The 118,686-nt window shown below is 32.3% G+C and overlaps 4 protein-coding genes and 1 long non-coding RNA gene across 11 annotated transcripts; 3 read left to right on the top strand and 2 right to left on the bottom strand.

The window, feature by feature from the left end:
* The first annotated feature begins 8,932 nt into the window (after positions 1-8,932).
* LOC139511668 (heavy metal-binding protein HIP-like) lies at positions 8,933-12,100 on the top strand. Its single transcript, XM_071298668.1, has 2 exons — positions 8,933-9,245; positions 11,560-12,100. The coding sequence occupies exons 1-2, from the start codon at positions 8,933-8,935 to the stop codon at positions 12,006-12,008; spliced, it is 762 nt and encodes a 253-aa protein (XP_071154769.1). The 3' UTR covers positions 12,009-12,100.
* Positions 9,369-22,251, bottom strand: LOC139511669 (uncharacterized). The gene is made up of 2 exons (XR_011662073.1): positions 21,918-22,251; positions 9,369-10,133 (listed from the first exon to the last, which is right to left on the bottom strand). It is a non-coding gene; the product is annotated as an uncharacterized lncRNA (long non-coding RNA).
* On the top strand, positions 15,494-51,858 carry LOC139511666 (sodium- and chloride-dependent glycine transporter 1-like). Of its 3 annotated transcripts, none has more exons than XM_071298660.1 (14): positions 15,494-15,659; positions 31,732-31,904; positions 32,817-32,948; positions 33,307-33,652; positions 38,198-38,330; positions 39,163-39,297; positions 39,965-40,068; positions 40,365-40,489; positions 42,581-42,693; positions 44,568-44,696; positions 47,285-47,384; positions 48,954-49,054; positions 50,622-50,792; positions 51,541-51,858. In XM_071298660.1, the coding sequence occupies exons 2-14, from the start codon at positions 31,748-31,750 to the stop codon at positions 51,694-51,696; spliced, it is 1,902 nt and encodes a 633-aa protein (XP_071154761.1). In that variant the 5' UTR covers positions 15,494-15,659; positions 31,732-31,747; the 3' UTR covers positions 51,697-51,858. The 3 variants fall into 3 exon arrangements, with proteins under 3 accessions (XP_071154761.1, XP_071154762.1, XP_071154763.1); XM_071298661.1 differs by lacking the exon at positions 15,494-15,659 and adding an exon at positions 15,667-15,793; XM_071298662.1 differs by lacking the exon at positions 15,494-15,659 and adding an exon at positions 15,804-15,934.
* Positions 51,859-54,185: 2,327 nt separating this feature from the next.
* Positions 54,186-79,114, top strand: LOC139511667 (sodium- and chloride-dependent glycine transporter 1-like). 4 transcript variants are annotated; one of them, XM_071298667.1, is made up of 14 exons: positions 54,186-54,683; positions 64,736-64,908; positions 65,567-65,698; positions 66,049-66,364; positions 67,799-67,931; positions 68,895-69,029; positions 69,576-69,679; positions 69,936-70,060; positions 72,763-72,875; positions 74,395-74,523; positions 76,066-76,165; positions 77,107-77,207; positions 77,753-77,923; positions 78,699-79,114. In XM_071298667.1, the coding sequence occupies exons 2-14, from the start codon at positions 64,752-64,754 to the stop codon at positions 78,840-78,842; spliced, it is 1,860 nt and encodes a 619-aa protein (XP_071154768.1). In that variant the 5' UTR covers positions 54,186-54,683; positions 64,736-64,751; the 3' UTR covers positions 78,843-79,114. The 4 variants fall into 4 exon arrangements, with proteins under 4 accessions (XP_071154768.1, XP_071154764.1, XP_071154767.1 ...); XM_071298663.1 differs by lacking the exon at positions 54,186-54,683 and adding an exon at positions 59,264-59,696; XM_071298666.1 differs by lacking the exon at positions 54,186-54,683 and adding an exon at positions 59,717-59,828.
* Positions 79,115-98,374: 19,260 nt separating this feature from the next.
* On the bottom strand, positions 98,375-102,960 carry LOC139511670 (uncharacterized). Of its 2 annotated transcripts, none has more exons than XM_071298670.1 (3): positions 102,733-102,960; positions 102,122-102,190; positions 98,375-100,224 (listed from the first exon to the last, which is right to left on the bottom strand). In XM_071298670.1, exon 3 carries the CDS (start codon positions 100,104-100,106, stop codon positions 98,481-98,483), a length of 1,626 nt encoding a protein of 541 aa, XP_071154771.1. In that variant the 5' UTR covers positions 100,107-100,224; positions 102,122-102,190; positions 102,733-102,960; the 3' UTR covers positions 98,375-98,480. The 2 variants fall into 2 exon arrangements, with proteins under 2 accessions (XP_071154771.1, XP_071154770.1); XM_071298669.1 differs by having other exon boundaries at positions 98,375-100,108; positions 102,733-102,959.
* Between the last annotated feature and the right edge of the window lie 15,726 nt (positions 102,961-118,686).

A 118,686-nucleotide genomic window follows, 5' to 3' on the forward strand; every position in this document is an offset into this window, starting at 1 on the left:
TTAAAAAAACACTTTCTGTGTGTCTGTGATTTATGTTTACACAGTTTTAGCTACTGGATTCACATAATTGACCCATTAACTCATGATAAGATTAACAATGAAAATTTGGAATGTGTTAAGAGACAACAACTCGACCAAAGAGCAAATAACAGCCGAAGGCCACAAATACAATGAGGGAATTCAGCACCCGAAAGCGTGCTTCAGCTGGCCTCGAAACAAAAATGTGTACTAGTTCAGTGATATTAAGCGTCATACGGAACTCCGAAATATACAAATGAACTAAAATTAAAAATCATACAAGACTAACAAGGGACAGAGGCTCCTGGCAGACTCAAAAATGCGGCTGGGTTTAACATGTTTTATTTGTAAAGATCTCAACCCTCCCCCTATACCTCTAGCCAATGTAGAAAAAAACAAACGCCCAGCAATACGCACAGTACAACTCAGTTTGAAAGAAGTGTCTGATTAGGTTGCTTATTCAATTTTGTTAATTTTACGAAACTATGAACAACTATGATGCAATTTGGAGGAATAGTTCGCTATAAAACCAGGTTTTCTGCTAGACATCATATATGTATGTTTCGGCGATAAAGTGCATCGACAAGTAGTCAGTATTCTCTAGGTCACTTTAATAGCAGATTTATTTCTGTATTGCTATAAATTTCAGTTTATGACCAAACGCAGTAATGACCCTTCATTGTTACATTTGGTTGATAAAATCAAGGATTTGTATAGACTTACTTACTATACAAATCCTTGATACAATCAACAATACCTACCGTTATCTTGATGATATGTTTGCGTTAAATAATCCAGATTTCTCCTTATATACCACCGAAAATTACTTACTTTAAACAAATCTAACATAAACAGCAGTAGTTTTCCTTTTCTAGATTTGGAATATGGTAGTTGTGTTTCAATTGTTCCGATCATTGACAGCCTTAGAAATTGGTATTTTTGTTGTACTTTTTATTTAAATATTTGAATCAATCTAATCGAAATGATAATCGTTGCAACGCATAGGTCTTTATTTAAAACAGTTTTGAAACAGTACTGATTTTTTTTCTTCATATTTAGATAAAAACTAAAGTGATTGTAGTCTATCGATGTTCAAATCACGTAAATTCATTAGAACCACATAAATCAAGGTAATAAACAGGGGGGATAATAAACACAAAAAAATCAAGACATGAATGGTGTGTCGACAGGATAAGCGTAATTAACCTGCTATGCATGCATCACCCGCGATGCAAAATTCACACTCAGTCAAAATGACACGATAGGAATACGACAAAACCGGTAAATTTACTGATCAGTCGAATATATTGATCCATTTGTACCTATAGATATAAGATCGCGAAAAAATGTCGCTTAAAAAATGATAACTCGTATGGTAAACATCCATGATAATACAAAACTAAAATAATTACAGAATGTTGTTTTGTAAAATAGTTCATTTCGATAAATAGCCGAAATTAGTCAAATTCTACCAAAATCACAATTTTAAGTCATCTTTCATTATAATGGTATGTTAGAAATTGTTTAAAAGACCTTTGTAAGATATGAAGTATCACATGTACTATTTAAACATCACATTCATAATCAATAAAACTCAAATTTGAAAATGTTTATTTAACAAGCAGGCACATAATTAAATGTAAGAACAAAGCCACAAACCAAATTCACAAAAACAAAACACAATGAGCGAAAAAATCTCAAAAGGACTACCAAGCATTAGCATTGTTCGAGTCAATAATATTTACATAGCAAAGGCTTCGTTGGAGTGTACATTTTTGATAACTTGTTTAGCTTACTATAAAACCAGGTTCAATCCACCATTTCCAACATCAGAAAATGTCTGTACTAATCCGGCATATGACAGGTGATATCCAATCTTGATGTTTTTGAGCTTTTTATTTCGATATTTGAATTTCCGTTTTGAATTTTACTTGGGAGTTCGGTATTCCTGTTATTTTACTTTTTGTGACATATTATGATTATTATATTTCTTAATATATCATAGGTATAATTTAAGTAAATGATATGACAGAAATATGATAATTTATAAATGAATTTGAGCATGAATACATATTTCCACGCTAATATGACATTTACGTAATGGCTAAGTGTTACAAGATTTTGGAAATTATGTAAAATTAAGGAATGTGTTTTCCTCATGCAAAGCTCTGTTTCCTTGCCTACTTTTGGCTATACATGTTTGTCCTTTCTTGGTGTATAGCTCTTTATATTTTATAAGGCTGTGGATTTTCAAATATTATTGGAGTTTTCAAGTTCAAACTCCTCTTGATGTAATGGGATCCTCGTATTTTGGTAAAATGTCACATGATTTCCATAAATATACTCAAAATGTAAAGCTTTAATGATAATAATAATTAAATCATATTAAATAAGTTTTCATATTTCATTAAAAATTCATTGCAAAATTTCACTTTTATGAAGAATTTAACCAAAAACAAATAGATTTGTGTATGAAATACCATTTAGTATATTTACTTGTTTTCAATAAGAATGTCTTTCTAGACAATTGCTATTTTTTTCAAAATCAAGCAGAATTGTCGTGTATAGTAATCATTAGCAATTATGCCTGAGTTTTGAAAATACACTAAACTATTTTTAAAACAAACGAATCCGATATAGTATGTTTTAGTTCGAAGGGATTTGGGGAAATTTTTTATGTGAAAAAATGGAATTAGTAAAAAAATAAAAATAGATTGGATTTGACAAAACGTTTGGGAATTTTGGTCCTCAATGCTCTTCAACTTTGTACTTTATTTGGCCTTTTTAACTTTTTTGGATTCGAGCGTCACTGATGAGTTTTTTGTAGACGAAACGCGCGTCTGGCGTATATACAAAATTTAGTCCTGGTATCTATGATGAGTTTATTGACATAAATAAATATCAACTGCTGTACTGTTAAAACACGTAGTTTGTCCAGAGAGAAAAAAACAGTCAAAACACAAAACTTTTGGAATGCTTCCGAAATCTATGAATATTCTTCATTATGTTATTATGAAGGAAACATTTTTGAATTATTTGGAATTTGATAAAGAGTTCTGGTTTTGTAATCATCTTATTTAAATATATAAAGTTTTGAATCAAATGTCCCTTTGGTATCTTTCGTATCTACAGGAGATCATTTGGCCACCCTTTTCGGTTAATGCCTATTGAAAACATTCATATGAGGACTATATTCTTTTCTATAGAGTTTAACTACTTTTGATCAAATTGATTTAAAGTTACTTTGGATTTATTCTTTTTCTCCTTTTCCCAAAAATAATATTGCATAATGTATCTTAGTAAACAAAGTACTTTAACACTAGTAGAGAACTAACTCAATTAACTTTGAGGTATAAACTGTCAAAATACACACATTGGTACGCCAATAATATAATAGACAGTGCATTTTTTAAACCTGCTTGCTGTTTACAATCAGTATTAACAAGCACATGTCTTTTTTTTGAAGTATGTTAGATACGTGATATGCGAGGTTTGTCGATTGAAAGGCCATATGATATCAATAATTTATGGCTTACTTGCCAGTTACTGTCTTCTAAAAAATGTAAATCATTTGATAGAGCAATGTCTAAAGACGGACCATCTAAAAATCTGATGTATAATGTCGAGTAGGCAGAGTGTTGGAAAATACTTTAAGATCCCCCCTAAAAAAAATAAACAAAAAAAAATAAAACAAAAACGATTAAAAGAAATGTATAAAAACTGTCACAAATTCAGTATCAATTTTAACGGTTGAATTTATCAATTTGTGTTTTAAAACACTTATTCCAGATCACTGATTTTGCAATATTTAATTTTGAGAATTCCATTCGTAAATGCCATTTTCTTTTTCTTCTTCTTCTTCATAATTCCCTCCTATTTAGCAGCACTCGGATGAGACCGATAAATATCTCTATGAAAAGAAACATGAGATTCGATGTGACATGATTCACTATGCTTATTTTTCGCTTTATTCATTTGGATTTCTGTTGGATTCAACATTTTGATGTCGCATTCTCTGAATCTCTTTATTCCTACAAAAGATGTTTAATTAATGAAGAGCAATACCCCAATAAAATACTTTAAATGTTTCAAAAGAGTTAATCTTAGTACAATGTAAAATTTAAAAAAAACCGAGCTCGGAGGAAAATTAAAAAGTTGAACGTAAAGTCCTCTATCAAATAACATAATCAATCGCTCAAACACATCAAACGAATCTTTGACCTATAGGAGTACGTTGATTTTTGACAAAACAGAAACCAACACAGCATCTGTGTATAGCGAGACAACGGGTGTCTTCACAGCACCATCTATCGGAATGTATGCCTTTACCTGGACAATATGTGTAGATTCTAGAATAAAAGATGTAGATATTGGGGAGTTCGGAACACAGTTGATTGTTGATGGACAGCTTTGTGGAGCAGTACATGCAGATACAGAAAAATCCAATGATGACGAATGTTCTACGGGATTTATAATCAAAAATGTGAAAAAACATGCTTATTTGAGAAATATTTATGGGCACCAAGGTGCCATTCTCAGCAAAGCAGGTCAAACACGAACAACATTCTCAGGTTGGAAACTAAACTAACCAATAAATATCAAGGTAAAAAAGGATTTTATAGCTTATCAGACTATAAGCAAATTGTAATTTGTTGAGCACTTAGTACTGCGATTGGATATCTTAACTTAAGTGGTTTTATGTATATCAGAACAGTAATGGGTAACAATGCATCCAGAGCAACTAAATGCATTCAAGAATAATCTCATTTTAAGATGAAAAAATGTCGCAAAATGATATATTTTATTTTATGTTTTTAATATAATACTAAAAAGTAATATACACACCCGTTTCGAGTTCATAGTTCATACAGTTGAGGAAACAAAATACATTGTTCTTTTGCAAAACGTTATTCCAGAGCACACGAGATTATCCCCTTATTTGTGTGGTTCGTGTTGTTCTGTCTGTTGTTTTCTGGGTTAATTTCTATGTACTATCATTTGTTTGTATTTTTATTTAAAGCCATGGCGTTGAAAGTTTATTTTCGACAAATCAAATTGCAAAATCAAAAGCTCAGACACATTAAACGAATTTATAACAATTTGTATATTCTAAACATGATACAAGCCTTTTTTATATGGTAAATGGTGGATAAAACCTGGCTTTATATCTAGTTAAACCTCCCACTTGTATGAAAGCCGCATCGAAATTGTAACAAAATGTTTTTGTAAGCATCTCCTGATTTGTATGCATAAGTGTTAACCCGCCATGCGAATTCGTACTCAGTCAAAATCTCACAAGCGGTTAAATTCAAGCTCAGACCAATAAACTAGTATCTAAGGATCAAAGACCACAATAACATGTCAGTAATGAGTTGAGATATGTCGGATTGGTCATATGACGCGTGAGGGTGATAAACAAACTGGGTCCATTTCAGTCGTTCATTTTTTTACAACCCCAGTGTCGATGCCGCTACTAGTACATGATTCATCCCCGAGGATGTAATCACCTCAGTAGTTAATACGGAACATATAGCAGACATATAGGTAGAGCAATATCATATTGGTCTAAACTGTTCGATATTTTAATAATTTTATCTGTTTCTAAAACACTCCTTGAGGAATTTTCATAACGTTGATTTATATTCCTATAAATAAGCTCGTCTTAGATACCAAGGTTAAAGTTTTGAACGCCAGACTGGCGATTTGTCTACCAAAGGTGATTCTTTTTCGATATGAATACAGTCCATGATAGGTTTGTATTTCAAATGTAGTTTACTGCATGTTCTTGCAAAACTCAAGTCACACTTTAAAGAAGTAGAAGGATTTTGTTTTACTTTCTCTGACAGAAAAGAGCTTCGGACACATGAAATTTATAACGTGTTGTGTTCATTTTCATTTTTTTTATATACATTTCTTGAACCAATATAACTGCAAAAAAGAAAACTAAGTAAATAATTTAATATATATCTAATAGATATCAATCGAATTCATTTGTATATCATATACAACAGAAGACGTGGTATGATTTCTAATGAGACAACTTTCCACAAAAAATTTAGAAATTTACAACTAAATGTCACCATACGGCCTTTAACAATGAGTAAAGCCCATACCGCAAAGTCAGCTATAAAAGGCCACGAAATGATAAATATAAAACAATTCAAACGAGAAAACTTACGGCCTAATTTATCACCGATATACAAGAAAGTGAACGAAACACAATTATATATGTAACTCATCAACAACAAAAAAACCCTGAATTACAGACTCCTGACTTAGGACAGGCACATACATACATACAGAATGTGTCGGGTTTAGACATGTTAGCGGGATCCAAACCCTTCCCCTAACCTTGAACAGTGGTGAAACAGTACAACATTAGAACGAACTATAAAAGGCTCATCAGACGGATACAAGTAGAAATAAATCTAACAAACAGAGTTGACGTGGCCGGGTACTTTTATATCCCAACAACAAAAAGACACTAAGCACACATCTGAGAGTACTTGCAGATACTGCAGCTAGTTCAAAGCCACTAACAACTAATAAAAAAAAATCGTGCATCTAATAATAATAATTTAATTTTGGATGTAACGTGTCTTCTGATTGGCTGACGTCGTTTTGTTTATCAGCCCATAGATATTATTTTGTCATGTGAACGTGACGTTATCAACGTTTTTTCATGATTTTCTCCGGTTTGAAATGGAATTAAGAATTAAATTATAAGAAATGACTTATGCGCTACGCGCGTTATTCAGTGGACACCACATTTTTAATGTTATTCCTTCATAGACAGAAAAAAATATTACAGTCATTCCTTAACCCTCTGAGTCCCAAATTACTTTTGATTTCACACCTCAAAAACCTATTTTAAATTATAAATCAGTACACATTCAAAATCTTATGGATTTAGTGTAAAGACGTCAGAAGCAGTCATGTTTGTGAATATTAATTCAAGTTACCAATAAAAGCCCTAGACATAGATTAAGTACGCGATACAAAGTATATGTAGAACGCTATGAAGCAAATCTAGGTCCAATTATCAGCTGTTCACTGCGTGACCGGGAAGAATTAGTCTCAAAATTAACAGTTTCATCGTTCACCGTTCATATACATGTATGTGTATCAAACGTTAAATGATTTTCCACTTCATTGAAAACATGTACCAAGTATTCTTCCAAAATTTGTCGTTTCAAATTATTTAAATTTTATAGTAATTCTATGCTAAAGATTACACATACCGATGGGTAAATGTGAATAAAATTAACATTTTAGTCTTTTTATTTATTTTATTTCTTTTTCTTTTTTCTTTTCTCAAACATTAAAGCAATTTTAGATGATGGGTATAAATGTGATTTATATAGACATCCCTTGAACGCTTCGATTAGTTCTATAGATAAACATGTATTTCTAAAGGATTTTAACGACATGTTACTATCAGATATAAACTAAAAAGTCGTTTTATACTTTCTGTAAGTGCAACAGTGTACCTACAAATGTACCTACGAGCCAAAATTTAAAAAAAAAATAGTTATAGGATAAATTGATAAAACAAACTGCGCAATCGTAGACACTTTTCAAGTGTTACAAGATTTTGGAAATATGTAAAATTAAGGAATGTGTTTCCCTCACGCAAAGCTCTGTTTCCTTGCCTAGTTTTGGCTATACATGTTTGTCCTGTCTTGGTTTATAGCTCTTTATATTTTATTAAGCTTTGGATTTTCAAATATTATTGGAGTTTTCAAGTTCAAACTCCTCTTGATGTAATGGGATCCTCGTATTTTGGTAAAATGTCACATGATTTCCATAAATATACTCAAAATGTAAAGCTTTAATGATAATAATAATTAAATCATATTGAATAAGTTTTTATATTTCATTAAAAATTCATTGCAAAATTTCACTTTTATGCAGAATTTAACCAAAAACAAATAGATTTGTGTATGAAATACCATTTAGTATATTTACTAGTTTTCAATAAGAATGTCTTTCTAGACAATTGCTATTTTTTTCAAAATCAAGCAGAATTGTCGTGTATAGTCATCAGTTTTGAAAATACACTAAACTATTTTTAAAACAAACGAATCCGATATAGTTTGAAGGGATTTTGGGAATTTTTTTATGTGAAAAAATGGAATTAGTAAAAAAATAAAAATAAATTGGATTTGACAAAACGTTTAGGAATTTTGGTCCTCAATGCTCTTCAACTTCGTACTTGATTCAGCCTTTTTAACAATTTTTGATTCGGGCGTCACTGATGAGTCTTTTGTAGACGAAACGCGCGTCTGGCGTATATACAAAATTTAGTCCTGGTATCTATGATGAGTTTATTGACATAAATAAATATCAACTGCTGTACTGTTAAAACACGTAGTTTGTCCAGAGAGAAAAAACAATAATATAATAAACAGTGCATTTTTTTTAACCTGCTTGCTGTTTACAATCAGTATAAACAAGCATACATAATATTGCATAATGTATCTTAGTAAACAAAGTACTTTAACACTAGTAGAGAACTAACTCAATTAACTTTGAGGTATAAACTGTCAAAATACACACATTGGTACGCCAATAATATAATAAACAGTGCATTTTTTTTTAACCTGCTTGCTGTTTACAATCAGTATAAACAAGCAAATGTCTGCATCTTTTTCTTTGTGTCTGGCAAGTGCAAACTCATTAGTATTGTTGCTGTGTTATTTACATCCTAATCCGGTCGATTGAAGATGTCAAACAGAAAACAACCAGCGAGCGGAAAAAATACGATGTGTTACGTAAACGAGCATAACATTTATTTTACATTTTGGAAAAACATTTATTCTATGTTAATCTAAGAACAAACAACGAACGTCTGAGACGGAAAGAAAACACTTTCCTTTTTTTGCTTTTAAACTTCAATCGAGTTTATATTAAGATGATTTCTTTAATAGCTGTGCAGTTATGTTGTTTTCTATTGACCACAAATGCCCATGTGGAGGATTGTATTGGACAGCAATGTTCGGAAGTTATATCCATTCCTCTATTAGATAACATGAAGGCCACACTGAAAGCTGACCTGGACGTTTCCGAACTTAATAAAGTTTTGCATAATTATATTCAACAAGAAGTGATTAAAGCTGTCAAAGGAACGTTTGACACTCAAATGGAGAGAGCTGTTGAACAAATTACAGACAACGTGACAAGATTAACACAGTCTAATGTGAATGCTGTAGTTGAGAAATTTCAAGGTATAGTAATTTGCGTTGCATTAGTTATAAAAAAAAGTCACCCAGTAAACGCAATTTGTATCTTTCTATTTTAGTCCTACTTGCTTTTCTTGACACTCGAAGACTGATTTGATATCACACAAATTACTTTACAAAACATTTTTATAACAAAACCTATCAACATGTTTAGATAATATGCTTGACAAAAGAAGCGTCAAAAGTTAGTATTTCAGAACTTGGTATCGCTGTCTAGACATTTTTCTACACTTTTCTATTTAGAATATTGTGAAATTTTAAAATCTAATTTATCACAAACTGTTGAAACTCAATCCCACAAAAAAAATGGAAATAACTTATATACGTGATATGCGAGGTTTGTCAATTGAAAGACCATTTGATATCATTAATGTATGGCTAACTTGTCTTCTAAAAAATGTAAATCATATGATAGAGCAATGTCTAAAGACGGACCATCTAAAAATCTGATGTATAATGTCGAGTAGGCAGAGTGTTGGAAAATACTTTAAGATCTCCCCCTAAAAAAAATAAAAAAAGAAAATAAACAAAAACAAAAACGATTAAAAGAAATGTATAAAAACTGTCACAAATTCAGTATCAATTTGAACGGTTGAATTTATCTATTTGTGTTTTAGAACACTTTTTCCAGATCACTGATTATGCAATATTTAATTTTGAGAATTCCATTCGTAAATGCCATCTTCTTCTTCTTCTTCATCTTCATAATTCCCTCCTGTTTAGCAGCACTCGGATGAGACCGATAAATATCTCTATTAAAAGAAACATGAGATTCGATGCGACACGATTCACTATGCTTATTTTCCGCTTTATTCATTAAGATTTCTGTTGGATTCAACATTTTGATGTCGCATTCTCTGAATCTCTTTATTCCTACAAAAGATGTTTACATTTCACATCCAATTTTTTATGGAAATATTCTTTATAAAGCACAAAAATGTCAGTATTCACCTCAGAAACTAACAAAACCTTTAAATAGTCTTATCAAGAAGGGATATAGTTACGATACTGTTGTCAAGTCACTAAAGATTGCTTATTTTGGCGTTAATATTGATTCACTTATAGGGTCTTTGCATCGGAACTAAACACATTTATTATAAAAAAAAAACAGTTGTTGGCATGACACGGGTTATGTTCTTCTCATATATGTTATGATGGTATGATACTAAACCCTAACGGGAAGGATTGTGCCTGATGTTCATATGATGAAATCATAATCTTTTCAATCAGTTTAATTGAAGTCTGGACTGCTAGTAGTCTGTTGTTATTTATGTAGTATTTTTTCATTTTGTTTATTTTCTTTGGTTACATCTTCTGACATCCGACTCGGACTTCTCTTGAATTGAATTTTAAATGTGCGTATTGTTATGCATTTACTTTTCTACATTGGCTAGAGGTATAGGGGGAGGGTTGAGATCTCATAAACATGTTTAACCCCGCCGCATTTTTGCGCCTGTCCCAAGTCAGGAGCCTCTGGCCTTTGTTAGTCTTGTATTTTTTAAATTTTAGTTTCTTGTGTACAATTCGGAAATTAGTATGGCGTTCATTATCACTGAACTAGTATATATTTGTTTAGGGGGCAGCTGAAGGACGCCTCCGGGTGCGGGAATGTCTCGCTACATTGAAGATCTGTTAGTGACCTTCTGCTGTTGTTTTTTCTATGGTCGGGTTGTTGTCAATAAAATACTTTAATATTTCAAAAGTGTTAATCTTACTATACAATGTACAATAAAAAAAACACACCGAACTCGGAAGAAAATTAAAAACGTAAAGTCCTCAATCAAAAAACATAATCAATAGCTCAAACACATCAAACGAATGGATATTCCGTACTTGGTACCGGCATTTATATGTAAAAAAAATGTGAATTATTATACCAAGTTTTATAAATATGTTTTTCGGACAAACTTTTGACATTGTACGGTAATACTGCTGTTTACGTAGGCCTAATTAATTGTTTGTTTAATATCTGTTTTGTTTTGTTTCTTACCGTTATTTGATTGTCTTTCACTCAAAAACGTGCAATGCAATTAACCAAAATTCTAAATGTTTCCTTGAACAATTAAAAAGCTATTATTTGGGAAATAATGAAATTAAAGAAAACTGGTCCCAAGACATATTTCTACATACTAACGTGCATGTTTGATTGAAACACGATCTTAATGTCTAATCTTATAGGTCAAGTGAGAACATGTTAAGTGCACATATATATGAATTATCCACGTACCTTATCTCTATGTTAAACGCTTAATGTTCTAAAACATAATTACAATATAATTATTTGTTTGATTTCTTTCAGATTGTGAGTGTCAGAAAAGGTTTATTGGATTTTCAGCCTATATGTCTGACGGTTATGTGGTAGCTCATAGTCAATCTTTGACCCAGAGGAGTACGTTGATTTTTGACAAAACTGAAACCAACACAGCTTCTGTCTATAGCGAGAAAACAGGTGTCTTCACAGCACCATCTAGCGGAATGTATGCCTTTACCTGGACAATATGTGTAGATTCTAGAATTAAAGATGAAGATATTGGGGAGTTCGGAACACAGTTGATTGTTGATGGACAGATTTGTGGAGCGCTACATGCAGATACAGAAAAATCCGCTGATGACGAATGTTCTACGGGATTTATAATCAAAAATGTTAAAAACAATGCTTATTTGAGAAATATTTATGCGCACACAGGTGCCATTCTAAGCAGAGCAGATCGTACACGAACAACATTCTCAGGGTGGAAACTCAACTAATCAATTTATATCAAGGTGAAAAACAGATCGTATAACATATAAGACTATTAGCAAATTGTAAATTGTTGAAAATAAACTCATCATAGATATCAGGATTAAAATTTTAAATTTACGCCAAACGCGCGTTTCGTCTACAAAAGACTCATCAGTGACGCCCGAATCAAAAATTGTTAAAAAGGCTGAATCAAGTACGAAGTTGAAGAGCCTTGAGGACCAAAACATTCTAAAAGTTTTGTTGAACACTTAGTACTACGACTGGATACCTTAACTTAAGTGGGTTTATGTATATCAGAACTGTATAATCGGTAACAATGCATCCAGAACAACTAAATGCATTTAAGAAACAATCTCATTTTAAGATGATAAAATGTCGCAAAATTATAAAATTTGTTTTATGTTTGTCAAATAATACAAAAAAGTAATAGACACACCCGTTTTGAGTTCATAGTTATAACAGTTGAGGAAACATAATGCATTGTTCTTTTACAAAAATCCTCCAGAGCACACGAGATTATCCCCAGTTTTTTTGTGAGGTTCGTGTAGCCCTGTCTGTAGTTTTCTGTGTTGTTTTTTGTGTATTATCATTTGTTTGTCTTGATCTTTTATAGCTCTGGCGTTGAAAGTTTATTTTCGACTAATCAAATGGCAAAATCAAAAGCTCAAACACATCAAACGAATGTATAACAACTTTCATATTCCTGACATGATCAGGCTTTTTTTCAAATGGTACATGGTGGATCAAACCTGGCTTTATAGCTAGTTAAACCTCTCACTTGTATGAAAGCCGCGTCAAATTGTAAAGAAAAAAACAAAAACAAAAAACCACGAATGATACCACATGTGGGGCAGAATAAATTTACCCGAGCAGCTGAGATAACCCCTGTCTCTGGTGGTACCCCAAAAAATGTATGTGTGCTCAATGTGGTTTCTGATGTGGTGTTTAAAATACTGTTGTTCGTGTTTTGCCCTTTTCCATTTTTTTACCATGACATTCGCAGTTTATTTTTAACTCATGAGTTTAAATATACCTTTGGTTTCTTTTGCCTCTCTTTTATGTTTTGGTTCAAAACTATTCATAAACTTTTAATCGCTTAAAACAAAATAACCGCAAAAACTGAATGCGAAATATAGCATTGTAATTTAAGACCTAAGAAATAAGTATCTACCATCAGTCGAAAATACATTTAGTCGAGGTGTAAAACTATGGAATAGATCGGTTTATTTACAGATCAGACGAGAAATATATATATATATATATGTTTTTGTGAGCATCTCCTGCTTTGTATGTATAACCCGCCATGCGAATTCATACTCCATCAAAATATCACAATCAGTTAGATAAATTCAAGCTCAGACGAATAAACTAGTATCTAAGGATCAAAGACCACAATAACATGTCATTAGTGAAATAAGATACGTCGAACTGGTTATATAATTCGTGAGGGTGATCAATTAACTCAAAATTATTTTAGTCGTTCTTTGTTCTACAACCCCAGTGTCGATACCGCTGCTGGTACATGTTTCATCCCCGAAAATTTCATCAGTTAAGTATTATAATCAATACGGAACACATAGCAGACATATAGGTAGAGCAATATCATATTGGTCTAAACTGTTCGATATTTTAATAATTTTATCTGTTTCTAAAACACTCCTTGAGGAATTAACGTTGATTTATATTCCTATAAATAAGCTCGACTTAGATACCAAGGTTAAAATTTTGAACGCCAGACGCGCGTTTCGTCTACCAAAGGTGATTCTTTTTCGATATGAGTGCAGTCCATGATAGGTTTGTATTTCAAATGTAGTTTACTGCATGTTCTTGCAAAACTCAAGTCACACTTTAAAGAAGTAGAAGGATTTTTTTACATTCTCTCACAGAAAAGAGCTTCGGACACATGAAATTTATAACGTGTTGTGTTCATTTTCATTTTTTTATATACATTTCTTGAACCAAAATAACTGCAAAAAAGTAAACTAAGTAAATAATTTAATATATATCTAATAGATATCAATCGAATTCATTTGTATATCATATACAACAGAAGACGTGGTATGATTTCTAATGAGACAACTTTCCACAAAAAAATTAGAAATTTACAACTAAATGTCACCATACGGCCTTTAACCATGAGTAAAGCCCATACCGCAAAGTCAGCTATAAAAGGCCACGAAATGATAAATGTAAAACAATTCAAACGAGAAAACTTACGGCCTAATTTATCACCGATATACAAGAAAATGAGCGAAACACAATTATGTAACTCATCAACAAACAACAACCCCTGAATTACAGACTCCTGACTTAGGACAGGCACATACATACATACAGAATGTGTCGAGTTTAGACATGTTAGCGGGATCCAAACCCTTCCCCTAACCTTGAACAGTGGTGAAACAGTACAACATTAGAACGAACTATAAAAGCCATTTGAAAAAGGCTCATCAGACGGATACAAATAAATCTAACAAACAGAGTTGACGTGGCCGGGTACTTTTATATCCCAACAACAAAAAGACACTAAGCACACATCTGAAAGTACTTGCAGATACTGCAGCTAGTTCAATGCCACTGACAACTAATAAAAAAAAATCATGCATCTAATAATAATTTAATTTTGGATGAAACGTGTCTTCTGATTGGCTGACGTCGTTTTGTTTATCAGCACATAGATATTATTTTGTCATGTGAACGTGATGTTATCAACATTTTTTCATGATTTTCTCCGGTTTGAAATGGAATTAAGAATTAAATTATAAGAAATGACTTATGCGCTACGCGCGTTATTCAGTGGACACCACATTTTTAATGTTATTTCTTCATAGACAGAAAAAATATTACAGTCATTCCTTAACCCTCTGAGTCCCAAATTACTTTTGATTTCACACCTCAAAAACCTATTTTAAATTATAAATCAGTACACATTCAAAATCTTATGGATTTAGTGTAAAGACGTCAGAAGCAGTCAGGTTTGTGAATATTAATTCAAGTTACCATTAAAAGCCCTAGACATAGATTAAGTACGCGATACAAAGTATATGTAGAACATTATGAAGCAAATCTAGGTCCAATCATCAGCTGTTCATGGTGTGACCGGGAACAATTAGTCTCAAAATTAACAGTTTCATCGTTCACCGTTCATATACATGTATTTGTATCAAAAGTTAAATGATTTTCCACTTCATTGAAAACATGTACCAAGAAGTCTTCCAAAATTTGTCGTTTCAAATTATTTAGATTTCATAGTAATTCTATGCTAAAGATTACACATACCGATGGGTAAATGTGAATAAAATTAACATTTTAGTCTTTTTATTTATTTTATTTGTTTTTCTTTTTTCTTTTCTCAAACATTAAAGCAATTTTAGATGTTGGATATAAATGTGATTTATATAGATGTCCCTGAAACGCTTCGATTAGTTCTATAGATAAACATGTATTTCTAAAGAATTTAAATGACGTGTTACTATAAGATATAAACTAAAAAGTCGTTTTATACTTTCTGTAAGTGCAACAGTGTACCTACAATGTACCTACGAGCCAAAATTTAAAAAAAAATAGTTATAGGATTAATTGATAAAACAAACCGCGCAATCGTAGACACTTTTCAAGTAAATACCCGAAAGCACGACACTTGGACACCATTACACGTAATGTATTTTGTAGTTTTTATTTCGCATTTTGATATTTAGTGTACGTGTTCCAATACGTGTTTGGTTGGATAATCATAATGTTTCCATATATAGGACTAGAAAAAGTTTGAAACAAAGACTATCATTTCTTGGTATGTTGGCAAAAAATGCTTCAAAAATCGTTAGTGAAAGGACATAAAATAGCCTCGGGAAATTTGTAGACCTTAACTGGGGTAAAGATAATGACCGTAACTGCATTCACATTCATCCCAAGATGTCGGATGAAAAAATAGGTCAGTATCTGTAGTGTCTGTTAAAGTTTTTCTATATCTTTTTCTTTACAAAGCATACGTTGGTACAAAGTAAATTAATAAAAGATTCACACGGAAATAACAAATTACTACCGAGAAATGTGTATGAAACAGGAAATTGGATTTGAAAAAATCGCTTAGATGGCCGTAAATCGGAATTAAAATATTTTCACGATGACCGTAACATATAACAAGGATGACCGTGATTGGTAAAAAGATGACCGTAATTTGTAATGGATGACAGTAATATATAAAATAAAAGGATGACCGTAACTTTTAAAGGATGACCATCAATTCTAAGAAATATCTGTATTTGTATTACCTTAAGTTTTTTGTAATATGAGGAAGGCTTAAATGCCAGCTTTATACCAAGACAATGTACTATATATTGGTTGGTTGTTGGTTGCTTAACGTCCAGTGGCAAATATTTCATGTATGTTCAGGACGATTGTCATAGGCTCCATTATCATATAGTTTTTGTCTAAAATAGAATAACAAGTTCAGATGGAAATGTTTAGGGAACGATCATTGAACTTCAAAAGGCAGGAGGAGGTATGGTCTTTTTCATTTTTATAAAAAAAAATTATTCAATTCCAAATTGATGGAAAAAACATCTGTTCAAGCAGAGGACAAAAAAAATATTTTGAATCCAGATCTTCACCAAAAACGATTTTTTCTTTCAGATATATATGCAAAATAAATTTTACTTTTATATATATAAAAACATTTAAATTCTCCCTCGCCCTGCTCGTCCGAATTTAAAGCATTTAATTTCTAATTCAATAGGCTATAAACAAGACAAACACAGATATAGGATTAGTTGCTCGCAGTAACATCTTATTTTCTCTTGCGATACAATATTTTATTTTACTGAATTGTACATATTTCTTCAATCGAAACATTATATAAACACATGACATATAACATTGTTCCTCTTTCGCATCGTTTCTTTTCCCCCGGCTAATGCCTCCAACGCCTGTACGTACAATAAACATAGCAGCAACTGCACATATACCTATGTGACCAACTTCAATCCGACGTAACTGCGAGCACCTTCGATACTAATACATTTAAATCCCAAACTTTATATAGTACCTTTAAACCCCACCCATAAAAACCGCCAAAACTTTCCTCGTGCCTCCTGCACCTAACATCAAACTTATAAATAGTACATACTGTTACAAAACCAGTATCCAAACTAGTTATACTAGTTCCCATCTGTAAATATTAACTACAAATAGCAAACGGGAAAAACCCTATTTCAAACGAAATAAAATACATTTAAATTCTCCCTCGCCCTGCTCGTCCGAATTTAAAGCATTTAATTTCTAATTCAATAGGCTATAAACAAGACAAACACAGATATAGGATTAGTTGCTCGCAGTAACATCGAAACAAAGGAAATGAAACAGTTCAGAATAAGATGCTGATATAAAAAGTCTTTTGAGATATTGCTAATTGAAGATAAATCTTCAACCACTAAACTGGACCAATATCAGTTTCAAGTCGACAATCGGAACGTCAAATACGACATATTGAACCGGAAGCTTCCGCAATAGATGCTTATGCAGACAAATGTTTTGCAAATCTTGAATCGATGGATAATTTCTCAAACTGTTTTCCTTGATTCGTTTTAAAATCTCTCCAAGTTGAACTCTTGGTACTGTCCGATTTATCTCACATAAAAACGGGCTACTTTTTATACCTACACCTGCATATTTGTGGCATCCGGGAAATAATTAGCACATACACAAGGTCTCCAATATGGTACTAAAACTCTGATCGTTTTATAGTAAATGCGACCTGCTGATAAAATAAAATCAAAATTGTGGTATTTAATGAAAAAAACATATAAAATTGATGATTATTACAAGTCTCATCTTCAAATCAATTGTATACATATATTTAATTATGTACAAAAGTTAATGCCTTCATATTTAATCTTTTGTTTTCTGTATATTAATTAAACTATACAACATCCCATGGTGCATTGTGCAACCAATCACATCGCTCCCAGCGACAACATTCCATGGTGCACTACACTGTGCAACCAATCACATCGCTCCCAGCGACAACATTCCATGGTGCACTACACTGTGCAACCAATCACATCGCTCCCAGCGACAACATTCCATGGTGCACTACACTGTGCAACCAATCATATCGCTCCCAGCGATCTAATAAAATAAATTTCATACATACCATTTCAAACTCATCTGTAACTCGTATCACTCTTCGTGACAAAATCATCTCACTGCGAGAAGATTTAAACATATGTTGTTTCCATGTCTCAAATCTAGTACAAGTCTTACAAATTCTTTACCTGAACTTTGTACTGAAACAGCAATCAGATTTTATACAAAAGGTGGACACTGTAATATTTAGTGAGCATTTCATCTATCAACTTTTAAATAAAAGTTGCATGCTTAAAAGCATATTAATGAACTCAACATGGTTCACATGATGATTATTACAAGTCTCATCTTCAAATCAATGTATACATATATTTAATAATGTACAAAAAGTTAATGCCTTCATATTTAATCTTTTGTTTTCTGTATATTAATTAAACTATACAACATCCCATGGTGCATTGTGCAACCAATCACATCGCTCCCAGCGACAACATTCCATGGTGCACTACACTGCAACCAATCACATCGCTCCCAGCGACAACATTCCATGGTGCACTACACTGTGCAACCAATCACATCGCTCCCAGCGACAACATTCCATGGTGCACTACACTGTGCAACCAATCACATCGCTCCCAGCGATCTAATAAAATAAATTTCATACATACCATTTCAAACTCATCTGTAACTCGTATCACTCTCCGTGACAAAATCATCTCACTGCGAGAAGATTTAAACATATGTTGTTTCCATGTCTCAAATCTAGTACAAGTCTTACAAATTCTTTTCCTGAACTTTGTACTGAAACAGTAATCAGATTTATACAAAAGGTGGACACTGTAATATTTAGTGAGCATTTCATCTATCAACTTTTAAATAAAAGTTGCATGCTTAAAAGCTGATTTGTTTTTCATATTAATGAACTCAACATGGTTCACATGGTTCAGTATTGAATGGAAATATATAACCAAATTCTGTAGTATTTTAAAATAAAATCATAAACCTGTAAAACGGTTTTTAAAAGAACACAGATATATTGATTTTCGCTTCTAACTTAATAATACGTTCCAGTCATGATTTCAGAATGTAAATAAAGTCAACATTATACTCAACTCCGTCATGTGAAAACATGTTCCTCTTTCGCATCGTTTCTTTTCCCCCGGCTAATGCCTCCAACGCCTGTACGTACAATAAACATAGCAGCAACTGCACATATACCTATGTGACCAACTTCAATCCGACGTAACTGCGAGCACCTTCGATACTAATACATTTAAATCCCAAACTTTATATAGTACCTTTAAACCCCACCCATAAAAACCGCCAAAACTTTCCTCGTGCCTCCTGCACCTAACATCAAACTTATAAATAGTACATACTGTTACAAAACCAGTATCCAAACTAGTTATACTAGTTCCCATCTGTAAATATTAACTACAAATAGCAAACGGGAAAAACCCTATTTCAAACGAAATAAAATACATTTAAAACTTCCTCAACCGCACAGGTAAGTCTGTACACAGTAGTTTTTTAGGTGAAAATACGGCCCTACATGTATTTGCCAATATGCTGTGATGAACCTAAATACTAGTGTTAAATTTTGACTAAATAATTTTTTAATTGATAGCGCTGAAGGGCTTCGGTGAAAAAACTCGAACAAAAAAACATTCGTATTCCTGATCATCTCCAGTTTGTGAGTTCTACATCAATTTCATGTACTAATTCAGAGTCAGTTTTATGTCATTTCTTGCATATATTTTTTTTGTAAGCTTACTTTTCAAGTTTTTACATGACAGCAAAATTAAATTGAGAATGGAAATGGGAAATACAAGCATGTCAAAAACTTGCTTTCGAATAATGCTTAATCATGTCGTAGCTGTTTTCAAGAACACACATTTGGTTTCCAGACAATATCTTTAGTATCAGTGCATGGATCTCTATGGAATTGTACTAGAAGGTTCAATACACAAAAAGGAGATTAGAATTGATTTTGGGGTTATGGTACAACATTTTTTGGGGGGCTTTACTTTTTTTTTTACAAAATATTTGGTTTTTCTTTAAAATTTTACCATATTTACATTGATTATTACTCATCTAGTATGTATAGATGCAACAAATACTTATTTGGCAGGAGATGCACACAAAATAGGGTGGTTTAATTATTTTATCTGTAATTTTTGCATTTTTTCCTACGAGGTGTACTCCTTGATAATGTCGACTTCAGTATCATGATAAAGAAAATATATTTGGTAAGTATATTCACAATTGACATGCGCCAGTGCGCTGCAAATGGATCTTCTTTCCCTTTAATTCCCAAAATTGCACATGATTTTTTTTCTCTCAAAGAAGCGCATGACACATGAATTATTTGGTAAATAAAACACTTGTCATTGTTTGAAACTTTCAGTAATAAAAATTTAGTTAACCATTTATTGAATGTTTCATTGATAGTGTGAAAAATTTTAACAGAAAATGTACAAAACGCTTGATATAATTGCATTATCTTCAGAATTATTGATAACTTTCCTCACTATATATTCACAAGAACATATAACCAACATAACGTCAATGCTTCTCTAAATCTGAGTTTTATACATATACTGGCATGGCTGGTGCTGTTCCAAATTGTCTTCTTTTTTTGTTTCTTGAGAAGTATTTGTTTAACCTGTTCAGTCACTATAAAGTGTTACAATTCTTATTTAGACGCAACACATAAATAGTGACCAAAAAGGTACCGCTTTCACATGAGAGAAGCTAGAAAAAAAATGTACACATTTTCAATATTTTTGTAGGACTATCGTATAAAATTAAGGAGATATGTAGTTAGAGACTGCTGCTGAACAGAAATGTTTGGGTTCACCTGAAACCTGTTTTCAAATAATCCATATTGAAGTTTGAAGGGTCCAATATTAAAATGTTTGATTTCAACTGACTTAAAAAATTTTGTGTTTTTATATGCTAAATATACATAAATTTGTGGTTGTATCAGGCTGTGCGTGGCAAATTATTTTAATGCCTTTAGGTTTGTACTTTTATTTTTCGTCATGAAAATAAATTTGTAGTTGTGAAGTTGCTAACATGAGAGTTCCCAACTTGCACCTAAAAAATGTATATTGTCAGTTTTTTCACCAACTTTTTTTATAAACCAGACAAAAGTCCATTCTGTGCCTATTAAATAATTTTATAGACTATCCTTGAATTGTTTCAATAGTTACACCAATTTAATTTTTAGTCCAGGTAGAGTCATAGAAAAATGGGTTTTAACTGTAATTGATTATGTAATGAGGTCAGTACCCAAATTCCATACATCATTACATGTTTAATTTCAAATCCTTAAAACTGGAATATAAAGCAGATGTTTTGTTTTATTTCTTCAAATACTTTGAACAATATGACAATTAAATTTGCTCATTTTAAATAGATAATAATTAGACAACTTCACATGGTGAAAGGAAACTTGTAAGATTTCAACAGCTTTTTATGTTGAATAGGTGCAATTTGGTTACTGAGAGCAATTTTGGTACCGTGATGTTATATAACCATAAGTGTGTATTGCTAAATAGGTTGAAATGTAAACCTGGCATAGTGATAAAGCACTTGATAGAGTGAAAATGTTTTGATCAGGTTTAAACTGACGCATAAAATATGCAGGCGACTACTGCAGCTGGAATTTTAAAGGATGTAGCCCACATACTTCCAAGTAACATGCCCTGTATATACCTATCAAAGTCATGGTATTATCATGGGTTATCATATTAACTCCATCTTCACATAAAATCCAATTTTGGACAATAGTTGTTGCACACAAATTTTATATAGTCTGTACTTACATGTACTACTCAGACTCAAGTCTCCTCATGATTAAACTTAAGAGAGAGAAAACAAAACAGTTTCCATCTCCTGGGACTGTATAAGGTAGATATCTGATATGTGACATAATCAGTAAAAAGATTTGTTGAGAGTTTGCCAAAGAAAGTATATGTATCTGTATATGATCTTCACCTCCTTTATAGATCAGTGATTTATCACTAAAGTATAAATAGTTCATGTATCTATCCACCACAATGTTAAAAATAATCCATCACCAGTTATATAACATCGTGTACATTTGGCTAAAACACATTTTCTATATACAGTCAATAAAAGTGTCTCTCTATATACTTGTTATTTCATCGTTATTTAAAACTCATATTTGTGATATTTATAAAAACTGTAATAAAAGCTAAAATTCTGAGTTTATTTATATATAAATAGCCTATTTAAAATTAATAAGATCTAGTTCAATCGGATAACATTAAAATAATATTCAATATTAAAATTTAAAATAGGGTATAGTTAAAAACTTAGCTTTGATAAGTATTTAAATAGATGAGTTCTAAATTAGTATATTTAAGGGGTAATGCTAACTTGAGAGGTTTTAATTCTTTCTTTTCTCAAAGGACCCTATCATATCCTGTATCATATCAGACAGCATCCTATATCTTGCTCTATGAATGTTAAATACATATCTGCGACACTGAAATTCCAATGCAGATAACATTTTGATGTTTATTTTTCTGTTGCTATGTCCAACTTTTCCGTAAGAAGATAAGAGCAGTCCAGTATAATTTTGATTTTATCATTTTCAGTAAGGTATTCCATTTCTCTATTTGTCAGATTATGATATTCCTTCTGAAGATCTTCTAAAGACGCTTTTCTGGTTGTTTCTAACAATGTACATTTCAGTAAAAAGTGAGGTAAATCTTCAGTTGTAATTTGTAGTGTCCATTACAACTGTATTCATAAGCCATGTCTAGATTAGTGCCTATTTCATTAATTAAATGTATTTGAAATTGAAACGACCAATGTACAGAACAATTAAGAAGATTGTAAATTATTTGAATATTTTTTTTGTTTTAAACTTTTGTTAAGTTTTGAATTAGTATAGTCTAGATCTGTGTGTTACATAAATAACCGTGATCAAATTCAACAGTATAACCATAAACCAACGTCATTATCACTGTTCCTTGATATGGGGAATTATGTGGCAGATGAGCATAAGTAGTCATGGTCAACCAGTGCACCGGAGTTTACCCCGCATGCTGCATGGCCAGGCATTATAAAAAAATCCTGAACTGTATTGCTTGCAGAGGTTTTTTCTGTGTTTCCATGACTGGACGGAACTTTTACTCTTAATATGTTATCATTAATTATAATAGTGTGACTTTTAAATGAAGTACCTGTGATTATTTAGGAAATTTGTTTTAACCTCACTGCTAATGGAAAGATCAGCAGACGAAACATGGCGTCAGATGTTGTTGTCCAAACTTCGGTTACTTCCATGGTACAATAAAATTATAATAAACTACACAAGTTACCAAAATATGAATTCTTGTTTTGTAAATAATTAAAATTCATGTCGTATTTAACATTGAAATTATTCAGATCTGTCCCTTTTTTCAAGTTCGCGTTGAAACGTTAAATTCGGCAGCCATTAAAAAAATTAATCGTACGAGATTTAACGAGAGTGACGAAACTTTTTAGATGGGTCGTGTAGAGAGAGTTGTCGTTCTTTATTTCAAAACGGTGCTTCTACCATAAGTGCCAGCTTTACCAGCTAAAGCTGGCATATCAAATAATTAATCGTATTAGTATAACGTATTTATAAGAAAGACAGCATTGTCTATAGGTAGAAGAAATAAGAGGTGCTTCAAATACAAGATAGTTCACCATGTGTAGCCTCCAACTACAGGCCAAAAGATTTTTTTTATTTCTGGGATTCCTTATCATGACATATAATAAATACACCTTTTTAAAAATGTCAATGCATGTACACCCATTGATATTATATCGTTTCAACTACCATTGCAAATGTTCTTTATTTCAGATAAGTACATGTCTTATCATTATACCACCTGCAAATTCACCTCATCGAATGTAGACATCATTTTGATACACACTATAGACAATCATGTTGGTCCACAAACATTCAGTTTTAGAAAGAAAGTTTTGGATGAAAACACTGGTCATGCTGCATATCGGTCCGTACATTTTGGAGTTGAAGTAACAAAACTTAAAATGATGTTAGGGAAAGGTTATAAGCCAAATATAAATTTAGAAGAACAAAATATATCATTAAAGGAGTTAACTTTTTTAAAGAGGTTATAAAGCTGAAGGAATATCAGCTGAAAACGCACCAATCAAACCAACTGAATGCAGAATAAATTTTGCAGTTCCATCGGATCCGGTGTTGTCAGGGGAATGTGTTAGTTTTCTGGCAGATGTTAAGATTTTAATCTGCTTCCTCTGGAACCATACACATGGGCTCGATTACCGGATATTCATATGTTTATTTATGGCTTTTTTTCTACAACTTTTTTTCGAATCTGTCAATTTGTATTAATATGTTAACATCGTTATCATCAATATTTAATCATTTACGAGAAATATGCAATTTACTATCATTGTCATAAACTCAAAATACGGAAGTTAATTAAACATATTTATATTCGCTAATCGAGCCCCTTTTGAGACAAACTCAACAAAAAGCTATGAATACAATATTTCTTAAAATTGACGGTCATCCTTTAAAAGTTACGGTTATCTTTTACAAATTACGGTCATCTTTTAACCAATTACGGTCACCCTTGTTATGAATCGCTGATCCTATTACGATCATCTCGATAATGATTAGCGATTTTTTTCAAATCCAATGTCCTGTTTCATACACATTTCTCGGTAGTAATTTGTGATTTCCGTGTGAATCTTTTATAAATTTACATTGTACCAATGTATGCTTTGTAAAGAAAATGATATAGAAACACTTTAACAGACAATACAGATACTTGAGTGATGTCTTTTCAAGAGATGGTACTTTCCAAACGGCATTCGAGGGAACATAAACGGTGGAATGAACACACTCACCATCTGCATCTTAGTTACATGCACGCCAATATATTTTACAGTAATGGAATTTTTGCTTGTGAGACAGCTGTATTGTCTGTTGTTGATTGCCTTTGGTTGCACGTTTATGTCGGAGGTGGTCGGAAAAGTCGAGTGTTGATGGTTGAAGTGGTCTGCTGTATTGAAAATATTTAAGTTATACCTGTTCACCCTTTATAACCCCGATACAGATGAAACCGGACGTTGACGCGTTCGAATCAAACACACCGTGTAACACTGAGTTCAGACAGTAAGGAATTAATACTTTTAAAAAGAATCCAATATCTTTTCTTCGATTATTTTGCTCCAATATATTCTTTGCCATAATACTCATTAGTTACTAAAAGGTTTTTCAAATATGTGACATTTTTATATACAAACATAAAAAAACGCACGACGATATCGATGATAAAACGTGCTTGGTATTTTTAAATATTCAAAACTTAATGTTTCTAGTACCTCATAGTTTTTGAAACATACATTTTTTTTTTAATTTCATAGTTTAAAATTAACAAACTTATAAAGTCGTATGTTTATGTTGTATCATAATCTAGAAACAAAAAAATACACGTTTTAAAGTGTCTGCATTTTCATGTTGTATACGCTTCGTTGTCATTACACCTTTTTATACTGTACGCTTCGTTGACACAAAATTGCGTTTGTCAATGAATTTTGCATGTTTTAAATCATGCTTTGATATGATTATAACCAATATGAATGTTTGAAGAAAAAAAATCACCACTATAACATGCAGACAGCAACCCATAATATCCGTTGAATTGTCGAAACACTCTTGGAGGTATTTTATACATGCAAAAAAAAATCCTTATGTATACGAAAGTGTTAATAAATAGGTAGGGAAATGCAATTACTCGACAGATGCAACTATGGCTAAGCATACAGATACACGTACACGTCCAATTTCTAATTTGATAGTATTTTTGAACGTGTTTACCATACGACAGTCAATGTACGGTTAGGGGTTGGGTTGGTTGCCCACTAACATGTTTAATCCCGCCATATTCTGTGTGTGCCTGTCCAAAGCCAGTAGCGTGTAATTAAGTGGTTATATATATATATATATATTTTTGTTCACTATTTTGTGCTTAAATTAGGCCGTTAGTTTTCTCGTATAAATTGTTTTACATTTGTCATTTCGGTGACTATGTGGTATGGGCTTTGTTCATTGTTGAAGGCCGTACGGTGACCTATAGTTGTTAATTTTTTGTGTCGTTTGGTCTCTTGCGAAGAGTTGTTTCAAAACCACATCTTCTTTTTTACAGTAATCAAAAACAATCAATAGATTATAGGCTTTTGGTCTGAATCTCAGAGGCGGGTCATATGGTCCCCCCGGGGGGTGGGGGGGTGTACTACCTATATTTTTAGTGGTATGAGTGTGCCGCAAGACAGGGTCCTTTTTCATGCCCTGTTGGTTAGAGCAGGGTCCCTTTTTCATGTCATGCTGGTTAGAACAGGTTCGCCTTTTCATGCCCTGCTGGTGAGAATAGGTTTTTTTTAATAAAGTACATTGTATTTGTCTAGTACATAGTCGCTTATTTGACTGTTAGAGATACAGTCTAGAACCCGTGTCTATAAAAGCATCTATTTATCCCGGGTAGGGGTCATAGATTATTTAGAGTTACATTAAGTCTAGAGAATATGTGTATACAATGAACAAGTAAATTATAGCCATCAATAGTAATACAGTTTCTTAAATGCGAAGATGTAAAGATGAAGAGATAGTTCTTAATATTAACTGGTTTGCTTTCTTCAATTATGTTTTCTTGTTTTTTTAATTGTTAAGGTATAAAGATTATGCTTAATTTCCTCGAACATTACAGTCTTTCTACTGTGGTGCCAAAATCTAAATGATTGGTAATTCTGGTTACTATAAGCACCTTAAAGTGTATACCCATTCATATGCATTTCATTCAAATTTTGACTTATTTCAGAGAAGATCAAAGGGACCATATGTATATTCCCCCAGTTACCATTGGCGTCATCGGTAAATTATTGGGTTGAGCAAAGCACCAATCATCAACCTAACCTTAGACATTTACTTGGTTTTCTTCTTTCATGTCTTAATAGTTATTAAAAAAAAAGCGTTTCACAGTTGGTACTGAACCATTTTTGGACCCCTTTATTTGTTAATGACACGCATACGTATTGGCTGATTGTTGGTTGCTTATAAACTTTCACTTGCAAATACCGTATAGCGGGTTATTTACGCGGGTGTAAAATTTCGCGATTTTCATTAAATGTAGAAAGTTTTGCTATACCTGTACATGTTAAATCAAAACATTACAATATATGCACACTTATGAGAACTCATAAGATCGTAAATCTTCTCGATACTGTTTACTTATATTTGGCATTGCACAAGTTCATGCGTTTTATTACGTCTTAACCTAAAACCGTTGGAATTATACTGACTAATACTTTGATACATGATTTACCTCTTAGTTGCAATTTGCTTTGAAATAATATCAGTTACAACAATTGCCCCTTTGACGATATTTATGTATACGTTTTTTGTGCCTTGTACTGACATTTTAAGTTGAGCCAATTGCAACTGTATATGTTTCTTTTCATCATGTTGTGCTGTTACACTAGTGCCCCAGGTTAAGGAGAGGGTTGGGGGCTCGAGCCTGTAGTACATTGGTTACATAGATCTGTCAATTTTTTTTTTCTTCTTTAAGACATAGTTCATAAGTTATAAATATATAACAGTTAGTTTTCTAGTTTTATTTGTTTCACATTTTTCTTTTATATCGGGGCCGTTTTTAGCCGACTAGTATATGGTGTAGGTTTTTCCTCATTGTTAAATGTTGTACATTGGACTATGATAATTGCTTAATACACCCACTTCATATTTAAACTTTTGTGGAACGTTGTCTCACTGGCCATCACACCACATTGACAAAGCTTTATATGTAAAAAAATAAATTAAAAAAATATAAAGCAGTTGGAATGCCATCTAAGGCATTCGACAAACTAACTAAAGTTCAACGAGCTCCTATGTCCGCTTTCGTTTAGGCGGATTCGGACCAACATCAGCATTTGGAAGAGTCTCAAATTGTGAAAAGTAAGTCATTAAAGTTTTATTGACTGTACTATACTTTTTGAAAATTTATTTCCTCTGGAATATATTTATTATCTGTTTATTTCATGTGGAATAACGTTGAAAGTCCAATTTTGAATAGAAACATCCTATCTGATGTACGCTGGTTAAACATTGCAATTTTGGCTTTGGATGACTGATCTTTTAAGTTCAACTACTTTGACTAAGTTAACAGATGAACATTTCCAATAAAAAACAGAAAAAGGGTCGCCGACACCATCTCAAATACCTTAACAAGAAAGTGATTTGTGATGGTTTTTGTCAACGAAGTGTACAGTAATTATTTCAAAACGCACAACGAATTAAGTATGATATTGCGTTTATTCTAAGTTCTAGGGAACATTTGAAGGCACGTAGTAATTCAACGTATATTTATCTATTATTGCTAAAGGTATTAATACTCAAAGGTGTATGCACGAAAAGATATTCAGCATTGTTCATCTCATAAAACGTATGAAATTGCACCATGTCTATGCGTTTTGCATATATCAGTTTTATCAAACGTTGTATGCAATGTCTAAAACTTACAACAACTGTATAATTGAATAAATAAACTAACATGCACATTGACATATTTACATATACTCAAATAAGTTGTACAGAGGCATTCGAAATTGTTGTCATCCCAAATGTTGTCCTGATTATCGATTCGAACGCGTCAACGTCCGGATTCATTTGTATCGGGGTTATACGGGGTGCTGTTATCATATTGTATGCATAAACCAAATAGATATTATTCAATATTTTTTTCATATATATAATCTAAAATGAAGGAGTTTATTAAAAGTTTGTATTTTGATTCTTTTGTTAAATGTATATCATAATCAACAGTTGCAGGTGTATGAAATCTTTCAACCGTAGTGGTATTTTATAATTTTTTTAGGCGTACATTTATTTAGGCAGCAACCATTTGATTTTCTGGGGGGGGCTATGGTTTTTTTTGGAAAAAAAAGTTTGTTTCCAGTTTTTGGAGAAAAAAATAATTTGTTTTTGATTCTGAGAAAAAAAAATTGTTTGTTTCACCCTCAGCTGCCACTATATGTAATGCTAAAATTGAAAGAAAAAAAATTGTTTTCGACTTGTCGTGAAAAAAATAGATTGTTTTTCGCCGCAGGCGAAAAAAAAAGTTTGCACAGAAAAAAAAACCATAGCCCCCCCCAGAAAATCAAATGGTTGCTGCCTTAGAAACTATCAAACTACATAAAGTATAAGTTTAAGGAAAGGAAATTAAATATCAATGTACATTTAAAGTAGTTTTTTAGTGTAAATAAGTTGCCTGTTGTAATAAGCGAGCAAATTGAATGTTGAATGTGTACTGATTGATATGTTTGTCTTAGATACATGATTCTATTTATCAGTTGCTATTGGCTTTGAACTAGCTGTCAGTACTATCAGATCTGTAAATAGTCTTTTTGTGTTGTTGTTGGGATGTGTAAGTATTCGTTCACGTCTAATCTGTAATTTTGTAAGATGTATTTACATTGGTATTCATCTGATGATAAGTTGTTCTAATGTTGAACTGTTACACTACTGTCCGAGGTATCGAGATTGCGCCTTCAAACGAGTTTAACCCCGCCACATTGTATGTTTGCCTGTCCCAAGTCTATATTTTTCTTTTAGCCATTCGATCTATTTATTTCTCATGCCGCCCAGTTGCCTATAATTGCTTACATCCACTTCATTTGAACTTTGGTGGATAGATGTCTCATTGGCAATCGTACCACATCTCCTTTTTTGTATCAAAGCCTTAAGTTTTTCAGTAAAAAAGAAGTATATTTATTTAAAATACTTGTGTTGACATATTATGCGTATCGTGTATATGCATACACATCAAAATATGTTCACCCATAGGTCATCCAGATTACTTTAATATGAAATCATAGACAGATTTTAACAATTTAAAGACAGATAATTTAACAGAACATCTGAATATTATTACTGAGATTGACCTTGGAAGTATATTGGACTTATGTTTATGCAGCCTTGCAAATGATTTTCGTTTATTTTCGTGCTATTGTTTGAATGTTTCACTATATCATGTTCGCTATTTAGAGGATTACTTATAGAGATGGTTTGATTTGTTTTATATATATATATATCCAATTGGACAAACGACGCAAACTAATATATTTGTTTATGTCTACAACTTTCAATAGTGTTGATAATTATTGGATAACTAAAGATAAATCCTGCTTTTATAGGTGAACTATAATTTAGTTAATTCATTTGACCACTGTCAATAAAAAAAGAAAGATGAACCTCGATTCGACCAAAGAAGTGACGGGCCTTTTGATTTAAGACTATGTTTGTGTCCTGCTGGAAATTTTAACGTTTAAGGGAGCTATCATTTGATTTTTATGGGGGGGGGGGGGGGGGGGGGGGGCTAGGATGAAAAATTTTGTCCTGCATTTTTTTAGTTGTAATCTCTGTCCTGCCTTTTTACCTTTCACTCTATTCGGTCCTGCCTTTTTTTTATGAGTTTATCCTAACTTTTTTTACCTAAATTGTCATCCTGCCTTTTTTTTTTGCAAAGTGTCTCATCCTGCCTTTTTTTTTTTTAACTCAAAACTCCTGTCCTGCCTATTTTTTTCAAATTTCATCCTAGCCCCACCCCCCCCCCCCCCTAAAAATCAAATGGTAGCTCCCTTAGGTATAAAAAAGTAAGATACTGGACACTATTTGAATTCTAATACAACCAACCTACCTATTTCTGTAGGTTGCATTTCTGTAAATATTGACAATGCAATTTTCCAAAGGAACTCCTTTTACGGCTAAAACTGTACCACTTTTACTATGAAGTTTTGAAAAAAATCTTATCCTAGAATTGAAAGTTCATATGCACTACAATTTTTTTCAAAGGTCAAAATATAGGGCTGTGCGGCATATTTTCAACGTTTATATGCCCTGAACTTTTCAGAGTTTAAACTAACACTAATTTTCTTAACTACCCCTACTTCGAATGAAGGGTTACCACAGATTTCAATGTATACATATGCACCTGTATATTTACTGGTAACATTCCCAAGTTATGTCTCTATGAGATGGAACACAGAGAGCATAACTGGGAACCAGTATGTAAACTAAATTAATTTTCTATGAATATTCTAAATCTCCCCAAAAGAGGCGTCGTTTGAGAAACAGCTGTATTTACAAAGTGCAACCTGTATGCTGCCTTTTATTGTTATGTTACTCATGTTAATTCTAAAATTCTCGACTTCATATTGGATTTTTTAAAAAGTTTTTTCGAATCTCTTGACAAATCGTGTGTCTGTCGTACACATTATAAGCCTGTTATATCGATGAGTTTTTTCAAGTCCCAGTCTTACTTACTTGATAGATATATAGTGTTTTCAGATGTTCATAATAATTGGTTGTACGTGGAAACGTTAGCTTTATTGAGCGAGTTGTCAGATTCTGTTTCGTTCATATGAAAATGCATGAAATATTTGATATAATGAGTCAATGTTCAGTTGAATGTTTTTTTAAGAGATTTAGATATGAAAAACACATTTAAAGTAATCAGCATGTCGTTGAAATACCGTACCTGACGAAGTTAGTTTCGTTATATTGTTGAATATTATGGATGTCATATTTGAACTCAGGGCATAATTGAAAAAGATGAGCAGTTCAAACATATCTCCAGTCACAGAAGATGAAATACCAGCAAGAGGACAATGGGGGAGAAAAATTGAGTACTTTTTATCAATGGTTGGTTTTACAGTTGGTTTGGGAAACTTGTGGCGCTTTCCATATATCTGTTTAAGGAACGGTGGAGGTGTGTATACTTAGTTAACTGCACTATTCTATTTAATATTCAATGTTACTTTCAATATTTTGAATCCGCTAATTTTAAGTGAAAAGGGAAAGGGGTCACACTGAACTCATTTTCTTAAATTGATGATTATATATATAAAATAAAATGAATTGTTTGAAGGGGGTTTACGTCATATTTTGCATACACGGATATGAGTTTGTAGCAGTGAACATAATATTTAAACTAGAAATAACACGTGCATTTATGCATGACAAAATATCGCAGTAAATGCGATCTATTTCTCTTGAGTTCCATTATATATCTCTTGAGAGAAAAAAAAAACAGTTAATGGCCAGAAGTAAAAAAAAAACAAAAAAACAAAAAAACAGGTCCAAACCAGTATACTTGGGAAAGAAATTACACTCTCCAAGAATCAGGAATATGACAGTTGTTGTTCATTCGTTTGATGTGTTTTATCTTTTGATTTTGCCATGACTTAGTTAGGTAGATCTGGATTCCTTCGTTTTTTCTTCAAAAAAACAGAAAGTTTTAGTTTCGAACACCTACTGTATTGGTTGTAAAACAGAAGCGATTTAAATAGATATTTATCGAGAGAGAGAAAAAAAACCCAGGTCCATTCGGTTAGGAAAACCCCTCCTCAATGGTATTTTCATCACAAACATTTTATTATTATTAAAAGTTTATCAGACCGAGAAATATTCAAAAAAGCGGACGATACAAAAAGGAAAATCAAAACTCACAGCGCATAGATCATAGTTCAAAGAAAGACAGACAAAATCACGACACATTTTTTATTCAAAACAAACCAGTACATGTTTTGATAATATTAAAACATCAGTATTGCTGGGACATTGAAATACGGATGTGTTAAGCTGGATAGTAATAATAAATATTCTTTAAAATTTATTTTAGGTGCATTTTTGATACCGTATTTCATATGTTTGCTTTTATTTGGCATTCCTCTGTTTTTCTTGGAAACTGCTGCCGGACAGTTTTCAGGCCAAGGACTTATGCATGTCTGGGAGGTTTGTCCGATATTTAAAGGTATGACAAATATTATCATTTTTTTTTTTTTTTTTTAAACATGAGATTAATATGTGATGTAAAAGCTCATCAAAGATACCAGTCTGACAGTTTGACACGCCAGACGAGCGTGTTTGTTATTACAGACTAGTCAACAGTTCTCTTGTCAAAACAGTTTTAAAAAAATAGATATATAAAGATAAGCAACATTAAAAACCAAACAAAAATTATCTAGATAAACATCCTTGAGTTTTATTTGAATACAAAAACATTAATTTGACGATTTATTACCACATTGCAAAGAGTAAAATTTTTAGAAACCAACTCAAAGTCGTTTGTTAATCCTTTTTAATATCGTATATGCAAATATTATTTGCAGGTGTTGGCATTTGTATGGTAATAGTAAATGTCCTCTGCGCTATTTACTATAACATCATACTTGCATGGACTATTTACTACATTGGCAATGCTTTCATTGTTCCTCTGCCTTGGACGACATGCGATAATACTTGGAATAGTCAACAATGCGTAGCTGATCGTGGTGTTCTCAATCAAGGAAAAAACTTTACCACTCAAAATCACAATTTAACGATTAAAATGTTCAACATAGATGTCGATAACACAACCACTTCAAATGAATATACGTGGACAAATGATACTTCAAAGGAATATACGTGGACAAATGATACTTCAAAGTTGATGACTGCTCAAGAGGAATTTTGGCAGTAAGTTCAATACAAAAGTCCTTCATATTACATATCACAACCCAAATTAAAAATTCGTAACTTTATCTGCTAGATACAAATTTAGGTTGCGGTTTTAAGCAATGTTTCTCTGACTAAATTCGTTAGCTTTATTGCTTCGGACAATGGTTTCTCTGACTAAATTCGTTAGCTTTATTGCTTCGGACAATGGTTTCTCTGACTAAATTCGTTAGCTTTATTGCTTCGGACAATGGTTTCTCTGAATAAATTCATTATCTTTATTGCTTCGGACAATGATAAATTATAGGATTAAACACATTTTTTCTAGAGGTTATTGATGTGTAAACCGGGGCGATTAACTCACAAACTGAATAAAAGTCCGAAGGACTTTTATGTCAAGTTTGTGAGTAAGAGACCCGGTTTACACATCAATAACCTCTAGAAAAAATGTGTTTAATTCTTATAATTCTGCATCCAAACATACGCAATTATTAATTCACATTATTTGATTGATGGCTGCTATATTTACCATCAAAAGCACAATGGCATGTCTTAACTAAGCAGTGGCCGCCATTTTGACTTTCTAAAAACCATAAATGTTCGATAAATGCAACAAAATCTAAAATGAAATAGCACCTACCTCAAAAACTTCATTTTAAAAATAACAGTAATATCCGAATTTGAAGCGTACACGTAACGAAATAATCTCTCCCTTGAATATTTTCATTCGTATGACGTCGTGTTTTTCCATGACGTAATTCGCCAAATCCTTCATGAAATTTCGCGGAATTTTATTCAAATTTTATTTTTATACATTTTCGAAGCTTTTGTGCATTTATTTTGTTTCTTTTTTTGTTAAATATGCATTTGAATAGAAACAACTGTTATGCAATTGTTTTATAGTCTCAATTTGATGAAAATGACAGTATCCCTGCAAGAATGGGTATCGCGCAAGATTACGAAAGTAGTTTCGGAAACATGGTTTATCGAAGTGTAAACCAAGAGAAAAATTCCCAATTGACCAATCCAATTAAAGTATTTATAGATATGCAAATGATATAAGAATTATTCATTTTTGAACTTGACGTCTTTTGCTTTAAATTCGTAACGTTTCGAGGGACGAAAGATACCAAAGGGACAGTCAAACTCATAAATCTAAAACAAACTGACAACGCCATGGCTAAAAATGAAAAAGACAAACAACAGCACACACGACATCCTTAAAACTCAATTTGAAGAGATCGAGTCTAGATTTTTGCCCTGAAGTGTCTTCAATCTACAATGTAATATCCCACTCTACGCTCATAACATACAGGCTGAATAAAGAAAATATCATACTAAGCTACGCATTTAGTACACTTCTAAATTTTAATCTAGTTGGTCTAATTTTTTTTCTGCATTTTACTAAATACGTTTTTTTCCCTTAGTGGTAAGCCTTCTTTGCACATATCGTGCTGCTTGTTGGTAGATAATTGTTTAAGGAGTAGAAAGAGGGGGAAATGAGATGAATTTGTATTTTATTCTATGGAAATCTTATGGTCGATTTATTTGTACTGTTCTGTTTCTTTCCGGGTTGCATGAGGTTTACCGTTGCCTTAATTACGACCATATGACAATGTAATGAAAATTTACCTATTTTATTCCGCATTCGTCATTGACAATTGACTTTGTCTTCAGGCCGAAAATAGTTTTACAAATGGATCTTAATGTGTTCTTTGGGTTTATAATAGTGGTAGATTGATCTGATGCTGTATGTTTTTTTTGCTAATTCATCGTTTTTTAAAGAATCATCCTGTAAGAGCAGTAAAAATTGCAATTGGTAAAAGAAAGTCCTGTCAATTCATTCTAAATCAGGTTCCAAAGGGAGTTCTTAAAAATGTTACGCTTTGTGACTAGCATGACTTTGCATAAGCAACACGACGAATGCCATATGTGAAGCAGGATCAGCTTAAACCCTTCCGGAGCACAAAATATTACCACTGTGTTGCTCAGTCATTAGTTTTCTATGCTGTGCTTTGTGTACTGTTGTTTGTCTTTATGTCCTTTTTCGTTTGCTCTGGTATTGTCAGTTAGTTTTCGATTTATGAGTTGAATGTACCGTTGGTATCTTTCGCCTCTCTTACAAAGTAATACAACATATGTCAAAAATCAGAACATTTTACATACCAAACGTTCATATAAGTTGTTACTCCTTAGTTAAAAATGATATAAGTTCATTTGTTAAACGATTTTAAAAATTTTAGTTCGATAGGTCATATGACAAATAGGTTAATGATAAAATAAACATTTTTTTGCAGTTCGTTGCTTTTGGCTTTGTGTCTATCGATCTTCATCAAATTAGTTCTGTATTTTGTTATACTTATGATATTCATCAGAATTGAAGAAAAAAATGAAAACCTATCATATTCCCCATACAGGATTGAAAATAACATTTTATAAATTGAATGCGTCCAAACGCTTTCTTGATTAACTTTCAAGCTAAAAGCTAAAAGTTTGAAAGCCAAGGATGTATGCCAAAGATGTATTAGTACCGAAACACGTGTACAGTTTCATAAATAAAATAATCACCAACTATATCAAAGGTCCACTTTGCATTAGGGAATTGGAACCTTAGTTCCTAAACATTCTAAATTTATTGACAGACAATTTTAAAAAGGTGTGTTACAAATCATGTCATTACCAAATCATTGAATACTTAGCTAATGGTAATATCTGGAACTAACAGAAATATAACAAGCAAGATGGAATGTTATGTATATGTTACAGTAAATAGATGAAATTAGGAATTACATGTAATTACTAAAATTTAGGAATTACAGGTAATTCCCGATGCACTTAGCTAATACAAGTAATTCCTTAAACGGCCCAGTTATTACCAGTAATTACTAATTTTAAAATGAATTATTACACCTATTTACTGACTGCTAAAACAATGTTGTATTATGGTCAGATGATCAAAAGTTACATGGTAATACTAACTAGAAGATCAGTTAGTACGTTTAAAATATTGAATAGTTGATTTGTATTAAAAATATCTTGAATAAATATGGACTTTCAAATATTTGGTTAAATCAGAGTAACTTTAGTTGTAATCCAAAATGGTTAAAGATGAGCATTTAACAGAGAATTTTTGACCAATTTCAGCAGACATGGAAATCAGAAATGGAAAATTCTCCCAAAGCATTATGTTTTAACTTTTTTTTTTTAAACTTTGAGTTTGAAGAATATTTAGACTTATTAACTTATAAAGATAAGATAACGTTATGTAGGTTAAGAACTGTAATGAACTGTTATGTGCATTAGCTTCCAGATATAAAAAAAAAAATTATATTTTTTTATTGTTAAATCATTAATAAAAATGATATAGTGAAATTATAATTCACTGTTAGCAGCCAATCTGGTTCTATTTTGTTAAATTAGCTGCGAAACAAGGTTGATGAGTTGTGCACTTGCTAGTGAATATTTGGACCTCATTGAATACGTATTCATGTGACCTTCAATTCAACCCCTAGCTGGAGATTGGTTATCGATGTATTAAGCTATTACAATTGTAAGAGTTTTGCAGAACAAATAGTCTCGCCTACTTTTGCTGTTAATCGCAGGCTCAACAAAAATGAGGAAAAATATTAAAATTTTCCTCTAGATACTATCTTTTGACTTAAGTACTATAAGAAGCTTCTGTCAAAATTGGGAAAAAATCCAGGATGGTTTATAAAAACTTATGTTTTAAAATCTTTAACTGAAGAGTGTATGTAATGTTAACTGGGAAAAAAAACTAGGCCATTTATGATGTTTATAAGTAATATAGGAAAAAAAAGGATTTTTTTTACAAACTTTACTTTCGGATATTATCTTATGATCATAAACATTTAGCTTCTGTCCAAGTTTGGTAGAAATCCAGGATATTTGGAGAAAGTTATTTTAAAGTTTTAAACCACAGTGCATGATTGAGATTTTAGTTTAACAAAATTTTGAAAATCAATTTTGGATTGATGTCATTGTCTTGCATATATAAATGCATATAGTGACGGAGTTACAAGACCTAAAAAACAACCATTTTTCAGATTCAATTCACAAACACTAAAGAGTATGCACTTTTGATGTGCCTTATATTCCTACATCCTTAAGTAAGCTCCCTTAAAATCCCTACCCTTTACTTTCTTATTTGGTATCTTGAATTATGTTTTTAATTTTAAACCAAAAACATCAAGTTAGTAAATAGCTGTAAAAATGACAAAAAAAATCAGTAATTACCAGTAATCACTGAAACAACTAGTAAATACATGTATTTACTAAATTGGCTAGTAATTACAGGTATTTACTGAAATGTTTAGTAATTACGTGTAATTCCTAATTTCATCTATTTACTGTAACATATATATACATATAGCCGAGGGAAGAACCAAAAATTTGCGAAAGCAAATTTACAGATCTAACATTGTTGGGTTGATGTTTAGACGAGTTGTATATATATATACAAGTAAAAAAAACGATATTACTTTCATAAATTTTGGTTAAGAATGGTAATATATAAAATATTTCTGATAATGTTTGAATATGTTTCAGGTATAACGTTCTTCGGATGTCTTCTGGAATACATGATATTGGAGACCTAAACTGGCGATTGGCATTGTGCTTGTTTGGGGCATGGTTACTCATCTGTGTGTGTTTAAGTAAAGGCGTCAAATCTGTTGGAAAGGCAAGACAATTTGAACTATTTTTTTTACTACAAAATTACCGGTTCCCTGTGATTTGAGGGAGGCTATATACATACAAATTTACAGTCACCAAATCAGCATATCACAATGTAATAACTATGGGTGACTCGCAGCTGATTAATTGTATTCAAAATACCTCGTTTCGTGGATGCATTATTATATATTTTTGTTCTTGAATGGTATAATTTTTTAAATAAAATATAGGTCGGGAATTAGGAAACTGTGTCAAAAATCAATTGACCTTAAACTTTAGGGAGTGCGTTTGAAAGCACGTGTTATGCTCAGTGAAATCAAGAGATTAAGTTTATATATAAATATCGTTACCATATTGGTGACATTGGTACTTGATAATTGTCATTGTCATCGCAGGGGCGAGCTCGAGCCAAGACAAAACTTTCTTTTTAAATCATTCCGGAACTAATTATGGTCTTTTATTCGGTAAACGAGAAAATTCTGATTCAAGTTTTAACGCAGCATTTGATTTATAAAGTTTGTCTTATTGTAGTCGTTAATGTTTGTTTTCATCAGAATATTACTTAATGTATAAATAAAGACAAGCACCAATCTATTCCATTCCAGAATGTTGAGTTGTCAAAAAATACCAAAGGGAATTCAAACGCACGAGTCGAACATAACATTGATAATGCAATGTTGAAACACGAAACACGAAAAACGACGAAAAATACAAACAACAGTTAACCAAACACAACATTAAAACTCAAAGACTAAGCCACACAAATTCCAACGTATATCTGGTGTTCGAGAATAAGGGTTAGCTTACCCAGCTTCAATTACATTTCGATCTGTTTTTAGGTTGTTTACGTTACCGCCACTTTACCCTATATTCTTCTAACTATCGTTCTCGTCAAAGGATTAACCCTAGATGGAGCTATCGATGGAGTGATAGTATATTTGAAACCAGATTTTAGCAAATTGCTTAAATTGCAGGTATTTACGCTTTTATTTGTACTATGATACGTTATGACAACATACAAATATAAATTACCCACTGTTTAACATTAAATAAATAACCACAATTTAACTGGGTCGCATTCAATATAGTAGCAGCTACTATCAATATATATGTAGAAAACTATAGGCTAGCTACAAGTTCAATAGACAAATCTAAGTAGCACTACGTAGAAGCTACGATATTGAACGCAGCCCTGAAGTAATGAAAATCTTGTCATTTTGAAGTTGAACGGTAAACATCCATAAAAAAATGCGATAGGATTAAATATATACGAAGTTGACATTTCTTCTTATATGAACAAATCCATCTTATGTCGCATCCATGAACTCAGATAAATTAGACACTCATTGTTTTGATTTCAAAATTCAATTCGATACGATTTATGTGATGAATAAAGGCAACCGTAATATAACGCTGTTCAAAATTCATAAATTGATTGAGAAAAAACAAATCCGGGTTACAAACTCAAACTGAGGGAAACACATCAAATATAAGAGGAGAATAACGACACAACAGAAACAATAAAATGCAACACACACATAAACGAAGTATTAGATAACAATAGCCATTTTCCTGACTTGGTACAGGATAGTTTAAGAAAACATGAAACATTAAAACAACATTATGATTGTCCTATTTCAGGTATGGATGGAAGCTTCTATACAAGTATTTTATTCTCTTGGTGCGACTTGGGGTCCGTTGTTTACAATGGCTAGTTTTAATAAATTTAAAAACAACTGTTTGCGGTATGTGTTTATTTATATTTTATTTGAATATCGAAAGGTTTATCATTTGCAATATAGTTAATTGACTTTATATAAGCTCAAAACTACAATATGTAATTAATTGATTAAATTACGGTTATTTCCACTTCGGATAAAATTCTTGCTTAAAAAATAAAGATTCTATATTTGTTTTGTTTGAATAACATGGAAATTAATTATTAATTCTTGCTTAAAAAAATAAAGATTCTATATTTGTTTTGTTTGAATAACATGGAAATTAATTATTAATCAATTTCGTCCTATATTTATCATTGCAGCGATTCCATTATTCTGTCGTTTATTGGAGAAGGAACCAGCGTTTATGCAGGGTTAATAATTTTCACAGTTTTAGGATTTATGTCTGCACGTTTTTCGCTTCCACTTGACAAAATTGTAAAATCAGGTATCATTACATTTTTTATCATAAAGTTAGGGTTGATATTTGCCTGTATGAAATGGCACCACAGAGGGTAAACAGTAACATCCTACTGAGAATTCAAGTTGCATTACTCATACTTTACTTACTTTACTTAAAGTTAAATCATAAAAAAATTACTGAACTCCGAGGAAAATTCAAAAAGGAAAGTCCCTATCCAAATGGCAAAATCAAAAGCTCAAACACAGTAAACAAATGGATAACAACTGTTATATTCCTGACTTGGTACATGCTTTGTCTTATGTAGAAATGGTGGATTAAATCTGGTTTTAAAGCGAGCTATATAGCATTGGTAGATGACAACTGTTGACTCAAGATTTTCTCTCCACTAGTCGCATGACTGGCCGTGTTGAATATGAGTATAGTCCTATAATATTAACTCGAAGAGGGCGGGGATTTTCTATTTCTGTTTATTTCTGATATATTTTTAACTTGTTTTGCTATTTTTCCTTTTTATTTCCTTTTTTTTTTAAATTACTATTAATTTGCCATACGAGTTCGCAAAAAAGACATCAGCATGAAAATGTGAAATAATGAATAGCCATCATCCGAGCAACAAGAAAATGTTTTTATTAGGACAAATTGACTTTGTGACGCAAGTGGTGCCTGGATATACCTCCATAGAAATGAAAATGCTGCCGTAAAAGTTTAGTTCTATCAACAGACACCCACTTTCAAACCCCAACTGGTGATCAATGCCTGAATCAGATTAAGCTATATATGTCGCATTCATTATTTCTACTTAAACTGAAAACATGAAATCAACATATTCAACAAATGAATCATCTGTTGCAATGGTATCATATAGATAACTTGGAACTTGAGTCCATAGCTGAAGATAAATGTTAGCTATTTTTACCTAATCAGAAAAGAATTAAGTACTGACCATTCATTTGTGTGTATGTGTATGGGAAGGGATGAAAAAAGGGGGATTCAATACCAGACAAGAACAATATTACTTTTTTTAATTATAAGATACAAAATGTATTTATTTAACTTCCTCCTGAAACAATTATGTTCAAGAGATTTAGAATCAAACAACTTAATCTTCCACTCCATTTAAAAAACCCGGTTAGATTACAGGCAAATGCAATACGGATAAGACTAAAACCAAAAGTTAAGTCCAAACAACACATCGCAAATCCCCTATTGGGGTATCATTAGTTACCTTTTTTTTCAGTGCTTCGGTAATAATATGATTTATAACAAACCTTAGATTAAGAAATTGTCATGAAACCCTCTTTTTTGGTGGGGTTCGTGTTGCTCAGTCTTTAGTTATCTATGTTATGTTTTGTGTACTGTTGTTTGTCTTTAGGTCATTATCTTGATGCCATAACACTGTCAGTTTATTTTCGACATGGAGTTTGAACGTCCATTTTGTATCGTTCACCTCTCTTTTGATCTTAAGCATATTTGACAATTATTCTTAGATCGTTATTTGTCATATGTGATATAGCTCTCAACGTTTTGCGGGTCTCATTCATTAATGGCTTTCATGTCTTTGCTTTTCAGCGTTCCTGATGAAAATAATTCAGAAATTAGATTGGGACGCATACATTTTATAGCGTTATTTTCTTTTTGAAACATGATTGTCCACACACCAATCAACAGTTTGGAAACAATTCACCAAACAGTTCTTAATTGAAATTGGAATTTGTCGCAGAGAAGCTAAATGAGTCATTGACAAACAAAATGAAGCTTTAAATTTTATTAAAATTGTTCACTATTACTTTTTTCATTGTATGTAGTAATAACTTAGTACACCTTATTAGTTCTCAATGCAATTTTTATATAAATGTTCATAAGCCTTCAAAACCAAATTGTTTTGGGTGTCTCCTAGTTTGTTTTTCTTTTTTCTCTTTTAAAGTAATACTCAAATTCATCATGTTTAACTTCTTAGCATCCATCAAGATATTTTATGAAAGTAATGGAGAAAAGGAACTCTTTCAAACAATTCACATTGTTCTTACATTTTGCTTTTCTATGCTTAACAATGCTTCACAATGTGATTAAGATACAAGTCAGCACATATTCTTAATTCTTTTTATTTACATGTAGGACCAGGACTGGGATTTATAATATATCCTGAAGCTTTGGGACAACTGCCAGGACAAAATATATGGTCGGCTTTATTTTTTGTGATGCTACTTATTGTCGGTTTAGACTCCCAGGTATGGAGGGATTCACTTCTAACACAATATTATATTAAGACAACAAGTGTCTAATGTTATGAAAAAAAAAGGAAATTAACGGAAGGGGTTTGGATGAATAACAATGCTTTTTATATATATTTTGTGTTTAGTGAAAGGTAAAGTCACTATGAGTCAGCCAGATATGAAGGATCATAACATAATATTATGTGTCTAATGATATGAAAAATTTTCACAGTCAGCATGATGGTAAATAATGATTTGTTTAATTCTGACTGCAACAATACCACTTTTAAAGTTCATAAAGTTTTATTTAAATTGTTGTTCAGTTGTTAAGGCAGCACAATACAAATACTCCCAAGTTTTAAAATGCTGTAACTTTCTTAATAATACTTGAACATTTATAAAAGTGGTAGTTATGGATAGCTAACGGATTATTCTTTCAAATAAATGCAATGTTAGTATGATGCAACAATTATGTAACCAATTATAATGTTAACTGTGTCTCAAATATTTTTCCTCAAATTTCCATGTTCAATTGAAATTTGCTTTCTCATAGGTATTCCTAGGGATTGATTTTATTATATGTTGTTTCAATGGTCATTATCTATCTACAAAAGGGTGTCTCAGATTTCAGATAGAATGTATAGACCAATTATACACCTAATTAAACATTATCTTCTTTTATGTGGTTAGGATGTTCACACTAATTAGAGATTTATGGGAGAATGAAATACCATAGGGACAATTTGAGACACTTTTTTGAACCCCATGATGTGTTGATTAAGATTTCGTTAAAATTTTCTGTATAGATAAAGAGATGAAAGAGCTAAATTCATTCAAGTGAACTGACCGAGATTTTGCGACTTATTACATAATAATTGATTACATAATAATTGCATAATAAAAATATTGCATTCATTTAAAAGTTTAATCTTTTATCTATCTTTATATACCTCTTTTATTATTTTGTATGCATTCATAACAAAGTTAAAGCATTTTAAAGGTTAGTGATTGGAAGTAAAACAATCTTTGTATTGTGCTACCTTAAGTAATATTTTTACAAACGAATACTACGTCTATTTCAATATGGCTGTTTTTCCCAAAGTTTTATATTTTTGTATTATGTTAATGAATGACTATTATGTTTTCTATTAACATACCCATGTAGGTGTCTTTGCATAAATAAATAAACACCTTGAAAAATTATACAAAAAAGTATAAAGTATAACAAATGTAAACATTTATCATTAATTCCTTTCGGCATTATATTTAAGGGATGACTGGAATATTGTTTCTGTCTATGAAGAAATACCATAAAAAAATGTGGTGCACAATAAATAATCCGGTACGCGGGTTATATTAAAATGTGCACCACATTGTTATGTCAATTCGAATAGCCAGAAAAAATATTACAGTAATTTCTTATAATGCAATTCTTAATTCCATTTTAAACCGGAGGAAATCATGAAAAAAACGTTGATATGGTCACGATCACATGACAAAATTATGTCTATGAGCTGATAAACAAAACAACGTCAACCAATCAGAAGACTCGTTACATCCAAAATTAAATATTTTTAAATGAAAAAGGGTAAATGAACAGAAGATGTTTTGATCGTCAATTAATAACCTACCAAACAACAATGCAATGTTAATATAATTTGTGTTAAGTGAAGGTGAAATCATACATTCACAAAATAGAACGCTTTTACGTTATGGGATATTTTGAAGCAACTTTGAAGTTCGAAAATCTACATAGTAAAAATAAATGAATTTTGCGTAATTACACTATCAATTTCGTGTGTATTCATCCTATAATATTCTCCGTTATTTTTCTGCAGCGGTTATGCAATTGAAGAGACTTAAACACAATATTATGATTTTAATTTTAGTTTGGATTTGTTGAAGTTGTAATAGTTGCCTGTACAGATAATTTTCATTGGTTACGCAGTCGCAGAGTAAAGTTTGTCATTGTCGTCTGCTTTGCCAATTTTCTCTGCGGAATGATAATGACAACAGAGGTAAATATTATAACAATTTATTTTCTTTAAAGACCCTTGATGATTGATTGATGATTAATTGGTATTTAACGCTACGTTTAGCACTATTTTGCTGTCTCGTGGCGATCACTTTTTATTGGTGGAGGATGCAGATTTTTAATCTGATAATCCTGGTCAATAACTTTTAAATAGAACGCACCTGTCACGTGCAAGATTCAAACTCACAACATCAGAGTTGCCAGGCTAGTGATATAGTTTTTGATCAACTAACACAACTGGACACGTCTTGCGCATATTCAAATATCAATCCTGGTACCTTTGATAACGATTAACACCACTGAGTCGATGCAACTGCTGGTGGACGTTTCGTCTCCGAGGGTATCACCAGCCTCGTAGTCAGCACTTCGGTGTTGACATAAATATCAATTATATGGTCATTTTTATAAATTTCCTGTTACAAAACTTTGAATTTTCTAAAGACAAAGGATTTTCTTATCCCAGGAACAGATTAACTTAGCCGTATTTGGCCCAACTTTTTGGAATTTTTGGTACTCAATGCTCTGCAACTTTGTACTTATTTGGTTTTTTAACTATTTTGATCTGAGCATCACTAATGAGTCTTGTGTAGACGAAACGTGCGTCTGGCGTATTGAACTATTATTGACCACCTAGGCCCCTGACCGGTGATGCCAACAGAGCTATATTTCAAATAATTTTATTTTTTGTGAAGATTATTGTTGGAGATAGAGCTATACTTTTTTATAATAACATTTCTGAAAATTTGTTTTTAAAATTATTGATGTATCTGAAAATTTAATCTAAACTCGGCCCACACCAACCATAAATAATTGAAATAGTGGTCAGTTTATGCAAAATAAGTATAATTAGTTCATTACCCACCATATTTTGGTTGTTGACCTAGAGAAAAATATTGTTTGAGTAGGATCTGTTACCCATTAGCAACACCTGAGACCCAAATATTTTTAATGGGTTTATGGTACCAAGTCGTTACCCATGCAATTACCCATAACATAAAAATTTAATAAAAGATATAGAGATAACGAAATGTGGTATGAATTCCAATGAGAACCTATCCACCTGTATACCAGTACGTACAGGACGAGGGTGTAACAACTATAGGTCACCGTATGACCTTCAATGACAATCAAGAGGAATAGGTAAACAAAATGTAAAACAGTCCAAATAAGAAAACAGCAATATTTGTGCTAAAACAGTCAAAGAGATTAATATTACAGACAGCAACCAACTGCAACCACTGAATTTCATTCATGTTGGTGACTTATGACTGGAACTTGCACAATTTAGTGGGACTATACATGTTTGTGGTCGCTCGTAATCAACCCTCTGCTATACTTGTACAGTTGTCTGACCGAAAACAGATGCCTTATACCAATTTGTCGAATACACAAATATTAATCTGGTTTAGTTATCTCTTTGTTGGCTAGAATTCTATTGGCAAAATAAAGTTGAGATCAAATATGCAAATTTCGACTGGTGTATGATATCATTGACATTTGTGACAGTGACTTCTAACTGGTATTTTATTCTTGGTTTTTATTTGCGGATAAAAAAAATAAAGATATAAAATCAAATATACATAATATTAAAGTATATTTTAAATAATAAAAAATCGCTTTAAAATGTTATATTTAAAAGTGTGTTTCAGAGGAATATGAAAAAACTAAAAAAGAGGGGTCCTAATGACGATTTTCATTTCTTTTTGTATTGTGACATTAACATATCATTGCGTTATATTTTTTGGCTTTTCTTAAGGTGGTACCCAACACCTTCACTAAAATTAATTTGGCTCGTTTAATTTTCATAAAATTTTGACAAAGTATTTACTTTGACCCTTTGACAAAAATAAAAAAAATCCAAAAAATTTGAACCAACCAATTTATCAGAAAAAATACACTGGTTATATAGAAGTTTGACAAACACTAGTTTTGATCATTGAGAAGCTTAATATTCCCTTATCAACACAACTTGATTAAAACGTTTAGCTGATTTTACAGAGGTATCTCCCTGTAGTGTTAGGTACCGCCTTAAGTACTCAGTACCATTACTTCAACATCTTGATTCTTTTAATAAACTAAAACACATTTTAAACCCAACCCCTGTACGTGTTCGTCATATTTGAGTCTTTATTAAGCAGTCTTTAGAACTGAGGGGGTCAGACCCATGTCAGACAAGCTTATGATGGTTTTTTTTACATAAATTTTATAATTCAACTATTAAAATATGTTCTATTATATTGTATTGTGTTGTATTGCATTGTATTTAATTTATAATTGTTTGTTTGTATGGCTTGACCCTTATGGGTGTAATTTTGCAATTCAGGTTATAAAGGGCGAAAAACTTGATGAGTTTCAAATATTTTCGTTAATGGGTGTCAAATTATCGTCTTTATGTGTTTAATTCTATTATTAGGGAGGCGCATATATATATAACAAGTAATAGACTAATATGTTGCTGCATTTTATTTTATTCTATTATTAAGGAGGCATATATATATATATATATATATATATATATATATCAAGTAATTGACTGATATATTGCTGCATTTTGTTTAATTCTATTATTAGGGAGGCATATATATATTTCAAGTAATAGACTGGTATATTGCTGCTTTTATCCCTGCAGTGTTTGGTATTATAGAGTGTATCGTGTTCGGCTGGATTTATGGTATGCTTATATTCGAAATCATTATGTACATTGTATTTAGTTAATTTAAATGTGGTGCCAATTCTTTTGAAAATATGTATATGATATGCATTTTGTTACAACATATTACTTCTATTAACAAATATAAATAAAAAAATATTTGCAGAAAACAATATAATTGTACAAGCAGAAAGTACGATAATTATACTCGAAATGACTTTTTATATATATATATATAGCAAATTTACAGATCTAACATTGTTGGGTTGATGTTTAGACGAGTTATATATATATATATATATATATATATATAAGTACGTCTGAGTCAGTGACAACTCTACAACAGATGTATCCATCGGATCGCCATCAATGATGGTGATACATGGCTGTGTACATAATGTATATACAACTCGTCTAAACATCAACCCAACAATGTTAGATCTGTAAATTTGCTTTCGCAAATTTTTGGTTCTTCCCTCGCCGGGATTCGAACCCATGCTACTGTGATATCGTGACACCAAATCGCCTGCACTGCAGCCGTCCCGCTAGACCACACGACCACCTGGGCTCTCAAAAAAAGAGCTTTCGCTGGCCGTGTGTTACCTTTCCTCGTCAGTTTTAATCTAGCGGCGTACTACAGTACATGATATATAAGGCATGAAGATGTTATTGTTACAGATCAGCTAAATTATCTATAGTAAAGGATCCTACAAATTAATGTAATATACAGTCACAGAAAATAATTATATTTATAAGTACGTCTGAGTCAGTGACAACTCTACAACAGATGTATCCATCGGATCGCCATCAATGATGGTGATACATGGCTGTGTACATAATGTATATACAACTCGTCTAAACATCAACCCAACAATGTTAGATCTGTAAATTTGCTTTCGCGAATTTTTGGTTCTTCCCTCGCCGGGATTCGAACCCATGCTACTATATATACACGAATACATGCATCTTATTTAATGTAGAAACTAATACAATGACGAAAACAATATTATAACCTGCACATTTTAGGACAATATTGCATCTAATTACTCATATTTGTAAAAATTGAATAATTATAAAAATGAAAACGAATAATCCATTCATGGAACCAATTTCTTTCAGTCTTTGCATGTGCTCTCCACGTGGCGATGAAATATGGTTAAAAAATGACGATCAATAAAATGAATTCTTTCTAAGATTACTTCTGGTCAGTGACCCCAGCGATAACTGAATTTAAGTCTATTTATTTAAATTCCATTATTGACATTTTTACATTTTATGTCTGTTTGTTTTGTTCACACATCGTTGTCAATATAATGGAATTCGATGCGCCTGTCATACAAGTGAGAGGTTTAGCTAGCTATAAAACCTGGTCTAATCTACCATTTTCTACATGAGAAAATGCCTGTACTATGTCAGGAATATGGCAATTGTTATCCATTCGTTTGATATGTTTTAGCTTTGGGTTTTGCCATTTGATAAGGGACTTTCTGTTTTGAATATTCCTCAGAGTTCAGTATTTTGGTGATTTTATTTTTACAAGGAATTTCACACAGTAGAAGAATAATATTATACGTTTTTCAAATTTTTTAGGAATAGACAGATTTTCACGTGATGTTAAACTCATGTTAGGAAGAGGAATACCAATATTCTTTAGAATTTGCATATGTTTCATTACGCCATCTATACTTCTAGTGAGTATTTACTATTTTGTGGCATTTTTTTTCTTCTAATTATATTACAAGCAGTGGAATCACAAGTCTACGAATATGCAATTGAGCATATCAATTTAAATCTGATTTTCTGTATAACCAAGTATATCTCCGGGGATATAAAATAAAATAAAATCGAATATCTTTTATTTCCATAAGAGGAACCTTCAAGGGGCAAAGTGCATTTTATGACAATATAGAGTTACAATACCAAATACAATAAAGCAGAACAGCAAAAAAGATAACTATAGTTAGACATTATAAGTATTGCTAAGCAGTATCCAAAAGTTAAAATATTATAATTGTGAAAGTAATAATTGAGATAAATGAGATATTAATATAAAAACATTTTCGGTCAAAATTACAATATTTTACACTCATGTGCCCTTTGAAAGATGATGTGTTACGCTCATTCATGAAAATTTATACAGAAAAAGCAATTTCCTTATACAAATGTAACGATATACTAGTGCATTTTTGCTTTTTAACTTAATAATTTAAATTTGTATGCAACGCGTCTTTTGATTGGCTGACGATGTTTTATTTATCAGATATGGACATTATTTTGCCATCTGACCGTTTCAAAATAAAATTTAGAATTATATTAAAAGAAATGACTGTAATATTTTTTCTATCTATTCGATATAACATAAAAAAAAGTTGTACACATTTTTGAATAACACGCTTTGCGGAGGATTATTCAGTGTGAACCACATTTTTGATGTTATTTCTTTATAGACAGAAAAAATGTTACAGTTATTCCTTCATGAAATCTCATAATTTTCAAGCACTAGATTTTACAATTAATTTATTGTCTAGTTTGTTTTCTTTTTTCAGCAAAACAATTGATTGTTGGTTCCTTGTTTTATACCAGCTTCAAAATATATTCATAATAAGCAAGGCTTGTATGAAAACAAAGTTACTACCGTTTTAATGGTTCAATAATATATACAGTACATATATGAAAAATGCTGAACGACTTATAGTGGTTGTTGTCGCTATCATCGTTTTGATATTCATAATTCTATACTAAAACAATTATGCTTAAATACATTTCACCAGTCATTATATACGCAAGTTTTACTATAACTATAATAAACAAATTGGTAAAACAGGCAATGAAAGTTAGCTTTTGGTTGTATTCACCTCGAACTCAACGTTCACAGTGTATTTTATGAATTTTCTGTCCTTTGTATGTTGAACATATGATCATTAAAAGCAGAACTAAGTCTGAATAAAATTTTACTCAATAGAAGAGAAACGCAAAATAATAGACTGATGGCTTTCTTTGGCTCAAAGTTCGTTCATCGGTTTATTGGATATTGAACTATAATGTTTGCATACAATTTACTCTAGTGAAATACGTACATTTCCAGAGATTTAAAAAAAAATATTATTCTACGAATCAGATCTAGTGTGTCAGCACACTTGTGAGTACATCAGCGCATCTTCTGAATGGACATGTAAAAACAACATTATACTATTCCTAATTGAGTTTTAAGACTTTATTGGACATTTCCAGTCACACTTATTGACATTTCTTTCTTAGGCAGTATTGGTATATAGTATAACGGCGTATCAGCCACCGACATATGGATCTTATCAATATCCAGATGCAGCAGTAGGATTTGGAATATGTGTATCGGTGTTTCCTTTGATATCCATCATTGTGTGTGCTTTTATAGTTGTACTAAATATGCCAGGAGATACATATAAACAAGTAAGTAAAAACCTAATCATACTGCATAAGGTACCAATTATAGTTTCATGATCATCTATCATTTGCGTAATCAGTATTAACTATATAAAAAGAAGATGTGGTATGATTGCCAATGAGACAACACTCCAGAGAAGACCAAATGACTCAAAAAATAACACTATAGGTCACCGTACGACCTTCAACAATGAGCGTATTTTTACTTTTTTTTTACGATAACAAATAGTTTTATTCAATTATTTCCTGCTATATAAATACCTAAGTAGACCAGATCGCATACTTAGGGACCCCTGTTTTTTAACAGCCTCACTTGACCAGGGAAAAAAATTATTTATTTATAGTATTTAAATACTCAAAATTGAATACGTAGATCATCTCGTGGATGTGTCCCGTTCGAAAACTGGAAAACATTGACAAAAGCCTATTGTTATATGTTTTAATGATTAAGGCGGTTGAAAAATACGTATAACAACTATTGACTATTCGCTGTGTTACGGTCTGATAAAATCAATGATACGGTACCAATAATTTATTTTTAGACTGGGTTTAATGGGTATATTAAGAAATCAGTAGTAAAATGAGGATTTTCTGTTATATTTCAATTGTTAGATTTTACCTATTTTTGATAGTACACTATGGAGAGAGAAACATATATTTGTAAAAGAATGATTTTACAACACCCCAAACTAAATCTTCTAACTTTTATGTATGAATATATATTCTAACTATCATATGATTATATTTTTCACAGAAAATAACAGCAGCGTTCAGGCCATCATCAAAATGGAAACCAGCTATTAAAGAAATCCAAAGTGATTACTATGAAAATGGAACAGTAAAGCAAATGCGGTTTTTTGAAAAAGTGAAGCTTAATTTAATTGGCGAAAAAAATAAGCTGAAAGAATAGATGTTATATTAATTGTTATGAACACAAAATGTGTAAACGGAAATTTTATAAGGTCTTATGTCCGTTCTCGCTATGTCTTTTTGATAGATGTATTATATACACCATGTGAATAGGGTACACATATTGCATTCGATGTGAAATCAATAAAATAATTGACAAATATTTCATAATAGATATAGGAAGATGTGGTGTGAGTGCCAATGAGACAACTCTCCATCCAAATAACAATTTAAAAAAAGTAAACCATTATAGGTCAATGTACGGCCTTCAACATGGAGCCTTGGCTCAGACCGAACAACAAGCTATAAAGGGCCCCAAAATTACTAATGTAAAACAATTCAAACGGGAAAACCAACGGTCTAATCTATATAAAATTAAAAAAAAACAGAAACGAGAAACACGTATAAATTACATAATCAAACGACAACTACTGTACATCAGATTCCTGACTAAGGACAGGTGCAAACATTTGCAGCGGGATTAAACATTTAAATGGATCCAAACCTTCCCCCTTTTTCTGAAACAATAGCATAACATCACAACATAGAAAAACACACGATAAAATATCAATTGACAGGCATAACTCAATCAAAAAACGTACATTAATACATTATAAACGAATAAATTTGATCTGCGATATCTGAATGCCAATGCACAGTTAGTAAAATATTAGGGACAAACATTCAAGTAAAAAAAGCAAACAAACAAGTCCAAACAAAGCCATGTCAAGACACCACTGCGAAATATTTAACCCTTTGAAATATTCACTTTAGAAACAAAACCGGTTTTAAAAAAATACAGGTAAATCTTGAAGTTTATAAAAATGTAGTAAGAAGAAGTGATATTCCAAATAATCAAAGCTGGTATATAGACAAGATCCATATAAATATAAAATAACAAAAAAGCATTATTAACATTATCAACAGGTCGAATTAACAAGAAAATACGATTTGAGAGTACTCGCAGCTACTGACAGCTAGTTAAAAGCCAAAAACAATTAATTTTAAAAAGAATCATGCATCAGAGACTAAAATCAACTAAAACACATCCCAGGGGTTTAGTATTTTAACGTCATGAACAGTCAGAGAAGCAAGACTTTTAGTAAATAATATTTCTAAGAATCGCAATAGAAAAATATATTTTGGCAAAGACAGCGTCATGTTTTTCTCAGACTGTTAATATCTTTTTTTTTCACCATTTGATCTGTACTGATTGATATTTCTAGTCTTGTATACATGATTTATTTATTAGTTGTTATTGGCTTTGAAATAGCTTCAAGTAAAAGAGGGCTGAAACATAACATAGGGATATTAAAACTCAAAAGTCGAAAGCAAACCAACAATGTCATTACAAAAAAAAACGTAAAACAACGAAAGACAAACAGTACACAAACACAACACAGAAAACTAGGAATTAAACAAAAAGATTTTAAAAGCAAAGAAAACTATGCACCTTGTGACTAGCACGACTTAATCGTATGACACTACGATGAAGAAAAATGCAGGCTTAAAATAAGGCGTAGTAACTTTTATTCAGTAACGGATCAGCCCAAGTATACATGTAATAGCTGAAATGCTTTAACACTTTATCCTCCATTTTCAAAGAACTAAAAAAAAACCATTATAATCTATTTCTTGTTTAAACGGCTTTATACAAATGAAACTGGAGACTAAAATGTTAAAGCATTATAGCCATTGTTATGGAACAATGATTTAACGGTCCTTTACTTTTCAATTTCCCGTTAAATGGAATTCACATAAAATGTCGATGATGCATCGATCACGGTTGCTAGTTGAATGGTTTTGGAAATATAATTATCAATTGTTTTATATGAGTTAACATGTATAATCTCTACACAAAACCTGCCTGATATCTTACACATCAATGTTCTGAATAAATATATCTCACTTTCAAAATTAAGAAACTGAATGTGTCTATCAATATCCATGCTACTTCAACCTTTAAAGATCCAAATGTTACAAAACACTTGTCCTACCTGCATGACAAATACGTTGTTGTCCCCAAAGATGAAGCCTCTAGCAACATCGTTTTTGTGTATAAATCACATTACATAAACTGCATGATAAATAATTAAGTATTGACAATTCAAAACTAAAAACTAAAGACTAAGCAACACGAACCCCACAATAAACTGAGCGTGATCTCATGTATTCTAGAAGGATAAGTAGATCCTGCTCCACCTGTTGCACTCGTCGTGTTGCTCATGTTATTCCAAACCCGAGAAATAGTCTAATTCGATAGGTCACATTCGTGTGAAGAGAAGGGGATTGTAGTTACGACATGATAAACAAATCCGATATAATCTGTGAAACGGTTATTCCATTATAACTTGCAATAGTATTAAAACATTCAACTTTCTGCACCTTACACAAGTATTCCCCATTCCAAACAAATCCTTAGTATCTTATCTTGGAGAGGGTTATATCCTACTTTGTAAAATATCAGTCTGATTCAAACAAACAATTATCTGAAACTGACCTTATCAAGATCCTTGATTTCTTGATTGTGACGTTTGGAGGACGTGTATTTAAACAAACTCTACGCATTCCCATGGGAACCACCTGTACCTCTAGTCTTGTCGTCTTCTTCCTTTACTCTTATGAGACTGACAGTAATTATTATTACATAATTGTATTCTTTTAGAAAAAAGAAAGGTAGTTAGCAGTATCCTTTAACTTTACTTTTCGCTATGAAGATGATATTCTCTCACTAAACAATTCAAAACTTGGTGACTATTTTGAACGCATCTATCTCATCGAACTAGAGATAAAGGATACAACACATAAAGCCTGCCTCATATATTGAATCACATCTGGAAATTGACAATGAAGGACGGATGAAAACAAAACTTCACGACTAACGAGATGACTTCAGCACTCTGTCTAAACCACACCGGCAAAAACTGCTCGGACTCGATGGTATCTAACATCCGGCACAATGACGGAACATCAATAGACAAAAGAAAGGTATGTTTCTCCTTATCTTTTTTTTTATGATATCGAAGAATATATATACATATACAACTATTTTCTATTGTGAGATGCAGTATTTTCTATAACCGTTCTATATTAACGGAGAAATAGGTAAAAATGCATGTCAAAATGACGAATTGAGTGAACCTTCAAGTTACCTCGAAATTGTTTAATTTCTCGTTAAATTGTTCCCATTATACGGAAAAAAGGTACGGGAAGATAGATACTGACACGGTGATTGCAAAACCAGCCATTATGAGCATCTCAATACTTGTATCTCTGTGTATGGAACGAAAGAAATGGGTCATGTCAAAATGGAACTGGCCGGTTTCGTCAATGTTTACCACCCGGTTTCGTCATAGATTTCACAATGCATAACCCGGTTTGGGCAAATAAAAAAAAATCATAACCGCATTACATTATAATTGATTATTTAACTTCAGCGTTGAAAGGGAGTTTTGTGGGTCGTGGGAAAACAAATTATTTCACCGGACAACGGCTTTTTATTTATATGAGTCTCAGATTCAAATAAATAATAAGCAGACACTTGAATTCCTACTCTTATAGAACACACATATTTTAATTTTACTTTGCATTCAAAAAAAATTTAACAGCAGATTGAGGTTAAATGTCTCTAAATATGCGTTTTCTATATGAGTTATGGGAAAATATGTTGAACATGTTTAAACTTGAAATTAAAGTTTTCGGTCTTAAAAATCGAAACACAAAATGGATATGTGATTTTCTCGCACAAAAGGATTGGCACCTTTATAAGTAATCTAATCATTCTATGTATGTAATCTTTACTATCATCGTTACAAATAAATTTTCTTAAGGATAAACGTTGATAATAAGACAAATGTATATACATGCATAATCGACATAGAAAATGAATGCAGGGGCGGATCCAGCCATTTTAAAAAGTGGGGTTCCCAATCCAGGACAAAGGGGGGGGGGGTTCCAACTATATGTTCCCATTCAAATGCATTGATCGGCGAAAAAGGGGGGGTTCCAACCCCCGGAACCCCCTGGATCCGCCAAAGGAATGTAGGATTACAACTACCATGCATTAAAATAAAATTTATTTATCACTAATTGTAACTATACTGCTATGTACAAATTAGTATAACAGTCTCAGGTCATCGACAATGTTCAATAATAATTATTTTGTTAACATTACCAAAAACAAAACCGGGTCTGTATTGTCGCCATTGTGTTATGATGATCGTACACTGATGTTAGTCAATATATTTTGACAATATATACGGACAAACGGATTCAGTTTATTTCAAAGTAGACGTAATTCGAACAGCTTTTACATACCGCCGAGCGTAGCGAGTCGAACAATATTTGATTATGTTTTGCTTTACAAAATCGTTGATTACACGAATCAATATAGTTTTGGCAACCAAAGGTGGGGTCGGGGCCGTGCAAACTATACGTCTTCTAGATTCGCCACTTATCTTATAAAGTGTATACCGAATTAAAATATTGTAAGAAATGAGAAAACAGGGACACCCGGGAAATCGGATTATGTGAGTTGGACTATGTTTATTATAAACATTCTATTTGATATTTTTAAACAACCGAGACATAGTGATTCGAATTCACAGCGTTTTGAAGTATTTGTATAAAGCTTTATTATTTTTAATGACTTGCTGCCATTTATACAAAAGCCGTTAGGTATTCATCACATTCGCACGAAACTTTATTCATTACCCCTTTCAAAACTTCATTCTCTGTTCAATTTATGTTTGGAATCCAGTTACAAACCCTCATTCAAACCTATACAGAATTACAGCTATAATTTCGGATAATGCAAGTCACAGACTTTTTAAGCCAGTCCGCATTGGCAAAGATGAAAAAGAGAAAAGATCTTTCCTAAATCTTTCCTTTGCCAACAAAGGTATCGATGGCGTCAACTTAGGCAATATCCTTCATCATAAATTAGTTCAATCGAAAATACCTCCTTATTTCAAAGACCAGTCTGTACCAATCATTTCTTATACCTATACCAAACCTATTGCAACTAAAATTTTCAATTACAAACACGTTTTGCAGGATCTCGATATTGACGACTTCAAGTCTAAACCTCCCGATTGCACTTGTGCTAGTCCCAATTCACATATAATCCCGCTGGCCACGTTATTGCCGGTGACCTCAACATTGTTTATAACACTTCTCTACGAAATGTGTTATCGAAAGGTCCGAAATATCGTGAGCCTAAATCCATCAATTGGAAATTCAACTTTAAAATTTTGATGGATTCAGTTGAGGATTATGCCAGGCAATGGGCTAAGCGCGAGAAGGAAGACGTAGACACTCTTTCCGAATGGATTAAGGCAGTAAGGTCGTTGATACAAATCAGAATTAAGAAACTGAATGGGTCTATCAATGCCCATGCTACGTCAATCTTTAAAGACCCAAATGTTGCAAAACACCTATCCTACCTCCATGACAAATATGTTGTTGTCCCCGCAGATAAAGCCTCAAATAACATCGTTTTTGTATGTAAAACTCATTACATTAACTGCTAGATAAACGAATTAGGTATTGACAATTCACTTGGAAACTCAATATATACCCTCACGACACTTACCAAAGAGGAAATCCTGGATAATCATAGGTCTGTTGTGTTCCTTTGGAATTTCAACCAAAGATGAAGAACTGGGTCTGCCATCACTGTATTGGATACCAAAACTACATAAGTGTCCTTACAAACAACGGTATATTGCTGGGTCTTCCAAGTGCTCCACGAAATCTCTTTCTAAATTATTAACATCTATTTTATCAGCAATCAAAGACGGGCTTCAAAGTTATTGTGAAACTGCCTATTCTATAGGGGGCGTGAATCAGATGTGGATACTTAAAAATTCCAAAGATCTTTTAGAGTACATTCAATCTAACTCTCTTTCATCTTGTAACAGTATTAAAACATTTGACTTTTCTACTCTGTACACTAGTATTCCACATTCCAAACTAAAAGAAATTTTTTTCAACAGACTGTCGGCATTCCAATGGGAACAAACTGTGCCCCTCTACTTGCCGACTTGTTTCTTTATTATTATGAGGCTGACTTCATGCAGGAACTTCTTAAGAAGAAAGATAAGAAGTTAGCACTATCCTTTAACTCTACTTTTCGCTATATAGATGATGTTCTTTCACTAAATAATTCAAAATTTGGTGACTATGTGGAACGCATCTATCCAATCGACCTAGAGATAAAGGATACTACAGATACAGTTAAGTCGGCCTCATATCTTGACTTACATCTAGAAATTGACAATGAGGGTCGGTTGAAAACAAAACTTTACGACAAAAGAGATGATTTCAGCTTTCCAATTGTGAACTTTCCATTTCTAAGTAGCAACATTCCAGTAGCACCTGCATACGGGGTATATCTGTAAACATTCCGCTGGAAGACATGTCAACCTACCTGGACACATTATTCTACAAATTTTTAAGTCATTGGTTTGACCGATCGGGATTCGAACCCACGACCTACCGCACTAGAATCAATGGAACACGCTAGCATACAACCAGACAATGCTGATCATAATCAAAAAAAGAAACACGAAAAAAAAAATTTCAAACAATACCAAAAATATAATTCATACTTTTATTAAAGATAAATAAAAATCATGAATTGCCTTATACATTAAAGCCTACCATAGAAAAGGCGCTTCATGATTTTGTTTAAATTAATTATAAATAATTATTATATTTTTGGTCAATGAATTATTTTATCGATTAGCATTTGTTGTTCAGTGAGTTGGTACTATAGCGTCGTTATCGATTCAAAAATAAACCAAGGGAAGTAATAAGCCAGCATACATATAGGTGGTGTTTATACTCATGAGTTACCTTTTTCATCTTTTTTTCTCTTAAAAGAACCCGTCTCCAACCAGTTTTGTAACGACATTAAGATTTATTTCAATTTTTTTATTTTGATTTGTATTCGGAACACTTATTTTTTTTTACCGTCACCGCTATGGTAAAAGCTGCAATCGCTGCTGCAGAGTGGACACACTGTATGTAGTGTGCCGGTAGATGATTTGATACTCGAAACTCGCATATTGATAATGTAAAATAGATAATTTGAAAAAATGACACTTCTAAAGTTTGGTCGTCGTTTCAAAAGTGATGCATTTGCCTTATTTGCCTCAATTACGCTACGACCCTGACACATCTGAAAGTACTCGCAGATACTGACAGCGCGTTATTCAGTGTGCACCACATTTTTTATGTTATTTCTTCATAGACAGAAAAAATATTACAGTCATTCCTTAAATAAATTATAAATCAGTAAACATTCAAAATCTTATGGATTAAGTGTTAAGACGTCAGAAGCAGTCAGGTTTGTGAATATTAATTTAAGTTACCAATAGAAGCCCTAGACATAGATTAAGTACGCGATACAAAGTATATGTAGAACGCTATGAAGCAAATCTAGGTCCAATTATCAGCTGTTCATGGTGTGACCGGGAACAATTAGTCCCAAAATTAACAGTTTCATCGTTCAACGTTCATATACATGTTGTATTTGTATCAAAAGTTAAATGATTTTCCACTTCATTGAAAATATGTACCAAGTTTTCTTCCAAAAGTTGTCGTTTCAAAATATTAAATTTTAGTATGCTAAAGATTACACATACCGATGGGTTTAATGTGAATGAAATTAACATTTTAGTTTTATGTTACATTTATTTTATTTCTCTCAAAAATTAAAGCAATTTTAGATGTTGGATATAAATGTGATTTATATAGACATCCCTTAAACGCTTCGATTAGTTCTATAGATAAACACGTATTTCTAAAGGATTTTAACGACATGTTACTATAAGATATAAACTAGAATTTCGTTTTATACTTTCTATAAGTGCAACAGTGTACCTACCTACGAGCCAAAATTTAAAAAAAAATAGTTATAGGATAAATCGATAAAACAACTGCGTAGACACTTGTTAAGTAAATACCTGAAAGCACGACACTCGGACACCATTACACGTAATGTATTTTTTAGTTTTTATTTCGCAATTCGATATTTAGTGTATGTGTTCCAATACGTGTTTGGTTGGATAATCATAATGTTTCCATATAGGACTAGAAAACGTTTGAAACAAAGACTATCAATTCTTGGTATGTTGGCAAACAAATACTTTTAAAAGCACGGCTTTAAATATCGTTAGTGAAAGGACATTAAATTGCCTCGGGAAATTTGTAGACCTTGCAATGTTAGGGTAAATATTTGTTTTTCGGTTGTTGTTTTTTTTTTGTTGCATAAATGAGCCCGATGTTTTTCTATTTTTTCATCCATGAACTAAATATATATATAAGTTAAAGGTTTTTCATTGAAGTCCGTACGGTTGATAACATCTTTGTCTTGTCTCTGTTGGGACATGTTTCCCATTGGAAATCATTCCATATCTTCTAGTATTCGAATGTATATTAATATGTGGCGTAAGCCCTGTACAAGTTTACTGATGCAAAATGGGAGTCTTAAATTATGTTACCAATAACTGTGGATATTTTACCTGCTTCCATCCTCTTTATGACGATAGTGAGATAACCATATGTGACTTACTACCGGGCTTTTAATTGTATTAAAAACTCAAAACGTGACTTCCGAAGATTCTAAATTTATCTCCGGTTCTAGTGGGGTTCATGTTGTTTAATTCTTATTGTTCTGTGTATTGTTTTGTTATTGTTACTCTGACAGAAAAAAATACTCCCTGTTGTTAGCTGTTTTGTTGTGTGCTTTGGTTGAACGACACAGAGTCTGCATAGAAAAAGTAAGAGGTATGTGAACGGGTAAAACTAGTTTAACCGCTGTTCACTGTCGTTTTCTGTTTGTGTGATTAATCGCGATATCGGAGGAGTCGAGTGTTGGTGGTATTTGTGGTCTTTTGTATTGTGATGTAAATGTTATCACTTTTAATTTATCAGAATACAACTATTTGGAGTTCACTTTCAATAACACTTACAATGGAAATTGATAAATTTAATGATTTATTACGATTGCTAATTAAAAGACTTTTTTTTTTATTATTCACAAACGTCTCACGAAGTCTCTTCAACAAGTCCTTCTGTATGATTCAGACGTGTATAACATTGTCCAGTTTGCATACCTGTCAACAATTACTACATAGTCATTACTGTTATATGCGTAATAGCTCTTCACAGTACTCAATGCTCTCGACGCAGCCTATCAATGATTCAGCGCTATGCGTGCAAGGGTCGTGGACTCTGTGTATTTGCTTGATATTACAGTAGATATTACCCGGTTGAGGGACTAGTGTGTTCACTGCCATCAGGGGGCCAAGTCAAACCCTATGCAGCCACCATCTGACATAACACCGCCAGATTATCCGTTCCAGATGATTTGCAGCGACTACTTCACATATAACACATGTAACAGTAACGACTATGCAGTTATTGTTTACAGATATTCAACTGGACAATGGTATACACGTCTGAATAAGGTGCAGAGAAACTTGTTATGCGACTTCTTGAAACGTTTGTGACATTTGGCATCCAAGAAGAGTTGACGTCCGATGGAAGTCCACAGTTTTAAAAGCCTTGGGGTTCCTCATAGACTTTTATCAGTTGCAAACTCACACGCTAACTTCATAGCTGAGATGGCTGTAAAAAGAGTGAAATGCATGCTGGTGCATCACTGCTATTGGATGGCCGGATGTTGATAAATTCCAGAGAGCTTTACTGATGTACAGAAATTCTATTGACCCAGAGACAAAAGCATCCCCGGCATTGATTCTATTTGGACTATCCATTCGTGGTGCCATTCCAATACTGATGGCTATATATTCTCCTCACGAAACATGGACTGAGTAGGTGTCGTATCAAGAGATGGCACTTGTCAATCGGCATTCGACTGAACATGAACAGTGGAATGAACACACTCACCGTCTGCCGCCGCTACAGGTTGGCGATCATACAAAACTTGGTAGGCAACCATTTAAGGAGATGGGAATGCACAGGAACAGATGTTGAAGTACGCCAATACCACCAGTATATTACAAGTGTAGATGGCACAGGCTGAGTTACTATCCGCAAACGCCAGTACAATTAATTAAGGTACTTTGATTGCACCCACTACAGTTCAACATCAGGAAGTAATCTTGAATTCCCAAACTCCGTCCAAGACGCCACTGCCACTATGCCCTTATCACCAACAAGAAATATAAGTCCCCCAGCTGCATTGAATGACGCACCGACTACAGTTCCAGTCCAAAATCGGTAACTCAGACAATTCATCAACCTCTACAACTAGATTTGGACCAGTCATACCACCACGCCCCTAAACCAGATGTGCCTGTTATGACTAGGATACCACGTGCTCTTTCCCGTTTCCAGCCATACAATAACGCTGGGGAAAAGAAACTATTGACACTACAAAGACCGAGCCACCGAAACATAACAGAACATAACATCAATGATTCAGGAACTGACTGATGAATTATATTTAGACATTAATAAGTGAACATAGAGACTTTTTGATTGAAATTGTGAAAGGACATTATGCGTTTAATTTTGTTCGTATACAGAAATCTCAACAGAACATTCCTGAAGATTTATTTTTCTTATACAATTGTCTTTATTTGTTTACGTTTTTTCGTATCCTAAAAACTTGTCCCCAGGGCAGGAGATAACTAATCATTTACTAATGTACTGTGTGTATATATATATACAAGCCCATGTGGTCGTGTGGTCTAGCGGGACGGCTACAGTGCAGGCGATTTGGTGTCACGATATCTCAGAAGCATGGGTTCGAACCATGGCGAGGGAAGAACAAAAAGTTTGCAAAAGCAAATTTACACATCTAACATTGTTGGGTTGATGTTTAGACGAGTTGTATATATATATATATATATATATATTTCAGGTATCATTCAACCTTATAATTAAAGATATAAACCTAGGAAGATGTTGAATCTCATTTAAAAATGAAATAGTTCTGTCTTTTTTTCTCTCTGTCAAATCACTTATCAAATGTTATATTAACATTTCTATGTCAAAATATTATTTTTACCTGCAAAGTACCTGCAAAGTATGAGTAAAGATCGTAAATTAGTCCTTTTTCATATTTCATATACCACTACCAAACTAGGATTGTAAGTTACATGCACGCCAATATATCTTACAGTAATGAAATTTTTGCTTGTGAGAAAGCTGTATTGTCTGTTGTTGGTTGTCTGCTTTGGTTGCACGTCGGAGTTGATCTGAGGAGTCGAGTGTTGACAGTTGCAGGTGTATGAAATCTTTCAACCGTAGTGGTATTTTATAATCTTTTTAGGCGTACATTTATTTAGAAAAAAATATCATAACTACATTAAGTATTAGTTAAAGAAAGGACAATTAAATATCAATGTACATCTAAAGTGGCATATTTAGTGTAAATAAGTTACCTGGTGTAATAAGCGAGCAATTTGAATGTTGAATGTGTACTGATTGATAACTTTGTCTTAGAGAAATGATTTTTTTTATTAGTAGTTATTGGCTTTTAACTAGCTGTCAGTACTATCAGATCTGTAAATAGTCTTTTTTTGTTGTTGGGATGTGTAAGTATTCGTTCACGTCTAATCTGTGTTTTTGTAAGATGTATTTACATTGGTATTCATCTGATGAGTTTAACCTTTTTATACTGACTTTACTATGTTGTTCTAATGTTGAACTGTTACACTACTGTCCGAGGTAAGGGGATTGCATCTTCAAACGAGTTTAACCCCGCCGCATTCTATGTGTGCCTGTCCCAAGTACATGTTTTTCTTGGAGCCATTCGATCTATTTTTCTCATTGTTGAATACTGTCCGGTTGCCTTTAATTGCTTACATCCACTTCATTTGACCTTTGGTGGATATTTGTCTCATTGGCAATCATTCCACATCTTCTATATTTTTTGTATCAAAGCCTTAAGTTTTTCAGTAAAAAAGAAGTATATTGATTTAAATTACAAGTGTTGACATATTATGCGTATCGTGTATATGCATATACATCAAAATATGTTCACCCATAGGTCATCCAGATTACTTTAATATCAAATCATAGACAGGTTTTAACAATTTAAAGACAGAGAATTTAACAGAATACCTGGATAACCTCATTACATCTTCTATATTACTGAGACTGACATTAGAATTATATTGGACTTATGTTCATGGAGCTTTTAAATTGGTTTTCGTTTATTTACGTGCTATTGTTTGAAGATTTTACTGTATCATGTTCGCTATGTAGAGGATTGCTTTGTTTTGTATATATAAATCCAATTGGACATTAGACGCAAACTTATATTTTTATTTATATGTCTACAACTTCTAACAGTGTTGATAATTGTTGAATAACTAAAGGTAAGTCCTGCTGTTATAAGGAAACTATAATTAATTAATTCATTTGACCACTGTCAATAAAAATCAACTGTTTGTATGTCTGAGGATTTAGCTGCTTGTCTGATCAGGATTTTGAATCTGTATTGCCGAATGATGAACCTCGATTCGGTCAAAGACGTAACGGGTCTTTTGATTTAAGACTTTGTTTGTGTCCTTCTGGAAATTTTAACGTTTAAGGTATTCAAAAAGTAAGATACTAGACACTTTTAGAATTCTAATACAACCAACCTACCTATTTCTGTATGCTGTCTTTTATGGTTACGTTACTCATGTTAATTCTAAAATTCTCGACACCATATTTGGGTTTTTACAAATTATAAGCCTGGTATTTTGATAAGTTTTTTCAAGTCCCAGTCTAACTTTCTTGATAGATATATAGTGTTTTTAGATGTTAATATTAATTGGTTGTACAGTGGAAACGTTAGCTTTATTGAGCGAGTTGCATTTTCAGATTCTGTTTCGTTCATATGAAAATGTATGAAATATTTGATATAATGAGTCAATGTTGAGTTGAATGTTTTTTTTAAGAGATTTAGATATGAAAACACATTTAAAGTAATCAGCATGTCGTTGAAATACCGTACCTGACGAAGTTAGTTTCGTTATATTGTTGAATATTATGGATGTCATATTTGAACTCAGGGCATAATTGAAAAAGATGAGCAGTTCAAACATATCTCCAGTCACAGAAGATGAAATACCAGCAAGAGGACAATGGGGGAGAAAAATTGAGTACTTTTTAACAATGCTTGGTTTTACAGTTGGTTTGGGAAACTTGTGGCGCTTTCCATATATCTGTTTAAGGAACGGTGGAGGTTTGTATACTTTACTATTCTATTTAATATTCAATCTGAAAAAAAACTGAAATGATGAGTTGGAAAAAAAATGTAACTTTAAATATTTTGAATCCGGTAATTTCAAGTGAAAAGGAAAAGGGGTCACACTGAACTCATTTTCTTTAATTGATGATTATACATAAAATAAAAATAATTGTTTGAAGGGGAGTTTATGTCATATTTAGCATACACGTATATGGGTTTGTAGCAGGGAACATAATAATTATGTAAACTTGAAATAACACTTGAACTTATATGTATGACAAAATATATTGAGAGAAAAAAAATAACACTAAACAGCCAGAAGTAAAAAAAAAAAAAAAAAAGATTAAAAAAAGGTTAGGAAAACCCCTGCTAAATGGTACTTACATCACAAACATTTAATTATTATTAAACGTTTATGAGACCGAGATAAATTTAAAAAATGCGGACGATTCAAAAAGGAAAATCAAAACTAACAGCGCATAGATCATAGATCGAAGAAAGACAGACAAAATCACGACAACATACATGATTCAAAACCAGTACATGTTTTGATAATAATAAAACATCAGTATTGCTGGAACATTGAAATGCGAGATTGTATAGCTGGATAGTAATAATTTAATAAAAGATTATTCTTTAAAATTTATTTTAGGTGCATTTTTGATACCGTATTTCATATGTTTGCTTTTATTTGGCATTCCTCTGTTTTTCTTGGAAACTGCTGCCGGACAATTTTCAGGTCTAGGATGTCTGCATGTCTGGGAGGTATGCCCGATATTTAAAGGTATGACAAATATTATCAGTCTTTTTTTTCTTCATTTTGTAAACATGAGATTAATAAGTGGTGTAAAAGCTCATCAAAGATACCATGCTTACAGTTTGACACGCCAGACGAGCGTGTTTGTCATTACAGACTAGTCAATAGTGCTCTTGTCAAAACAGTTGAAAAAAAACAAAAGATAAGCAACATTAAAAACAAAAAATTATCTAGATAAACATCATTAAGTTACATTTGAATACAAAGCATTAATTTTACAATTCATTACCACATTGCAAAGAATGAAAGTTTTAGAAACCAACTCAAAGTTGTTTGTTAATCATTTTTAATATCGTATGAGCAAATATTATTTGCAGGTGTTGGCATTGGTATTGTAATAATGAATGTCATCTGCGGTCTTTACTATAACATCATTCTTGCATGGACTATTTACTACATTGGCAATTCTTTCATTGGTCCTCTACCTTGGACGACATGCGATAATACTTGGAATAGTCAACAATGCGTAGCTGATCGTGGTGTTCTCAATCAAGGAAGAAACTATACCACTCAGAATCACAATTTAACGATTAAAATGCTCAAAATAGATGTCGATAACACAACCACTCTAAATGACTATACGTGGACAAATGATACTTTAAAGTTGATGACTGCTCAAGAGGAATTTTGGCAGTAAGTTCAATACAAAAGTCCTTCATATTACATATCACAACACAAATTAAAAAATCATAACATTATCTGCTACATACAAGTTTAGGTTTCTGTTTTACGCAATATTTCTCTGACTAAATTCATTAGCTTTATTGCTTCGGACAATGGTTTCTCTGACTAAATTCATTATCTTTATTGCTTCAGAAAATACTTAATTCATTTTTTTAATTTGACGTATTTTGCTTTAAATTCGTAACGTTTCCTTAAACCTCAGATCGAGTCTAGATTTTTGTCCTGGAGTGTTTAAATCTACAATATAATGTCCCACTCTACGCTCATAGCATACAGGCTGAATAAAGAAAATATCATACTAAGCTACGCATTTAGTACACTTCTTAATTTTTATCTAGTTGGTCTAGTTTTTTACTGCATTTGGCTAAATACGTTTTTTTTTCCCTAAGTGGTCAGCCTTCTTTGTATATATCGTGCTGCTCGTTAGTAGATAATTGTTTAAGGAGTAGTAAGAGGGGAAAACTAATTAATAATGAGATGCATTTGTGTTTTCTTCTTTGGAAATCTTATGGTCGACTTATTCATCCTGTTATGTTTTTTTCGGGCTGCATGAGGGTTATTGTTGCCTTAATTACGACCATATGACAATGTAATGAAAATTTGCCTATTTTATTCTGCATTCGTCATTGACAATTGACTTTTTTTGCATGCCGAAAGTAGTTTTACAAATGGATCTTAATGTGTTCTTTGGGTTGATAATGGTTGTAGATTGATCTGATACTGTATGTTTTTAGTTAATTCATCGGTTTTTAGCATTCAGGGTCATTCTGTAAGAGCAGTTTCATTGTGGTTGGAAAAAGAAAGTCCTGTCAATTCCTTCTAAATTATGTTTCAAGGGGAATTCTTAAAAATGTCCTTTTTCGTTTGCTCTGGTATTGTCAGTTAGTTTTCGATTGATGAGTTGAATGTACCGTTGGTATCTTTTGCCTCTCTTAAATAGTAATACAACATTTGATAAATTGTATGCGTCCAAACGCTTTCTTGATTATCTTTCACCGGGAATACTTAAAGCTAAAAGTTTAAAAGCCAATGATGTATGCCAAAGATCTATTGGTACCGAAACACGTGTACAGTTTCATAGCTAAAATAATCACTAAATATATCAAAGGTCCACTTTGCATTAGGGAATTGGAACCTTAGTTCCCTACAATTCTAAATTTATTGACAGACAATTTTAAAAAGGTGTGTTATAAATCATGCCAGTACCAAATCATTGAATACTTAGCTGATTGTAATTTCTGGTACTAATAAAAATATAATAAGCCAGATGGAATGTTATGTATGATATATATACAAGTAAAAAAAAATGATATAACTTTCATAAATTTTGGTTAAGAATGGTAATATATAAAATATTTCTGATAATGTTAAAATATGTTTCAGGTATAACGTTCTTCAGATGTCTTCTGGAATACATGATATTGGAGACCTAAACTGGCGATTGACATTGTGCTTGTTTGGGGCATGGGTACTCATCTGTGTGTGTATAAGTAAAGGCGTCAAATCTGTTGGAAAGGCAAGACCAAATTTAATATAATTTGAGCTATTTTTTATTACTACAGAATTGTCGGTTCTGTGATTTGAGGGAGGCTATATACATAAAAATTTACAGTCACCAAATAAACATATCACAATGTAATAACTATGGGTGACTCGCACCTGATTATTTGTATTCAAAATACCTCGTTTAGTGGATGGATTATTATAAATTTTTGTTGTTGAATGGTATAATTTTTTAATTAAATATTAGGAAACTGTGTCAAAAATCAGTTGACCTTAAAATTTAGGGAGTGCGTTTGAAAGCACGTTATGCTCAGTGAAATCAAGAGATTAAGTTTATATATAAATATCGTTACCATATTGGTGATATCGGTACTTAATTGTTGTCATTGTCATCGCAGAGGCGAGCTCGAGCCGAGACAAAACTTTTTTTTAAAATCATTCCGGAACTAATCATGGTCTTTTATTCGGTAAACGAGAAAATTCTGATTCATGTTTAACGCAGCATTTGAATTATAAAGTTTGTCTTATTGTAGTCGTTAATGTTTGTTTTCATCAGAATATTACTTAATGTATAAATAAAGACAAGCACCAATCTATTCCATTCCAGAACGTTGATTAAAACGATAAAAAAATCATCAGATTTGACATAAGAAAAGACTGTTTGTTCAAATGTGTAGTGTTTCTCTACCAGACACGATTAAGTCTTAACAAATAAACTGACAATTAGTTAACATGCTTGTATATTACATAACAATGCTTCATAAGAGCGACAAAAATATACCACATGGAATTCAAACTCATGAGTCGAACATAACATTGACAATACCATGTTGAAAAACGAAACACGAAAAACGACAAAAATACAAACAGCAGTTAACCAAACACAACATAAAAACTCAAAGACTTAGCCACACGAATCCCACCAATGTCTGGCGTTCACAGATCCTGTTTCAAGTTACATTCCGTTCTGTTTTAGGTTGTTTACGTTACAGCCACTTTACCATATATTCTTCTAACTATCGTTCTCGTCAAAGGATTAACCCTAGATGGAGCTATCGGTGGAGTGATATTATATTTGAAACCAGATTTTAGCAAATTGCTTAAATTGCAGGTATTAACGCTTTTATTTGTACTATGAAACGTTATGACAACATAAACAAACATATCACCTTCTGTTTAATATAAAATGAATAAATACAATTTAACTGAATTAATGAAAATCTTGTCATTTGAAGTTGAACGGCAAACATCCATAAAAAAATGCGATACGATTAAATATATATGAAATTGACATTATTACCTAATATGAACAAATCCATCTTCTGTCGCGTACATGAACTCAGATAAAATAGACACTCATTGTTTTGATTTCAAAATCCCATTCGATACGATTTATGTGATGAATAAATAAAGGCAACAGTAGTATACCGTTGTTCGAAATTCATAAATCGATTGAGAAAAAAACAAATCTGGCTTACAAACTCAAACTGATGGAAACACATCAGTTATAAGAGGAGAACAAAGATTCAACAGAAACACTAAAATGCAACACACACACAGAAACGAACTATAGGATAACAAATAGCCATTTTTCTGACTTGGTACAGGACATTTTAAGATAGAAACATTATAAAACATTATGATTGACCTTTTTCAGGTATGGATGGAAGCTTCAATACAAGTATTTTATTCTCTTGGTGCGACTTGGGGTCCGTTGTTTACAATGGCTAGTTTTAATAAATTTAAAAACAACTGTTTGCGGTATGTTTTTGGTTACTATCTTATTTGAATATCCAAAGGTTAATCCTTTGAAATGTAATTAATTGATTTTATATATGCTCAAGACTACAACATGTATTTAATTCATTAAATTACGGTTATTTCTTCTTCGGTTTACATTTTTGCTAAAAAAAGATATGTTGAAATTATAAATAAAGATTCTATATTTGTTTTGTCTGATGCACACGAAAATTAATCATTAATTTCTGATCTTGTCATCCTATATTTATCATTGTAGCGATTCCATTATTCTGTCGTTTATTGGAGAAGGAACCAGCGTTTATGCAGGGTTAATAATTTTCACAGTTTTAGGATTCATGTCTGCACGTTTTTCGCTGCCGCTTGACAAAATTGTTACATCAGGTAGCATTACATTATTTATTATAAAGTTAGTGTTGATATTTGCCTGTTTGAAATGAAACTACAGAGGGTCAGCAGTGACACTCTATCAAAATTACAAACGCGTTACTCATGCTTTACTTTAATTATTGTAAGTATAGAGGATTGTTTGATGAAAGCTATTGACTTAAGATTTTTTCTCCACTAGTGGCTTGACTGGCCGTGTTGAGTATGAGTATAGTCCTATAATATATGAACTTTTTTCTAGTTATGTTTATTTCTGATATATATTTTTTTACTTATTCTGCTATTTTCTTTTTTTTTATGCCCTACATACGATAGAAGAGGGGCATTATGTTTTCTGGTCTGTGCGTCCGTTCGTCTGTTTTTTCGTTCTTCCGTCTGTTTGTCCGTCTGTCCCGTTTCAGGTTAAATTTTTTGGTCAAGATAGTTGTTGATGAAGTTGAAGGCTAATCAACTTGAAACCTTGTACACATGTTATGATCTTTCTAATTTTAATGCAAAAAGTTTGGACTGGAATTTCAAAGTTCACTGAACATAGAAAAAGATAGTCCGAGTGGGGCATCCGTGTACTATGGACACATTCTTGTTATTCACTTTTTTCTATTTACTATCAATGTGCCAACCGAATTGGCATAAAAACATCATCAGCATGATCACGTTAAATAATGAAAACATAAAGTGAAGGCTTATATTATAGGACTACTTATGAGTAGTAATAGTCCAGCAAACTGACAAAACCTTTTTTGATATACATTGTGATAAGCTATCATCCGGGCAACAAGAATTTTGCAAATTTATGACGCAGGTGGTGCCTGAATATACCTCCATAGAAATGAAAAAGTTATCGTAAAAGTTTAGTTCTCAAAAAGTAAAATCACAAAAATACTGAACTCAAAACGGAAATACCCTTAATATCAAATGACAAAATCAAATGATAATCACATCAAACGAATGGACACCAAATGTCATATTCCTGACTTGGTAGCGGAATTTTTAAATGTAGAAAATGATGGATTGAACTTTGTTTTACAGCGCTAAACCGTGTATGACAGTCGCATTATATTTACAACGATGCGTGAACAAAACAAATATAATAAGTAAAATTATCAAAATAGGGGTATAGGAGTCATCACTGTGGCACAATGTCAATTAGAACAAAAACAAACAAACATTTAACAAAGAAGCAACAGACACCCACTTTGAAACTCCCACTGTTGATCAATGTATGAAGCAGATTAACCTATATATGTCGCATTCATTTTTTCTCACTTAAACTGAAAAGTCTAGATCATCAAATTCAACAATGAAATATCCGTTGCAATGGATCAACATATTCAACAAATGAATATCCATTGCAATTGTATCATATAGACAACGTGGAAATTGTAGTTGAAGATAAATGCTAGCGTCTTGAGTTTAACCAGAACAACACAATTAAGTACTTACCATTCATTTGTGTGTTTGTGTGTGGGAAGGAATGGAAAAGGGGGAATTCAATACCAGACAAGAACATTATTCCTTTTTTAAGTCAACAGAAATATAAGTTACAAAAATATATTCATTTAGCTTCCTTCTAAAACAGTTATGTTTCAAGAGATTAAGAATAAAACAAATATCTTCCACTTCATCCAAAAACCCCGGTTACACTCTAAGCAAAACCTCAAAACGGATAAGACTAAAACCAAAAAAACATGAGTTATAACAAACCTTAATGATATTTTCCATTGATAGATTAAGAAATTATTATGAAATCCTAATTTTTGGTGGGGTTCGTGTTGCCCATTCTTTAAGTATTTATGTTGTGTTTTGTGTAATGTTGTTTGTCTTTAGGTCATAATCTTGATGACATGGCATTGTCACTTTATTTTCAATTGTCCCTTTGGTATCGTTCACCTCTCTTTTGATCTTAAACATTTTGGACAATTATTGTAAGATCGTTATATATTATATTTGATATAGCACTCAACGTTTTTCGGGTCTTATACATGAATGGCTTTGACGTCTTTGGCTTACAGCGTTTCGGATGAAAATGATTTAGAAATTAGATTTGGGCGCATAAATTTTATAGCGTTATTTTCATTTTGAAATAAGATTGGACCAGATATCAATCAACAATTACGAACATTTCACTAAACAGTTCTTAAAATGAAATTGGAATTTGTCGCTAACAAGCTAAATTAGTCATTGACTAACAAAATGAATCTTTACATTTTATGAAAATTGGTCGCTATTACTTTTTTTATTGTACATAGTAATAACGTTGTACACCTTATTAGTTCTCAATGCAATTTGTTAGATAAATGTTCATATGCGTCCAAAGCCAAATTGTTTTGGGTGTCTCCTAGTTTGTTTTTCTTTTTTCTCTTTTAAAGTAATACTCGAATTCACCAATGTTTAACTTCTGAGCATTCATCAGGATATTTGATGAAAGTAATTAAGAAAAGGAAATCTTTCAAATAATTCACATTGATCTTACATTTTCAATTACAGTTGATTACGATGCTGTTCAATGTTATTTCGATACAAGTCAGCAGTCGATTTCACAAAAAAAACTTACGACTAAGATTAGTCTTAAGTCTTGAACAAATCAGTATACTTACGATCAATCTTAGGCGTAAGTTTTTTTTTAATATGAAATCGACTCCTGCACATTAGAAACTGTACTTAAAAGAAATACTCATATTTTTTGTATCTACATGTAGGACCAGGACTGGGATTTATAGTATATCCTGAAGCTTTGGGCCAACTGCCAGGCCAAAATATATGGTCGGCTTTATTTTTTGTGATGCTGCTTACTGTCGGTTTAGACACCCAGGTATGGAAGGATTCACTTCTAAAATATTATATTAAGACAACAAGTGTAATATTATACATGTAATATATCAAAATGCTGTATCTACTATACTGAAGTAGAATTCAATGTCTAGATGAATTGTATCACCACTCTATTCTGTCTCACTTTGTTCTCTCTCTATTTCCCTCTCTGGTGTTCACAATGTTTTACTCTCTTTCTAATATTTGTATATTTGAAGAAAAAAAACTGCTTTCTAATAGAAAGATGTACGTATAAGATAATATCAATAGATTTATATATTATATATTGATATTATATTTGTGATGTCGGAAATTATAAATAATAAAAATTGAAAAGAAAGAATAATGATAATAAAAGAGGGACGAAAGATACCAAAGGGACAGTCAAACTCATAAATCTAAAATAAACTGACAACGCCATGGCTAAAAATGAAAAAGACAAACAGACAAACAATTGTACACATGACAAAACATAGAAAACTAAAGAATAAACAACACGAACCCCACCAAAAACTAGGGGTGCTCCGGAAGGGTTAGCAGATACAAGTGTCTAATGATATGTAAAAAGAGTAAATGAACGGACGAGGTTTGAATCGTCAATGAAAAGCCTACCAACCAACAATGCAATATTAATATATGTTGTGTGTAGTGAATGGAAAGTCACTATGAGACATTTTGAAACAGCCAGGTATGAAGAATCGTACTTCTGTTCTAACTTAATATTATTTGTCTAATGATATGAATATATTTTACAGTCAATATGATACAAAAAAATATGATTTGTTTAATTCTGACTCCATCAATATTACTTTAAAGTTCATTAAGTGTTTTTTTAAATTGTTATTCAGTTCTTAAGTAATATTGTTACAAACGAGTACTTTGTCTATTTCAATATGGCTGTTTTTCTTAAAGTTTAATATTTTTGTATTATGTTAAATAATGACTACTATTTTTCACTGCATTACTTTGCTAATTTCTAATATTATCAATATCCTTTTGTTTGCTATTCACATACCCATGTAGAGGTCTTTGCAATAAAAATAATAAATACCTTGAAACATAATACGACAAATATCTAAGACAGTACCATACACATTTTATAGTGTATTTGGTGTCACCAATCGACAACAAATATAAATATTGGGAAGGAAAAAATATAAAGTATAACAAATGTACAGTTGCCAGTAATTGCTTTCGGCATAATATTTTTTAAATGAAAAACAGTATATGAACAGAAGAGATTTGGATCGTCAATGAATACCCTACCAACGACAATGCAATATTTATATCATTTGTGTTTAGTGAAAGGAAAATCATACATTCACAAAATATAACGCTTTTACGTTATGGGATTTTTGAAACAACTTTGAAGTTCAAAAATATACATTTTAAAATCAATGAATTTTGCGTAATTTTACAAACAATTTCACGTGTATTCATCATATAATATTCTCTGTTATTTTCTGCAGCGGTTATGCTATTGAAGAGACTTAAACAAAATATTATGATTTTAATTGTAGTTTGCATTATGTGAAGTTGTAATAGTTGCCTGTACAGACAACTTTCTTTGGTTACGCAGTCGCAGAGTAAAGTTTGTCATTGTCGTCTACTTTGCCAATTTTCTCTGCGGAGTGATCATGACGACAGAGGTAAATAGTATAACAATTTATTTTCTTTGAAGAATCTTGATGATTGATTGATGATTAATTGGTGTTTAACGCTACTTTTATCACTATCTTGCAGTTTCGTGTCGATCACTTTTTATTCGAATTTCAATCTGATTCTAGTCAATAACTTTTGAAGGATAACGCACCTGTCACGTGCGGGATTCAAACTCTCAATATCAAAGTTGACAGGCTATCGATATAGTTGTTGGTCAACTAACACCAGTTGACGCGTCTGGCGCATATACAAAATTTTAATCCTGGTATCTATTTTGAGTTTATTGACCACCTAGACCCCTGACCGGTGTTGACAACAGAGCTTTAATTAAAATATTTTTATTTTCTATGAGGATTATTGTGAACGACAGAGCTATGCTTTTTATATATTTACATTTTTTAAAGATTTGTTTTAAATTTATTGATGTATGCAAATATTTAATCTAATCTCAGCCCACGCCAACCACAAATAATTGATATAGTGGTCTTCTCGTTGGGTTCATCTTACATATTCCTTACCCATGCGATTTAATATAACACTGAAATCTTATAAAAATATAGAAATACAGAAATGTGGTATGAGTTCCAATGAGTACCTATCTATCTATCTATCTACCAGTACGCACAGGACGAGAATGTAACGACTATAGGTCACCGTACGACCTTCAAAAACAATCAAAAGGAATAGGTAAACAAAATTTAAAACAGTTCAAATAAGAAAACCAACAGCAACATTTGAGCTTAAACAGTCAAAGAGATAAATATTACACACATCAACCAGCTAAAACCACTGCATTTCATTAATGTTCGTGACTTATGACTGGAACTTGTACAAGGTGGTGGGACTATACATGTTTGTGCTCGCTCGTCTCGCAGGAATATTTAAATTACAATTATTTTATACATATGCAGTTACTCTCAAAATTAAGACTTAGTGATCATTCCCTATGCATTGAAATGGGAAGGTACAGAAACATTCAAAGAGCACAAAGATTATGTAAAAAAAAATGTGGAGTCCTTATGACTATTTTCATTTCTTTTTGTATTGTGACATTAACATATCATTGCGTTAAATTTTTTGGCTTTTCTTAAGTACTCCGTACCATTACTTCATCATCTTGATTCTTTAAATAAACTAAAACACATTCTAAACCCAACCCCTGAACGTGTTCGTCATATTGGAGTCTTTATTAAGCAGTCTTTGGAACTGAGGGGTCAGACCAATTTCAAACAAGCTTATGATGGGTTTTGTTACATAATTTTATAATTGAACTATCAAAATATGTTCTATTATATTGTATTGCATTGTATGTAATTGTATAATTGTTTGTTTGTATGGCTTGACCCTTATGGGTGTTATTTTGCAATTAAGATTATAAAGGGCGGACAATTTGATGATTTTCAAATATTTTCGTTAATCGGTGTCAAATTATCGTCTTTTTCCGTTTTATTCTATTATTAGGGAGGCATATATATTTATTTCAAGTAATAGACTGGTATATTTCTGCATTTTTTTGATTCTATTATTAGGGAGGCATATATATATTTCAAGTAATAGACTGGTATATTGCTGCTTTTTGCCCCGCAGTGTTTGGTATTATAGAGTGTATCGTGTTCGGCTGGATTTATGGTATGCTTATATTCTAAATCATTATGTACATTGCATTTAGTTGATTTAAATGTGGTGCCAATTCTTTTGAAAATATGTATATGATATGCATTTTGTTACATTATATTACTTCTAATAACAAATAAAAATATAATATTTTTATTTGCAGAAAACAATATAATTGTTCAAGCAGAAAGTACGATAATTATACTAAAAATGATTTTTTTATAAAAAAAAGAAAGAAGATGTGGTATGATTGCCAATGAGACAACTCTCCACAAGAGACCAAAATGACACAGAAATTAACAAATATTGGTCACCGTACGGCCTTCAAAAATGAGCAAAACCCATACCGCATAGTCAGCTATATATGGCCCCGAAATGACAATGTAAAACAATTCAAACGAGAAAACTAACGGTCTTACATATGTACAAAAATGAATTCCTAATTATCAACTTCGAAAAATATTTACAATAAGCTAGTACGTGCAGGTGTTAAAAATAAAATAAGTTTAATGTTCAAAAATATAATAAGGGAAAGCAAAGAGAACAAGTATGGATGGGTATATAGAAAAACATAAGACAGCATTAGTTGTACAATAGTTTACAATCGACATTTTTATTGACAATAGTTTATTATTGACATTTTTACGTTTTATGTCTGTTTGTTTTGTTCACACATCGTTGTCAATATAATGGAATTCGATGCGACTGTCATACAAGTGAGAGGTTTAGCTAGCTATAAAACCAGGTCCAATCTACCATTTTCTACATGAGAAAATGCCTGTTCTAAGACAGTTGTTATCCATTCGTTTGATATGTTTTAGCTTTGGATTTTGCCATTTGATTAGGGACTTTCGGTTTTGAATATTTCTCGGAGTTCAGTATTTTGGTGATTTTATTTTTTACAAGAAATTTCACACAGTGGAAGAATAATATAATACGTTTTTTAAAAAATTTAGGATTAGACAGATTTTCACGTGATGTTAAACTCATGTTAGGAAGAGGAATACCAATATTCTTTAGAATTTGCATATGTTTCATTACACCATCTATACTTCTAGTGAGTATTTACTATTTTTTGGCTTTTTTTCTGAATATTATTTCAAGCAGTGGAATCACAAGTGTACGAATATGAGGCATATCAATTTAAATCAGGTTTTCTGTATAACTAAGTATAAATAGTTATCAAAGGTACTTGGCCTATAATTTAATACGCCAGAGCGAGTTTCGTCTTCATCAGATCAAAATAATTATAAAGGCAAACAAGTACAAAGTTAAAGAGCATTGAGGACCCAAAATTCCAAAAATTTGAAGAAGGAACGCAAATTAATGAACTGATTGCTTTCCCTTGGCCCAAAATCCGTTTATTGGTTTATTGGTTAATGAACTATCATGTTTGCATTATATTTAATCTAGTGAAGAACATTTCAAGAGAATATTTTTTAAAGATTATTCTACGAATCAGATCTAGTTTGTTAGAGCTTTTGTCAGCGAAGTTGTGAGTACATTGACCGAATAGACATGTCCGAACATCAATAAACCGTTCATAGTTTTATGAACTGTAGTGGACATTTCCAGTCATACTTTTTGACATTCATTTCTTAGGCAGTATTGGTATATAGTATTACTGCGTATCAACCGCCAACATATGGATCATACCAATATCCAGATGCAGCGGTAGGATTTGGAATATTTGTATCAGTGTTTCCCTTGATACCCATCATTGTGTGTGCTTTCATAGTTGTACAAAATATGCCAGGAGAAACATATAAACAAGTAAGTACAAACCTTATCGTGCTGCATAATGTAACATCTATAGCATCTTTAAATTGCAAGCTCAGTATTAACTATATAAAAAGAAGATGTAGTATGATTGCCAGTGAGACAACTCTCCACAAGAGACCAAATGACACAGAAATTAACACTATAAGTGACCTTATGACCTTCAACAATGAGCGTTTATCTACCTAAAATATCAATGAACTTGGACACCTGCACTGTTAAGTAGGTGTTTAACATTGTACTTTAATATTTTATGTCATTATACAGGAATAGTGACCAAATGGTATACATAGATAATCCCGCTAATGACTTCCGGTCGAAAATTGGAAAACATTGATGATAGCCTATATATATATACATAATTATCAAAGGTACCAGGATTATAATTTAGAACGCCTGACGCGCGTTTCGTCTACATGAGACTCATCAGTGACGCTCATATCATTTTTTTTTAATGATTTAGAATTAGAAGTCGTCTTAAAACAACTATTGACAACTCGCTGTTACGGTCTGATTAAATTAATGATATGGTACCAATTATTTCTTTTAGACTGGGTTTAATGTGTATATTAAGAAATCAGTAGCAAAATGAGGATTTTCTTTTTTTATTTCATTTGTTAGATTTTACCTATTTTACTTTTTTTTGATAGTACACTATGGAGAGAAACATCTATTTGTGAAAGAATGCTTTTCCAACACCCCAAACTTAGTTTTCTAACTTTATATCTGAATATATATTTTAACTGTCATATGATTGTATTTTTTACAGAAAATAACAACAGCTTTCAGGCCATCATCAAAATGGAAGCCAGCTATTAAAGAAATCCAAAGTGATTACTATGAAAATGGAGCAGTACAGCAAACGCGTTTCTTTGAAAAAGTGAAGCTTAATTTAATTGGTGAAATTTTTTAGGAGCCAACTAAATAAGCTGCAAAAATAGATGTTATATTAATTGTCATGAACACGAAGTGTCTAAACGGAGATTTTATAAGACCTTATGACCGTTCTCGCTATGTCATTTTGATGGATTTATTACATACACCATGTGAATAGGGTACACGCATTGATGTAAAATCGATAAAATAATTGACAAACATTTCATAATGTTCATTTCAGTAAAAGATATTTCCAAGAATCGCAATAGAAAAATATCAGTTGATAAATATATTTTTGCCAAGACTGCATCATGTTTTAATCCGACTGTTTTTCACCAAATCTATGTTATCTGTACGACTGATATTTTTAATCTTTTACTAGAACACACCCGTGATATCACGGGTCCGTGACTGAATTAAAGTATATTACTATGCGGAAGCCTTATTTTAGTATTAGTATTGTCATCTGATAAAGTCATGTCGATTATAAGATACACAGTTTTTCCCTGCTTTCAAGTCTTTCTGTTTGAACCCGTTGAACTGGAACTTATCAGTTATTGGTAATATTAATTATTTGGAAAACAAAAGGTCCTGGAATGGAGTATTTTTTAATCAACAGCATTGTCCTATATAAGTTATAAATAAAGTTGAATTCTTTGCTTTGCTGTTTTACGTCATGCCCACTAACAAATTGAAAACTGTACCTATACACCTTATTTTTAGTCCAGATTTTTAGTATTCGTATTGTTATCTTAGAAAGCCTTACGGATTAAAATGCTACAATAGGTAACAATTTTACAATTTAGTAGTGTCAAATTAACCCTGTGGTTATGACCCGTGTATATAGCATATTAGTCCTTAATACAACGTTTGGTAGTGCGCCTGTCAGATGCGGAACGTACAGATAAGGTAACAGGTGAATATACTATTGGTATCGGTAGCGGACTCGACCCGGAACTTCTTAATTATTGGCAATATTAATTACGTGGAAAACAAAAGGGCCTGGAGTGGTGTAATTTTTAATCTACACCTTTGTACTATATTAGTTATATATAAGGTTGAATTCTGTGATTCGTCGTTTTTTACGTGATGACGGCTGACAAATTGGACCTCGTAATTTTAGTATTATAGATACATGATGTATATATCTATTAGTTTTTATTGGCTTTGGAATAGCTTCAAGTAAAAAAAGGCTGAAACATACCATAGATATATTCAAACGCATAAGTCGACAGCAAACCGACAGGGTCATTACAAAAACGAAAAACGACGAAAAGACAAACTCTACACAACACACAACACACAAAACTAGGGTTCAAACAGTAAGATTTTAAAAGCAGAGAAAACTATGCACCTTATGAACAGCACGACTTTATCGTATGACAATACGATAAAGAAACATCCAGGCTTAAATTAAGGCGTAGTCTTTTATTCAGTAACGGATCAGCTCTAGTATACATGTAGTGGCTGTAATGCTTCAACATTTTAGCCTCCATTTTCAGAGAACTAAAAAATCCCAATAAGATTTTATTACATGTTTTACCGGGTTTATATAAATGAAAATGGAGACTGAAATGTTGAAGCATTTTAGCCGTTATCACGGATCGATGATTTAGTGGTCCTTTACATTTTCATTTTCTTGTTAAATGGAATTCACATATAATGTCGATGATGCATAGTTACTAGTTGAACGGTTTGGGAAATATAATTAATAATTGTTTTATATGATTTAACATGGACAATCTACACCAAACCTTTACGATATATTACACATCAATGTTCTGAATAAACCTATCTCACTTCATAATTGAGAAACTGAATGTGTCTATCAATACCCATGCTACGTCAATCTTTAAAGACCCAAATGTTGCAAAACACTTGTCCTACTTGCATGACAAATATGTTGTAATCCCAGCAGATAAACCCCAAATAAAATCGTTTACGTGTAAATCACATTACATAAACTGCTTGGAAACTTAGCATATACCCAAAGACACATACTAAAGAGTAAATCCTGGATACTAATCATAGGCCTGTTCTATGTTCCTTTGGATTTTTTTTTACCAAAGATGAAGAACTGGATCTTCCATTATTATATCAGATACATAAATTACATACATAAATAAAGGTAACAGTAGTATACCGCTGTTCAAAATTTATAAATCGATAGAGAAAAAACAAATCCGGGTTACAAACTTAAACTGAGGGAAACGTATCAAATATAAGAGAACTACGACACAACAGACACACAACACCGAAATGTAACACGCACAGAAACGAACTATAATGTAACAATGGCCATTTTCCTGACTTGATACAGGGCATTTTATGAAAAAATGGTGGGTTGAATCTGGTTTTGTGGCATGCCAAACCTCCCGCTTTAATGACAGTGTTAGTTATAACATTAAAATGACAACATTACATGACAGGGTTACAATAAATAAACAGATAAATGGGAGAAAATGTAGGACAGAGAAACAAATAGCCATCAAAAGATAACAGGTTAAAAAATATTTGTATACGCCAGACACGCGCTTCGTCCACACAAAACAATGCTCCGATGTAAAAAGTTTGAAAGTCATAACAACTACAAAGTTGAAGATCGCCGAGGACCAAAAGTTCCAAAAAGTTGCGAGGCCAGTGTTATCCGCCTGGGACAAAAACATCATTATTATCAAGAATAATACATAGTTTTGCAAACAGTAAATTTCATAAAATGACTATGTCAGTCATTTCAAAATAAAGTACAAATTTGGAATCTGAACTTTTATAAAAAAAAGTTAAATAAATGCAAATTAATATAAAAACCCAACAGCATATTGCTTTGTTAATATTTTTTCAAAATATGCAATCTTACCAACACCTGAGAAAATTTTATTTTAAAATTGTGTGCCAGCTGGTGTTCAATTTTGTCCATCCTGTTACTTTTTTTAACTGATAGCAAAAGTGATAATAGAAAAGAAAATATCCAATGAAATGTATGGGTCACACTTGCATAGCAGTGTTCATTTGAAATCACATTGACATTTATCATTTATGTAGATTTCCCAAAAAAAATCTGCAGATAGTCGGTACGTTAAAGAAAATCATCACTTTTCTTATTTTTCAAACGCTCTTAAAAAAAATTGTGGAGACAGTGGCATTGAAAATTTACTATTATGTCGCTTTTCAATGATACTGACTGGAAACTTAGTCAATAGATCAGTTATGTTGATTGTCAAAATTATTTTACACTTTTTTTTATTTTGTTTGGATTCGGAATGATAGCTAATATTCTGGAAGTTGTAGCAGCTTTTGTCTCTCAATGATTATGGCAAATAAAAGCACGGAGGCGTCCAAAAGAATGGGGGGGGAATAAAAATGAATAATACACACAGATTTGCCGCTTGTGTGGGTATTTATATTTGGAATGGCAAATAATGGCAAATATATCAATGACCTGCGACTTAAAGAAGGCAATAAATCTGATTCAATGGGTAGAAATTCTTATACCAAGTAATGGCCCATACGTACATGATGTGCATCTACTGTAGACTTAAACTTGTGTTCTAATCCTTTTATCTCCTAATATCATCTCATTTGAGTAAGATAGTGGTAGCTGTGAAATATATATGTGACGGAGAAGGGATTTTCACATTGTTATTTTATGAATAGGGCAGGGGACTTCAAACCACAACCGAAGGTATAATACACTGCCATCTATATGTTGTGCACCCCCCTTTTTTTGGAATAAAAGACATTGGTTTGTGTCATAAGTGTTGCTGTCGTCTCGCAAGGTCTGTTTCTCTATTTGCCTGTAACGAGAAAGTATCATGTCTCCAAGAAACCAGTACAAAAGTTGGCTAAATATGATGATAGTTTTACAACCCAAGCAGAACAAAATATCAGATCAAGGAAAAAAATAAACCAAATTAGGTTCATTTACTATTTAAAGAAAACATTTAAGTACAAATTGCAAAGGATAAAGCATTCAAAGAGTATTGAAAAGAAACAATGCGTATTGTGTATGACACGCTTAAATAATAGCTGTACAGTAATATCGGCAACTGAATTCTAAATAATAGTTGCACAATTAATAATTTTGTCCATCCTGTTACCAGTTATGCCCGCGTCACACTGTCCCGATTTTTACGCCGATGGCAACACGATTATGGAAATTTTCAAAATCGGGCCTGATCGTATCCAGATCGGGCTATTCGTAGTGCCATCTTTAACCATCGTAGAACCATCGGCCACTTTTTCTAGCCTTCGGGGACAACTTCGGGAAGGGTTCTAAATTTTTTAACATGTTAAAAAATCCCCGAAGGTGCGTCCGATGTTGAGGGTTCGTATTGAGTTCGTATCACCATCCTCACCATCGTACTGTCACCGGGAATGCATCTTTGAACATCGTATTGCATTCGTGATTCCATCGTTTCCATCGGGCAGTTTTGACATTACGATGTCTACACGAATGAATCACGAAGCTACCCGAAGGTCTTACGATGGCAACACGACTTCGTGAAGACCTCGTAATCCCGTCGTGTTGCCATCGAATAAAAGTACGAAGGCGACAAGATGCAACTACGACGGCAATAAATCCAGCTAAATGTAAGTTAATTTTCGCGCTAAAATACATTCAAAGTGCCATGCGCGATATGCACTGGTCAGTCTAATACGACAGTTATGCCCGCGTCACACTGTCCCGATTTTTACGCCGATGGCAACACGATTATGGAAATTTTCAAAATCGGGACTGATCGTATCCAGATCGGGCTATTCGTAGTGCCATCTTTAACCATCGTAGAACCATCGGCCACTTTTTCTAGCCTTCGGGGACAACTTCGGGAAGGGTTCTAAATTTTTTAACATGTTAAAAAATCCCCGAAGGTGCGTCCGATGTTGAGGGTTCGTATTGAGTTCGTATCACCATCCTCACCATCGTACTGTCACCGGGAATGCATCTTTGAACATCGTATTACATTCGTGATTCCATCGTTTCCATCGGGCAGTTTTGACGTTACGATGTCTACACGAATGAATCACGAAGCTACCCGAAGGTCTTACGATGGCAACACGACTTCGTGAAGACCTCGTAATCCCGTCGTGTTGCCATCGAATAAAAGTACGAAGGCGACAAGATGCAACTACGACGGCAATAAATCCAGCTAAATGTAAGTTAATTTTCGCGCTAAAATACATTCAAAGTGCCATGCGCGATATGCACTGGTCAGTCTAATACGACAGTTAAGAAAGACGTTCACAAAACATGGAGCTCATATCATATGATTCTATGAGAACAAGAAAGGCGACAGCGTTGTTTCTATTAATACAAATGGAACAAGAAGAGCAGCTATAACAAGCTCAAGATTTACTTTTACAAGTAAAATATTATTTTTTGTCAATTTTTCATATCAAGTAACATAATGAAAATCATAAACGCGCCTCGTACACCAACACTGCAGGTACACGTATATAGGGTAATCAACTTTTTCTTCGTTATTCGGATTTTTTATGTATCGTCTGAGTTGTTGTCACACGAATGTTTACTCCATAACCATTTTGTTTTCTATATGTCATATTTTGACGCATTTGTTGCTTTCCCCACACCCTTCCTTTTGTCTATATTATTATGATATTCTCCTGGAAAGAGCTCTTTTTGAATAAAAGGAATCAACGAACCCATTACCTTACCTTTAAGATAGATCAGTAAACATGGGCATAATTATGAGTGATTATTCAGACTAGTGCACACATTTTACAGTTCAACCAAGGCAATGCCGAGCGTGGCATCCCCTCGTATGTAACATATTAGGGACAAATATGGACACTATATATCTTTTAGACATCGTATGGCCATCGCGCCATCATCGTTATCCATCGTGTAGCCTTCGTAATCCATCGTGTAGCCTTCGTGATCCATCGTGTAGGCTTCGGTTGAGATATGAAGCTTAAATACCCGTCTCGGTTAACCTTCGTGTGTCCATCTTTTGCTATCGTATATAATTTCGGCACCATCGTATAGACTTCGTTATTCATCGTACTTGCTTCGGTCACTTTTTGGTATTTTAACGAGATCGGGACCAACTTCGTACGAACTTACAATTTTCGCATTCGGGTGTCCATCGTATATAAAAATCGGGACAGTGTGACGCGGGCATTAAGGCAGCACTTGACTTGTTCTAGAAATACCTCAATACAAATGTACATTTTATGAATTAATATACCGTACGGTAATATATATGTGTAACAATTTATTTGCGATAATGTAAGAGGCATTTTGAGTTTTCTTACAAAGTATGTCTATCCTGTTACCATTTTTGTCCCTCCTGTTACCATTGTCTTAGTAACAGGAAGGACAGTAACAGGATGGAAAAATTAGTACATGACCCGAATTGGTTTTAAAATAGTCGCTCCCTAATAATTGATGTAGTGTTTTTATACTTCCGGCCCATGCCTAAGTTACGGTAACACACGTTTCCAAACTCCGAACAGTGGTGACATTTGGCTACGCTTCTTTATAGTACCTGAACAAGTTAAACAAATACTTCTCAAGAAACCGAAATAGAAGACAACTTGAAACAGCACCAGTCATGCTAGTATATGAATGAATAAAAACTCAGATCAGAATAGCATGGACAATATGTTAGTTATATGTCCTTGTGAATATATAGTGAGGAAAGTTATCAATAATTCTGCAGATTATGCAATTTTATCAAGTGTTCTGTACATTTTCTGTTAAAATTTTCACACAATCAGTGAAACATTCAAACAAGCTAAACTAATTTTTAATTACTGAAAGTTTCAAACAATGAAAAGTGTTTTATTTACCAAATAACTCATGTGTCTGTGAGAGAAAAAAAATCATGTGCAATTTTGGGAATTAAAGGGAAAGAAGATCCTTTTTGCAGCGCATTGGTGCATGTCAATTGTGAATATTTATATAATTACCAAATATATTTTCTTTATCATGATACTCACGTCGACATTATCAAGAAGTACACATCATAGGAAAAATGCACAAATTACAGATAAAATATTTAAAACAATCTATTTTGTGTGTCAAATCAGTATTTGTTGCATCTATATATACTAGATGAGTATAATCAATGTAAATAAGTTAAATTTTGGAAGAAACCCCCCCTTTTTTTTGGACGATCAATGCATTTGAATGTGAGCATATAGCTGGAACCCCCCCCCCCCTTCCCTTTACTCTGGGTTGGGACCCCCCTTTTTTAAAATGGCTTGATCCGCCCCTGATTAAGCATTACTCACAGGCAAATTTTTGACATGCTTGTATTTTCCATTTCCATTCTTAATTTTATTTTGCTGCCATATAAAAACTTGAAAAGTAAGCTACATCATGTACATGTAACAAAAAATAAATATATGCAAGAAATGACATAAAACTGACTCTGAATTAGTACATGAATTAGATGTAGAACTCACAAACTGAAGATGATCAGGAATACAAATGTTTTTTTATTTGAGTCAGATTTTTTTCACCGAAGCCCTTCAGCGCTATCAATTAAAATTATTTAGTCAAAATTTAACACAAATATTAAGGTTTATCATAACAAATTGGCAAATACGGCCTTATTATCACCTAAAAAACTACTGTGTACAGACTTACCTGTGCGGTTTGGGAAGTTTTAATGTTTTTAGATATATAAAAGTCAAATTTATTTTGCATATATCTGAAAGATAAAATCATTTTTGGTGAAGATCTGGATTCAAAATATTTTTTCTGTCCTATGCTTGAACAGATTTTTTATTCATCAATTTGGGAATCAGAATATTTTTTTCGGAAAAATACAATAACCCCTCCTGCCTTTTCAAGTTCAATAATCGTTCCCTAAACATTTTCCATCTGAACTTATAATTTTATTTTAAACATAAACAATATGTTAATGTAGCCTAGAACATTCGTTCTGAACATGCATAAAATATTTGCCACTGGACGTTAAACAACCAACAACCAATCAATATATAGGACATTGTCTTATTATAAAGCTGGCATTTAAGGTAGCGCCTTCCTCGTATTAGTACACAAGACACAACATGGAAAACTAAAGACTAAGCAACACGAACCCCATCAAAAACTGAGGGTGATCTCAGGTACTCCGGAAGGGTAAGCATATCCTGCTCCACATGTGGTACTCGTCGTGTTGCTCATGTAATTACAAACCCGCTAAATTGTCTAATTTGATAGGTCACATTCGAGAAAAAGGAAGGAGATTGCAGTTACGACATAAGTAATAAATCCAATATCATCTGTTAAACAGTTATTCCATAATAACAAGAGTATTTAAACATACGACTTTCTACACTTTACAAAAGAATTCCCCATTATAAACTAAAAGACACTTTAAGATATTCGGTTAGGCTTTGTTTCATAAAAAAGAATGACGAACGAAGATACAAGTATCTTGTATTGTGGAGGGTTAAATCTAACTTTGTAAAATATCACTCTGATTCAAACAAAACATTATCCGAAACTTACATTATCAAGATCCTTGATTTCTTGATTGTTTCGTTTGGAGGACGTGTTTTTCAACAAACTATCGGCATTCCCTTGGAAACCAACTGTACTTATAATCTTGTCGTCTCCTGTCCATGTTCTTATGAGGCTGACTTTATAATATAATCAATATTATACAATTGTATTCTTTTAGAAGGAGGAAAAGACGTTAGCAGTATCCTTTAACTTTACTTTTTGCTATGAAGATGATATTCTCTCACTGAATAATTCAAAACTTCGTGACTATGTTGAACGCATCTATCCTATCGAACTAGAGATAAAAGATACAACACATACCGTTAAGGCTGCCTCATATCTTGAATTACACATGGACAATGAAGGACGGTTGAATACAAAACTTCACGACCAATGAGATGATTTCAGCTTCCCAATTATGAACTTTAGCAGCGCCTGCATACGGAGTACATATATCCCAATTAATATGATATTCCCGGGCTTGAATTTCCTATCATGATTTACTTGATAGAGAGTTGCTGCTCACATGGAAGCTATTAAAATAAGTGTTCAAAATGGTGAAGTTAAAATTATAACTTTATAATTACATTAGATGTAAGTTTCATTATAATACGTTATTCTGATTGGCTAACATGTTATTCCGTAAACAATTGCATCAGACAATAACATGTATCATGCATGATGACACGAGGTCCCACAATAAAGTGCACAGGTGAATTAAATAAAACTGGATAAAAATCGTGTTTTCATGATTTTAGCTAAAAAAAATGTAATTATAAGTATTGAATACTTCTTTTTGAAACTTTATAGGGTTGTAAAAGCGTTGACCGTGCGTACATTTTTAGAATGAAGCGCTTCTGCGCTTCATACAAAATGTACTTCGGTCAACGCTTTTACCACCCAATAAATTTACAAAAAGAAGCATTCAATTCTTAAGTACATTTTACGGACATCATCACGAGTATGTTGACCGTTATTGAATATCCGTTTCACAGATGATATCGGATTTGTTCCTTACGAATGTTACGATGGCCATTGTTATATCATAGTTCGTTTCTGTGTGTGTAACCTTTTAACGTTGTGTTTCCGTTGTGTCGTTTGTTTTCTCTTATATTTTTGTGTGAATTCACATTACTATAAGATGTGTCACGGTACTTTTCTATCCCAAATTCATGTATTTGGTTTTGATGCTATATTTGTTATTCTCATCGGATTTTGTCTAATGCTTAGTCCGTTTCTGAATGTGTTACATTTTAATGTTGTGTCGTTGTTCTCCTCTTATATTCAATGCGTTTCCCTCAGTTTTAGTTTGTAACCCCAATTTTGTTTTTTGTCCATAAATTTACGAGTTTTGAACAGCGGTATACTACTGTTGCCTTTATTTATCACCACCGGACCGGAATCTCTGCTGGTGGACAATCTGTCCCCGAGGATTCTACCAGTCCGGTAGCCTAACAGCATGAAAACTAGTAGAACAAAAAATATTAGTCTGGATGACACGCCGCCCAGGATAAAAAGGTGTCAATCGGCTGTTGTCAAGGACACAACAAAACCGATTTTATCAGGTGTCCCCAGAATTATCTTAAATGACACATGTGTAGTCTTCTGAATCCTCATTGTACTATAAAAATTCAGACAAGTTTGAATATATTCGGCCCTGTACTGTTCAGCTTTCAGATATTTTAGATTTCAATGACAACCATCAATATTGCTCTATTTCCAAGTGTAACCGTAAAAATTGTAAAACCTGTGATATACTAATAACTGGTACCCACTTTCAAAGTAATTTAACCACCAAAATTTACAATACACATTGTCATGAGGATTTGAATTGCACCGCTTCCAATATTGTGTACGGTATTGAATGTACTCTTCGTGGATTGATCTACGTCGGGGAAACTCGACAAAGACTCAATTTTAGAATGAATGATCATCGGTCTAATGTAAATGATCCTAATAACAACAAATTTCTCTATAAACATTTCAATCAGCCTGACCATTCTATTGTTTCAATGAAAGTCCGGATTATAGAGAAAATATATCATCCAACTAATGACCCCATATTGAGTACACCATATCGTTTACAAAGAGAAGACTTTTGGATAAGAGAGTTGGGAACAGCCATTCCCTATGGATGCAATGACAAAATTGATGGTGTAGGTATTTTGTCTAGTCCCAGGTGTAGTACCGTCAATACATTACAATTGTTTAATACTTCTGCTCGACGAAATAGAAGTCATGGTCACAGAAAATATATACCACCTGCTCTACACACCGTGACAATTGATAGTCTGTTAACGTCTGTTCAAAAACCTTTAGGAATTTATCATATCAGAAATAAATTATACTCAATTCCATTGTCAAAACTTTCTTTACTATCTCAAGAAGCCCAAAATACTTCCGTTACTGATTCTCGTTCTGTTTTGTATAGACTAGTTGCAATAATCATGGACATTGCTAACCATAGACTATTCAAACCTGTATCGACTTCATCCAATAATGAGGAAAAACGTAATTTTTTTAAGGTAGAATTCGCCAATAAAGGTTTAGATGCTATAAATATTAGCAATATTTTCCATCAAAAATCTGTACAAAAAACCATACCTTAAAAGTATAGATTTATTTGTATCACATGGAAGTATATGCCACAAAATATATGTTGAAAATGAAATAGTGATAAGTGTAGAATGCACTGAGATTCTAAGCAAACAGGAAAAAGCCGACACAAAAATGTTTCTTCATGCAAAACACGCAGCTGACAAAAGGTTACGATTCCATTGTTATACAATCTTTTGACACCGCTGTAGAAGTATTGGCCGCTATTTTCAGAATTGCATCAGTTCTAATATGATGGTCCGAGTACACAGTTATTTCGTAGTGCATTTCTTTTAGACAATAAATGAAAGTTAAAAAAATCCCACCTGCACTTTCTCAATAATATGTTTACAGTGTGTTGTACTACTTTTGGGACAAATTATATCAAAAATATAGAAAACTTCATCAGCTCTTACTCAAAATATGGACAATTTTATGTAAAGGGGGTCTTGAAATCTTTTGACAGCTTCCGAAGTGCTTATTTTTTTACCTTTTACAGCGGGACCTAATTACTACTTTACATTAAAATTTATGAACCAAATTTTTTTTTTCGGTGTCATTTCACCCCCCCCCCCCCCCCCCCTACTTGCTATGTGAGGCATAAAACATGGAGAAAAAAATTTGGAAGGGATATAAAAAAAATTAGCAAGTAACACACTGTCCACACTAAGGACTATATTCGTGGACAACGAAAATCAAAGGACGATAACTGTGTACTCGGACCTTTTAATTATGACAGGTGCGTCTTCCAAATGCAGATTATTAAATGTGCAATCAATGTGAGCAAAATTTGGAGAGAAAGTTTGTAGTTTGTAGTTTGTAGTTTTTGGAATTTTGGATCCTCAATGCTCTTCAACTTTATAGCTTTATTAATCTGAGCGTCACTGATGAGTCTTCTGTAGACGAAACGTGCGTCTGGCGTATTAAATTATAAGAATGGTACATTTGATAACTATTTGTAGAGCACTGCCAGGATTTCACGCCTTTACTGGTTGTGATTCAGTAAGCACTTTGTCTGGTAAAGGAAAAAGCAAAGCATTCGACGTTTTGATACGTTCTGTTCAGAAGGTCTATCCCGTCTTAGTGAAACCTTTAACCCTCTCAGTCCCAAATAATTATCATTTTCATGTATGGAAAACCCTATTTTTTTCGAGGTAAAATGCATATTTCCCGCATATTTTGAATACACATTCCTGACCTGGGATGCCTTTATTGATGTATTTGACTTTGTAAACGTTAAGTTTACATAGTTGACATTATAATAACATTGTTATTTTATTTTCAAAATGTACCGTTACAGCATATGACGTCATAAAAAAGAGTGTTATTCGTGACGTTTATGTGTAAGACGTCGAAATAAAGCAACTTGCAGGTACTTGAAAATACCCTTAGTGTTGTACAATCGACGGCGTGTAAAACGGTTATAGTTTTATCGATTTACAGAGTGTAAAGTGTTATTGATTGCAAAAGTTCTTATTCCATCCTATCAGAGTTTCGTTTTTTGAAATATATTTGATATTTGCTGAAATATATTCAACTTAAAGAAGGTTTTATTTTGGAAACAATATACTAAAAACAATATTTAAACTTGTGTTGGAAAAACTCGGAGGTATAGTGTGTAAGTCTTGAATACTACTTTATAAATAGTACCGAAGTCAACATCTCTTCATAAATGGAACATCGTATCAAATATGCATTGAATTAATTAATTAATTTGCCGTATGATAATTAATTTCTTCCTTTTTTAATCATGTTTGTGATGCATTATGTAATATCTCATTGGGGTCTTCTTTTTCCAATAAAGTTCAATTATTCTTACTTTGCTATTGATTGAGGTTTCATCCAGCTTGTGAGCCGACAGCGGGGAGAACATTTTCAGGCCGCAGGTCGTCAGCGGAAAAAAATAAGCCATTCACCAAGGCGAGAAAAAATAAAAACAGTCTAATAAAAAGCATACCCGGAATTTATTGAAATACATGCATTTACTTAAATCATACATCTTTATATACCGTCTTAAAAGGGCACAACATAGGATTATTTGTGTGATATGTGATACTTTAAAAACTATTTAACTATCAAAATATTTCAAAGAACTATGCCCTACAAATTGATTTATTTTTTCGGATTTCAATTCAATTTTTCATCATTTCTGGGGTGAAAACTATAAGCAAAAAAAAAAAATAGCCAAATATCAGATGGGGACGAGTATCTCGGATTCTTTGGTTATAGCCTTAACGTGAAATTACTACATTTTGCCAACTTAATACGAGTTCTTTTGGGTTATAATGAAATAGACAAAGTTGGGATGTAAGAAAGGAAATATTAACAAAATTAATTATAATCATTGAATAGCAAAGAAAACAAAATTCAACAGCAAATAAAGGAACCACTGGCATTAAACATCTACTCTAAGATCCTCATTTTTTTTTAAATTAAAGCCATCCCCTAATTTGGAAGAAAGAGATCAAATTGAAGTCATCTAATTAACCCCTTGAAAATGACACTACGCTTTGGCACCGAAAGGGTTAACATTGCATCTTTTGTTGGGGCAGTAGATGACCTCTAGGCGAAGAGTTGTCAAAAACAGTAGAGAAGTTGTTTTGTGCTATAAATGGCTACGAAATTCATATCGTCGATGAATAAAGATTCAGAATTGTTTGCAATGCAAAAAACATTCATTGTCATCTACTGCCCCCAACAAAAGATGCAATGTTCTGGTTGCTTATGTTTGTCTTTGTCTTTGATTCCATGTTTTTTTCTCTTCTTACCTTTGAATGTTTTTCAACATCCTTAAGTTACTTGATGCTCTATGTTTCAGTGTAAAAAATAAACCTTTTTATCCAGAAAACTGGTAAGTATGCTTTTTTTCATTCAAAATCATGATTTTTGGAAATTACCTCCCCCTTTTTTTTCTTGGTCCTCTACGATTTAAAAATTAAATAAAAATGAACCTCCGTTTTAATAAGATATGATTTGGTCAATCGAATAAAAAATTTAGTACCGAATACTTCGTAATTTTTTCATATTTCTGTATATATGTGTAAAACAAAATTTTTGATAAACTCTTAAATAAGTCCCCTTTTAATCTCTTTTGGACACTTTTTCAAAAGTATAACACCTCTTAAAATATTCTCTAGACATTTCTCTTTAGATTTATACAAAAACATGCGGTTTCCTGGGGGTGTAACACAGAACTGAAATTTTACCCTACCAGCTTGATTATAACCTAATGCGAAAAGGCATGAAAATATCATGTAGTCAACAAACAATAAGAAGATTTGAATGAAGTGAACAATTTATATTTTAATATTTGAAAACATTTTATTAGATTAAACAGATTATCAGAACTATCTTATTTAGTTTTCCTCATATCTGTTCTCGTTTTGGAATTCTGAATACCATAGAAAAAAAATAACAGATTTAAACATAAAAAAGACAAGTGGTTGTCGTTTGTTTATGTAATTTATACGTGTTTCTCGTTTCTCTTTTTTTTATATAGATTAGACCGTTGGTTTTCCCGTTTGAATGGTTTTACACTAGTAATTTTGGGGCCCTTTATAGCTTGTTGTTCGGTGTGAGCCAAGGCTCCCTGTTGAAGGCCGTACTTTGACCTATAATGGTTTACTTTTTTTTTTTTTAAATTGTTATTTGGATGGAGAGTTGTCTCATTGGCACTCACACCACATCTTCCTATATCTTAGACAAGGGAACAAGCAATGAGATATTAGTTTTCCCGTAGAAGTATATACGTTTCGCAATGTTTCATTATCGTAGCAAGTAGTAGCAAAAATACTATCACCAATCCACCAGCATAGATTGACTACAGATAATAAAAGATACACATAATTTCTTGGATTCAGGCGATACTTCGTAAAACTATTAAATTGTAGTATACAAAAAATTTGTAAATACAATTCTAGCATTAATACAAACTTTTGGACCATGAAACCACTTACTGCCCTTAAATAAGACCTATTAGTAAACATATGAAAACTAACAATTAATAAAGTTATTACAAATGCTGATAAAACAGTATCGTAAGCTATATCAGCATTTTCCGTAAATTTGGATTAATTCCTACAATAAGCTAAAAGATAACTTGGTAAGACTATCACAACTCAAAACAATAAGCATAACAGGATAGGAATCGTATTTTGTTTTATTTTCTTTCGAGGCTTCCTGTGAGACTTTTTCTAAATCCGTAACGGGTGATCAAGACGTCGAACAGTTGAGTAAGGGAGTATTTACATTTGCAAGATGTTGTTCATGGCTTCTAGATTGAGGTTCATTATCATTTGATGGCCAAAGTTCAGCAATAAATATCATTGACAGTAAAAAATATTCCATTTCTGCAGGCATTGCATACGGCTTGATAAAGTCTAAAAACCATTGTGGCTTGCACTTGTTTTTTTCATAAGACAATGCATATCATTGCTTTCAGAGTTTGTGTGTTTGTATATTTCAACAAAATAATAAGCCCATTGTGAAATATTTGCCAGGACTATCAATAAAAAACTATAGTAAATCTTCCACGAGCATTTCAAAAAGGAATGAATGCAAACTTGTAAAAACCAAGACTGAACAATATAAAATATTATTTGAAAGCAGTGAAACCTGACGGTCGCGTTATCATGTCTTTTGTCATATGTGGCATTTGTGTCTACACAGCCTATTGTCTTGCGCTCGTCGAATAAGTCCTCATGGCAACAAATTGTGCAAATTATTTTAGCAAGGGAAAACAGAATACTCCCAAATGTGAAAATCCACAGAAATACAAATTTCACTTTTGAGTTGTGTTTTCTACTCAAAGACGTTGATTCAACATCAGCCTGCCTCAGTCGATACTCGATTACCAAATGAACAACGCAGACGGCAATTGCTAAGAAAACTACGATACAAAGATATGAATAAATTTGGTGATTCTTAATTTTCTCGTCCTCAACCAACTGAACTCCGAAGATATAAAGAACAGATATCAGTAACACGCTTGAAAGAAGTACAAGTCCGCTTATACTGCCATCATGAGGTCGAATGTTACCACTTGAATAATGGTTTTCGTATACTCCACCTGATGTAAGCGGTATGACTATTGCAGCATTCAAAAACTTTGCAAAGGATTTCATTGCTGAAAGGAAAAATCATTAGTGTTTGTTCAACATAAATTTAAAGCGACAACAACAAAAATAATTTTAAACAACTACTGGTTCGTCGTTTTAAAAGGTTTATAGCTAAAAAAAATATTATGGTATCTAAAATCTGACGCGCCATTCACAACACGCACATATAAGAACTAAATTGAATTATAAATACATGTATAATACAAAGTAATTACGGGAAAATTGATCATGACCCAGAATTGAAAAAAAACAGCTGAGGCCAAACGTCATCCCGTTTGTGTATTTGTTACATGAGAAATAGTCGAAGATTATTCTAACGTATGACAGCATTGTTCAAGAACTTTCTGAAAGCTTGGGACATCAGCATAGTCCATATAAAAAAAACGTGAAAGAACCGAACAAAACTTAAGGAGACAAATGTCTGACTCGAGATTGTAAAACATCCGTCTGAAATTAATTCTACATTATTCGAGGTTTTATTTAGTTTTTTTCCACGAACATGTGATTCTTTTTACCGTGCAATAACCCTGTAACAAGTGACCAATTAGGTTGTGAGTTCGACCCCTGCCCATGGTGTTGTGTTCGACTCATTTGACTAGGATTGTCATATTTTTTGTTAAATGTCGGTTGTTCTTTCGGAGCACTCTAGCTTCCTCCACTACTACACAACTGACCGTCACGAAGTAGTAAATAGTGCTGAAAGTCGCATTAAAACACAATCAATCAATCAAGTTGTTAACCAATCACCCCGTTATAGTTTATTTTCAAAACACAACATGAAAATGTATCAGTTTTACACAACAAGATAGTACAGCAAGATACCACACGCATACTATGACAAATGCAATCTAATAACGTGATTTTAACTTTGGAACAAAAAGTAGTCATTATTTTTCAACTTACTTTTTATTTTTAACTCATTTATGTGTTTCTTCTTCACTCTCTCTGTATGTTTATCAACATCAATTGACGTATGTAGTCCTCGGATTATTTGCTTTATCATATTTAATACTTATTAAATAAATTGATTCAGCAATAGTTTGAAAATTCTTTGGTAATGTTTGTCTTCTTGTTGTTTTACGATAAGCTAAACAGAGATTTGTCAATTTGTTGTGCTGGTTTGTTAATTTTTTATATGACCTCGCATTTATTTGAGCGGTTTATGCAAATGTGTAGCTGTTATAAAATCAAGAAGAGAATTCAGATGAATCGATAACTAGAGACCGTCTTGATTTTACGAAGAAAGTACATTGAAATCACTTCATCTCTTTTATGCCCTTTATTCTTAAAAGCTTCAGTTATCAACATCCACACATAAATATTTCTGTAGAGGGATGAATGAGAATTATAGGGATGATTTTTCTAATTATGAATTTTCAATATACTTAGATAGATCAATCTATCAGCACAAGCATGTTGACGATACATCTCGGTTTTATTTCTCGAGTTCTACCTTTTTTATATCATCACTCATGTCACTATATGTGGGTTATTGCCTACAATAAAGTCATAGAAAGAAAGTATCCTTTATTGTATAAACGAATTTACCAATTTTCCCTATAATAATTTGGATGGACCATTATGAAATTGTTGCGTAAAGATGGACATGGATGTGTTTTACTTGCATCTACATTTCTGTCCTCTTTTCATCTTGAATTTATGCACAGTTTTATGTAAACTGCTGTTCTTCTTTTCGTAATAAACATACGTGAAGTTAATAACACAAATACAACAAGTCAAGGTCAGTTGAATCATAAATATTTTAGGAGACTATCTCTTTTTATTCATACTGGGTTTCCAAAATCTAAATGAGGACTTCTTCTTGAAATATGATCCTACAAGTAACCGTGAAAAAATCAAATGTTGTTATTTGATACTTTTTATGCATTATTTTAATTAAAGTAACAACTTCAAGTCATACTAGTTAAGTACCACATAAAATAAAATAATTTGAAAATTGTAAAATTCCATAGTGATACAGGCAACAATATAATAATATGATCCATATCTAGGGTAAGAAATAAAATTTTCTCTCGAGCTTTACATCAACAATGAAGTAGAAGATTAAATGACGTAATAAACCAATTTGCACTTTTCGACAGTTTTTGTTTTGAACAACTATTAGAATGAAGTAAGAAGATGCAAAAGTCGAAACAAACGACGAATAAAAGTAAACGTAACAGTAAAATGTGACTACAATTTTGTGCTTTTTTGTTCGTTTATTTTTGGGGGAGGGATTTTTTTGTTGTTGTTGTTGTTGTTGTAGAGGGTTTTAACATCACTATAATTTGTCATTTGTAAGAAAAATTGCATGCATCGAAAAATCAAATGCACTTCTAATATATCCAAATTCACACATATTTGGAAACATATTAGACATATAAAAAGCCTGGTAACTTTTATCTGTAATAGACTGAATCTTATTTTTCATTGATAATTATGTAAAGTATATTATAGAAAAGATGCGGGGGGAAAAATCTGAAAAAAATATTTGTCTTTTGTTTTGCTAAGTTTTTTTCTTAGTTGACATATTTGTTTGTTTTTATATTGATTAAGATTATAACACAATGTGGACTACTGTAACCCTTTTATTGACATGTTTACCTATTTTGTTTTGTTCGCATGTTGTCAATATAATGGAATTTCATGCGACTGTCGTGAGCAACACGATGGGTGCGAAGCGTGGATCAGGATCTGCTTACTGTTCTGGATCACCTGAGACCACCCCTAGTTTTTGGTGGGGTTCGTGTTTCTTAGTCTTTAGTTTTCTATGTTGTGTAATGTAAACTATTATTTTTCTGTTTGTCTTTTTCAATTTTAGCCATGGCTTTATCTGTTTATTTTCGATCTATGAATTTTACTGTCCCACTGGTATCTTTCGCCCCTCTTTCATACAAGTGGGATGTTTAGCTAGCTATAAAACCAGGCTTATTCAACCATTTTTTACATATGAAAATGTCAGTACCATGTCAGAAATATTACAGTTGTTCCCATTTTTTCGATGTGTTTGAGTTTGAAACTTTTCCATTTGCTTATGGACTTTCTGTTTAGAATTTTCTTATAGTTCTGTATTTTCGTTGATTTACTTTAATACCAAATATTGAAATTTTATGACACCATGCTAGATTTCAGCTTTTGCTACATTGTACTAATCTGAAATCCAATTTGGCTCTCAATATATCTGTTGGACACAATTTAACATAGAACCTTACAAAATAGATTTATAACATATCATTAAACATCTGGTTGGTGGAACCAGCATACGTAAGCTACTGAAATGTCTGTCAAACATGCTAACTGTAAGCAATCAATTACTATCCACACTGATCAATGTCCATACTTGTTTCAATAATTAAATACAATAGAAAAACAACACATAAGTAAATTTCTTTTCAAATTTTATTTCAAACGAATGAACATATATGTTTATAATACACATGAATTTAGTTGCTATAGACAGATGCAGTATTTCCTCGCTCAAAATAAACTAAATGGTCTCGTTTTGTTGGCGCATGTCGTTATCTGGATTTTGTCGAAAAATATTATAAAATGATATGAAAGATTTAAATCTAAAAAACACAAAGAAAGGGAACAAACAATGAGAAATGAGTTTCTGTGTTGTTATGCTATATACACTTTGCAATATTTTCTTATCGTAAATAGATGTAGCTTCAAATATACTATCATCAATCCAGAAGTACAGATTTAAAATAGAGAGTAAAAGGTATACGTACTCGCCGAGACTTCGCTTTTTCTTTCCATAACTATTTAATTGTAAAATACAAACAACTTGAAAATACAGACCAATCATTGTCATTAATTTCTGACACATTATCAAATATTCTTTTCTTTCGTGTATGCAAGCAAAAATTACTAAGGAACAATATGCAATCGATCCTAAAAAGCTTGCTATTATCATTTTGTGATGAAAATGGAGATGTTGTGTTTTCATTAACGGTTCCAAAAATGACGATGATTGTGAAATCATATAAAAACTCATTATAAGTAAGACTGTTGTAGAACATAATAGAAATATATGGTATGCTACATTAACATTTTGAATCGTTTGATATGAACTTTCTTCAATATCTTCAGAAAGTTTAATATAACCAAATACGAAACATGGAAAAATCATAAGTGCAACAAATCCAACGCAAAAAATGGTTCTTAAACTGTTAAAACCAGATCTATCGATTCTTTCATCAGATGTTGAAAGTAATGGCGTATATTCACTTTCGGGATTTGATCTCTGTATACGTACTTCATGTATATGATTTTGCTTAGAGGGCCAAATTTGAGCTATCAAAATCATAGAGAACAGAAAATATTCCATTTTAATAGGCGAAAAAAACGGCTTAATTTGTCTGCTTACAATATTATCAGTGGGGCAAATGATATAATTAGTTTTATTACAACTTTGTCCAGGCCCGTCAGTAGATGTCCTTCTGTATATTTCGACAAAGTAATGTGCCCACTGTGAAATATTAGCCAAGACTATTAACAACAAACTATAGTAATTTTTCCATGACCGTGTAAAGCGAAAAGGAATGAATGCTTGTACAAAACATGACTGAACAAAGAAGAAGATAATCTGAATGCATTGAAAACTGATGTATACTTTGTCATAATCTGTGTAGTAAGTACCATTGGTGTCCATACAACCCATCCTCTCGAATTCTTTATATGTATGATTTTTACATTTGATAGTTCGGATAATTTTTGCAAACGAAAAGACAATGCTTCCAATTGTAAAAATCCACAAGAAAATTTTATTAACGTTAGATGTTGGTCTAATCCTTTCTGTAATTTGAGAATGCTGACGTTGATACAGAATCAAATATTTTACAAAAACAATAATCGCCAGAAAAATCACAATACATAGGTATGAATGAACTGTTATATATTGTACTAAATAATCTGTTTGCAGATCAACAAATTCAGCTCCAATCATGGACAAAATGACAATCACAAACACGCTTAGAAGTAGTACAAGTCCACTAATACTGCCGTCGTGAGGTCTAATATTATCAATACTATTGTGGTTTTCCGATGGTTCCCCTGCTGTGAATGGTAAAACTACAACAGCATTTAGTAACTTTTTAAAAGTTTCCATTGCTGAAAACAAGGGAAAAGAAGCGGTTATATCGTTATATGTGTCAGTCTTTTTACAGCGTTTTGTTATTCATCTTGATATTGAAACCTGAATATCAAAATTTGCCATGATCTCCAATCTTAAAGTACAAATCCGTTAATTTCTGATTGTATATTGGTTAATAGCTTAAAATTGTGTTGTTGTTAAAAGACATGTTTTAGATTACTCATAACTAAAATGATTAACATACTAGTACTAGTATTCGTGTTTAGTCCTATATATGGAACGCCACAGCTGTCTTATGTGTAACTCTTATATTACGTTATGTTGTTTTATCATTACTTGATGATAGTTTGTCTTTACATAATATGGTTTTGACATTACGTAATGATGTTTGTAAACCTCCATGAATAGTTATAAAACTTGTAAAGAAGTTATTCTTCAAGACCAATACAACGCAGTGTTCCTTTGAATCATTTACGAACTTATTATAATACTGCTGCCATTAAGGAATTTTGTCTGTCGTTCCCCTTTTTCATACCAAATAACTATGAACAAAAACTTGAACTTTAATTTGAACTTTAACTTAATGGATAGAGGTACTCATCCAAAGCGCATTACACAAACGACATATTGAAATCGATCTAAAAATAGAACATATGTTTTCCCAAAATGATCACGTGGTTTTACCTCGTAGTAGTAATGAAATAAACGCATCAAAGAAAGACATGACCACATTAAATACTGAAACAAACACATCATGTAGTGCAAAATCATCAAATTTTGAAACATCATTACTTAATGTTAAAGCAATATAAAGAATAGACAAATCATTATTACGAAATAACAAAACTGCTTCATGTAATGAAACAATTATATCACGTTATGTCACATACACATCAAGTAATGTTAAAACCACATTGCCTAATTACATAACCACATTAAATAATGGTGAAACCACATCAAGTAATGACAGAACTATATTAAGTAATGACAAAACTATATCAAGTCAATACGAAACCATATTATGTAATATCGAAATATCATTATGCAATGACTATTCCATATTGAAAACATCATTACTTAATGTCAAAACCATATCATGTAAAGACAAACTGTCATCAAGTAATAATAAAACAATATAACGTAATATCAGAGTTCCACATAAGACAGCTGTGGCGTTTCATACCTATACGTGTTTTATTCGTTTGCATTGCAGCTAACCACTGCTAAAACATGTAATTAACATTGAAGGATGGAGATCCATCCAACTTTAAAAAGTTAAATTTCATGATATATAAACCGATGTTTTAATAGAATCAAAATAAGTACTAGTAATTGAAATCATGTCATTACAGAAACAGAACTAGGTTGATTGTACCAAGAACATTTAACTTTGACATTTCAAGAGTGGTGATATTACTGTATAAAAACATCATTAGGAGCCTGTAATTCAGTGATTGTCGTTTGTTTATGTGTTGTGTTACATATTTGTTTTCATTTTTTTAAATAAATAAGGCCGTTAGTTTTCTCGATTGGATTGTTTTCATTGTCATTTCGGAGCCTTTTATAGCTGACTATGCGGTATGGGCTTTGCTCATTGTTGAAGGCCGTACGGTGACCAATAGTTGTTAATTTCTGTGTCATTTTGGTATCTTGTGGAGAGTTGTCTCACTGGCAATCATACCACATCTTCTTTTTTATATTTAGGACACATTGTCAAAAATAGCCTTCAGAAAAAGCAAAAATAGGTGAGCCCCAAACCAAACGTGTTACCCGAGGAATTGAATAATTTTGTGCAACTACAGTATTCTGTATGATTTTGAATAAATCAGTATTTCGATGTTGAATAATTTTCCAATTATATTCAAACAATGTACATATTTTACTGTATCAACACGCAGAAAGGTTCCGGAAGTATGTAAAATGGTTAGCGTTTTCCCTCATATATATTTTTATCTAATGGAACGTATGTAAAGGAATGTTTCAAAAACGTTATGAAACATCATGAGTCTGTAGCGCTTTTCTAAACATACCTTCTGTCCTATTCTGTTAGTTTCTTTTAAATCTTTTGAGGATGCACCTGTTTTTAATCTGCTTAATTCCTATAAGGAAAATGTGAATAACATACAGTGTTATTTACTGATCCCACCTGGCCTTGCGGTCATAAAACTTTTGAGCACGATTTTTGTACTCAGAGTCGAGGATCAACCAATCAATATACTGGATTTTGTGTTTCGAGCATGATTTTTGTGCTTCGAGCACTGAGCAAAGTTTTATGACTTCAACCCCTGAACTACGTTTTGAATATAAATGATCGTTACAGAGGCAACAAAGTGTGTATTATATGTGAATGTGCTAGTACCGTAATAGATTTAATTCATTGGAAATCATACGGACTAGAAATATATTTTTAACTTATATACCGTTACATTCATATACATTTTAATGGTTTTATAGAAGGTAATTAGTATCCTTATTGACCATAGTATGCCCATAACCATAAACTAATTCAACATCTTTTTCTCAAATAATTTTACCGCTGGGTAACGGCTTATAAAATTTTAATTTCATGAAAAAGAATTACTATGATAAAACAAAATAAATAGTACAGTAAACTAACGTCTTACGCTAGATAAAAACTTACTTCCAAAAGTAAACGTCTGTTTGTCACCTGCTGCATATGTTCTGATAACTTCCTGGTTTATACTTATGTATTGTTATGTAAAAAGTTCATACATTCATTTCAGTTACCGACTGTTAAAAGGCCAAAAATGATACCTTTAATACTTGCACAATGTGGGAAAATTCATGCGAAAAGTATTTAAATCGTAATTCACTACATTTCTACACACCAATGTCTAACAATAAAGTGTGTATAATCCATTTTGTATTCAACTCACTGATATACATTGATTGAACGATTGATTGATGTATAACGTAACATTCATTTCGTGTCGGTCAGCTTTTATTGGTGGACGAAACCGGCGTGGCAAGAGATAACCACCGACATTGGAAGGGAAAACTTGACAATCCTAGTCAATGAAGATTCAGCGAAACATGGACCTCAGTGTTGACAGGCTAATGATACAGTATTTCGGCTACTTATAACACTCGACCACCGAGGCCCCTGTAGGTTATACAAAAGATTGACTGGCACTTTTATTGCAAACATGTAGTTTTATTATTACTCTAATGACAATCCAACACACACACACAAACATATCGATGTCCTAATTCAGGAACATAACTCGAGGGTGTTTTGTGTTCCATTGAAAGTTAGAGGTATTCAAAACGACCTTTGATAGTCTGGCAACAAATTCAAAAGTATAAAAAGACTCAGTCTCTTGTAGTGTTAGTTATACTGTTTTACATTGGTATGTTATATAATACCCTTTGTTGATCTGTAATTGTTTTAAGTATTATTTCTTGTAAGTTCTTTATGTATCGTTAAGTATACATCATGTAGGACACATTATAGGGTATGGAACTAAGCAATCTCCTTCTCAATATTCTTTTTATGATTTGAAATTTATATGTCCTTTCAAGTTGTGTGGATGGATACCAATTAGTGCAGTAGTGTTTTACTGATGTTATAAGACAAACCAACGGAAAAAAAATCCGGAAGAACTACAAAGGAGCGAAACTGGAAGTGTCGATAGGGTTAGCGTCTCCTCTTATGCAAGCCGCACCTGTCATCTTTCATGAATGTGACCTACCGAATTCGACTATTGACCGGATTTGTTATAACATAAGCAACACTACGCGTGCCACATTTGGAGCAGGATCTGCTTACCCTTTCCGGAGCACCTGAGAGCACCCCTAGTTTTTGGTGGGTTCGTGTTGCTTATTCTTTAGTTTTCTATGTTGTGTGATGTGTTCTATTGTTTGTCTGTTGGTCTGTTTGTCTTCTTTCATTTTTAGCCAGGCGTTGTCAGTTTATTTTCGATTTATGTGTTTGACTGTCCCTCTGGTATCTTTCGTCCCTCATTTCTAAATACATAATCAGTCATAACCAAAAATTATATAACAAGTAAAATATCAGATTAGAATATGTATTAGGTATCTAGAGATCTAATACTGAGAAAACATGACGTTAGTGAGTTGATGCACATAACATATCGTGTCAGTCAACTAGTTCGATTTCGACATTTTGACTGTGTGTGAACTAGAATACTCGTTGTAGCATAGGAGACACAACAAAGTGTCTTGTTCCGGTGTTGTTCATATTTACTTATATTTCTTTGGTCTTAATAGATATACGAAATTTGAACATCGGTAAATTACTAGTGTATATTTTTCAACTCACATTAAACTTATAATGTTCGCGTCTTCACTCTTTCAGTCTCTTTTTGTTTATCAAAACCATTAACAGTATCCTGTCTTTTCAAAGTATTTGATCAATCAAAATAATTATCTGTAACAGTTGACAAAGTCAACTAAGAGTTAATTCGATATGTCCTGTGGTCGTCTAAATATTTGTTTTATTGAAACCGTGTAGTGTCTATCTCATCAAGCCAAAATTTCCGCTTCTTCAAGATAAGGAAATAGCATCTGGAGAAAAATGCAATATTTTGCGTAGTGTTCAGCCGTCAACATCACACTGACAGGATCAATCTGAAGTCTACGGATGCTAATTGGGGACATTATAAAAAAAAATATATCCTTATCTCAATATATATCGTTATTTCGATTTCATTAAATTGTTTTCTCGTTATATTGATATCGTTATCTCGATACAATTATATTGTTATCTCGATATTTATATAGTTAAGGTATGGTTATGGCACCTTTTTTGCAAATTAATCAAAAACTTATACATATATCAAAATTTTAGCAGAGGGTAGAATTGATCAGTACATAATGAATGCCTCTGCCGAAATTCAAGTTCAGGATAATCGGAAAGCTTGATTAAGAGCTGTGTCCCTTTTGGGGATTTTTTTTTCAAATTTTCATCGTAATTTTGACAATATCTTGAAGAATCGTAAAAGCTGGAGCCTTTTTCGGTTTTTTTATTCATGTTTCAAACTATGTCCTGTTAAGAATTAGTTTAGTCGTCCAGCTAACAAACTAAGGTTCCCTGTTTACAGAAATACCATCTATTAAGGGGCGATAGAAAGCTAAAAAGTCCACTTTAACCTTTATTTAACATTTAGTTTAAAAGAAAAACATAGGTCCCTATGTATGATAATATGATAAGCGCATACAAGATCAAAAATATAAATGCATTATAATTAAAAAAAATCTTTAAGTGGTAGTAGACATAGAATTATAAATAAATATACGTTTACGACACTGCATATTTTTATATACTTCTTTTAAAGAAAGAAATACATTTCGCCTAATGAAATGTAGCTTATCTCTGAAATATTCGAAATGAAGTTACATATATAACTTGAGCTATAGAATTTAATTCAATAATAATTAAATTCAGTTATTGTAATTATATAACTTGGTATGCCTATTAATGATTTAAATTGACGGTGTGTTCGATTCATTTTATACTGGTCACTAATATGCTAATTAGTTAGCCCGCGAAATGTTAGTCCGTGCAATTTACCTCGTGTGGATTGGTCATTTGGATTCAAACCTTACACGGCGCACTAAATAAGTGTACATGTACAATGTACATACATATGGATGTACATGTATACATTGTACAGGTTTAAATTACCAGTACCATGATTACGCTTGACCAAAGCTATATAGAATTTAAAACAGAGAAGAAAAGATGAGTATTCTTTTTTAGTTTTAGAATTAAGCAACATTTTATAAAAAATAATAGCTCAACAATTTAAACTGTTAATCTTGTTTTTCTTTCTTAAATAATTTTAACTTTGTTAAATGCTTTAAATAGTCGTGAACTTTTTTTCTTTGGTGTTATAACTGAATTTAAATTCTATCATTGCGTAAATTGTCAATCTTTTCTTGGATATTATTTTATATTTATATTTGTAAATTGAGTAGATGGTTATACTTATTGTGCGAGATGTTATATCTAATTGTTTAACTGTCTTAATACGCTAATGAACATTTACCATGTTATTTATTCTTTATTCAAATCCAAATCTTGCAGCGCGAAGTAACCGGTGAGTAAGCCACTTATTAATTTCAACATAAATGTATATATAAATTCTTTTTAGTCCTCAATATGTATGAAATAGGTGCCACTGGACATAAAGAAAACAATCTATGAATCATTACTTTTTGTAAACTTTTGCAAGCCATCAAGGATGTTAGTTGACTATTTAAATATATATACATTTCGATTTAATTGTTTATTAGTTTTCATGTATTATAGTCGATTATAGGATAGGAATATTTCTCATTAACGAAGGCCACTCCAATTGATATTCGGTAGATACAATAATTATTTCTTTTATGACTTTCGTTATCAATATGATATTATCATTATGAATATACTTGAATTATCTGCCACTGGACATTGACAGCCACAATCAAGCATTTGTGTTTTTTTCTACTTTGGTTATTGCCATTGTATCTTAATACTAATTAGTCAATGGTAAACATTGAAATATTTGTATTTCAATATTGATTCAATTGTTTAATTAAGGGATGTAATATTGACAAATGATATACTATTTTACTAATGCATTGACTAACATTGTAATTGTTTGTTTAAGCCAGTATGCCGAAAGGAAACCGTGCTGTACGTAGGCAAAATCAAGTACAGCTACCGGTAAACAGAAGGCTTCGCCCACGGAGAGCTGAAATTATAAGACAAAATATAGCCATTCCACAACAGCTGTTAAAGCCACCACAACAGCCATTAATACCACCACAACAGCCATTAATGCCACCACAACAGCCATTAATGCCACCACATCAGTTATTACCACAACAGCAGTTATTACCACAACAGCCGTTTGTACCACTACAGCCAATTCTACAACTCATTGGAACTTCAAACTTCCTCAGCAGCCCGCTGAACAACAAGTTCCTGATCAGGGATGTGTACACCCAGGGCAGCCAACAGCTCGTAATTCTGTACAAAACGGTGAGATTTTAGTTATACCTACTAATAATGATGTTGATGTGTTTGTACCACAAAAAATTATAAACCAAATATGGAATTTAGAATATGTTGATTTGGCACAATTACTTAACAAAAAATTTTGTTTCAAATATTGATCAACCGAAAAAAGTGCTCGTTTTTTATGAAGATGGGGACATTTTAATTAACAGAAACAAATATTCAAAAGTAAAATCATTATCTAACTTAGGTGAGTGGACTGAAGGGTTTTTAAATTATATGAAAATTTTATTTCAAAGATTCCCGGAATTGGCAAATGAATTGATTAGCTACATGACGATTATAAGGGGGTGTACCTTTTGAGAACGTTTATAAATATGACATGCAATTTCGACTTAGAAAAGCTCGTGATCATATGCGTGCATGGGACGTCATTGATGGGCAGCTATATACAGCCATGAATTCATGTATAAGATGTAGCCAGTTCCATCCTTCGATGTACTGTACAAATTGTTCATATAACAAGAATAATCCTCGAAGTTCTGTAACTTCGGACTATTCTGCTCCTAGGTTTCAAAACTACCCTAGGGCACCTGATGCAAAAAATTTTGCACCAAGGTACCAGCTAGAGCTACAACGCAGTCAAACAGGTTTTTAAATACACATGGAAATTTTAACCCAAATACTCGTTTTTCGATAAATAATTAAAGATTTCCCTGTCAGCAGGCAAATGTTCCACGGATGCAATTTAATCATTTCAAATTTTATAATTTTGTTTACAGCTTGCAATCACAGTATGATATTTGGTATTTTTGGTTGTACCCCTGTTAATACTACGGTTTAAGGGAATATGTTGACTGACTACCCCGTTAAAATATTGGCAAATTTATTATATAATGGTTTTAAATATAGTTTTCGAGCACATCATACAAGCAAAACATTAAAGTCTGTTCTACAAGATCCAAATTTAGCTTGGAAAAATCATGAGTGAATTGAAAAATGGTAGAATTGCGAGGCCTTTTTATTATCGACCTATTTCTAATCTACGTGTTTGGAAAATAATTTTAGTAATTATAATGGCATTTCTTATATTTTGAGTGACAAGTGGTTGTCGAGTTCTGTTTTAAATCTCTTTATCGGTAGTGCAAGAGTTATTCAAATACTTGGCTTACGTATCAAATGGACTAAATTAATTTCAAAACTTTAAACATAAACTAAACCTGTACAGACTTATGGCCATGCCCCGTTTCACATTTAGTTAATATTAGCTGACATATTTAAGGATGAATATTCTTATTCCACTGGGAATGCGTACCTTTCAGGCATTAGGTTTAATTATAAGATCAATGGTTTATTGGACAATACTCATTCTTTTATTGTTCAAAAGATGCTCAGTGCCATAAGCGACACGTCTGTCGTAAGCCTATTACTATTGGTATATTAACTAGACTTTTAGATGCGCTGAATTTAGTTTGTTATTCAGTATATGAAACATGTTTATTCAAAGCTTCATTTTCATCTAGAATTTTGGGTTTCTTAGTTTTGGAGAAATTGCAAATTCAAGTTTTAATGAAAATCTTATTGTAAAACGTCGGAATACAGCAGGACACGGATATTTTCAAATTATATAAGTCATAAATATTTAAGGAGAATATTATTATTTTTTTTAAACTGGGTTTCCAAAATCTTAATGAAGACTTCTTCTTTAAAGATGATTATACAAGTAACGGTGGAAAATACAAATGTTGTAATCATATACTTTTAAGGATGGTCGCTGCTCAGTTTCAAAATAAATAATTTTTCATAAATTTAGTATATATTGATAGGGGGTTAATTGAGGAATCAAAACAGCAAAAAAATAGGGGTCAATGTGCATGTTTTCGAGATATAAGCCATTGGAATTTTGGCGGGAAAATGGTCTCTCTTGTTTTTTCATAGCTTTATCATTGACCAGTTAAAGGTCTCAAATATTATTAAAAAATAAATAAGATTTTATAATACTTTTACAAATGGCTTATAATTATACACGTAAAAGATTTATAAAAAGAAAAATGGGGTTCATGGGCAAATTTTTTTAAGGCATTCAAATGGATAAAACCAGATGATTCCTAAAATCTGACAAAAATTCCTAAACATGACAAGCAAACATCCTTAATTGCTTTATATGAGTGAACACCAAACACGTGAGACAAAATAAAAAAAAAAAATTCACAAAACATTATACTTGAAAAATGTCATAGGGATACACGAGCGACGATATAAATGTTAGATGCATATTTAGGAAAAGAAATGAAACTTTTCATCAACAAGGAAGTACAAGATGATATAATCAACTCATTTGCATTTTTGGACTGTTTATGTACTATAAATATTGAAAAATAATTTATAAAATTGAAATGATAAGATTCAAAAGTAAAAAAAAACAAAAAGCCACATAAAAAAAAGACAGTATAATGTGTTTTTGATTTTGTGTTTTTTTTTTTTTGTGTTTTTGCTTTGTATGGTTTTAGGGCATTGTTGGTGGGTTTTTTGGGATTTTTTTTTTGTAATAAGGAAAAAAGTGGATGGGGTATTATCATTACTGTTATATTTCATGTGTTAGTATAATGACATAGGTTCAAATGTACTATAAAATATACAAATTTAACACAAAAAGGCGTTACACATTATGTTTAATAACTGATAAACTAGAGGCTCTTAAGAGCCTGTGTCGCTCACCTTGGTCAATGTGAATATTAAACAAAGGAAGCAGATGAATTCATGACAAAATTGTGTTTTGGTGATGTGATGTGTTTGTACTTCTAATATTACTGAACATTCTTGCTGCTTACAATTATCTCTATCTATAATGAACTTGGCCCAGTAGTTTCATTGGAAAATATTAGTAAAAATTTACAAATTTTATGAAAATTGTTAAAAATTGACTCTAAAGGACAATAACTCCTTAGGGGGTCAATAGACCATTTTGGTCATGTTGACTTATTTTTAGGTCTTACTTTACTGTACATTATTGCTGTTTACAGATAATCTCTATCTATAATAACATTCAAAATAATAACCAAAAACAGCAAAATTTCCTTAAAATTACCAATTCAGGGGCAGTAACCCAACAACGGGTAGTCCGATCAAACTAAATATTTCTGGGCAGATAGATAATGACCTGATTAACACTTTGACTCCACCAATTTGCTCTAAATGCTTTGGTTTTTTTTAGTTATAAGCCAAAAACTGCATTTTACCCCTATGTTCTATTTTTAGCCATAGTGGCCATTTTGGTTGGTTGGCCGGGTCACCGGACACATTTTTTAAACTAGATACTCCAAAGATGATTGTGGCCAAGTTTGGATTAATTTGGTCAGGTAGTTTCAGAGGAGAAGATTTTTGTAAAAGATTACTAAGATTTACGAAAAATGGTTAACAATTGACTATAAAGGGCAATAACTCCTAAAGGAGTCAACTGACCATTTCGGTCATGTTGACTTATTTGTAAATCTTACTTTGCTGAACATTATTGCTGTTTACAGTTTATCTCTATCTATAATAATATTCAAGATAATAACCAAAAACAGCAAAATTTCCTTAAAATTACCAATTAAGGGGCAGCAACCCAACAACGGGTTGTCCGATTAATCTGAAAATTTGAGGGCAGATTGATCTTCACCTGAAAAACAATTTTACCTCGTCAGATTTGCTCTAAATGCTTTGGTTTTTGAGTTATAAGCCAAAAACTGCATTTTACCCCTATGTTCTATTTTTAGCCATGGCGGCCATCTTGGTTGGTTGGCCGGGTCACCGGACACATTTTTTTTAAAACTAGATACCCCAATGATGATTGTGGCCAAGTTTGGTTAAATTTGGCTCAGTAGTTTCAGAGGAGAAGATTTTTGTAAAAGTTAACGACGACGGACGACGGACTGCAAGTGATGAGAAAAGCTCACTTGGCTCTCTGGGCCAGGTGAGCTAAAAAGGGGGGAAGGAATTATCCAAAAAATGCACAGAACAAACGACAACTCCAAAAACGAACATTCAGGACCTCTGAGAAATAAGCATATAAACAAAGATAAACAACAACTACAAATCATGGTCGGATAGCTGATTTGATACAGGTTCGATAAGGTACCACACATTGAATATTTAAGTCCTTCTACATCTTAAAATCAAGGGAAAGTTATTCGTTTTTCAGTAAATTTGGAGGAAAATAGAAAAAAGGTACTAATCTTGATGTCATCAAAAGTAAATTAACATAAATACCGAACTTGGGTAACATTCAACACGGAAAGTCCCTTTTCAAATGGAAATATCAAAACCCCAAAAACATCAAACGAATTTAATTTCTAGTTCTGGAGGATATATATATTGCTGGAATTCGAATTAGAAATATTTGCACCGTCAATATATCTGAATGTGGAATTAAAAGATATGGCTGTTTTATCTTCTTGGTTTTTTTTTTGCAAGTGTCTGAATGAACTCCTACGCATATGAAAATAAGAAAAGGTCCACAAGGAAACACACCAATTCGTTCCAATGGTTATGTTAACAATTTGTTCAGAATCCTTCCTCCAAATCAAAATTAAATATGTTGTAAATAAAAACTTCACCATACTGATCACTTGTGTCTTGTTGGTTTTTTTTAATTTTTGTTCTCTATTAACAACATATGCCATTTGATATTCCAAAACAATACATTTATAACGTATGCTTCAATTTTTATATTGAAAAGCCTTATAGATTATTTCTTTAAGACGATTTTTCAATTTCACATAGAGCAATAGGGATATAAAGGGTTGAAAAATTTTGTCAAAGTTCATTTCAGGGAAATATCTATATTTTTAGATTCTACATGTGGTTAATACCACTACGCGAGAAAACAGATTCACAGAAACTCTTTCATGGCAGACATTTGTCAATCTAATGGGAAATGTCTTTGTTGAATATGCAGATGACCCGTTAAATTGTCGTTTTTACGGAACTTTGTGAAGCTTATGTTTCCAATACAAACAAAGTAAATCATCAGATTTGCTTATCCTTGTAATGTTTGTTGCAGCCTTTTTTAACTGATTTTCATTTAACCATAGTTTATGCTGTGCTGTTACAACTCTGTACCAGTTTGCGGGAAGGGTTCGCTCGCAAACATGCTTATAAACCCGCTATATCCTTTATCTGTTTTTCCTTAAGCCAGGAGTCTGTGTTTGCCGTTTTGTTTTTCTTTTATTGTTTTAAACATAAATCAGTTTTCTTGTTTTATAAATTGTTTTAAATTTGTCATTTTAAAGACTTGTATAGCTTGCTGTGGTATTGGTTTTGCTTTTTGTTGAAGTTCATACAGCGATCTATGATTACTTAATTCTACGTCCGTCATTTAATGTCTGGTGGGGGAATGTTTTACAGAAATAATTCACATATTCTCATTTTTATAAAAAGAAAATCGCACATTTATTAAAAATCATCCATATATTACATTTTTTGTATAAATCATTTTCTGTTAAATCGCAGGCCATATATAAATATATATGTTGAACTATTAATAATTGTAGCATATAATTGTTTTAAGCATCGACCAAATCTAGGCTCCAATTTTGCATAGCCAATTCTTTACATATATTTCTTATGATAATATTGACTGAAATTCTGTGTCAAAACAATATACATTTTTTTTTTACATGTATTTTCACTATAGCATGAAACCTATATACAACACTTCACTCAAGCAAGCGATAATGCTAAACTGTAAAGCAATTATGTCTGAAATAAAGCGCTTTGAATAGACTATTTTCATATTACCAACTTTTGACTTCGTATTGTATAATTTTTCAACAGGGTACCTACTCTGTGGTAGAACATCCTGGTACCTGGTAAAGTGAAAGCCATAAAACAAGGTAAATTCAAACATAAAATCGGAACAATTCGGAGGGAAACTCCGGAGTCAAAAGTCGGTATAATGAAAATAGTCTCATATATAAAGAAATTTCTCTTAGCTCTGTCTACTCCCGTGACAAAAAAAACGTAAACTATAAATAACAGCTAAACTAACTGTCAGGCAATGGGGTGCTTTATTTTATAACATTTATATCTAAGAGTTTTGATTATCAAATGATATTCTTAAAGTAAATTTATAATGACAAATAAAAAGAATTCTTAATCCGATCGAAACCATGCTCTTTCACTTTCGATTAATCCAAAACTAAAAGCTAAACAAAAGACGGTCAAAGTTCCGTTTTTCTTTTCATTGTGAAGTAAAGTACATGTTGTAGACAGCTATTACTCTGTTAATTGTAACTAACACGCAATACTACATGTATGTAAAATTATAAAAAGTTTACCAATAAAATCCCCTGGTTTTATTGGTAATTAACGATACAGGGCAGAACCTTAATGCCATTGTTGTAACATTAAGGAGATTTGTTAACAACTATTATTATAGTAAAATAAAGTATCTGAAGTTGTAAAAAAAAAAAAAAAAAAAGACAAATAAAAAGAAACTATCGATTTATCGGAGAGTACAACAGATCACATAAACTAATAATATCCGATTCCTATCCCAAACAGACGTACAAACAGACATCAATTGATATTTTATCGTATGTTTTTCTTTGTTGTGATGTTATGCTATTGTTTCAGAAAAAGGAGATGGTTTGGATCCATTAAAACGTTTAATCCCGCTGCAAATGTTTGCACCTGTCCTAAGTCAGGAATCTGATGTACAGTAGTTGTCGTTTGTTTATGTAATATATACGTGTTTCTCGTTTCTCGTTTTGTTTATATAGATTAGACCGTTGGTTTTCCCGTTTGAATGGTTTTACACTAGTAATTTTGGGGCCCTTTATAGCTTGTTGTTCGGTGTGAGCCAAGGCTCCGTGTTGAAGGCCGTACTTTAACCTATAATGGTTTACTTTTTAAATTGTTATTTGTATGGAGAGTTGTCTCATTGGCACTCACACCACATCTTCCTATATCTGATGACCAACTTCATAAAGTTAGATATTTACTAACATTCCTCCATTTATTCCTTTTTCTTTACCAGGAAACGCTTAAATTGCACAAACATTACTATTCAAAGTACCTGAATCACTAATTAATAAATGGATAAGTCTAGCAATACATAAATAATAAATAAAAGATTTATTAAAGTGAACATCAGTGCTATATCATCACGTTTTCGTAAATTCTTCGTCATTTGGAACTTGACGGAATATACTATAAAACGATATAAAAGATTTAAACCGAAAGAAAACTAGAAAAGGGAACAGAAATTGTGATACAAATTGTTGTGAGTGAGCTCTATATACGTTTTTTAATATTTTTTATCGTATATAGTAGTTGCTTCAAAAATACTGTCGTCAATCCAGTAGCATAGGTTGATAACAGATAGTAAAAGATAAACATAATGTCCTGAACTTCGTCGACATTTTGAATAACTATTGAATTGTAGAATACATATAATTTGAAGGTATAGCTCTATCAATACTAAAATCTTCTGAATCATTAACAAGTTTGAATTGCCTTCGTATATGCACGAAAAAACAACCAGTGAAAAATATCCCACTGAACCTAAAAAACTAGCAATAATAATTTTGTGATGAAAATGGAGATATTGTTTTACCATTACTGCCCTGAGGGATGAAGAGTTGGAAAACAAATAAAAACTTATAATCAATAATGTTATCACGAGTAAAGATAAAAAGATGTCATATGCTACATCAATGATTTCCATCTTTGACATTGTTCCATTCGTCACATTTTCTCGCTCAGCTTTCGCCTCTCTCTCTGATAAGGTAATAAAACCGAAAATATAACACGGAACGACTATTGCAACTCCAAAAGCTATACATGCAACTGTTTTAGAATTAAGTAAACGGTCTGAAGGTTGCCTTTCACGTAAATTTCTGCTTTCAATAGAATCTTCCATAGAGGCGGTAATTGGTAATAAATGATTTAAGGAGGATAGTAATGGAGTATTTTCATTTCCATGGCGTGGTGTAAGGTTGCTATGATTTTGACTTTTTGGCCAAAGTTCGGCAATTAAAATCATCGAAAGTAAAAAGTATTCCATTTGTAGTGGATGTGCGTAAGGCTTTATCATATCATAAAAACTGTTTTGGACACATCTACTGGTCGTAGCACAATTCTTACTATTACTTGCTGAGTTTTGGAATATTTCAGAAAAATAATGAGCCCATTGAGAAATATTTGCTAGTACAATTAACATTAAGCTGTAGTAAATTTTCCACGAACAATTAAAACATGTACGAATACAAAACTGTAAAAAGCATGACTGAATCACATAAAATAAAATTTGAATGGTATGATAACTAACTTTTACTACTAACTTTGTAGTGTCATAAGTTGAATTTTTATCTATGCAACCCTCCTGCTTGCGCTCCTCGAATGTTTTCTCGTCACAGCGAATTGTATTGATAATTTCGGCCAACGCATACAATATACTTCCAATTACAAAAATCCACAGAAACAAAAATTTCACTTTGAAGGTGTTGCTTTTATTAGCGGATGTTGTCAAAATTCCAGCATACCTCACTCGATATATGATTAAAAGAGCAAAGCAAACAACTATTGCTAAGAAAATGACGACACAAAGATAGGAATAAGTTGTGTAATACTTCATGAAATTGTTCTTTCCCCAGTCATGCACCTGAACTCCAAGATTAGAAAGAACGGTAATTACCATAACACTTAAAAGTAGTATAAATCCACTAATACTGCCATCATGCGAACGTAAGTTATCAGTACTGTGCTGGTTTCCAGACGCTTCTCCGGCAGTAAGTGGTAAAACTACCGCTGCATTGAAAAACTTTGTCAAAGATTCCATTGCTGAAATTTAGATAAAACAGATCTGACAAAACATATGTGGAAAAGCTAACAGTAATGTGTATAATATGAAAGATAAAAAGTATTTTACATTTTAAAAGTGCCACACACGTATTACACGAGTTGCTTTTTGTTCGTTGAACTTACATTTACGGATTTTCTGTGCTGTCTTGTTGGTATACTATTAACTTATAGAATCGCCTTCCATGTAACATCCAATAAACCTTTAATTTTTTCGTACAAATTATATTTTCTATCCTTCTCTTGCCAATCATCAGAACAATCCTAACGACATGATATTTGTCAAAATTGATATCGATGTAATGCCAATATTGTTGAATAATAAGTACCTCTTAAGTTTACTTGTCCTAACTACGACATTTAAATATTTCTAGACTTCGAGGACAGTATAGTTAACTTTGAAAATGTCAATAAAGGATATCTTTTATCTTATGGAATGATTATGAAGAATATTTCTGAACTCTTTTAAATAGTCTTGAGATGCCTGTTGTTTAATCTACTTCATTCGTAAAAAGTTGGTAACAAGTAGTGATTACATTACAAAAGGCATAAATCAAATTCAACAACTTCATTCATTGCTTTTTTATTATACGATTTTTTTTATCTATGCCAAATCCACCCATGAAGGATTAAATGATTTTAAAAACTGAAACCAAATCGTTACCCTCATAGGCATCAAGGGAATTCAAACGCATAAGTCGAAAATAAAATGACTATTTTATAACTTGTCAAATAAAAAATGTGTTTATGTTTGGCAGAAGATGACTATATACATGTATTAGGTGTCCTTATTGGTAATAGTACATGGATATTAATTTTTCTTAAATATTTTATTACTGATTAAAGCTTAAAATGTTTTAAAATTACAAACGATGATTAATACAACAATGCAAATTAAATAATTAAGTTTACGTACGTTTTAACCTCAATACTAACTATCATCCGAAACAAATTGATGTCTGCTTGGCGTGCTCTGATATCTTCCTTGTAAGGTATTATTAGTACTATGGAAAGTTCATAAATGCATATTAGTTACCGCTTGTTAAAAATGTCAAAACGATACCTTTTGTACAGCTAAAAAATATGGGGAAAATTAATGTGAAAATAAATCACCGGCGTTACTAGAACTATGACTACCCTGATGATGTTGCTAACTTTACGAAGTCATTTTCATGCTTTACTTGTCAAATTGGTATTGTATTTCAATTCTATAAACTGATTTGTAATAATGACCGTATAATCTATCTATTATCAAATGATTTAGTATATAAATGATTGACTGATACTTTTGACACACAAACACACACACACACACACACACAAACTAATTCAAAACTTTTTATAGACTGAGTAATATGTAGCATAACACATACTGTTTAAATCGTGGGTCTGTTGTTGATTACTCTATTCGGACCTCTATCTGTTTTAAGTGTTCTTCCTTGCTAAACAACTAATAAGCATCATGTAGGATTCGACGGACACCAGATAGGGTATGATACAAAATCATTCTCCTTCAACAGCCACAATGTTCTTATATGCATCTCATATGTCTGTTACACTTTAGTAAAAGTTTATGACTTAAGGCAGCAATAGTTTACTGATGTTCAAAGACAACCCAAAGTAACAAACAAAAACGGAGGGTATTATATCAAAACCAAAATGAGTGATATAAACATTGTCGACAGAGTAAGCATCTACTCTTGTGCATTCATCGTCTTCAATTTGAATCAACAATCAGCCAAAATCTCACAATCAAGTATCGGACTCAAACAGGTTAGGTTACTTATTTCGTGTCTAAAGATCTGATACTGCGAAAACATGTTGGTATTGAGTTGAAGCACAAACAAACCATATTGGTCAACGAATTCGTCCATCTGTGTCAAAAGTATTATCATCTACCAATGAGTTTGCTACATTAGTCTGTATTTTTGTTTACTAAAGACAACAAAAGTTATGTTTATGTTTAAGATATTTTTAAATTGCAGCTGACGGACAACGAACAACAGAATTTTCAATTTGACATAGTCACAATCTTCAAAACAACTGCAGATTGTTTTCCCTTTCAAAAAATCATTTAAAAATATGACATTTGCCTAAATGACACTTCTGGAAGAAAATCCATATCTGGTATAGATGAATGCACCTTTTTGTCAGTTTAACAGTTTAACGGGACCTTTTATGATTTGGGCGGATCCTATGAAATATTTGCATAAAGATGAACAAGGGTCTGTTTATTGTCGTAACTACAACCCGGTCCTCTTTTCATTGATTGTTTCTTCACTGTATGTGATTTCTCTATAGATTAATACATGCCATGAGCAAAATGAAGGATGATACTAGCATGAAAGAAACTGTTCACCCTTCCGCTTCTGGACACTCGAGTTAAATTCGGTTAAAAATGGTGTTAGATTTAATAAATCTTAAATTTATGTAAAGTATTATTTGAATGTCTTTTCGTAAAAACAGTCGTGTATTTCATAACACAAAGACAATGTCATATTTAAATTGTGTAAATCTTAGATGCTTTAGGTGCATGTTTCCTTTTGTTTATATTGGGTTTCCCAAAATAGAAACGAGGACTTCTTCTTGAAATTTGATCCTATTACACGACAGTGATATATTGTAAATGTTGTAATTTTTCACGTTTATTTGCTTTATATTAGGGGGTACCATCAAGCAACATGACATAAAATAAAATAATACAATAAAGTTGTAAATGTGTGCGAGATCGGGGTAATACTATGATAGGACATTTGTTAATAT

Source organism: Mytilus edulis, chromosome 2 (genome assembly GCF_963676685.1).
Source record: "Mytilus edulis chromosome 2, xbMytEdul2.2, whole genome shotgun sequence".
Taxonomy (NCBI): Eukaryota; Metazoa; Mollusca; class Bivalvia; order Mytilida; family Mytilidae; genus Mytilus; species Mytilus edulis.

Coding starts and splice junctions, on each gene's coding strand:
- LOC139511668 (XM_071298668.1), top strand. CDS start 8,933: ATGATTTCTTTAATAGCTGTGCAGTTATGTTGTTTTCTATTGACCACA. Junction 9,246..11,559: donor TGTAGTTGAGAAATTTCAAG/GTATAGTAATTT, acceptor GATTTCTTTCAG/ATTGTGAGTGTCAGAAAAGG.
- LOC139511666 (XM_071298660.1), top strand. CDS start 31,748: ATGAGCAGTTCAAACATATCTCCAGTCACAGAAGATGAAATACCAGCA. Junction 32,949..33,306: donor GGTTTGTCCGATATTTAAAG/GTATGACAAATA, acceptor TATTATTTGCAG/GTGTTGGCATTTGTATGGTA. Junction 40,490..42,580: donor TGACAAAATTGTAAAATCAG/GTATCATTACAT, acceptor ATTTACATGTAG/GACCAGGACTGGGATTTATA.
- LOC139511670 (XM_071298670.1), bottom strand. CDS start 100,106: ATGGAAACTTTTAAAAAGTTACTAAATGCTGTTGTAGTTTTACCATTC.
- LOC139511667 (XM_071298667.1), top strand. CDS start 64,752: ATGAGCAGTTCAAACATATCTCCAGTCACAGAAGATGAAATACCAGCA. Junction 65,699..66,048: donor GGTATGCCCGATATTTAAAG/GTATGACAAATA, acceptor TATTATTTGCAG/GTGTTGGCATTGGTATTGTA. Junction 66,365..67,798: donor GCTCAAGAGGAATTTTGGCA/GTAAGTTCAATA, acceptor AATATGTTTCAG/GTATAACGTTCTTCAGATGT.